Below are 110,348 nucleotides of genomic sequence, written 5' to 3'. Positions count from 1 at the left end.
GCAGCCTTCCCTAACTTGGTGCCCTCCAGAGATTTTGGTTTATAACTCCCATCAGGTGAGAGTTGTAGTCCAAAACATCCTGGAGGCATGAGGTTAGAGAAGGGAAGTTTTAAGGGAACCGCTGCAGCTACTCAGTAAGAAAAGTTGCTCAGAGTGAGCAGCTGATTTGACGGTGAAGACCTGGTTTGTCTTGCTTGGGTCCTGTGGGGTCAACTGACTGCATTCTGCCAGGAACTGTAGCTTTGAGTGTGCACTTGATGCACAGTCTTTCTAACTTTCCTGGTTTGCTTAGGAACCAGATGGTGCAGGAGGTAATGTGCTCCCAACCAGATTTCAGAGGCCCTGGTTTGAGATGCCCCTTGGCATCATACAAGTGGCGCCTCCAGCCACAAGCCTCTCAGATGGGCCCGCACAACTTGTAAACTGCCATGGCAAGCACAGATCACCTGTTGTGCACAGGGTGGGGAGGGGGTGAGAGGTTTCGCTGCACAAATGAGGACAGCTGGGCTGCATTTGTGATGGTGAGCCGTAAGTTGTTGCAGACCTTTCTATGCAATTCAGTTTGTGTTGCCTAGACATCCTTGTAAGCAGCGATGCTGATCACAGATGGTTCTATGTTACATTGGGCAGTGGAAGGAGCAGGAAACTACAGCAGGGATAGGGAACTCAGCTGCAGATGTGGTTGGACTCCAGCTCCCATCAGCCCCCGCCAGCATGGCCAATGGTCAGGGATGACAGCAGTTGTAGTCCCAACGCCTGGAGGGCTGCAGAGTCCCTCTCCTTGGATGACAGATATGCAACAATAAGCAGCATGCAAGTGGCATTGCTAGGAACTTGAAAGGATCAGGGCCACGACGCAAATATGCATAAAATGTGCTATTTTATAGGCATAGGTGCAAATGTAGATCTCAGAGCAAATTAAGATGCTGGGTTTCAATAGACTTTTGCACCATGCCCAGTAGCCCTGTAAGCAAAGGTCCATGCCTCAGGCCCCCTGGGCCACCCCCTAACAATGCCCCCCCCATAAATACTTATTTCCCTTCAAGTGGCAACCTGGATCCATCTGCAACAAAGACTGCAATCTCCCTTTGCCCTGGTTTTATTCTGACTCTCGTCTCCACATGGCAAAGACTCGCAAACTTCCCCTCATGGTAGAAAGGTTTATTTTTCTTTATTTACAGATTTATTTGTTTATTAGAAAACGTAGTGTAAAACGGGGTAGCTCCAAAGGACTTGGAAAGGAGGGGAGCAGGGGCTTGGCACTTGACTTTTGTGTTCACGTTTCCAGCTCAGGAAGGGTCTGTCTGCCTTTTTTTTTTTTTTTTAAAGTTTTTATTATAATCCAACATCTAAAAAACACATATACATTCGGGAAGTATAATGAAGGGTCTGTCTGCCTTGAAAGTAAGGATGGGGCTGGGGGTTTGATTCGGTTCACATTTAAAGGTGAATTTACCCAATTCACTCTTTCTGAAACAATACGAAAACCAAAACGCAGCCATCCTTTGAAATTCGCTCTTCTCTGAATTTTGCAATGAAGCTCTCCTACCAAATATACAAAAAAATGCATGTACTGGATTAAAATGTGCATTAAAAGGCACGTGTCCATGAAAGTGAACATACTGAAATGCATTAGTTTAGAAGGAAGTTACCATAAAGAAGGCTGATCGCCGAAGAATTGATGCTTTTGAATTATGGTGCTGGAGAAGACTCTTGAGAGTCCCATGGACTGCAAGAAGATCAAACACATCCATTCTTAAGGAAATCAGCCCTGAGTGCTCACTGGAAGGACAGATCGTGAAGCTGAGGCTCCAGTACTTTGGCCACCTCATGAGAAGAGAAGACTCCCTGGAGAAGACACTGATGCTGGGAAAGATGGAGGGCACAAGGAGAAGGGGGCGACAGAGGACGAGATGGTTGGATAGTGTTTTCGAGGTTACCAGCATGAGTCTGACCAAACTGCGGGAAGTAGTGGAGGACAGAGGTGCCTGGCGTGCTCTGGTCCATGGGGTCACGAAGAGTCGGACACGACTAAACGACTAAACAACAACAACAGAAGGAAGTTGCTTTAGGAATATGTGTGTATTGGACAAAATGACATACAAACATGTGTATTGGGGAAAATTCTCAATAACCTGCTGACAAATTTTCACGAGGATTTCTTTCCCCCAAAAAAATTGCAAACTGATGTTGAAATGGGGAGAACTGAACTTGGGAAGAATGATTGGGTGAGAGAACCCCAAATCTGGCAAGGTTTGTGCATCCCTAGCGTTGCTGCAGCTGACCCAGGGTTCAAAATTATGCTAAGTTGTCTATCATGCCTATGACCCAGTGGTGTCATCGTCCAGGGTTGCAGTGGGTTGAAAACCTGCTACTATTTCTGCCTCCAGGTCCTTGCCTCCAGTGTCCTAGAGCTGCCCATTCAGCATGGAAAGGGAGCTTTTGAGCCACTGAATGCTCCAGACCTAAGCATTTTCAGAACTCTGAGCTCATGTCCCAAGTTCACACAAGGCTTTGTTTCTGCAAGGGAGGGAGGGAGGCCTCAAGTCAGCCTCTGGGGAGAAACAGGGCCCTTATGCTAGGAGTATAACTGGGAAACTCACCTGAGCATGGCTCAGCAAGGAACTTGCTATGTGCTGCAGGCAGGGGTGATGCTAGGTAAGGAAAAGGTTCGGGGCAGGGGCCCAGAGACACACTTTTGCAGAACCTTTGCATACGCTAACTGATATGTATTGATACAAGTTGAGAATGTAAATGTTCCAGAAGGCAAGCCAAACAATTTCCCACACAAGCCACTCCAGAAAAAGCTGTCAATTAACTGGCATCCTTCGCCAGATCACCTACAAACCTTTTCATCTTTGGTCCATTCACCGGTTAATTCCCCAGCAGGCCCTGCTCTGAAACAGTTCAGTTCCCCAATTCATTACCGCCAAATCGTCTCGATTATAAACATAAAATTTTTATCTCCACAAATTAATATCCTAGTCAGTAATCCAGATCATTCCCCTTTCCTCCAATGCCAGTTTCCCTCTGGTGCATTCTCGTGGCACTTAGAAGAAGATTCAGGGTCTCCCCCCCCCATGAACCCACTTCTAGCAACCCACTTCTTGCCAAAAGATTGACCTCCAGGGGGGAAGTCTGTGGCAAAGACAGGAAACAGAGGGCAGTATCCAACTCAGTGCTTGTGCTAGTGCTGAGATTTTTGGCTGCTCAATGGAACTTCCCCTCCTTCTGCTCCCCCAAATCTGTGCTGGAAGTTGCTCTGATCTTATGGAGCAGATTTGGGGGAGGGAGATAGGAGAGAAGTTCCTTTGCACAAGTGGAAATCCTTGAGCTAGCTGGAGAACTAGATACTGCTCAGACTGAATAGCAATGCAATCCTAACCACGTCCACTCCAAAGCAGGCCCTGCTGAATTAAATGGGGCTTACTCCCAGGTAAGCGCAGTTAGGATGGCAGCCTAAGGCACCGCAGCGGGTCAACTGACACTTTTCTCCTCATCGCCTGCAAAATCCCGAGTCCTTTGTAGTTTATAAAGGAGTTTCTGGGTTACAAGACTGTTGAGACAAGGGTTGACGGTGGCGGTGAGACTTCATGTGACACTTTGACAAGTTTTCATCTTTTGAGGCAGCTTCCAGGATGGTCCTGCCCACTGCTTCCCTCTTGATCCAATGCTGCTACCTCAATACTTTTTCCTTGCTTGTTCGTCTGCTCAGGTGGGAGACTGGCATTGGTGGTCAAGGTAGCTACTGCTGACCTGCCCTTTCCCTCTGGGCTGTGGTGATTTTTCCTGCTCCTGATACAATGGTTTAGCTACTTCCATTCACATACACAAGTAACCACCCAGGTACTTTTCATGCCCACAAAGTTCAAAATCCTGACAGCTACATCATTAGGAAGATGTCTGACTCCGGAGTCCTGCTTCCACAGTAGGGAATTTTTGACTCCTGGTTTACCGGAGTCCCTGAGAGAACGGCTGCCAATCTTGTATATTCATTTGCCGTACACCCAAAGCCCTACTACAGCCAACAACTGTTTTACGCTTGTCCAATGTGTGTGTGACTGTGCGCACACACATCGGCCTGAATCAAGAAATGACCTGAAAACATCACAGGAATGTCACAGAAAGGGGCGGAACAGGGTGGCCTTACAGGGGCCCACTGATGTGCATGGGGATCCAAAATGTAACCCCCATGCACATCGGTTGCTGCCTGTACACCACACTGACTACTCCTGCTTCCCCAATGAATCCTGGGAGTTGTAGTTTGTTAAGGGTGCTGAGAGTTGTTAGGAGACCTCCATTTTCCTCACAGAGCTACAATTCAAAGAGTGGCTTAACAACCATTCCCTCTTCCCAGGGAACTCTGCAAATTGCAGCTCTGTGAGAGGAATGGGGTCTCTTAACAACTCTCAACACCCTTACCAAACTACAGTTCCCTGATTTTTTTTGGTGAAGCCTTGACTGTTTAAAGTGGCATGATAAGTGATTTAAACATAAGGGGCACATGATATAGATGTTGTCATGGTTAACTCTCATGAGATGGCTACCTAAGCTCCCTGTCTGATAAGGAACATTACACTGGTACCTTGGTTCTCGAGCTTAATCTGTTCTGGGAGTCCGTTCAACTCCCAAAACTTCAAAAACCAAGGTGCGGCTTCCGATTGGCTGCAGGAGCTTCCTGCACTCTAGCGGAAGTTGTGGAAGCCATGCCAGACGTTCAGCTTCCAAAAAACATTCGTAAACCGGAACACTTACTTCCAGGTTTGCGGTGTTGAGAGCCGATTTTTTCAACAACTAAGCCGTTTGGGAACCAAGGTACCACTGTACCTTGCTATTGGAAGGCACTGATACAAAATAGATGAGTCGCAGTTGCAGAGATTTCCCTCTGAAGCAACCCTTCTTCTTGCTTCCTTCAGTGAAAGCCATAGCGCAGACCTCCTCCTTGCACCTCCAATGTGAGCCGCTTTTTGTAACACTGCCCACTACCATTGCACCCCCAGTGGATTATGGCTTTAATAATATCATCGCTGGTTAAGGAAATGGGGGAGGATAGGAAAAGCTATAGAAGGGGGGGGGAGGGAGGTGTGAAACACAACCAACAACCCCTTTCAAAGCCCTTGCGCATCTTGTGAGTTGGGGCTGGATGGCAACAGAATTGTAGAGGACAATGAAGGCAGACCCACAATCCCTTCGCAAGCCACCTGGGCAGAGTTCGGCAATCTCAACCAACCTTGTGAGGTGGCCCACCTACGCTGTGGAAAGTGGAAGGGCCATAGCTCAGTGGTGGAGAAGGCGTTTGGCATGCAGAAGGCTCCAGGTTCAATCCCCAGTAGCACCAGGTCTGGGAAAGACTCCTACCTGAAGCCCTGGAGAACTTCAGTCACTCCATACAGGCCAAGGCTGGATAAGTTGGGGTCCTCCAGATGTTGCAGAACTATAACACTTATCATCCCCGACCTCTTGCCATGCTGGTTGGGGCAGATGGGAGTTAGGGGACCAACAACCTCTGTAAGGTCATATGTTACACTCCAGGGATGGATGGGAACCTGTCAACCCTCCAGATGTTGCTGGACTCCCATCACACCCATCCCGATCAGCCAATGGCTAGGGATGATGGAAGCTGCAGTTCAACAGCACCTGGAAGTTTAGAGGTTCCCCATGCCTGCTTCATTCCTTCGGAGAGTTGGGAGCACCAGGGCTGGCGGGAAGGGAAGAGAGGGTTGTTTATTGTCCAAAGAGCACTATCATGTTCCAAAACAATATAGGAGGGAAAGGGAGGGGAGGGTTGGGGAAAGGAAACTTTATTAAGCAAGGATGTACTGTACAAAACCCACTCTCTCCCTTTGCTAACCCGAGCCCCTGGCTCACAATCCTCTTCTTAACTCCAAAAAATCAGCACGGCAGTCGCCCAAGAAGAAGCAGAACTTTAAAACACAAAATCACAATTAAAAAATCTCGGTGTGGAATTGTAAAAAAAAGGAGAGAGAGAGAGAGAGAGAGAGAGAGAGAGAGAGAGAGAGAGAGAGAGAAGGAAATAGGAGTCCAACCCCACTTGTACAAAAAGGGATCCTTGGCCCCTGCTCCAGGGAGGGAGAGGACTGTTTCTGCGGACAGCCAAGTCCCAAAGTGCCCCAGGGGATGGGCTGTCCATGGTCCCTGCTGGCATCTGCAGCAACAGTTATTGGTTGTCTCCCGGCTGGTACTGAGGCTCTGTGGCGGTGAAGTAGTCTTCAAGGAAGGACTGGAGGTATTCAAAGGTGGGGCGCTCCTCAGGCTCCTTCTTCCAGCACTGCACCATCAGCTCGTGCAGCGACGGAGGGCAGTTCCCGGGGCACTGCATGCGGTAGCCCCTCTCCACTTGCTCCAGCACCTCCCGATTGTTCATGCCTGCAGAAAAAGAGCGAGGGGGTTGGGCAGGGCTCAGCAGGGAGCTCCAGAGGAGAAATTCACCGTAGATTTCTGTCGAGAAGTGAATTTAAGATTGGGAAAGTGAGAAATGGAGAGCAACCAAAAAGGGTCAGGTCCATCTCTCCAGACAGGGGAAGGCTTTACCTGGGTAGGGGACTCGCCCCTTGGTCACGAGCTCCGTCAGGAGGATGCCGAAGGACCACACGTCCGACTTGATGGTGAACTTGCCGTAAAGGGCAGCTTCTGGGGCCGTCCACTTGATGGGGAATTTGGCACCTGGCAGGGGAGGGAGATGGGAGAAGATGCTGAGATGGCCCAGAAGGGGAATGTCCCCTCCCCTCCCAGCACCAAACCACCACAAAACACATCTCCAGGCAGGCCCAGTTCATCCATAGGGCACTCTTGCCTCTTCACTGTAGCAAGTCCAAGGGGATTTTGTCTGTGGGGCCCCGGCAGATGCCCAGCCATGGCAACACTGGCGCTGGCCCTGCCTGCTTTGCATGCATGAAACCCCAGGTTCAGACCCTTGCACATCTAGGTAAGAGATGATGAGAGAGAACTCTACCCAAGACCCCAGAGAGCCACTGCCAGTCAGAGTTGGCAATATTGGGCTAGATGGGCAAATACTCTTGACTTGGTATAAGACAGTATCTTGGGTTTCTTAACATGGTATGTTTCCAGGAGCTTACCTTGCCGTGCTGTGTATTCATTGTCCTCGATGAGGCGGGCCAGGCCAAAGTCAGCAATCTTGCACACTAGGTTGTCGCCCACAAGGATGTTGGCAGCACGCAGGTCCCGGTGGATGTAGTTCATCCGCTCAATGTACGCCATTCCAGCTGCAATCTTGGGTGGTGGAGAAGTGAGAATGCAACAGGGAGGTGGGTGACTCAAATGACGTCGCTCATTGCCCAAGGATCATCTTCATAGTTTAGCCTTCCTCCGACTTAAGGTCTCTTCAGACGCTGTTGGACTACAACTCCCATCACCCCTGAATGTTGGCTGTGCTGTGCTGTGCTGGCTGGTACTGATGGGAGTTGTAGTCCAAAACATCTGGAGGGCACCCTGTTGGGGAAGGATGTCATACAGACTATTACCCCTTTCTAAAGAAAAGAATGAGACTGAATGACAGGCATGCATGCTTATTTCACATTTCTTTAAGCTGTCTAGGGAATTTTATTGTTAAATTAAATGTAGCTTCCCCAACTCCCCCCCACCCCCAGTTACCTGGGCTGCCATGTCTACAAGTTGAGGTAACTTCAGGAACCGGCCATCGCCATCCTTCAAAAAATCCAGCAAACTCCCTGTGAAGGGAAGAGTCAGGAGATCAGACAAGCATCTTGTTAGGATCTTTTCCCAATAACCCACCAGCGGCAGCTGCTCATCAACCACTTTGCCCAGTTTCTCTGTCCGGTCTACTTTCCATGCCCAGTTTCCTGCCACTGGCCTTCCCTTGCAGGCAAGCAGCTGGCGAATGAGTCTTATCAGCCTTCATAAATCTAGCACCCTTCCAATGGTGTTGGACTCCAGCTTCCATGAGCCCTAGCCAGTGTGGCCAATAATCAGGGGCAATGGGAGTTGCAGTCCAACAACATCTTGGAAAGTGGGTGCCAGGTTGGGAAAGGCTGAATGCATATGATGAACTTCTCCATGATAGACTAGACAACTGGGTAGTGCAGAGGTAGCCAATGTAGTATCCTTCAGATGCTGCAGGACTCCATCTCCCATTATCCCTGACCATGAGTCATGCTGTCTGGGCCTGATGAGAGTTGGAATCCAGCAAGATCTGCAGGGCATCACATGGACTACCGCTGGGCTAGGCCATCAGTGGTTTTATAACTGAACTAAAAAGGCTGCAATTGCACAGGGACCCAACACCATTGACCTCCTGGTACCTTCCAGAATTCCATTTCAAACATAAGAGAAAAACCACAATTCCCTGGTACATGGACAAGCCTGCACAAATCTCAGGCTTGCATGCTCTCCCTCCGCCAAGTCCCTCCCTCTTTCTCAACTGCAAGGAGAACTGGAAACTTCCATTCTCTGATATCCATTCTCAGGGAACTGTGGTTTGTCAGCTTAGTCCCAAAGTTGCCGCTGAAGAACTCAGCAGGGAAGGGGGCAGGGACAAAGCTAGAATTGATGTATTACAGTATTTTAATATTTTTTTGGAAGCCGCCCAGAGTGGCTCGGGAAGCCCAGCCAGATGGGCGGGGTATAAATAATAAATTATTATTAGAATAAATGGTCTGTGCCCCATCAGTGGCTGTGGCGCCACCTACTGTGGGCTTTGCTGCCTCCTGCCCTACCATTCCCAGTTGCGACCCACCCCCCATGGATTTGTCTAATATCCTTTTCAAGCCAGCCAAATTGCCGGCCATCGCTATATCTTGCAGGAGCCAGTTTCATAGTTTAAACCATGCACTGTACAAAGTTGAACTTCTTTTTGCCCGCTTTGAAATCTCCTGCCCTTGAGCTTCCTGGGATGCCCCTGGGTTGCAGCTAGTTGCTTGCCTGCCACCCGGAAGCCTTGGCGCCCTCCCACCAGCCTTGGCCTTGGCCATGCCAGCATATGGCTGCACCTTGGCTCATGAACTCGGTGACAATGTAGATGGGCTCCTCTGACACCACTGCATACAGCTGCACCAGCTTGTCATGCCGAAGGCGCTTCATGATCTGGGCCTCTTCCAGGAAGGCTTCCGGAGACATGGTCCCTGGCTTCAGTGTCTTCACCGCGACTTTCGTGGTGCCGTTCCAGGTCCCTGGAGCCAGCGGGAAGCACGGGAAAGAGTCACTGAGGGGGATGGCAAGGGGGCGCCCGCCGGATTGAGGGCACTCCCTTGCGCTCTCCCCCCTTGACCCATGTGGAGATGGAGATGGATGGGAGGGGGAAGCTATGCCAGATCAGGATGGTGCTCCCTCAGCAGAGAGGTGAAACATGTGTGGGATGGAAGGAATGCCCTCGTTCTGAAAAACCCAACCCAGAAGGGCCAATTCCACTGCTTCCACCCATCTCTAACTTCCTAGCTGAAGAGCAATCCTTTTCCAGTACATGTCTGTCCTTCTCATTTGTTCTGTTTTGCTAGTGGTAGGGGGCCAGGAACTATGCAGCACACGGGAAGGCTCAGTCCCCGAGCAATGGAAATCCAGCTCAATCATGACCCCACTCCATAGGAGCTAGTTGTTGAGGTCCCTTCGCCCCCCTCCCAATAAAATGTTTGAGGGGGCTGAGCCTTGAAGTTGATGGTCCTTGCCACTCTTGTGATAGATTATGCTGGGTTGAGCTTCTCTTCCCCCAAAAAAATTTTTATTCAAGTTGGCACCCCTGCCTTGCCCTCCCTACTTTGCAAGCAGCTGGCGTCTGAGAGTTCACCGCTTCTGACTCTGGCCTGAAGGCAGCAAGGGCCAAATAGCAGCCCTTATATTTAAAGAAAGAAACGAAGAGTTTTGCTTCTCAGGAAGTTGCAGATCCAATACTAAACCCTGTGCTTTCAAGGACTGATCACTGAACATCACAGCTCTGCAGGGCGCGATGCACTTACTGGCTGCTCTTAAAAGCTACGAGGTGCTGTCTGCACCAAGAGAGACCCCCTGAGCCTGTTCTGAATAGGAAGAATAGCAGTAGCAGAAGGCCTTTCCAGGCAGAAGATTTTGCCCTGCTTTTCCACTCTGAGATCCTTGTGACTGGAGATGCCAGTGACTAGATGAAGGATGGGTCACCTGCGGCTCTCTAGAGGTTGCTGGACTACAACTTCCACCATCCCTGACTGTTGGCCACACTGGCAGGGGCTGATGGGAACTGGAGTCCAACAACTTCCAGAGAGCAACAGGTTCACATCTCCTGAGTGATGTCTAGGACAATGCACGTGTTGTCCTGTTGTTGAGCTATAGCCTTTCCAAATGAGGTGGGATACTGATTGTCAGGGAACTGCCATCAGTACTGGAGGGAGAGCGCAAAAGCCAGAGGGATTCCAGAGAGCATCCAGGGATCGGGAGAAGCAGCCCATCTTCTGGGGAAGAGAATCAGCATAGCACCAGTGGAGAAGGGGGGCAGATGGGGGAAGCGGCGAGGCGGTCCCATGACTCCTTGCCTGGGACCAGCGGGGAGAGTAGGGGTCCTCCGTTGCCCACGCCCTCCCTGTGCAGAAGGCTTTCGCGCAGAGAGGGTAGGCGGAGACTAGGCGTCAAAGAGCTTCTTTGCTGGAAGAAGTTTAAGAAACGCCCACTCACGGATTCTGCCAGTGACTGAGTCAGCCACGGGTGAGTGGCGGTCCGGACAGATAAGGTTCACTTTGGCAGCCCAGCCAGGTGTTTGCACCCAGCCAGGGAGATAGGTGCATGCTTACGCACGAGCAACCCCTTAGAAACCATTATAGAATCATAGAATCATAGAGTTGGAAGAGACCACAAGGGCCATCGAGTCCAACCCCCTGCCAAGCAGGAAACACCATCAGAGCACTCCTGACATATGGTTGTCAAGCCTCTGCTTAAAGACCTCCAAAGAAGGAGACTCCACCACACTCCTTGGCAGTAAATTCCACTGTCGAACAGCTCTTACTGTCAGGAAGTTCTTCCTAATGTTTAGGTGGAATCTTCTTTCTTGTAGTTTGGATCCATTGCTCCGTGTCCGCTTCTCTGGAGCAGCAGAAAACAACCTTTCTCCCTCCTCTATGTGACATCCTTTTATATATTTGAACATGGCTATCATATCACCCCTTAACCTCCTCTTCTCCAGGCTAAACATGCCCAGCTCCCTTAGCCGTTCCTCATAAGGCATCATTTCCAGGCCTTTGACCATTTTGGTTGCCCTCCTCTGGACACGTTCCAGTTTGTCAGTGTCCTTCTTGAACTGTGGTGCCCAGAACTGGACACAGTACTCCAGGTGAGGTCTGACCAGAGCAGAATACAGTGGCACTATTACTTCCCTTGATCTAGATGCTATACTCCTATTGATGAGGCCCAGAATTGCATTGGCTTTTTTAGCTGCCGCGTCACACTGTTGGCTCATGTCAAGTTTGTGGTCAACCAAGACTCCTAGATCCTTTTCACATGTACTGCTCTCAAGCCAGGTGTCACCCATCTTGTATTTGTGCCTCTCATTTTTTTTGCCCAAGTGCAATACTTTACATTTCTCCCTGTTAAAATTCATCTTGTTTGTTTTGGCCCAGTTCTCTAATCTGTCAAGGTCGTTTTGAAGTGTGATCCTGTCCTCTGGGGTGTTAGCCACCCCTCCCAGTTTGGTGTCATCTGCAAATTTGATCAGGATGCCCTTGAGTCCATCATCCAAGTCGTTGATAAAGATGTTGAATAAGACCGGGCCCAGGACAGAACCCTGTGGCACCCCACTAGTCACTCTTCTCCAGGATGATCTTTCCTAGGTATAAAATCAGCAGCACCTCCCAAAAGTTGTCTTATCCTAAAATGCACTCTCATTCCATGGGCTTCCCCACCCACCTTCAACTCATGTGCCCTCCAAGCTACAGAGTGACCCTGGAAGGCCCCCCACCTTACCCATCCACACATCTCCAAAACATCCCATGCCAAGCTTCTTGTCAAAGCGTATGGACTCGCGCAGGATTTCCCAAGCGTCCTTAGACAGGCCCATAGTCTGGGGTTTCGGAAAAGGGCACACCCTGGTTAGTAGTTGGCAGAGACCATCATTGTACTCTGTAATGGATGGAATGGGGTGGGATGGAGAAGGTGGGAGAGAGAAAGAGAGAGAGAATGCGAGATGGAAAATGGAGTGATGGATTCCACATGCACCCAGGAGGGACGGACAGGGCCCAGGAGGGGGAGGAAGAAGAGTGTGGCACCAGGCCCCATATTATATCAGGCAGAAGTATCTGCTTTGACCACTAGTTGTCGCCCTTGGCTTACTTTTCAAGCAGCCGCTCTCTGCACAAGAATAGATTTCCCTTTTTGACTTGCATAGAAAGAGAGCATTAGGGCAGGTTCAAGCTTGCCTGCAGAAATCACCTCCATAAAGTTAATGCCTGGCCACTCTTACCCAAGTTATTGATGAAGTGGCACTATACTACTGTATTGACACTGTTTTGGTATTTACGCGGACTGCTTTGAGCACAGATGGAGCATAAGAACATAGAAAGAGCCTGCTGGATCAGGCCAATGGCTCCTCTAGTCCGGCATCCTGTTCTCGCAGTGGCCAAGGAGATGCTTCTGGGATCTGAGCACAAGAGCCCTCTCTCCTCCTCTGGTTTCCAGCAACAGGCATTCAGAAGAATCGCTGCCTCTGAACAAATCAACAGAGGCTGATTGTAATCTCACCCTATGGTGACTTTTGCATGTTGGAATGAAGACATTAAATCAGGGGTCACCAACCTACGACCCAGGGGCTGGATAAGGCCCAAGGGACTCGTTATTCCGTCCCGTGGCAACCCCCGCTGATGCCCACTCTTACTGGTGCAGCACGGGGACACACTTCAGAGGAGCACTGGAAATAGCTTGTGCGCATGCACACGGGCCTCCTCCAACCCGGAAGTGCACTGGAAATAGCATGTGCGTGTGCTTATGGGTGTGTGCTCTCCAGCCCGCCACGCGATCGTCGCTTGAGACACCGGCCTGAGGCAAGGAAAGCTTAGAGACCCTTGCGTGCAATCATGTGCTGGTGCCCTCTTTCTCCTGCTTCTTCCCGAAAGGCACAATAATGTGAGGACGTTAGCAGCCCTTGATAGCAAGTCTATAGCAATGGACACAGACTTGAATGGGTTTAAAAGAGAACTAGACAAATTCATGGAGAATAACGCTATCAGTGTCTACTAGGCACGATGGTTGTGCTCTGCCTTCAGCCTGCCTCTGAATCCCAGTTTCTGGGACTCCCAAGTAAGGAAAGAGTTGTTGCACCCAAGTCCTCCTTGCAGGCTTCCCAGAGTCACCTGGTTGGCCACGGCAAAAACAGGATGCTCCATTAGAAGGGCCTTTGGCCTGGTCCAGAGGGCCCACTTCATGTTCTTGGGATGCCCACCCCAACTCCCCACCCCGTGACTGGCACTCGGCCTGGTGTCTTTGCCTTCTTCCTTCTCCCCTCTAGGGCTCCGTCTCCTCTGTTCTCGTGGTCAGTCCTACCCATCCACACTTCCCCAAACTGCCCGTTGCCCAGTTTCTTGATAAGCTGCAGCGATTCGCGCGGGATCTCCCAAACGTCTTTGGTTTTGACGGACAGGTCTGCCAGCTTGGGCATCCCTTTGTGACATGGCACAGCCAGCCGGCAGCACAGCCCTGCAGCTCTCTCTTGAAGAAGGAGCCCCGGAAAGCAAGGGGGGGGAGATATAAAAAAGGGGGAATACACATTTTTTTAAAAAAAGAGAGAGAGGGAAAAAAGAAGAGATAAAGAACAGTAAGATAGCCAGTGCAGAACAAGTTGGTCACCAAGGGGGAAATGCCCTTTGACTACACAGAAACTGAAGCAGTAGCAAAACTGTTGCACTCACTGGATTTGCCAGTAGCAATTCCCAATCCCCATAACCTACACCCGACAGGCAGCAGTTTCCCAGAGTTTCTCAGCACTACCAGGAGATGCTGAGGATTTGACCGGAGCAAAGAGGAAGGACAATCTTCCAAGTCCTAGGCTTAGGGATGAAGGATTCTAGCGGTGGAGGCTCCATTAGGGCATATGGGTCTTTGCCCCACCAACCTCAGCTGACCCCCATCCTGTCACCCTTCCAGTCCAGGGCATAGCACTGCCTATCAGCTTCCTCCTCCTTAGACTCAATGGTGCCCCCTGTAGAACTCAGTAGGGAGGAGGGTAGGGACAAAACTAGACTGGCTCTGGTGCCCTCTACTGTTGGGCTCCCTGCCTTCCGTCCCGCCAGTGCCAATGGATGTCATCCACCACTGGATTTCAGGAAACCACTTCCAGGCAGAGTTGAGCTCCGGCACTAATTTTGCTCACCTCCATGCAATACATTTAAAGCCCTCTCTTATATATAGTTTTATAGCAGTGGCTTCTTTCCCCAGAGAACCCTGGGAATTGAAGTGTGCTCAGGGTGCTGATCTCACAGACCTACTTCTCCCAGCACTCTTGGCAAACTACAGTTCCCAGGATCCTCCATTGCTCTTAAAGAGGTATAAAGGAGTGCTTTCAATGTACGGTGTGGAGGCGACCTTTGTGAAATGAAACATTCCAGCCACCCAAATCCTTGAAGGGCTGGAGGAGGAGGGTCCAGAGTCCCTGTCCCTGTCCCTGTCTCTGCTTTGCCGCTCTCTTGCTGATCCCTCCCCACAACATCCTACCTATATAATGCTGGACCAGCTGCTGCACCGTCTCAAACTGGGCCCGGGTGGTGATGTAATAGCCGCCGTTGTCCAGCTTCCGGATCTTATAATGCTTGACGTGGTCGCCCTTCACTTCATCCCAGTCCCGGATGGATAGTGAGTAGGCACCTGGGAGGAGGAGACCAGGAGGCAGAGGTGAGTCCCGAGGGACAAAATGGAAAACATTCCTTAGACACTGATTGGTGCACAGTTGTGGAATAACCTATCAAAAGCCAGGAATGGAGAAGCCAGGTCCCTAACCAAGGTCCCGCCCCTTCTCTGAGGCCCCGCCCCTCAGCTTTGAACTATGTATGCCATATTGAGTTCCTTGGAGGAAAAGGTGGGAAATAATTATAATAAAAAAATAAAAAAATGATCAAGGAATGATCAAGACATAATTGCACAGCAAGGCAGCAGGTGGTGCTGTTACTCCATGAGGCCAAGTCAAAAGGGATTGCATGTCCCACCTCTTTGGGAGATGAACCTTCTTCTTCCATAAGTTACTTTGATTTCTGTGTCCTCCCTGGGGTCTTTTAGGACCCTTCTGTTTGCACACCTAGCGTGCTCAAAGCACAGATGACCTGTTTAAGGAGCTGTCATCCTGATCTGTTTACAGGGAGAATAGCTGACGTTTTTAAGCAGAGGTTGGACGGCCACCTGTCATGGATGTTCTAGTTGAGATTCCTGCATCGCAGGGGTTTGGACTAGATTACCCTTGGGAGAAAGGTGCTACCTTTGGTGGTCTCGCTCTCGCGGATGAGGAAAGTTCCCCGGGGGTTGCCATGGCACAGAAGCTGCCTCTCGGCATCCTTGCGGCCAATTTTCCCAAAGTACCATCTGGAAAAAGAAGATTTAGAAGTGAATGCTTGGAGACAGAGGGGAAGAGGACCTGGGCCAAGTCGCCAGCTTCTGTAGAGCAGAGCGAGGTCCAATCCTTCTGGGTGCTGCTTCACCAGCGTGCTTCCTGTGGGGGAACAGGCCCCTCTTCCCCACTCCTGTCGCTCAAGTTTGACCCCCTGGGGATGCGGGGAGATAAGTGATCTGGCCCACCTGGCCAAAAAGGTTCCTTACCTGACTAAAAGCAAAGAATCACCTCCTTTGAGTACCTCTCCCCTTTCCTATCCCCGGCACACACACACACACACACACACACACACACACACACACACACCAGGTGCTGCCAATACTTACTCTTCTGCCTGGATGGAGTCCACGGGTGCCACGTAATTGCTAGGGATGTAGCCCGTCGCTCCTGTGTTGAGAGACCTCGCCTCCCACCAGTCACCCTCCCTGGAGAAACAGGAGAGAGAAAAGAAACCAGTGAACCATGAGGAAGGGTTGGAACTAATGACTCTTGTGCTCCCATCCAACCTGTACAGCTCTATAAAGCTCACCCAGGAGGAGGAATAGCTTAGTGGTAGAACCCAGGCTTTTGCATTCAGAAGGTCTCAGGTTCAATTCCCAATGTCTGATCTTTTTTTCTTTTCTTTTAATCTGTTTTAAACACTATTCTTTTCACCTGGTTTGTTCTATTGTATATTTTAATTAAGGATGAAATTGGTTTTGTGTGTGTTTTTATTAGGTAAAGGTAAAGGGACCCCTGACAGTTAGGTCCAGTAGCAGACGACTCTGGGGTTGCGGCGCTCATCTCGCTTTCCTGGCTGAGGGAGCCGGTGTACAGCTTCCGGGTCATGTGGCCAGCATGACTAAGCCGCTTCTGGCGAACCAGAGCAGCACACAGAAACGCTGTTTACTTTCCCGCTGGAGCGATACCTATTTATCTACTTGCACTTTGACGTGCTTTTGAGCTGCTAGATTGGCAGGAGCTGGGACCGAACAATGGGAGCTCACCCAGTCGCGGGGATTTGAACTGCCAACCTTCTGATCGGCAAGTCCTAGGCTCTGTGGTTTCACCCACAGCGCCTTTTAATTAGGTGTGGATTTTATAGCTGATTGTATAGCTGTAAACCACTTAGAAGCCACTTATTTTATCATTATTATTTATTAAATATGTAGACCGCCCTTCATCCAAAGAGCACAGGGTGGTTCACAACATGGAAGTGGCATATAAATTAATAAGAATACATGGACTGGCTCTCATCGGCCCCAGTGAGCATGGCCAAGGGCCAGGACTGGTGAGGGTTGTAGCTGAGCCAACTCTAGAGCACCAAACATTCTGTACTCCTCCTTTAAGCCACACCATAAGCCAATACTCACATGTTGTTAATTATGTGGAATTTCTCTCCTTTCTTGAACGTGAGGTCATCCTCTGTTCTGGCTTCATAATCGTACAAGGCAACAAACAGGGTCACTCCTCCACCTGCAGGGGGCAGCAGCAGAAAGGCAGTGAGAGGACCTAGCAAAAGCTGCAGAGGCAGCTCCAGTCCAGGAGAAATCCCCAGGTATGTTACGTATGAGCATGGTATTTCCTGAATTACAATCGGTCCACAGCAAATGCCAACGCCACCTGGGCTGCATCCAACAGGTTGTCCAGAAATAACTTTGTAAGCATTTGAAAACAGCTCAGACGCGAGGATCAAATGTGTGTTGTTGTGTGTGTGTCCTCCCCCCATCTCTCCCTGGCCCTCAGGACTCTCTCTCCAGCCATTACTGCTCTCTCCCTATGCCACACTCCTCGGTGGCCCTGCTTTCTACTCCTCTTGAGTGATTTTGTCTGACTGGCGTGTGTCCCTGAGCTCCAAATCCTGTGTCCAGTTCTGGGCGCCACAATTTAAGAAGGATGTTGACAAGCTGGAACATGCGCAAAGGAGGGCGACCAAGATGATCAAGGGCCTGGAAACCAAGCCTTATGAGGAACAGTTAAGGGAGCTGGGAATGTTTACCCTGGAAAAGAGGAGATATAGCCACCTTCGAATATCTGTAGGGCTGTCACATGGAGGATGGAGCAAGCTTGTTTTCTCCTGCTCTGGAGGGCAGGAAATGAACCAGTGGCTTCAAGTTGCAAGAAGGGAGTTTCAGGAAGAACTTTCTGACAGCAAGAGTTGTTTGAGAGTAGGACGGTTACCCTCAGGAGGCGGTGGACTCTCCTTCAATGGAGGCTTCAAAGCAGAGGTTGGATGGCCATCTGTCATGGATGCTTTAGCTGAGATTCCTGCATTGCAGGGGGTTGGACTAGATGACCCACAGGGTCCCTTCCAACTCTATGATTCTGTGATCATGCTGCTTGATTGCCTGATTGGAGGATAGAGGGGACTGTGTGTTTTTGTGTACCTAGCAACCATCCTCCTATACAAAGGTAAAATTGGCATCCATTGCCCCACCCGTGTTAACCTCTGGCTCCGCCCACCACTTGCATGTGGCCCCCAAAGGTTTGGTGAGAAGGAAATGTGGCCCTAGGACTGAACTGGGTTCTCCACCCATGACTTAGCCCTGCCCCCAAGGGTTGGCCCAACCAAAGCAAGCATTCGAGGCCTGCCCACCACACCTGAGTCCTCTACTGCAGCCTTCCCTGAGAGACTGACCTGCAATCCCGGCTCCAGACATGGGGAGGGAGCTGGGATACAGGCTGGACCCCCCCATGAAGGCCGGAGTGGAAGGCCCCGAGGTCCCTGCCTGGAAGTTGTTGTAGTCGGGGATGCGCGTGAACGTGTTGGTGGGGTTCTGTGGGGTGGGGTCAGGATCGTAGCAGGAGTTGGGCTGCAGGTTTGCCATCCCGTCGCCGCCATTGCTGGGGTTTTTATTGGGCCTCTTCCTTTTGCATTGCACACAACCCATCGCTGGCAGCACCTGAAATGGAATCAGAGAGACACAGAGAGAGGAGGGAGAGAAGAGAAATTAGGACCGGATGAAACACTGAGGGCTGCAGGGACATTTCAGGGTATAGGAGTAGGGATGGGTTGGTTTTGTTTGCATTTAAATGAGAAACTACCTCATTTACACTTTTCGAACCAGAATGCGAACCAAAACACAGCTAGCCTTCAAAACTCACACTTCTCCGAGTTTTGCGGTTTCATTCTCCAACCAAACAGTGCATACTGAAGAATAATAACAGCATGTGATCTGAAATGTGAGAAAAGGAGCAACTGCCCCCCTCCACGTTATTTATTTATTTATTTAGGCACCAGGCAAAAGCATTCCTCTTCTCCAAGGCCTTTGGCTGATTAAACAATCTGTGGCCTTTTAAATTGTGTGTGGTGGGGGATTAATGTTTTGTTTGTTACTATGTTATGTGTCTTTATGTTTTTATATTGTCAACTGCCCTGTAATCCTCAGGTGGAGGGTGATTTAATAAATAATAATAATAATAATAATAATAATAATAATAATAATAATAATTTATTACCTAACTTTCACCATCAGGTTATAGAACCAAAAAATGGTAGAGTGGGACAGGAACATGAATGTCATCTAGTCCAATCTTTCGCCCAACGTAGGGCTCGAACCCACAACCCTGAAATTAAGTCGCATGGTCTCCAGACTGAGCTATACTCCCTGTGGGTGTGTTTTAGCAACTTGAAATACACTTTTAAAATCTATTTAAAACAAAATATGGTCAAGAGAATATGGAAAGGTAATGTGTGTGTGTGTGTGTGTGTGTGTGAGAGAGAGAGAGAGAGAGAGAGAGAGAGAGAGAGAGAGAGAATGTGAAAGTTCTGTACATAATGGAGGTGCCTGATGCACCTCTGTTGGAATGGAGTTCCACAACATAGGAGCTGTCCTCTCCTGGGCTGCCACCCTCCTGAGCCTCTGAGGATGGAGGAACTACCAAGAAAAGCCTCCTGTGCTGATCTTAACACCCAGGAAGGTCTGTAAGGACCCCTGACTATGAGCCATGAGGAGATGACATGCTCATAAAGGGTTGAAGCTTTACTCCATCGCCCTTCAGGAAAGGAAGGCTCTCGAGATGCGTCTGTACAAGACATACAATGCCGTACAGGTGGGTGGGTGGGTGTGGAGATGGTGCAACATAACTTGAAGCTGGAGGCAGCGGAGGAAGAAAGATAGCTTGCTGGCTTTATTTTTCTCAAGGACCGTCAAGCAGTGATTCTCTCCCCCTCCTTCCCCAACCACAATTCTTCCTTTCTGCCACATGCCGGTTGCATGGCAACGTGTCTGGGACATCAGCCGAAGGGAAGAGACATGGTAGGCTCTATAGGGCCAGGAGTTCATGGAGAACACTTGGAACAGTTCAGAATGGCCCCATTGGAACTGGAGTTATTGGGTTGTATCCAGCTAAGTTTTACTCAGCATAGACCCCCCTGAAATTAAGAGACCTCTCAGTCATTTTCAGCGGTCTACTCTCAGTAGGACTAATGCTAGAGAGGGTCCATTAAGAACCTAAGAAGAGCCTGCTGGATCAGGCCAGTGACCAACCAGATGCTTGTGGAAGACCTATAAGCAGGATTCAAGCACAGGAGCTCTCCTGCCTCCTGTGGTTCCAAGCAAATGGTATTCACATTAGGACTGCCAGACGTGTTTGTGGGGTTATTTTTGGGCCTGGGTGTTAAAAAAAGATCTTTGGTGCCTCAAGGCACCTCCACGCCAGACAATGAGCAATCTCTTTGAATGGTCACCTCTGAAATTCAGTTTATGGAAATCCCAGGAGGGGAGAAGGCATTTGTGCTCAGGCCCTGCTTGTGGACTTGCCACAGGCAAGAACAGGATGCTGGGCTAAGTGCTCAAGGCCCCGAGAAAGTGTGAGGAGAATAGTGACAAGTCAGTGCAGACATAAAGGGGGTACAGGTATTGTCTAGGAATCTGGACGTCTCTTACTTTATCTGTCTAAACCCTTTGAAAACCCCTCTCAGCAAGCTGTGTTGCATCCGATTTTCCAGAATTGATTTCCAGTGAGAGCCAGTGTGGTGTAGTGGTTAAGAGCGGTAGTCTCGTAATCTGGGGAACTGGGTTCGCGTCTCCGCTCCTCCACATGCAGCTGCTGGGTGACCTTGGGCCAGTCACACTTCTCTGAAGTCTCTCAGCCCCACTCACCTCACAGAGTGTTTGTTGTGGGGGAGGAAGGGAAAGGAGAATGTTAGCCGCTTTGAGACTCCTTAAAGGGAGTGAAAGGCGGGATATCAAATCCAAACTCTTCTTCTTCTTCTTCAGTGACAAACTAAGCAATTGCTTTGGATGCCGGAATTTCAGGGAGGCTTCATTGACTTTGTTAACATATTGGAGAGGAGAACTACGGCCTGCATTTTTGGAGGAGGTGCACAGCACAGAGGAAGCAGAACATCTTGCCAGCTGGGTGACATTCCCTGCAATCCGGGAGACATAAAACTGAGCGCCTTCTGATCTCTCTCAGCCATCTGGAGTACAGATACAGTGAGAGAGAGAGAGAGAGAGAGAGAGAGAGAGAGAGAGAGAGAGAGAGAGAGAGGGAGGGCGGGCGCTCACACAGAAGATGGAAGAAGATATTCAGAACAAAAGCAAGGAAACCATATCCTGGTTCAATGTTCCACGAAATAAGGTGCCAAAGTTATGCTGCTCTAAGCCCACTGACCAGTTTATTGAGTTTATTCATTCTGATCTGTGTGCAGGTTGGTAAGAATGGCTGGTTAATTAGCATTAATTCTGAACAGATTGTGGGGAGGTTAGATGGTATTGCATCACAGGCATAGCCAAGCTTGCCCCCCAATCAATAAAAATACATTGCTAACTGAGGTTCTGTCCCGCCCCCAACAAAAGGCCTGCCCCTGCCTAACAAAAATCCTGGCTACGGCCGGCATTGCATGAAAAGCAAGTGTTATCTCACACTTTCTAGTACATTTCTCCATCATTTTCCCTACTGCAAAAATTCCAATCTTTTGGGGAAACAAGTTTCTTGCGTAAGACCTCCAAATCAACTGTAACTGTCCCTGTACCCTGACTTTGAAACTGACAGCATTTTAATGTAGTTTTCTGTTTCTAGGATGAATTTTAATTGTTCTTATTCCATGTGTTGTTTTTTTTATTTAAAAACCCAGAACATTTTACAGTGGTGCCTTGGTTTGCAAACAGTCTGGTTTGCATATGTTTTGGATTACAAACACGTCAAACCCGGAAGTACGTGTCCTGGTTTGCAACCTTTTTTTGGATTACAACCCATTTTGGGGGGATTACAAACAAAAAAAAATTTGAGGCCCCATTGGTGAAAGCGCGCCTTGGGTTACAACCTGTTTTGGTTTATAAACAGACCTCCAGAACAGATAATGGTTGTAAACCAAGGTACCACTGTATCTCACACCGCTTAGAAATTGTGAATATTAAGCAGTATATAAATCAGTGGAGGTCGCACCTTCTTATAGCAGCCTGAATAGCTCTGTGTCAAGCATAGAAGAAATCTGACCATGCAGAAATAGAAAATTGAGACTAAGATTCTAAATGTAGGCCAAACTTGCAAATATAATAAGGATTACAGAAGCCTGGCAGTGAGATTTGTAGAAAAGTGGAGCTTGTTCATATATTGGAAAGAAAGGGCACAGGAGGCAATAAATCCATATTGGTTATTAGGGGAGATACAGTTTTAAACATATCGGAACTCCGGTTAGATAACAAAATATAGTTAGCTTAAGGAAATTCTGTTTAGAGCCCTGGTTGTTTTACAAATTAAAGGAAACGATCAGGTTAACTTATATTGGATAATGCTGAATGAGTTTGCACAATATGCATATTTAACATGAGAGCTTGTCACTCTAAAGAACCTTTGCTGCAGCTGGGATTTCAGTAGCCCGGCAATGGAAAAGTTTGAAAAAAATATACGTTTGTCCTTGTAGTTTAAGAACTTACGGTTTTTGCGGAAGGAATAACACATACATTTGTGTGTCTCCAGAGGAATGGAGGCCCAGAACAATTCCACCTCAGCTGGGGGAATTTTATTTCCTCTGTTTTGGACTTAGATGCTCCACATTCACCATTTAAGCCAACTTGGGAAATATGGGTGCCTTGATTTTGACTGCTGTGTGAGTATTCCTTTTTTGTTTTTGTTTTTGTATGTGATACAATGTAATGCCCTGCCACTGTACTTTTGGGTTGTCAGGAATAAATTTTAAAATGCTTTTTAAAAAAAGATTTTGCACATTATTATTATTATTGATTACCCAAGGTCTTGGGTGAGGTTACAACATGAAAACACAATATTAAAAACAACTTGAAATGTACTTACTTACTATGTGTATTTAACGTTCATATAACATTTCTATATTTATGGACAGATGAATTTAGTCTTAGTTATTTGCATTTAATGATTGAAAACACACACACACACACACACACACACGATCAATACATAGAGATTTATATACACACACCCCTGAAATATATAAAATAAACAAATCAGTCCCTGTATGGGCTGGAGGAGGGATTTTAATTTGCCCAGGGAAGGCAAAACAAAATCCGAATGTGACGCCCACCCCATGCCACCTTCAGAAAACAAGCTCTTCCCATCTTTGTGGAAGGAAAGCGAGTGCAAAGCTGCTTCTAGACGGGCCCTTAGGCAGAGTCTGGATCTGCAAGTAGTGAAGGAATGCAGGCAAGGCACCCAGGAGGGGGTTGGGGTGGGAGGGAGCATCTCTTAATCCGGAGTGACAGGGACATTAGAGACACCTGCCACCGACAGCCCTGGGTTAGTAGGACAGTGGGAAGCAAGTGAGGAATGGTTGGCGCTGGGTCGGGGGGAGGTAAGATATATATAAACATGCAGAGACAATAACATTGCTATGGGTTTCTTTTCTCAGACACACACTGAGGAACCACGGCTGTTGTCTGGGGGATATTTCTCGTACAACCAATAACTGGGGCACATTGCAGCATTAAAACAATATATTTGTAGCCTTCTGCCGTGTTGCTTATTTGTGGGTTTTGAAACTGCATTTATTGTGGAGTGCCATTGATTGACACCCCCCCCCCCCCGGAAAAGGGATATTGGGGGATTCTGATGAAAACGGAAGCAGAAATTGCTGGTATTTGCTTATTCATCCCATGTCCAGAACAGAAATCAATCCAGCAAAACAGGATTGGCATTTGCTCTCGTTGCTTTCAGTCTGCAAACAATATGTAATTGATTGCGTTTTCTTCTCCTGTTTGCGTTGTCGGACCTTTGTGCTGAAATGAACGGGGAGGAATAATATAATGGCAATGTAATTTATGTAATTAATTATGTAAGTCAGTACTTTCACCGGTGGACAGCGAGACGAGTAACTTAGTTTTTTGTTGGAAAATGAGCTGCAGTGGAATGGAAACAGAGTTCCATGCAACAAATACAGGGCAGAACAGAAATTGATGTCTTCTTGCATCTCTACCCTGGAATATTTTGATCAGGGCTGGACCCCCTCAGTGGAACCCCTAGCCTGGGAGAGGCAGGACAGGCAAACTGTGATTTCATCTATGCTGCAACTGAGATTCTTGGGTATTCTGTGCAAGGTGGAAATGGTACAAACATTAGGGTAGTGGCCCCTTTACTGGGCTTGTAGCCCAAGCAAATAACCAAGCTAGCCACCCTCTGGTGATGACCCTGTTTTTCAATAAAGGGCAGGTAAAAAATATTATAAATATATTTTTTAAAGTAATTTTGTCCCATGGGATCTCCATAACGTCATTGCAGCACAAAACAGGCATTTTTGTAGTCATAAATGGTAGAGTTGGAAGGGACCATGAGGGTCATCTAGTCCAACCCCTACAATGCCCAACATGTCAGGATAAAGAAATGCATTTTAAGTGGACACTTTACCCTGGTATATCCATTTTCGGTACATGCTGCTTGGCCAGAGAACTGCATTACGAAATTCAGAAAAGTGCAAATTTCAAATTTCATTGATTCGGAAACTGCAAATTAGGCTAAGTTTGCTCTTTAGGATGTGAACTGACTCCAATTTCTCCCCTACCATCTGCCCACTTACCAGGCTGTCCCGTCAGGTCAGTGCTGCTGTGTCATGTCTCCTGCTGGACGGGAACACGGGCCTAAGAAAGAACAGCAGGAAGACAAACAGAAAGAGGCTTGGTTACTACCCAGAGATACTAAATCTCATGCCCTACACTGTCATATCCCCTCCAAGGGACAAGCACTTAGCACACCGGAATCCATCCATCGCAGTGTCCTTGCAGACAGGTAGGAAGCCTTATGTCAAGACTCACAACACAGGTTACCCAGATGATGGTCCCATTCCTCTGATGGACATTGCAAAGGACATTGCAAGTCTGTGTTGCATTTACTGAGCATTTGATTGTCTTGCACAAAGTTTACGCAGAGGGTAGATTATACCTGGCCTTTATGGAGCATTTGTTCTGATTTGTTTGTGAGGTCATAGAACCTTGCAATCTGGTCATTATAAGGACAAATGTTTAAGAATTGGTGCCTGAGTTTGATCTTCATTTTCCTCTTCCCTCCCTATCCCTTTCCCCTTCTGTGTCATGTTTTTGTTTTTTTTAACTTGAGAGCCTGTGGGCAGAGACCAGCTTGGTTTAATTGACTGTATGTAAGCCACTCTGTGAGCCTTTTTAGAGTGGGGTACAAATGCTCTAAAAAGTAAATGATAATAAATATTAATAATAAGCATTTGTTCTGCATTCATCCTGAATTGCTTGCATAAGTCTTCCTGTTGTTAATTAATTCCACACTTTCCGATTCATTTCCCTGTCACTTTCCTAACTACAAAAAGTCATTTTTTAAAAAAATAGGTACGTTTGTTGTGCTAGGGCAACAGAGTCTTTTAATCCACTCTGAAGGCACAACCCTAAAGTTCTGGTATTCACTTGAATCCCTCCTGCAAAATACTGAAGGTTGTATCCAAACCTGTGCAGATAACATGTTCCACGAACAGAAGGATTTCTGCTTGTGCAACAGGACTCTCCCATTTCTCTCCCCCTCCCCCAGTGCACCCACTAAATCTGTTCAATTTTTTTAGGTGTTTTGATTTTTATTTGTAAGCCGTCTTGAGTCCCTGTCAGGGGAAAAGGCAGGGTATAAATGTACACACAACAACAAGTGTGCCCCGGCCTTCAGGACCAGATCTGGGTTGGGCGCAAGGCACACTTGGAAGGAGAAGACAGCATGTGTTCCTTTGATACTGCCCTGACCGTCTGGGTCCTGGGAGGCAACTAGGTTCAGTCTCTGGCTGTGGAATATGGCAGGATTAAGACTCAGCTTTGTGCTCAAATCCCAGGAGGGTTAAGGGGGCCAAGCCACTTATTTGTTATACTTCCTTACTGTTCTTAGGATACAGGAAGGCTCACAGCCTGGATAGCTCAGTTGGTTAGAGTGTGGTGCTGATAGCACCAAGGTTGTAGGGTCGATCCCCATATGGGACAGCTGATACTCCTGCACTGCAGGGGGTTGGACTAGATTATCCTCAGGGTCCCTTCCAACTTCTATGATTGCTCTATTCAAGGGTTCCCTGTGTTACCCGGGACGCGGGTAGTGCTGTGGGTTAAACCACAGAGCCTAGAGATTGCCGATCAGAAGGTTGATGGTTTGAATCCCTGCGACGGGGTGAGCTCCCGTTGCTCGGTCCCAGCTCCTGCCAACCTAGCAGTTCAAAAGCACAAAGTGCAAGTAGATAAATAGGTACCACTCCAGCGGGAAGGTAAATGGCGTTTCCATGCTCTGGTTCGCCAGAAGCGGCTTAGTCATGCTGGCCACATGACCCGGAAGCTGTACGCCGGCTCCCTCGGCCAGTAAAGCGAGATGAGCGCCGCAACCCCAGAGTCAGCCACGACTGGACCTAATGTCCAGGGGTGCTTTACTTTTACATTTACCTGTGTTACCCACTGTTCAATCTCGCGATCAACGCATGCAGAGAGAGGCTGTTATGTGCAAGTAAGGAAGAGATATTTATTCAGGGAAACAACAGTACAGGCTTAGTAGCAGTTGCTGCCACCTTCTGAGTTACCTGCCTCCCTGCACTGCCTACTGCACTCCCCAGCCTCCACTGAGACCCTCCACTTTGCCAGGAAGTGGGGGCGGGAGGAGCTGGCATCCCTGTTCTCCCTTCTGAAGTGGCTGAAAGCAAGGTACACGTGGCAGAGCGCTGTCTTCAAATCCCACTTCCCATCAGTCAGGCCCCTCCTCTCTGTTCCTTCTTTTTCTTCCTGCTGCTGCTGTTGCCACCTTGGGGCTTGCCAGCCCAGCCCTGATCCTGACAGCATTGTGGGGCCCATGACACCCCCTCACTCCCTGGATCCTTCCATTTCCATCCTGCTTCCCTGTGGCTCTGCACTTAGCTAGGGGAGTCATAGAACTTGCAGGGCAAGGCAGGAGGTGGATTGGGATCTATTAGTACATTTCTGGGAGATTTGCCGTAAATTGGCAAGGCTTTGCAACTCCCAGTTGTTCAACTGCAACAACAAAATGACTCCCCCACCCAATGCTTTCTAAATTAAGCTGCTGAAATGACAAAAAATAAAATAAAATAAAATAGTTGGAAAGCCAGGAGTGGATTTTTGTCTGTGGCAGGATTGCAAGCTCAGCCCTGGTTCTCAAGGGCACCCTCTTTCTTAAATCTAAGTGTATGTTTTCCCTATCCTTCCTCTTTTTGCACCTGACTCCAGCCAATGGACCTCAGGATTCCAGCAAAGAAACTGAAGAGTCGACCACATAAGCTTCAACGGAGCTTGTTCTACAGCATAAGCATTCTCAGCCATTTCCAGGTGGCCTGTTTATTGAGCACCCATCCTGATTGGGTTGCAAAGTTTGCAGAGAGGTGAGATGAAAGGCACTTCCAGATGATTGCTGTTTCAAAATGGGATTCAATCACATACTGCCTGCTTGAGGGCTCCCCATCTGGTTGATTCCTGTGAAAACACAATGCTGGACTAGATGGGTCATTGGCCTGATCCAGCAGGCTCGTTCTTATGTTATTTTTCTTATTTAAGATCTCCTACCCTCCAAGATTTCTCCAATGAAAATAGGGATGGCCTGTTCCATACCCTTCAACATTTCTCCAATGAAAATAGGGACATTCTGGGATCAAATCTGAAACCGGGGCAGCTTCTGTAAATCTGGGACTATCCCTGGAAAACAGGGGCACTTGGAGGGTCTGAGACAGCTGTTAGGTTGCTTTTCTCACAGAGAGGCTTGTTATGCCCAGTTATTTTGCGTTTAAAGGTAAAGGGCCCCCTGACCATTAGGTACAGTTGTGGCCGACTCTGGGGTTGCGGCGCTCATCTCGCTTTATTGGCCGAGGGAGCCGGCGTACAGCTTCCGGGTCATGTGGCCAGCATGACTAAGCCACTTCTGGAGAATCAGAGCAGCGCACGGAAACGCCGTTTACCTTCCCACCGGAGCGGTACCTATTTATCTACTTGCACTTTGACATGCTTTCGAACTGCTAGGTTGGCAGGAGCAGGGACCGAGCAACGGGAGCTCACCCCATCGTGGGGATTCAAACTGCCGACCTTCTGATCGGCAAGTCCTAGGCTCTGTGGTTTAACCCACAGCGCCACCCGCGTCCCTATTTTGCATTTAGGCACCTTAAATTGTTTGCTCACCGGTTTTCTCATGTCTATGCCCAAACATTTGACCGTGCAATCTTGAGGGCTGCTGATTCCACACACTGCTAGCTCCCAAGAGCTGGAGCGAAGTCAATGCGCCTTCCCTTCATCCCTACCCCCACTGAACAAGCAACAGCAGCAGCGCCAGACTCCCTGCTCTGGGCCCTCTGCCGAGTTTGCTCTGCTCTCTGTTTCGCCACCAGGCCCATTTGCCGGCCAGGCAATTGTCACCCCCGATCTTTCTCTCCTGATGGCTGGTCTGTGAAATTGTTTTCCATGGTGGGTGCCTTAACACAATGGGAGCAAAGAACGATGGACCGAATTGGACGTGTCGTGGCTCAAGGGCGTTGGGCGCCCTTCAAAGCGACCCAAAGGGCAAGGGGTGGGGGTGAGAAGGAAGATAGAGACCTCTGGGGAAGCCAGGGCCAGCCAAGCCCACCACAGCTCTTTAACCCTTCACTGAGCAGTAACAAAGAGAGGGTCTGACGGAGACTGACATGTCTGTCTGTCATTTGACATGCCGTCCTGTGCCTCTGCAGGCAAACTGGTTATTCTGAGTCAGGGGTGGCAAACCTTTTCAGACCAAGGCCCCCATTCCCTTCTGGGCAACAGTCCAGGGGCCACGTGCCAGGAGTGGGAAGGACCAGAGGAAAAAGTGGAAAGAGCAAAAAAGAGAGAGCAAGGAATTTATTACTGTACACTAAGCCAGTTTCTACACACACACACACACACTCCTGTCTGTCCTCCATCCAGACAAGCAAAAATGCACCATCAGGGTTCAAGGAGATATTCCAGTGGAGCAGATCCAGGAAGGTCTGTGGCCTGAGGAGAGGAGCAGGATTGTGGCCGGGGAGAGTCCAGAGGGCCTGTTACAGTAGGCTAGTTTTTGCACAGACTCACATTCCCCTTCTCTGTTCCAATTCCAGGTCAGCAAAAGGCAGTAAGTTGAAGAATGCATTCCACCCAGGTAAAATCTCTCAAGGAGGATGTGAAGCCAAGCCAGTGAGGCTGCGTAGCTGAGAAGGGTCAGGCTGGGCCTGGGTTACTTCACCCCTTTTGTAGATGCATTGTTGCAGAAAGGGGTAGCTATTTTCAAGCCTTTTTCAGCCAGAAGTCACCAAGAACTCAGTTTTGGCACCTCTCAGGTGGGCGCCATTGTCATTAGAAGAGAACAAGGGTTCATGGTGAGTTCCAGCACCTCTTTTTTAAGAAAAATAGCACTGTTATTTAAAAATAATATATAAGTATAAATTTGTTTTCTGGAGATATGGAGAGTTACTCGAGATTGCTCTTACTTACCACCTCCCCCTCTTTCTCCCCCCTTGCTTGTCTTTTTCCTTATTCTTCCTACTTATCCGATCAAAAACAAATATCTGGGTTTCCAGTTATTCCACAGGCCCCAAGGCTGCTAATATCTGAGCCATAATTTAATTATTAAATATCTCTTTCCCTCCTAGTGTTTTCTGCCTCCCAAAAGGACACCAGGGTTTCCCCCCCCCTTCCTTTATAGTTTTTGCTCTCATGTCAGCTACTGTTCTCCTCCTCCATTTCCTCTGCAGTTTGTTATTCTTGTAGATCATGACAAATCTCTATAAACTATTGACAGGGGCTTGTGCTAAACTAAGGTTTACTCAGAAAAGATGTGTTGAAATTAATGAGCCAGGACCATGGACTTCAATAGGTCTACTCTGAGTAAATGTTCATTGGCTACAACCATGGGAAGGGGGAGATGCTGGGAGCTGAATGGAGTGACTCTCCTAGGAGGAAAGGCTGCAGCATCTGGGACTTTTCAGCTTAGAGAAGAAGCGAGTACGAGGCAACATTGCAGAAGTTTATAAAATAATGCATGGCATGGAGAAAGCAAATGCAGTGGTACCTCGGGTTGAGAACTTAATTCGTTCTGGAGGTCTGTTCTTAACCTGAAACTGTTCTTAACTTGAAACACCACTTTAGCTAATGGGGCCTCCTGCTGCCACTGCACCGCCACTGCACGATTTCTGTTCTCATCCTGAAGCAAAGTTCTTAACCCGAGGTACTATTTCTGGGTTAGCGGAGTCTGTAGCCTGAAGCGTCTGTAACCTGAAGTATCTGTAACCCGGGGTACCACTTTAGTGGAAACAAGCTTTTCCCCCTCTGTCAAAACACTAGAACTTGTGGACATCCAAAACAGTAGAACTTGGAAGATTTGGGAGAGATAAAAGAAAGCCCTTCACACTGCACATGGTCAAATTATACAGGTCACTTCCACAAGAGGCACTGATGGCCACCAACCTGTATGGGTTTAAAAGAGGATTGGACAGATTTGTGGAGGATAAACCTGTCAGTGACTCCTTGGCTGGAGGCAGCAACGCTTCTGAATGCTGTAGAAGAGAAGAGTTGTGATCAGATCCCGCTTTTGGTTTTCCCGCAGGCATCCAGTTGGCCACTGTGAGAACAGGATGCTGGACTAAGATGGGCCAATGTGGGACCTTCTTTAGTGCCGAGCTATAGCACCACTTAGAAGAACACTTCTCCTCCTGGACCAGCCCGCATCAGGGGTAGCCAGTGCGGTGCCCTCAAAATGTTAATAAAATCATAGAATTGTGGAGTTGAAGAGGACCCCCAAGGGTCATCTAGTCCAGCCCCCTGCAATGCAGGAATCTGAGCTGCACTGAGCATCCATGAGCATCTGAGCTGCATTGAGCATGGATGGCCGTCCAACCTCTACTTAAAAAGGAGAACCCACGACCTCGCGAGGGGGTCCATTCCACTGTCAAACAGCTGCTACTGCCAGAAGGTTCTTCGTGATGTTTAGTCGGAATCTCCTTTCTTGCAACTTGAAGCCATTGTTGTTGTTGGACTCCAACTCCCATCAAGCATGATGGAAGCTGTAGCTCAGCAACATCTGAAGGGTATCGGTTGGCTGTGTGTAACCTGAGGCAAAGCGGGAAGAGGAAGATGAACTGGACTACCCTTCCCGATCAGAGTTCCTTGACTCACGATCGGCTGAGCAAACTTCTCCATTTTGTAACTGCCGCCCCAATCAGGAAGCAGTGAACCAGCCCCACCCTTGAGGAAAACCATGACTTTTCCAACACTGTGAATCCAATCTGGTGCAGCAGTTAAGTGTGTTGGGCTAGGACTGAGGCTGCCTCACACACCCACACACCCCCGCCAGCCATGAAATCTGATTGGATTACCTTGAGCCATTCACCATCTGGCAGCCTGACCTACCTCACAGGATTGTTTTGTCACAAGAGAAAAATGGAAGCTTGAGAGAACCACCCCACGGTACCTTCAGCTACACAGAAAAAAGGCAAGCTCAAATTGCAGTAAATAAACCCATACAAAAGTTCCATTTCCACCTCACAGACCACGTGGCGCTTTTCAGAGCAGAAACCACGCTGGCCAAAGTCTAATCTGATGACACAGAAATAACCAACTGTGGTCTCAACAACAAGTGAATTGCCTTCACTTTCATATCACAGCCTGTTTCCTGCTAGTGTGTGCTGGTCTAGAATGAAATAGGTGGGAACTGGTGTAGCTCTGTTGCCTGTTGGAGCTGCCTCATCATCTATCCCTGCAATTAATAATGTAAAAAAAAAAAAACCCATTGTACTAGCCAAAAGCCATGGCAAATCCATACAACCACAAGCCGCTTAAAATATAACCCAAACAACTGCAAATAAAAACAGGAACCATAAATTAGGAAGGTGACAATAACAGGGAAACCACCAGGCATACAATAACTCAGTTACTTCTTCCTAACCTTTTTTTGCCTCCAGAGCAAAAAAGGGCCACTTGATGTGCCACTACAGCACTGTTGTCACTCAGCAACCACTGGACCTTCTCTGTCAGGGAGAGCTGTTTCCTGTCCAAAGAGGGGTTTTAGAAAGAGCCTCCTTGGATCTGCGTATAATGGACAAGTTAACATACAAAGGGAGATATATTCTACCTGGGGTTGCCCACAAATAAAGGGTCTGTGTGCACTTGAAATCACAACTCTATAAAAGCAGTTCTTAATGAGGCAGGCAAGAGTTTGGTCAAATAGCTAGATCTGAAATGCTCTGTTTTCAAAAGGAGAAAAATTGGTGGTTCAAATCGATTGCAGGTCCCTTCTGGATTCTATCCACAAGAGCTGGTCCCTTAGCTGACACTTATCTGCGTTCAACTCCTGAAAACAATAATAGTCTAGAATACTTTGACCATTTGAATTCCACAGATGGCTAGTCCTCAGTTCCACAGAGCACATAGCCAGGAGATGCTCAGTGGGTAAAAAAGTGAGTCTTTTCAAGTAGTTTAACTGGGTGCAAGCCGCTCTGGCGTTATACGTTTCCCACCCGGCTTCAGTGTGTAAAAGAGATGCTGACACTCCTGTAGGTAAGGAGAATAATCTCCTAATAAACTGAGTCTGCACTATTTCTAACCCTTTAATCGAGTTCAAGTTGTGGCCCCATATTTCAGCTCCATACAACATTTGAGAGATCATTTTGCTACTGTAATTTTTCAGTGCAGGTTTGAATAGCTAACCACCCTCATTATAGAAAAATTTCATCAGTGCCCCTGTTGGCTTTCTATGTGTCGACTTTCCCTGCCTCGATATGCCAGTTCCAAGGCAGATATTCACTAAAGAGTATCCCAATGTATATAAAAGATCAGATCTGCTCTAAATCATGATGGTCCCCACGCTCCATTTAAATCTAGTACTGTGTTTACCGAAAATCATGATATTGGTTTTGGAGAGGCTTTAATGCTTACAATAGGAACCGAAAGCAGCCAAAAGCTTTTTAAGGCCCAGGTGAGAAAGAGGAAGAAGAACTGTGTCTTCTGTGTACAACAGATGTGAATTTTTTAATTCCTAATTACTGGAGAAGGGGAGTAAACTTGGGCTAAATAAGGTACCAAGTCATTAATATAGAACTTTAAAAGACAGGGGCCCCCAATCCAGCCTTGTTTCAATGCTCGAGTCGATTTGAAAGCTTCAGACCCTTAAGATCTACTCTAACCTTCATTTCCATGTCGCTGTAAAGTTCTCAAATCAGTAACAGAAGTCAGTGGCCGATGCTGCCTTTAAGTAGTCTCTCTCACACTCTAATGGAATCAAAAGCAGCAGAGAGATCAATGAAGGCGGCATATAGAGTGTTCTTAATGTTTTCGGTATATTTCCTAATGATGTGCATCAATGTGAAGGACTGATCGATAGTACTGTATCCTCTAAGCCCTGCTTGGTGTTCATGAAAAATATTATTAGTGTTCAGCCAGTCTGATAATATATGAAGGAGATGTAACACATAAAGCTTGGAGGAAATGTCTGGTAGCCTAACTGAGCGATAGTTCTGTGGATCATTTCTATCCCCTTTTTTGAAAATTGGGACAATGGTACTCATCTTCCATCCAGAAGGGATTTGGGCCGTGCTATTTATGAAAGTAAATAAACCCTTCAGTGAGGGATTTAATTTCCTTATTCTACACCAGTTGCCATTCAGTAAATTTAACAAATCTTTACTTGCAGCTGATTAGTGGGATTGCCCTGAATGGTCACTAAATACGTTAGAGAAATGCTTAACCCAGCCTGCAGCCAGAATTATGGCTTCATAAGATGATGTCTCTTCCAAGCCCTGGGATATCTCTGTAATGGCTTCCCTCCCTCCCTCCCCCAGGTTCCCACAAACCCTTCTGTGTTTTCACAAGGTGACATAAGTTCTGAGCAGTGTTGGCTGGCACTGTCCCACCAACCTCAGTCTGCCCTCAGCCAGCCCCCACATGACCATAAAGCATCAATCTAACTTGCCAGCTAGTCCAGGACAAGCGACTTAGACCTTACCCAATCTAGAGCTTCACTCCCCTGACTTAAAAGTTACCCTTCTCATCATCAGTGAATCCATCAAGAACCGCCCTGAGATCTTTGGATGAAGAGTGCTATATAAATCAAATGAATGAATGAATGAAACCTTTAATCCACATCAAATCCCCATGTGTATATTAAAAATCCCCCCAATAACCAATAAAGACAAAAGATTAACCCAATAGATTTCTGAGCCATGGTCACTCCTGGGTCATAACGCTGAATATCAACAGGGAATGTTTTTGCCAGGTTTTTGGAAGTGTACGTTTTTGGCACAGAAGAGGAGTTTGGGGGCACCATAAAATATTCCCCCAATAACCCTCCAAAATGTTCTATCTACACCATTTTGCTATCCGCCCGTCCCTCTCAAATAGTTGCTACTTTGGAACCATGTTTGCTTGTTTCAAAACAGCATTCTGATCCAAGCAGCTGCCCTGCCTCCCCTGCAACACACACAGATGGAGGATCTTCCTTGGAAGGAAGGAAGAGATCCTTATTCAGGCAAATAACCAGACAGAATCAGCAGCAGGCACAGTGCTGGGAAGTCATGATTCAGGAACCCAGGAGCGCAGCAAGAAGTTCAGAACAGAACAGAAGCAACAAAGATGTCCCAGCAAGTTCCCTCACTCCTCTCACCAAGCATTTAAAGGCAAGACGTCACACATTCACTTGTGAGACTCTTTCGCCTTGTGGGAATATCAGGATTGTGATCACACACTCTGCCAGTCACCCAGTCACTGCCACTTCTTGTTCTGCCTTAGTTGATCCGTTTTAGTTATTCTATGTATTGTTTGTTTTTAATAGTTTTGTAGCTTTTAGCTGTACTTCATCTACAATTTTATTCTATGCAAGGTTTAGAGACCTCTTTGATTAATGTCGTTTATAAAGCTCTCCCTCTCTCCTCCTCTGAATGCAAGAGTAGAATAATTGAAATATGAGATAATGCCTCAGCAATCCAGAAAGAGACAAGGCAATTTGTACAAGAGATCTAAACTTTCAGCAGCAAGATACCCTCAAGAGGTCCAATGTGCTAAGGTAAAATTCAACTTCTCCACAGGAGCTGGCTCAGTTTCTCATTTCAGCTTGTACCTTACCTCATAGGGATATGCAGGGATTTAATAATGTAAACTGGACCCAAGATTGGAAGTCAGTAGGCAACTGCCTGGAAAGATAATGTAAACACTTGATAGCAATTGAGGTGAAATTTGACTAGGCCTCAATCTGCACTATAAATTTAAAGCTGTATCTTTGGCTAACCGCCCCCGCCCCGCTGCCCAAATTGTGGTGTGTTAAGGGTGCTGAGAGTTGTAGGAGATCCCTATCTCCTTAATAGGGCTACAGTTGTCAGCATTCCCTGAAAAGAGAGATTGACTGTTAAGCCACTGTGGGAACAGCTGGAGAACGGGGGTGGGGGGGCGTGTCAGATAGGAAAATGATATTTATTTGTATTTGTTTTTGTGTGTAACTTTGTATTAATGTAACATTTTTAGCGTGTATCTTTGTAATATTTTGTTTAAAGTCGGCTGTTGTTGCTTCCGTTTTTTTGTGCACTGCTTATCAATATATTGAATTTATTAAACAGCATAGAAATTAAATAATCAGTCAATCAGCAGTAGCTCTGTGGGGGGAACGGGCAGTTCTCCTAACAACTCTCAGCATCCTTAAAAAAAACTACAGTTCCCAGTATTTATTGGGAGTAGCTACAACTGCTTAAAGTGGTACAATACTGATGGGTCCTTAGACCAGATAGTCTATCAAATAGAGGACTGTCCACTGTAAAATAGGATACTTTGCCACTGCAGCTGTGGGCTTCCTGGATGCACTTATTTGGCCCCTGTGAGAAACAGGATGTTGACCTACACCAGGGTTGAGGAACTTCCTTCATTCAAGGGCTGCATTTCCCCTTGTGGGGACCATGGCATGCCAGTGATGGGCCAGGCCAAAGACAAGAGGTGGATGGAGCAATAGATGCATTTCTTACCTTCTTAGAGTTGGCTATTTTTCAGCCCCCACCCCTTCTCCAACCTCCGTGCAGGCAAGCAAAAGGCATCATCACAGGTCAAGGCACAGAAAGAGAGCGTAGAGAAGGGTCAGTGAGGGTGTGGCCTGGAGAGGATCATGAGGGCCAGATGAGATGTCTGGGGGCCACATTCAACTCCCAGGCCTGGGGTTCCACACTGCTAGGACTGCTAGTCCTATGTTCCAGCAGGGCCTCTCTTATATTCTAAATACTCTGGGCAATCTCTAGTTCACACGGGGCCACGCTGATTTGATTTGATATTCTTATAAAAATTAAAAATGCATTCTCAACGTCTTCCCCAAATGCAAAAACAGGAACTAAGAGCAATTCCAAGCTGTTAAGTATTTTTGGGTTGGATTTAACCACATACTGGTCAATTTAAGTTTGTGCATTTACAGTTGATTGGGAGGTCTTACACAATGGACACACTTCCCCAAAACACTAGACTTTTTATACTACGGAAAATGATGGGGAAATGCACCAGGGAGCGAAGGATCACTGAATGTCATTGAACCTCCCCACAAACAAATGAGAAGGATTGTCGTTAAGTAACCAACGCCATCTGCCCTCCATGCACACAAATCAGGATGGTGTTGCTCCATCGACAGGTGGAATCACCCTAAAACAGAGACAGTGTCTTAGAGAATACAGCTGCTGCTATGCTAGGACAAATGTGAGGAACCTTTGGCCCTCCAGATGTTGTTGAACTACAACTCCCATCATCCCTGGCCATTGGCCATGCTTGCTGTGACTGATGGGAGGTGCAGTTCGGCAACAGCGGGTGCACCAAAGCTTCTCCACTCCCATACCAGGACTCTGTATACTGGGAGACCTGGGTCACATCAATGCCATACATTTGAAGCCCCTGGGAAAGCCGGGTGGAGTGAATGTGATGGCGCCAAGTCTCAGATCTCTTGCACTTTTGAACCAAAGGCAAGGCTTGCTGGCTGGTTACTTTTGTTGTGACTCACAGCCCAACTTTCACTTCCACACAGTCACTGGCTGCAATTGGCCCGGAGCTGCATTTCTCAGAACACAAGAGGAAGCTGGGATGTATATGGTGAGGCTGCGAGACATCGACTTCTCTACAGCCCCACAGGCTCTGAGTGGGATGCTTTAGCGGAAGGGGCACCTGTGTGACTGTCTCTCTACTCCCTATTCTGTCCCTCAAAACCTGGATAAAAGGGTTGGGGGGGAGCTTTAGGCTGTAATCCTGTTAGTCAAAGATCCGGGCTGCAATCCCACGCACAATGTAGGAGGTAGAATCTATTGAGCTGAATAGGACTTACTTGGAAGTAGGTAAATGCATTCAGGCTTGCAGCCTTTCCACTCATTGGAAGCACAACAGCAGTGATCACTCTGTGCCCAACTTATGGGTTGATTCTGTGCGTGTGAAAGTCAACTAACCAAGAGGGGGACTGCAGAAGGGCTGGAAGTGATGCTTAGCTGCCAGGCACATGGGCCTAGATGTTTGCTGAAGGAGCATATGCTGGCTGTGCTGTTCCGAGGGAGTTTTTCATTTGTATGTTTGGTTGAAAGTCTCCCTGCTGTGTACAAGGCTACGTACAACGCCTGCTATGTACAAGGCAATCAACACTTGCACTACTACGTTGGCGGCGGCAGGCAGGCTTATCTACCACCACCACCACCCAGCTTTGCTTCAGGGGCCATCTCAATACATCTGTCAAAAGAGCACAAAAGACAGGGCCTTTTCAGTGGGAGTGCCATAGCTCCAGAATGTTTTCCACATCAAAATGAGGCAGGCTGTGACTTTCCCATCAGAAACTGAAGACACTTATCTGCTGAGCTATATCTCTCAGCAGTAAGAGAGACAACAATGAGATATATATATATCCCCATCCCACAGAATATTGCACTGACCACCTGTCAGGGGCTCAGGAGCAGAGGCACAGGGGAGAGAGGAAATGGAGAGCGAGGGGGAGGAATCTGAGGGCAGCGGAGGGCAGAATGACAGTGACCCGAGAGATTCCATGAGCCTCTCCACTGAATCAGAAGATTCCCAGAAGGGGGTGCCGATGGCCAGGGCAAGGGGGGTCCCAGGGGGGACACACCAGAAGCAGGGGGCCAGCGGAGACTCCCAAAGCAGTAGCTGGAAATCAGGACCAGCTTCCCCACCAGAGCGTAGTGGGGGGGAAGAGCCCCATAGGTCAGAGTCAGTGTCTCCTCCGGCAAGCAGGGAGGAGGAGTCAGGCCCAGCTAGCATCCCTGAAGAGGGAAGCAGCGACAGGAGCAGTATAACAGTCAGAAGGAAGGTGGCAGGTTGGGCGCGCGCGCCAAGTTCAAATGTACAGGCGCGCGGGACAGCAGAAAACCCGGATTGGGAACCAGGTCCTAAAGCCCGCCGGGGGGAGGGGGAAGACTCAGGGGACTCAGCGTCAGAAGAGTCTAGGAAGGGCAAGACCTCGGCGGACAAGCGGACCCAGAGGAGGAAAGAACAAAGGAAGAGGTGGAGCAAGGCTAGAGTCTTAAACTGGTGTCTGGGGGGAGGAGACTCAGACGGAGCTTCGGCGGTCTAGGGTTTAAGACGTAGAGCTGCGCGCCGTGGCTGTAAATGAGAAACTGAACTTCAATAAAGACTATTTTATATAACAACGGACTGGCGTTGGTCCTCTGTGAGCTGGGACCTGAGGCAGCTCTGACACCACCCCATTGCTTATGCAGCCGAAACAGTCCCACCCACGAGGAGGAGGAATTGACAGGCTTGGGTGGCATTCTTTTTAACAGGCTTGGGAGAATCCCAACCTTTGCACAACTGCACTATAAAAGGTCAGGGTGGTGCCAGCTAGAAGAAAGCTCATGGGGACTGAGCATGCTCAGTCACCACAGAGCGCCAATTGATAATTGGTGCAGGGGGGTGGAAAGCAGTGACCAGAGCTCTGAACAGAAGCACTCCATGCTGCAACATTTTGTTGCAGGCCCTGCTTATGATTGCATTCATGTGAGTCGTTCATTAAGCACTGGGCAAGAGGATTCTTCTTTCCCGTACGTATTGAACCTACTGCTGCCAGTCAGTGGCTTTTGGCTGGAGGAAACCCAAGAGCTATTTTTAGGATTTCTTCTGCATTTTAGGGATGGAGCCGTGCCCAGTTTGCCTTCTTCGCACACACCCTGCCAGCTCTGCATGACCTGGTCCTGAGGGTCTAAAATTGCCGTTGAAGTGCATCATGCATGCCAGAACCAGGTGTGTATGTGTCTTGATGCATGACCCCCCCAGGCACCCCATGAATATGAGAGCAGGACCCCAGACAGGGGAGACACAGGCAAAAGCCACTGTGAAGCTGACAAACATTTTGTGAAGATGTGCTTTGTCCTCCCTATTCCAGGTTGGGCACACAGGAGGAGTTGGTACAGGTCCAACATCACCAGAGTCTGCGAGGGTAGCCAACCTGGTGCCCTCCACTAGTTGTTTGACTACAATTCCCATCCTCCTCTACCACCGGACTTGCTGGCAGGGGCAGATACAAGCTGGAATTTAACAATACTGTAACTGGCATGCTGCAGTTTGGCTTCCCCCGGACTACTGATAACATACAAAGTCCTGTCTGCACTCTACTTTTAAAGCAGTATTGTACTACTTTAGACAATAATGGCTCCGCCCCAAAGAATTCTGGGAGCTTCAGCATGTTAAGGTTGCTGAGAGTTGTGAGGAAACTCCTATTCTCCTCACAGAGCCACAATTCCCAAAGTGGTTTAACAACCAATCCCTCTTACCAAGGAACTCTGGGAAGGTTAGTTTCATGAGGGGAGCAACTCTCAGCACCTTTAATGAACTACACTTCCCAGGATTCGCTGGGGGAAGCCATGATTGTTTAAAGTGGTATTATACATTTGATTATTTTTCTAGAAAAGAGGTGCTGGAACTCCCCATGAACCCCTCTCTTGTTCTCTTAGAATGGCAATGGTGCCCACCTGAGGGGTGCCAGAACTGAGTTCCAGTGAGTTCCAGCTAAAAAAGAACCCTGCACTGAATGCAGTATAGTGCAGATCCTTTCAGACTGTAACTCTGTTTTTATGATGCTGTGCTAAGGTTTCTTTAAGTTGCATGTTCCATATACCACTTGGGAGGTTTTTAAATATTAAGCCATTGAGAAATGCTTTTAAACAAATGAAATAAAACTAGATGGAGAGACCCATCTTCTTTAAACCACATCAAAGCATTGTGAGCCTTCCCCACCATAAATGAAATTTGGTACATTTGCTTCAGATACCATGAGAAAAGAAGTTCACAGCAGCAGAACTGCAAACAAATGCTTTAGCGGGTGGGGGGTAGGAAGCAACTTTGTGAGGTCTGCGGCCTGTAACACACCACAGCCATCGTCTTTGAGAACATTACAAGGTCTCTTCCACTAGGCTGAGGGCGGGGCAATTAAACCATTTTTACAAATACGTTCTTATTGGGGCTGCAGCCCAATTAAATGCAATTTAAATTGATTAATCGACTCCCAACTTGTATGATTAAGCAATCGATTAAATTTACATGCCAGTTAAAAAAGATATTCTGAACCAAGAAGCATATGCTGTTTCCAGCAGATATATGCACACATCTTTGAAAATGTATTGTGTGTGTGCGTGTATCTTTCTGTGTGACAGAGAATTCCTCTTTTAAAATGTGGTTTGCCTCCTGCAATGTTATAAAGATGTTCTTTAAAAAAAAGAAATCGGTTGCCAATCTTTCTGGAATACATTATTAGCCCATCAGAAGGTTAACTGAATAATCTAACAGGTTAATTGTTTAAACCAGGGCTGACATTGCTGGAACGCATCTCCCCTCCTCACTGGCTATGCTGTCTGGGGCTGATAGGAGTTGAATTCAGCAACCCCTGGAGGGACACAGATTCCGCAGGCCTGGTTTAAACACCAAAGGCCCAATTCTTACATTTTTGCAGAATGTCACCTACAAACCTTGCTACCAAATGCTGCTGGGTTTGTTTTTAAAATGCTACATGTAGCCACCTGATATAAGAACCTTAGAAGAGCCCTGCTGGGTCAGAGTCACGCTGGCCTATCCACTCCTGCATGCCAGTCTCAGAGTGGCCAACCAGTTCCCTTGGGGAAGCCTGCAAGCTGAACATGGGTTCAACAGCACTCTCCCCGCCCTCAGATTCTCTGAAACTGCGGTTCACACTGGGATTCATATTCTGTATTCAAGCTCAGGTACCAGAGCACGAAAGCCGGTATGTATCAGTTTATGGACATGGCTTTCCGCATCAAAGTGCATTGAATTAGCACCCATTCACCCACCCAAGACTCTTCCCTTCTTTCTGTCGCCTAAAAGGTTGTCTGAAAACTATGGAGCTACTTCACAACTGACAGAGAACATACGTATTTTATTACTGGGTACCAGACCAATGTACAGGCATCCCCCCACTTATGGGAGTTCAACTTGTGCACATTCAGTTTCATGAGCTTGGCAAAACACACAAAGAAACAAAGAAACAAATAGTGGGCATCTGGGAAATTTGTTTTTTCCCCCAATCCCACCTGCCATTGAACCCAATGTTGTTCCCACTATACACAATTTCACATATACGTAAGTTCACGTACCCAGGAACATAACCCCCGTGTAAGTGGGGAGTCACCTGTACACAATATCACCTTGGAAGAAATAGTCTAGTGGTCAATGTGCTCTATTTGGAGAACATGCTGCAGCTCTCCGCCTGTGGTCAATGAGCTCCATCCAGGTGGCCTGCAGAAAGGAAGCTGAACGATTGAGAACATGTATACCTGGCCCTGCACTTGATTTATTTATTTTTTATGATGGGAAGCAAAGCTGTCTGGATCTGAGCCAGATTATCAGAATGGGCAAAGGCAGCCTTGGCCTGGTGCCCAAGATTTGCATTATACTGCCCTGGTTTTGATAATGATTCAGACATGGAAGAAGCAGCAAAAGGCTATTTTTCTTCATATTTAATCCAGAAGCACACCTCTCACATTGGGAAGGAAAAACTACAGTTATTAAAATGTGAGTTATGCATATGCATCTGTAGGGTGTTTTGTTTTGTTTTTTTACCAGGGCAGTGCACAAAGTAAATACTGCAAATAAATAATTAGGCTGGTTTCTCACAAAGCAATACAAGGAGAATTGTACCTGCATATATCTCAGGTTCTACCAGTGCTAGAAACTTTTTCTTTTTTAATAAAGCTGCGGGTCTGCGGGTTGTGTTCACCTAGGGTGTTGCCCCACACCCCAGCAGATGCCCATGTGTATGTGTTTCAATTTGTAGAATGAAAAAAGTGGTCACCTGAGACCTTCAGTAATTTTAAAGTAATCCATGGGGAGTGGGATGGAGTTTGAGAAACACTGCTGTAGCATTCAGGCCCCTGCTGCACTGCGTTTCAAGCAGCACCATGCCACTTTAAGCAGCAAAGGCTTCCCCCAAAGAATACTGGGAAGTGTCGTTTGTTAAGGTGCTGGAACTTTTAAGGCAGTCTCTTGTCCTTCACTCTAACCTGCTCACAGAGCTGCAATTCCCAGAGTGGTTTAACAATCAATCCTTCTTGCCAGGGAACTCCGAGCATTGTGTCTCTGGGAGGAGGATAGGGGGCTTCTGGGAGTTCTCAGCACCCTTAAGGAACTACAGTTCCCAGAATTATTGGGGGGAAGCTATTGCACTTTAAAGTGGTATGATACCACTTTAAATGTATAGTGCAGATGGGACCTCAGAGCTAATATTGGTAGAAGGAGAACAAAAACGGGAACTAGTGCACTCAAGAGTTGCTGAAGGTTATACCAGGGGCCTGTTAGTCCACTCAGCTCAACTCTGCAGCAGCCCTCCAGCGTCTTGCACCTGCACATGCTCTTATTTTTAAAAACTGGAAATGCCAGGGCTTGAACCTGTGACCTTCTGCATACTGAGGACACATCCTTCCACTGAGCTATGGCCCTTCCCTGGTTCCCTCCCATCCACCCACAGGGGGAAACAACCATAGAATGGCCAGGGAAGAAGTTGGCCAAAGTCTTGCTTGCAGATGCTACAAATCACAGCAAGGAAACTCTATTCTCTATTCTCCTCCAATGGAAGAGATTTCATAAGAATATAGGAAGCCACCTTATACTGAATTGGACCCTTGGTCCACCTAGCTTCATGCTGACTGGCAGTGGCTCTCCAGAAAATCAGAAATGAGACTCTGCCAGGTCTTACACTGGAGATGCTGGGGATCGAACCCAACACCTTCTGCATGCAGAGCAGACATCCTACCACTGAGCTCTAGCCCTTTCCCTGCCATCACCAGTCCCTCTGCTTGCTGCTAATCCTTTTCTCTGCAGCTGGGTTTCCCCCAAGAATAATGAAAGCATCCGTAATTGGAATCCTATTGAAAGCTTAAAATAGCTGAGCCCAGGGGGGGCTATTGTTAGAAGTAAGAGAGCCTGGCTTTGCATACCCCCTGGGGCACTCCCCCTTTGACATCCCAGCAGGCTTGTTGTCCCCAGAGGAATCTGGCAGCATAAATCAACAAGGGAACAGAGCCCAGAATATTTCACAGGCTCTGCCTTCGCACAATGGCAAGGGAAGAGGGTGTTGAGGCTGGGGGTGGGAAGAGCCACAAGGAGGCAGGCTAGGCCTCTGGTTTTGTCTTATCTCCCGTACAGGTGGAGCTTACAGAAAGCTGCAATCTTAGCTTACCTGAGCCCACCACTTTCCCTTTTCTACAGCCATCCAAGTTGATGGCCGTCACTGCCTCCTGTGGGAGCACATTCCATAGTTCAACTGTTATTATTATTATTAATTTACTTAAGACAGGCTCTAGCAGATTGGCTGGACGAGACCAATAGTGGGTCCAACAGTCAATATGGCGATTTCTGCACCTGCTGTAAAGGGAAGTGAGAGGCAGATGGGATTGTCAACCTAGGAAAGTAGCCAATCTAGAAGAAGGAAAACTGATCCTAAACCTCTGCTGTCTTGTGGAACATCTTCAGTAAGGCTAAGGAGTAACCTTGCACAAATCCGAAGTGGAGTCCCTAAGATGGTTGGATGGCATTTTGTATGCTTCCTTCCAGCATCTCCTGCTTTCCTTTGGAAGAAGAAGAAGAAGAAGAGTTTGGATTTGATATCCTGCTTTATCACTACCCCAAGGAGTCTCAAGGGGCCGCGGGTGGCGCTTGGGGCCGCGGGTGGCGCTGTGGGTAAATCCTCAGCGCCTAGGGCTTGCCGATCGCATGGTCGGCGGTTTGAATCCCCGTGGCGGGGTGAGCTCCCATCATTCGGTCCCAGCTCCTGCCCACCGAGCAGTTCGAAAGCACCCCTAAAAGTGCAAGTAGATAAATAGGTACCGCTTTCTAGCGGGAAGGTAAATGGCGTTTCCATGTGCTGCGCTGGTGCCGGCTTGCCAGAGCAGCTTTGTCACGCTGGCCACATGACCCGGAAGTGTCTCCGGACAGCGCTGGCCCCCGGCCTCTTAAGTGAGATGGGCGCACAACCCTAGAGTCAGACATGACTGGCCTTCGGGCAGGGGTACCTTTACCTTTTACCTTTAAGGAGTCTCAAAGTGGCTAACAATCTCCTTTCCCTTACTCCCCCACAAACAAACACTCTGTGAGGTGAGTGGGGCTGAGAGTCTTCAAAGAAGTGTAACTAGCCCAGCAGCTGCATGTGGAGGAGCGGAGATGCGAACCTGGTTCACCAGATTACGAGACTACCGCTCTTAACCACTGCACCACACTGGACCACAGTATTAAGGTCAAGAGGGAAGTCTTGTCATCTGGGCACCCCAGGAGCTCCAGACACACTGCCCAGGCTTGCGCCCTGGAGAGGTCACTTCAAATTCTCAAACCATCTTGTCCCAGTGAGTAACCTGGTCACCAAATTTTGCACCAGTTGGAGTTTCTGAACCATCTTCAGAGGCAGCCCCACATATAACACATTGCAGTAATCTAACCTAATGGTTACCAGTGCATAGACAACATAGGCCATCTCTATACGGGGGGGGGGGGGCAGCTGGGCCACCAGCCAAAGCTGATGGAAGGCACCTTGTGCCATTGAGGCCACCTGAGCCTCAAACAACAGCAAATGATTTAGAAGCACCCTCAAGCTAAATACCTGCTCTTCAGAAGGAGTGTAGCCCTATCAAGAGCAGGCAGCCTCCCATTTTACAGTTCGAATTAGGAAAAATAAATACAGTTAATGGACAAAAGTACAAAGAATCACGGGAGGCGGGTGGCGCTGTGAGCCTCTTGGGCTTGCCAATCAGAAGGTTGGCGGTTCGAATCCCCGCGATTGGGTGAGCTCCCGTTTTTCAGTCCCAGCTCCTGCCAACCTAGCAGTTCGAAAGCACGTCAAAGTGCAAGTAGATACATAGGTATCGCTCCGGTGGGAAGGTAAACGGTGTTTCCATGCACTGCTCTGGTTCGCCAGAAGCGGCTTAGTCATGCTGGCCACATGACCCGGAAGCTGTACGCTGGCTCCCGAAGCCAGTAAAGCGAGATGAGCGCCGCAACCCCAGAGTTGTCCGTGACTGGACCTAATGGTCAGGGGTCCCTTTACCTTTGCCTTTACCAAGAATCACAAAATGTTTAGGAGTATGCATCCCCCTGCGCCCCCCCAGAAAAAAAGCACTGACTGACAACATATATGGCAGACCCCACTCAGCGATTTCATGTAGATGTTAAACAGTGTAGGCGACAAAATCCAACTCTGAGGAACCCCACAGTGAAGGCTCCATGAGGCCAAAGAATAGTCCCCCAGCATTACCCTCTGGAAATGACCATCCAAGTAGGACCAGAACCACCACAAAGCAGTGCCCTCCAACCCTTTCTTTTATCTTTCTCAAATATTCCAACATCCAGCCTCAATGGATGTCCTCAAGTTCTAGTCAGTTATTTCTCCATGCCTTGCATTACTTTACACACTTCTCTCATGCCACCTCTTACTCGTCTTTGCTCTAAAGTTAAAAAGTCCCAAATGCTGCAACCTTCCTTCGCAGGGGACTCTCTCCAACCCCTCTTGTGGGCGTGAGACGTGGCCTTTGAACTTCTGCCCAACAACCCAAGCTGCTGGCGAGGAGATGGCAGCCTGCGCACGGAGGCAGATGGTCACGGACGGGAAGGGCTTAGCCAGGAGATGCTGGGATGTAGCAGGTCCTGTCAGGTGCAAACGAGAGAGCGGAGAGCCAAACAGTAGAAAAAAAGAGCCCTGCACGTATGCTAACCCACTGCCAGCCCTGAGAAGAAATGTGTTTGGGGGAGGGGGCTGTAGCTCAGTGGCGGAGCAGCTGCTTTCATACAAGAGGTCCCCGGTTCAATCCCAGGCATCTCCAGGTAGAGCTGGAGAAAACACCTATCTCAAACTCTGAAGAGCTGCTGCCAGGCAGTGTAGGCAGTGCCAAGCTAGATGGCCCAATGGTCTGACTCAGAATGCAGCAGCTTCCTATAGTCTTGGGAAAGGAACGTAGCTTAGTCACAGAGCATCTCTCTCTCATGCAGAAGGTCCCAGGCTCAGTCCCTGGCATCTCCAGGTAAGGCTGAAAAGACTCCAGGTGGAAAACTCCGGAGAGCTGCTGCCAGCCAGTGCAGACACTACTGGGCTAGATCAACTCCAACAATCTGTAGAAGGCAGCTTCCTATATTCATATATTAAATTTGTTCCGTTTTTAAGGCAGGCTGGGGAACCTCTTGCTCTGCAGACGTTGTTGGACTCCAGCTCCCATCAGCCCCAGCCTGCACAGCCAGTGGTCAAGCAAGCAGGAAGGAAGCTGCAGTCCAACAGCATCCCTGCCTAAAAGCCTAACAAATTTATTTTTTTTGGCCTCTGCTTGCAAGGACTGGATTCTGCTTTCCTTCCTCTGATGAAGTGGGCTGCAGACTTGCAAGATGATCATCTGTCAATTGTTCAAGACTCTCTGCTGGCTTTGGCGCAAGGAACAAGCACGGCTGCCCTTCCGAGACTCCCTGCTACACTTTGCACTGCATTGTGGGGAAGGGGATATATTTTCTAACCCAGGCAACCGGGACCTTTACAAGCGAAAGAGAGGGTCCGAAGCACAAGCCAGAGAGGAAGTGGTGAGGGCGTTTGCTGGAGGGAAACCGGATGGAGACAGGAAGCCACCAGGATTCCGGTCCAGTTCACAGCAGCTTCAAGGAGGAAGCTGAGGAGGACTGCGGAGGGGATGGGGGGTGGGGTTTGGGGGGCGAAAGGCTGCTGAGCTGCATGCAAAGGAATGTCCAATGAACAGCAATATAAGCGGGCTTGAGATAGGAGAAATGGGAATAGAGGGCAGGGTGCATTGTGGGAGGGGATCTCCTCTCAAGAGCCCCTGAAATGGGGAACCTCTTTCAGCTCCTCAAGGGCCACATTCCCTCCTAGGCAACCATCTGGGGACCCAGTGGGAAAGGCCAGAGGCAAAAATGAGCAGAATAACCAATGAGAACCCCTGCCTTGGTAGAGCAGACTAGTTTCTACAGAAACCTTCATGGTCCCTTCCCCATCCAGGCAAACAAGAGGCATTGTTCTCAGAGTCCAATGACACAGCCAGGCAGGAAGACTCCAGAGGGCGGCAAAGCAGGTCTGGTAAGGGGCGTGGCCTAAGGAGAGTTCCAAGGGCCAGATGGAAAGGCCTGGAGGGCCACATACCTCCTGTAACGATAGTCTGTGATCTGACGCAACCCAGGAGGTGCCTCTTAAGGAGGCGTGGGAACAGGGGCCTGGTTTGAGCAGAGTGGGAGGGTCAGGACAAAATGCTCCTCAGGCTTCTGAAGGCACATTGAAGTCTAGCTATGCTCTGTGCCATAGACTGTATTCTGCAAGACACATTAATTGCCTTAATTATGGGAAATAGAAAAATCTGGGACTTTCCAGGGTTTCACATATATATATGGCAAGAAGCAAAAAGAAAGGAAGCAACATCATGTAAGTCAGGGAAGGTTATGACAGGAAGAAATGGCTTGGGTCACCTAGTTGTGCAACCTCACCCCTGGAACCCACACTGATTTAGTCCCGGTGTTTTCGAACCATCATCGTCACTCCATTTCCAGTTTACTATTTCAGTCCTGCCACTGTTCACCTGAGGGTTAGAAACTTCCTTTAAATTATAAAATGACACTTTGCCAGAAGCTCATCTCTGGAGTGTGCACTGTGACCAGTTATCTATTACTTGCAGTGAGGCACTTGGGTGTACTGAACGCACCAGTGGAAACTCAGAAGCTGCAGATACACCATACATTTACAGCTGCACATCCCAAGAATCATAGAATCATAAATCCAAGAATTGTAGTTTGTTAAGGGTGCTGGGAAATGTAGCTCTGTAAGCGGTAAACTACAGTTCCCAGGATTCTCTACCCGCACTCTAAATGTACTTTAAATGTACAGCCTATATTTGATCTTGGAGGGTTTCCCGGCCCCCGTTCACCTAATTAGGTATAGGGTACAACTGATGACATGGGCTCTAAATCCATGGCGGTTCACATCACAATCTACAAGCTTATAAAAATGTGCCACAAAGCATTTCATTTTTTTCAGGTGGTATCTGTTTTGCAGCTGTGGTCAGGAAGTTATCATCTTCCATGTCAGATTAGCCACGTCTGTGACCTCGGTGACCTTGCATTCTGTTTTCTCTCTTAAGCCCCACCTGATGCCCTCCAGATGTTTTGACTGCAACTCAGTTGGCACGTCTGTTTGGCAAAGGCTGCTTCAGCCTGCCAGGCCAACATCTGTCACTTGACAGGTGGTGGTCCTGCCTACCTGTCAGAGTTGACTTGCAGGGGTAGGTGAAGCTGACACCAGCAGGATTGCACCAGTGAAGGCTGCTGGTGGAGTGATGGGCATGGTTTGGGGGAAATGGCCTGGCAGGCCAAGATTGGCCAGAGGTTGCCCACCAATGATCTGGTCCAACACCCAGCTCAGTGCAAGACATTTGCAGTTACTGATGAGCACCCAGCCTCCAGCGAAGGAGAGCCAACCACTACCCAAGATGATTTTGTTCCACAACAGACAGCTCTTACCACTAAGAGGTTCCTCCAAATATTTAGCCAAAGCCTACTGCTTTGCCATTTCTATCCTTAAACTGCAATCCCTACAGCCGCTTACCTAGGAGTAATCACCACTGAACCCAATGGGACTGTGTAGACATAATCTGTTTTCATTTAAAAAGATTTCTGTTCCACCTTCTGAACAAAGCTTCCAAAGTAGTAAACATTTCAGATACAACAAATTAACACTAGAGCTAAAATAATAAGATAGAAGCACACACACACACACACACACACACACACACACACACACACAATAGAAGTAGTAATAAATAGGGGATGGAGTAAAAATTTGTTTGGATCACATTTTGAAGTGAACCAACCAAGCTTCTACAGAGATTGGAGCGCAGCTGCCAAACAGAGTCTTTGAATTTTCCTAAATGATTTCAGTTCAAAAATGCACACCAAAGAAGCCTATTTTATGGGGGCAAACGCATCGGAAAGCATTCAAAAATGTGTGTTTTAGATTAAGAATATACATGGTTCAAACGCAATTTCTTTCCCCTCATGCTTTTAGGGGGGGAATCTGTCCAAAAGAGATGGAACAAACTCACAACTGGGTGCATGTGAAACTGACAAAGTGGAAATGGGCTGAGCTGACCATCCTTAGCAATAAAAATAATCATCATCCACTAAAAGCTAAGGGAAATAACGTGTGTCTTCATATGGTGCTAAAAAGCTAGCGAAGCAGATACCAGACAAGTGTTTCTGGGGAGAGTACAGTGTTCCACCAGCAGGGGATGAAGCTCCTGAACCTGCAGAGCACAGTCTGGGAACCCCTGCTCCAAACAGGAGATTCATAGGAAGGAAACTGGGTGACAGGCAATCAGTGGCTACACTATGCACAGATTATGCCATGACCCTTTATAAATGCACATTTTCATTTTTTAAAAAACCTTATACCCGCAGCACCATCTGTATCCAGATTAAGAAGGAATGTGGAATGCTGAGATAGATGATACCACATCCTCCTCCACTAAACATGAACTTGAAACACTTCTCTCTGGTACTTTCCCAGCAACATTTAGCCAGAGATTGCCACAGTTGTGATGTGACAGCCGTCATGAGGGTGTCCAAAGGAGAAGGCACTAAGCAAGCATTTTCTCTTTGCTGGGTTAGGGCGAGAAAGCAAGAGGTTCACGAAGAGGAAACATCATCCCCAAGGCTGCATGAGTCAGTGGCAGGGCTGTGAAGAGGATCACTCCACCTCTGAGAACATGTTGCCTCTCTCCGTAGCTTCCTGCGCGATGGAATATTTGGGAGTCACCCAGAGCAGAACGATGCATCCAGCAGAAACCGTGGCAAATAGCCAGGTCTGCCTTATCAAGAAGCCAAGTGAATCTGCTGTTTAGGAAAACACATTCCAGAGCACTATGGCGGGGAGGAAGCACCCGGAAAGCCATGCTAATCTATTTTAAAGCACCAAAAGGTCTAATAGATCCCTTTCTGCCTTCTACATGCTCTTTCTGTAGAAGAGGGGACTTCGGCAGGTATCATGCTATTAAACATGCAAGAGCCCTATCTTCTTCTTTTTTGCATCTGGCCACACATACCTTTGATGCCCAGGTGCTGCTGAGGCCAATCAACAAGGTGGGGCTGTCTCCATCAAGTCTGTCTCATGAGCTTCATAGCCATTGACTTGGCTGGCTGACACAGTGCCAGCTCCCGACCTAGAGAGGGCTCTTTGTACCTTTAAATATGGTATTGAATATTCCACCAGCATAGATGGCTTCTCCTGTCATAGGAACATAGAAAACTGACTTATACTGAATCAGACCGTTGCTCCACCCAGCTCAGTATTGTCTACACCAGGGGTCAGCAAACTTATTCAGCAGGGGGCTGATCCACTGTCCCTCAGACCTTGTGGGGGGGCAGACTATATTTGGGGGCGGGAATAATGAATGAATTCCTATGCCCCACAAATAACCTAGAGATGCATTTTAAATAAAAGGACACATTCTACTCATGTAAAAACACGCTGATTCCCAGACCATCCACAGGCTGGATTTAGAAGGCTATTGGGCCAGATCTGGCCCTTGGGCCTTAGTTTGCCTACCCATGGTCTACACTGACTGGCAGTAGCTCTCCAGGGTTTCAGAGAAGGGATATTCCCAGCTCTACTTGAAGGTGCCCCCGACTGAACCACAGATCATTTGCATGCAAAGCAGATACTCTGCCACTGCCCCTTCCTACTGCAGGAGATTAATATTTCCACTGGTGCCCCAGCACCAATGTGATGTTCTATCAGCTGGAACATAAGAAGAGCCTCCATGATCAGGTGAAAGACCTATCTAGTTCAGCATCCTGGACTAGATCAATGCCTACAAGAAGGCCTAAACACACCAGCCCTCTCCCACCTTGTGATTCCAAGCAACTGGCTTTCTAAGGCATTTTGCCTCTGACAGTGGAGGTAGAAAGGAAGCACAAGAATCAGTAGTGGAGCTCAAGATTTGCATGCAGAAGGTTCCCAGTTTAATCCCTGGCATCTCCAGGCTGAGCTGGACACTTCTCTGAACCCCTGCACAACCACACTGGCATTGTGTTAATACTGAGTTCCTTGAACCAGCGTTTTGTGTTGGTATTATAAGGCAACGTCCTAGGTTCCTAAGAATGATGGCAACGCAAAAGCAGGAGGGAGCTTGCCGTCTTCTGCACAAGGAGCCCACTCACAATAGCAGGTACAGTGGTACCTCAGGTTACATACGCTTCAGGTTACAGACTCCGCTAACCCAGAAATAGTGCTTCAGGTTAAGAACTTTGCTTCAGGATAAGAACAGAAATCGGGCTCCGGCAGCGCGGCAGCAGCGGGAAGCCCCATTAGCTAAAGTGGTGCTTCAGGTTAAGAACAGTTTCAGGTTAAGAACGGACCTCCAGAATGAATTAAGTACTTAACCTGAGGTACCACTGTACAGTGGAACCTCAGCTGTCGAACGTAATCCATTCCGGAAGACCGTTCGACTTCCAAAACGTTCGACAACCAAGGCGCAATGGGTGGTCAGCAATTTCAATGGAAAAAATGAAGAAACACGTCTTGGAAGCCGTTGGACTTCTGAAGTGCGTTCGGAAATGGAAGCATTCACTTCCCGGTTTTCAGCATTCAGGTTCCGAATTGTTCAGCTTCCGAGACGCTCGAAAACCAAGGTTCCACTGTATTTGCACTATTACTTGTTTCATTTACATCCTGCATTACAGGAGGGTAGGTGTCAGTTAACATTAAGGAAAAGTTCATGAACGTATGGGCATTTTGGGTATAGAACTAATTACCTAGAAGGGAGGCCTTCAAGCAAAAGCAAATAGCCCTCTCTTGCTGGGGATGCTCTATTGGGGATGCTCTGGGGATTTCTTGCATCAAATCAGAGCAGGACTAGATGACAAATGTGGCTCCTCCCAGTTCTGTGATTATATCAGTTAAAGCAGGCATAGCCAGCGTGGTGCCCTCCAAATATTGTTGGACTGGAGCTCCCATCAACCCCAACAACTGGCTATGCTGGCTGGGAGCTGATGGGAGTTGAAGTCCAACAACGTCTGGGTGGTGCCATACTGGATACTCCTGAATTAAAGAGTCAAGATGGTTTTGCTCAGTGCTGCAGAATGGAGGCACTGGGCAACCTGGATACACACACACACACACACACACACACACACACACACACACACACACAGCTTACTCCAGGGGGCAGATTAAAGCTTTTGAGAACTTGGTCTGAAAGAATGCAAAATGCCTCCGCTGTAGCCCAGCACTGACTGGATGAAGACAATAAGCACCACAGCACACTTTGCATGCTGAAAATGCTACAGAAAAATAAACTGCCATACATTGTGCAGCTCCAGATACAGAAGCCCAAGGTTACACAATAGAGAGTAGATGAACATTCTTTTCCTTATTCCATTCAAATTTCTACTTGCCCACACTTCCCAGATGCCATTGAAAACCTTGAATAGGCAGAGGGATGTCTTGGGGAGGGGAGGGAATTGCGGGGGCTGCTTCGTATGCTGCTACATCTTGTACTTGGTGATTTCCTGAGTACAAACTGCATGTGCATGGTGGCGTTTCTGAATGGCTCACATATGTTTAAACAGAGGCTTCAACCCTGCAGAATATATGCCAGTGGGAAGGTGGGGAGGGGTGCAGATCATGAGGGTTTTCTAGGCAAAACCTTCCACTGAAACACGTGTGTGCTGTTAATAAAATGGCATAGTGGTGTTTGCTTGGCCGTCCATGTTAAGAACATAAGATGAGCCTGCTGGATCAGGCCAAAGGCGCATCCTGTTCTCACGGTGGCCAACAAGATGCTTATGGGAAGCCCACAAATCAGAAATAAGTGCAGCAGGCTCACGGCCTCTGACCATAGAAGGACAGCACAGCCATCCTGGCTAGCAACCATCAATAGCCTTGTCCTCCATGAATTTGTCTAATCCCTTGTTCAAGCCATTCAAGTTGGTGGCCATCACTGCCGCCTGGGAAAGTGAGTTCCATAGTTTAAAGTACAAGCGGCATGAAGAAGTTCTTTCTTTTATCTGAATCTTCCAGCTTTCAGCTTCATGGGATGCCCATGACTTCTAGTCTCATGCGAAAGGAAGGAAAAGTTTCCTTTCTCCACTTTCTCCACACACGGTGCATAATCTAATAAACTTACACTGTGTCACCTCTTACTCGCTTTTTCTCTATCAGGTTGTGTGCAGAAACTGATTCCATAGTATAATTCTGAAGTAGCTCTGTTAGATCAGACTCATCATTTAACCCACTGCTAAGTTTTAGGCTCCCAGATGCACTCATTTCACAGGATGGGTTCCAGCACAGGTGTGCTTGCTTCTTAAATCTCAAAATGTGGCCTCTTCCACATTATTAATGTTTGCATGCTCTCTTTATGTATTAAAATATATTTTTTCCTTCTTTTTCCAGGCAGCAAACAAGAAATCTTGTGGTGGCTTGTCCATTAGGATGATGAGCAACTGCCCCACCAACCTCTGTCTGCCCCTTCTTTTGAAGAGCCACTTTCCCCTTCCTTGGTCTCTGTGCTGCCCTTGTAAAATTCAGCAAGGAAGAGGATGGAGGCGGAACTAGGATTAGTTGCCTCTGTCTGTTGTGGGTTCTGGCTCCTCCCAATCAGGCTCTGGCTCCGCCTCCCTTGGCCTCCCTGCATTCTGCCCTGCCAGTACTAATGGGCACCAACCACCATTGTCAGAGGGCCCATGTGGACATGTGGGTGTGGCCAGAACTAAAAGGGGTGTGGCTCCCCCACCTCCACCAGGCTGCTTGGAGGGGAACAGATTGCATGAAGGAGGCTTCTGAAATTAGCGCAAGGACCAGAGGTTGATTCTCCAACCCTCAACCCACTCTAACACACAAGATTATCCTCCAACTGCTTTCACACATTTTCTGCAGTCCAGTCCAAAACTCTGGTCATCCCAAATGCACAGGCAACCCAAGAGTTCTATCATTCTGGGTATGCACAGCCAATGACTGTTGCCATGACAGTTAGTCATATACTTCCACATCTGGGGCAACCGACCTCCCAGTTACTAGAGACAGACTTTTAAAGTAAATCAGGCATGTCCAAAGTCCATTTTGGGGGCCTAATCCGGCCTGCTGGTCGATTTAATCTGGCCCCCGTTGCAGTATTTGGTCGCCCCTCATGCATGTTCACTTCATCAAATCTGGCCCTCTTTGAAAACAAGTTTGGGCACCCCAGAAGTAGACTGTGATCCAATACAGACAAACAACTTTTCAGCTCCTGAAGACACACCCATTTCAGCAAGCATTCCCCTGAAGTGAACTTGGGATTTTATAGTTTTGACTGCTTTCAATTGTTAAGCTCTTTTAAACTGTTTTATTGTGTATTTTAGTTAAGGGTGCTTTAAAATTATTGTGTACTTTAACTGTGGATTGGTTTTGCAGTTGTAACCCACTTAGGAGCTATATTATCATAAAAGTGGTACATAAATTAAACAACAATAATTATCCCCTTGTAACAACATAACTTGAATATTATGCTCCCCTATATCCTATCTGACAGTGCAATGAATTTTGGGGCACACTTGTCTTTTCAATCACAGTGCAGTTGCTTTAGAGCTAAGCCAAATATGTAGAACATAGCAAGCTGACATCTACCAGACCAAGACCATTGGTCCCTCTAGTGCAGCAAAGTCTACACTAGGGATGGGGAACATGTGGCTCACCAGATGTTGCTGAACTCCCAGCTCCCAACATCCCCATCCATTACTCACACTCTCTGGGGCTGAAATGACCTGAAGTCCTACAACAGATGGAGGACCACTTGAGAATTTTTCCTAGGCCTGCCTGGAGATGCTGCAGACTGAATGTTAGCTTCATCCCCAGCATCTCCAGGTATGGCTAGAAGAACACCTGTCTGGAGAGCTGCTGCCAGTGAGTATAGATCAGGGGTGGGAAACTTCAGGTCGGGGAGCCAAATGCAGCCCTTCAACCCTCTCTGTCTGGCCCTCAGGACTCCTCAGTCTACACCCACTTTCACGCCACACCCCTCACTCACCTTACATAGCTCAGTCAGTAGAGCATAAGACTTAATCTCTGGGTCGAGAGTTCGAGCCCCACGTTGGGCAAAAGATTCTTGCATGCAGGGAGTAAGCTAGATGACCCTTCCATCTCTACGATTCTTTGATTCTGTTATTCACACCCTGTGTGAATGTTTTTGCCTGGCTGCAACTCTGATAGTGCTTCTTGCTTCATTGGATGGAGGTTGTGTGAATGTGTGTCAAGTTAGTCATGTGTACAAATTTTGCATTCATTACTCCACCCACTTTTGCCACCAGCCTCGCCCAACAGTGACACACTTCCCAGGAGGGAATGTGGCCCTTTGGCTGAAAAAAAGTACGAACCTAGGACCAATGGCCTGACTCAGTGTGAAGCAGCTTGCCTTCTTCCGGTGCTCTCGCTACATTGCTGAGACCTTCTGCAGGCAAAGCATGTGCTCTCCCACTCAGCTGCAGCCCCTCCCTCGCAGGGACTGTCCTTCTGAAACCTGATAAAAATACTCTCTCCGCAAAGTGACCCAGAGGAAGGCGCACATGCGAGCGAGCGCACACACAGAGGAAAGAGAAATGTTCATTTCTGTGCAGGAGTAGTCATAGTAACCCTTTCCCCATAAACCCTATCACCTCCCCCCAGCTCAACCTCTGGCTGAGAAAAGCAGGACTTCCGCCGGAAGGAGGTGCCAATTCCCGGATCTGTGAGTGCTGGAGGAGAGGCGGAAACTGTTGGTCACATTCTGGGAGAAACCCCCAGTTTTGGGAAGCAGACAGGCAATTTTTCCCTCATTTTTTCTTTTAAAAGAAGAACAATGCAGGAGAGAAACCAAGGACACAAGTGGGGTGGGCCATTCCAAGAGAGAAGGAAACAAGCTGTTTCCCTCAGCGGCTCTCTCGCCATAACTCTGAGCCTCCGGAATGTGTGCTGAGGCCTGGTCGCCATGCGCATGGTTAGAAGGGGGAAGCCTGGCAGTAGGGCAGTGCTGGGGAACCCGGGTCTGTGGGTCAAGTGCACCTTCCAGGTCTATCTAACCCTCAGGACTCTCCCCAGGCCACTTCACCCACCCATCCGCCCTGCCTCAGCCCTCAACAATCCTGCGCCACACCTTCCTTGAGTGCTTTTACCTGCCTCTTGCTTGCCCAGATGGGCAACAGAGAGGGGTGCATGAATGTGTGTAAAAAGTCAGCCTATGGTACTAGGGCTGTCTTAACCATATGCGGCACCAGGGTGCAAAGATCCACCCAGTAGCCCCCCAGGTTGCCCAGTGCCAGGCATGCAGGAGGGCGGAGCCAGCCAGCCACCTCAGTGTCTCGCTGGCTCGGTCGCCCCCAAACTCGCAGCACAGAACTGCCTGCAGCAAAAGAGCCAGTCGCAGCACTCAACTCTCAGGCCCCAGACTCTCAGCCTGGTGCCCCTGAGAGCCTGGCGCCCAGATGCCCTGCGCCCCTGACACCTATGGGTAAGACGGCCCTGTATGGTACATAGCTAACAACCACATTCAATCTTCACGCCCACATTTGCCTCTGGCCCCGTCCACCGCTGCTGACATCTTGCGGCCTCCAGGAGGTTGCCTAGCACGAAATGCGGTCCTCAGAATGAAAAAGTGGTTCCCCTGTCCCTGAGTCTGGAAGATTTTAGGCAGGGGTGAAACTAAGCTTTGTTTAACCCGAGTCAAAGACCCAGTTTGGCACACACCCCCATGTGCATTTGCGTGCACACACAGAGGCTGGGAGGCTCCATAGTGCCCCTCTGGAGGTTTCACGCAGGGCAAAAAACCTGGCTAGCCCACCCCACCCCCGTACCTACAGCTCTGCTTTAGGGCAGAAGTGCGGAGCCCCACTCCGCAGGAGGGCACCCAGAAAGACAGCTGGCTTGCTACATTTTGTAATGTAGCAAGAGGGAGGCATGCTTTGCAAAAGACCACCAAGTCCGTAACCCAAGAGGACCGAAGTTCACTGGTGGGGAATCAGGGATCCTGCGAGGATGCCGTGACTGCGACTCCTGCGTGGCACAACTTCTCTTAAGGCGACATTGCCCACGCTCTCTTCACAACATGAGCGAAGAGGGGGCGGGGCTTGGGAAGAATCTTATCAATGGCCAGAGAGCTGGCAGGGGGGTGGGGGAGAAAAGATGGCTTAATTCTACACCTCTCTCAACATCCGATCTGGCAGATAAGCGGACACGGGGGAGGGAAGAGCCGGAGAGGAAAGGGAATTAGGAAAGCATGATCTAAATAGCTCCGGCCGGGGCAAGAAACGCGAGACTGGAGCGGGCAAGGAGAAAGGCAAGCAGGTGGTCCACAGGTGTCTGGTCCAGCGTCAGAAGGGATCCTCGTAGGTCGCCGGCCTTACAACGGTGGGGGGAGGCGGCGGAGGCGGAGGACACTCCTACGCTACGCACGCACATATACACAAACCGCTTCTCCCCCTGCAGGGCTGAAGCAGCCGGCAACTCACCCCCTTGGCTGTTTGCTGCCGAGCCTTTTGTTGCTTGCTGTGAGGAGCGGCTGGCAAGGGAAGGATTTATGGCCCAGGCGTCCCCAGGGAGGAGAAGGCGGCCGGGGGCGAGGGGGCGTCAGTAGAAAGAGAAAACGCCCCCCCTCCCCCCAGTATCCGATTCTGGCCCCGATCTTGGGGCGGGTATCACAAAAGGAGCTTATTGATGCCTCACTCCAGCTGCTGAAATTGGAGGCGGGGGAGAGAGAGGAGAGGACAGTGGTTGCTTCTTTTTGCCTGCACATCCTTGCACGAAACGGGGATGGGTGGGAGGAGGAAACACAGCTGGGGGGGGGGGCGGAGAGACAAAGGTACATCAACCTGTGCCCATCAAACACACCTCCTTCTCTCCGGCCCTCTCTCTTCCTTCTCCTCCCCACCTTCGGCTTGCGCAGTGTGGTTTACCAGGGAGGCAGCGAGGGCTCCGGAGAGCGTTACAGCTCCCCATCCATCTTCTCCTCCTCCTCCTCCCACTGACACCACCACACTGCAGTTCCGGGAACGGTGCTGGACCCCGAGAACACCCCCTTCCTCCCCGCCCAATACTCCGGGGGAAGTCACTCCCCTGAGCACCCACACATGCCACCCTCCTCCCCAAACGCTTTCGTACATTTGCCGCCCCCACTAGCCACTCTTCGCCCCCCGATCATTTATTTAGGGACGCGTTTCCTCGCCCCCCAGTCTCCAGCTTCCGCGGCCTGGGCTGCTCTTCTTCTCTTCCTCCTCCTCCTCCTTCCCTCGATGCAGGAACAAGCCACGGAGATGGCGAAGCTGCTACAGGAAGGCGAGCAGACCCCCTGTTCTGTCTTTCATACACACACACACACACACACACACACACCACACACACACACACACATATATATACATATATATATATATATATACACATACATATATACGGGAGGGAGGGGGATCCTTTCTCGGCGCAGAGATCCTAAGCCCCTGACCCCCAACTCCGAGCGCGCATCCACAAAGCCGCGCACCCGCCTCGCCACTCAGCTTCGAACAGCACCGGAGATCGAGAGCTCGCCTTACCTGGAACTGCTTCGCCCTCTCGTCCAGCTTGCTCGCCCGCTACGGGTCCCTCTTTGCCCCACTGGCAGGACCAGCGCTGGGGTCGCTTCGCTTTTCCTCCCGGCGCTTCCTCTGCTGGGGTTGCTCCTTCCCTTCCCTAAAAGCGCAGGGAAAGTGGGCTTGGACCAGCCAGAGTACTTCCTGAGCGCGCAGGCATGTGTGTGCGTGCGTGTGTATCTGTATATTCCCCGGACTGACCCTTCAGCTGGTGTAATGCCACGAACAGAAAAGCACCTCCTCCGTTTCCCCACCTTCCTTCTCTCTGCCCTCCCCTTTCTCGCCGAACAGAAGCTCATTGTAGGAAAGTGGGGGGAGCAGTTCTCTAGCTCGAGCGCCTCTGCTCCAGCGCCACCGCCCCCAATCAGCTGTCAGGGCGGGACCCCCGACTCGCCAGGTCCCACCCATTCATTGATTGCCGGCTTGTTGCTTTCTGGAGGAGGGAAGGAACGGCCAATCAAGGGCTTCTCTCATGGGTGGTTTGTTTTTTTAAAAAAAGGCATGTCATGTTGGTTCAGAAGAGGAAACGTTCCTCCTTTAAAATTATTCTTAGTCTTATTCACTGCCTAACGGTGGGCGAGTGCAGATCCCCATCCTTAGAAGAGCACTTTCGGAATAACTACCTGTGTTCCTACTCTGGAAAAGCCCTAGAACATTTTTTTTCTGGAGAGGCCTGATCAATGTGAGTTAGGCAATAACTAAAGCACATTGACACCCTATATTTCCCCTAAAGGGGACACATGATTTCCCCTAAAGAATCCTAGGACCTGTAGTTTACCCTCAACAGAGCTACAATTCCCAGCACCCTGAACAAACTACTGTTCCCAGGATTCTTTTGATGGCGGGGAACCCATGTGCTTTAAATGTATGTTGGGGGTGTGGTCTGAGCCCTCTGCTTCTCATAGGCCCTCATCACAGAATCTATTGTAGTTTCTTTTGCTGTACAAGGGGACATTCACACCTTATCTTTAATTCTTTGGCTTTCCCCAAAGAATGCTGGGAGCTGTAGTTTGTTAAAGGTGCTGAGAGTCGTTTAGGATTTCTGTTTCCAGTTCCCAAAGTGGTTTAAACAATCCCTCCTCACAGGGAATTCTGGCAACTGGAGCTCTGTGAGAGGAATAAAGGTCTCCTAACAGCTCTCAGCAAATGACAACTCCCAGGGTTCTTGGGGATGATGGGAGTTGTAGTCCAAAAACAGCTGGAGACGCATCTTTGGGAAACCCTGTTATAAATCATATATGTCAATAAGGTATGTCAAATGTGTTTTAAGGTGAGAACAAAAAACCTGCAGTAGGGATAGGGTAGTTGGTAGAGCCCGAGAATCTCAGAGCTGTGGGTTCAAGCCCCACGCTGGGCAAAAGATTCCTGCATTGCAAGAGATTGGACTAGATGACCCTCATGGTCCCTTCCAATGACAATTCTATGAACCTGTGGCTCACCAGATGCTGCTGGACTTCAACTCCCATCAGCCCACCCAGCATGGCCGATGGTCAGGCATGATGGGAGCTATAGTCCAGCAACATCTGGAGGGCTGCAGGTTCCCCATCCCCACATTGGAGCTATTGACCAAAGACTTGCAGGGCTGTTCTTTCGTGGTATTAGCATATAGTTCCAAACCTCACCCATGGTCCGTGCTTTTTTTCTGGAGGTATGCCGGGGTATGCATACCCCTAAACATTTTTTTGGGGGGGGGAAGCACTGCCTATGGTGCATAGTAACTTCTCTCAGTAATCCTCAGAGCAAGCAATGCTGGGGGCTGTTCATTCTGCACATCCATACAAGTACAAAATCTAGTATTGAACAAGAAGTGTAGCATTCTTAAGCTCCCTATGTCCAGACCTCCCCCCTTTGAAATAGGAAGTTTCTAGTACTCTTAGGGCATGTTCATGACAGCTTCCCATATTTTCAGTTCAGTGCATTAGACCACCTTCAAAAGAGCAAAGAACCCACACAAGTGACGCTGACACAAAACCTCACACATACACTAAGTAGAAAAATAAAGCATTGCCACCTGACCCAGCCCTCCCTCCCCCTCTTTCCTTCCTAACCTAACACTGTATGTAACACTAATGTCTCGCAACAAATGAAACTGACCTCTAGAAAATGCAACTTGAGAAAAGAGACAATGCATGTATTTTTGTAAACTAGGAAATCAGAGAGAGAGAGAGAGCGCAAAGAACCCTGTACCCCGGTCCAAGTGTGCTCCACAACATCACGATTCCTCCAGGGTAATTGTGCAAGGAATTAATACAGAGTGAGCCTGGGTGACATAAGATTTGCAGGTCATAGAGTGCACAGACAACTTCAGTTAAATGATATTAAATAATATTGCCTGTAGTCTAAGAGAAAAGCTTGCAACTGTGTGCAAAATTTCTGGTGAAAGCTTAGCAGGCAGGAGAGAGGATGACAGTGGGCAGACTTCCAGTAGACTTGGGTGGAGCTTAAATGCCCTGCCTAGCTCACAAATGCAAAGTTCTCCATCATTACTTCCCTTTACTACTTCCTTTATAAATTCTATACCTTCTTTGTTGGCTTTACAAATCCAAACTCTTCAAAAGTGTGCATTTTAGAAGCACAATGCCCTTGTCAAAGCATGCCAAATATGTGGAAATTGACACATTTTCCATAAGTTATTCTTATGCAGAATTCATAGAATTGGAGAGTGGGAAGGGACCTTGGGTGGTCATATAGCCAGTGGGGCTAGGTGCCCATTGGGACTTGCTAAGGCGGAAGCCTGGGAGACCAACAGGAGGCGGAGCCAGAGCCAATGACAGGCAGAAAAGCAAGGAGACATCAGAGTGGTTTAACACTCCACCCGTCTTCTGGGCTTGGTAGCTCTGTGAGGGGAATAGGGGTCTCCTAACAACTCTCAGCACCCTTAACAAACTGCAGCTCCAGTGAGTGTTTAAAGTGGTATGATACTGCTTTAAAGGTAGAGTGCAAATGAGGTCCAAGTTGGTTGCCTTCACAGCCTCTTATGGGAGCGAACGCCATAGTTTATCATTGCACTATGTAAAGGAACAGAGGAAGCAGCCATGTACCAGATCAGACCACTGCTCCATCTTGCTCAGTATTGGGCTCATTCACACTTACCTTTAAAGTGCCATGTCAGAGCACTTTCCCTACAAAAACCTACTCTTTAGTGCTGAATTGGAACAAATGGCAATTTGGGTTTTCTGTGGATGGCCATTTGCTCTGATTCGGTGGTAAAGAGCAGGTTTTCACCGGAAAAGAGGTGAGGCAAAAAAGAAAAAAAGCACTCGGACACAGTGCTTTAAAGCACAGACCTTTGCACAAGAGGAAAGGTCCCAGCTAAAGGGGGGCATAAGCAAAAGAGAGTGGTCCTTGCCCCAAGGCATTTACAATCCAAAGGCTGACTGGAAGTTAAAGAACAAAATGAGGGGAGGAAAGGAAGTGAAGGATTGATGTCAAATCTCATTTTTTTAAAACTGTCATGCAAGGCAGTGTGTGCATGACATCATGCATGCAACACGCAGTGTGACCTGTGATGTCATGTGTGTGATGTGTGATGCATGTGCAACACTGGGAGGAGGTACATTGTCCGGAGGAGGCCTTGCCCAGCACCCTGCACCTTTAGTGGCCGTGGTTCCTCCCCCTGTGCTTGGCTTGGCAGTTCAGCCTCCTCCATCCCCCTCAATATTCGGGGAGAGGCTGAGCCCGCCTGCTGCCACATGAAGGGCAGTGGGGTGGAGCATCTGCCTTGTTGCAAGAAGGGCTTTTACACTTGCCAGAAGTTTGGCTCTGCCCTCGCCGGTCTTGGAACGAGCCTTTAAAAAAGTCCCATATGACCAGAGAATTTGCACCTGTCCATTGGGGGCTATAGGAAGCCCCGAACACACAGAGAAACCATTGACCCCCTGCTGGTGAGGCTTGCTGACCTCCCAGTAAAGCAAAAATTCGATCTTCTCCTGTTAGGCAAAGATCACAAGACGATGCCAGATTCTGTGCACAGATCTGTAGGCGCAGACCATCCCCCTTTTCAATCTAGTTTGTTAAGAAAACTCCCAAACTCGGATCCACGGGTGTCTCTGAGTCATTTCTCTTAAAGTCTTTATGTATTTATATGCCTACCACATTTTTTAACTTAAAACCCATTGTTGTATATTGTTTTAAATGTTTGTTTTGCTTTGGGGATTGTAGTTCCATTTGTGTTTCACAAGCTGGTCTCTGACCGTAATAAATTTCATTTCCATCTGCCTGCCAGGTTCAATCCCCAGCATCTCCAGGTGGGGCTGAGAATGTCCCCATCTGAAACCCTGGAGAGCTGCTGCCAGTCAGGGTAGGCAATACTGAGCTAGATTGCCCAGTGCTCTGACTCAGTTTAAGGCAGGCTTCCTCGGTTCCTATATGCGAAGCTCTTAACAGCTGGGAGTTTGTTCATTTCAACCCACGCAGAATGTGGGACATGTAGAGGGATTCTCATCCCTGGGGAAGGATGCCAAATGGGGGAGAACTCTGAGCCATGGGTGTAGCCAGGATTTTTTTTTGGGGGGGGCAGGCATTTTGTTAGGGGGGGAACAGAACCTCAGTTAATTACGTATTTTTATTTATTTTTATTGATTTAGGGGGGCAGCTGCCCCCCCCCCAGCTACGCCCATGCTCTGAGCTGGTGCACAGCTCCAATTTTATCCTAAATGGTGATCTGAGTCCTGTGGTTGCCCGCCCACCTCCCTCAAGACTGGCTGCGAACACAGAAATAAACTGTTACTGATTTAGGCAGGCAAAGCAGAATGGAGCAGCTTTGCAAAGGGAAATGAGTGGGAAGAGAGGATTCGAGAGGTGGAGGTGAGAAGCTGAAATGCCACTGCTCCCCTTGTCATCTGTCAGTGTGAGAGGCAAGGAAAAGCGTTCCCCCCCCCCCCCGCTATTTAAAAAACAAACAAACCCAATAGGTATAACTATTGACTATAATACTATGCGGTTGTTTTTTAAATGGAGAACTGCCACAAAGGTAAGAGAATACAAATGGGACCTGCAACAAAATGTTGCAGTGTAGCAAACCAACTGCGCCCTCTCCAGGGACACTCCATTCTACCCCATCCCTGCCCCCCAACACCTCCCCACTTTCCCATTTCCTCTTCCAACAGTCAGCTAGCATTCCACGACATGCTCACTCCTCATTGGACTGTTTCAGGGACCCTGTCACTGCCATGCCTCCCACCCCCGCGCAATAAAAAAAGCTATAGGAACAAAGGAAACTTCCTTGTCCTGAGTCAGATCATTAGCCTATCTAGGGGAGCGTTGTCTACTCTGACTGACAACAGCTCTGCGGGTTTTCAGATATGGGACAATCCCAGTCCTACGTGAAGATGCTGGGGGATTGAACCGGGTACCTCCTGCAGCCTCTCACCTACACATGGGTGCATAGGAAGGTGCCTTAAAGGTAAAGGTAAAGGGACCCCTGACCGTTAGGTCCAGTCGTGGCCAACTCTGGGGTTGCGGCGCTCATCTCACTTTATTGGCCGAGGGAGCCGGCGTACAGCTTCCGGGTCATGTGGCCAGCATGACTAAGCCGCTTCTGGCAAACCAGAGCAGTGCACAGAAATGCCGTTTACCTTCCCGCCGGAGCGGTATCTATTTATCTACTTGCACTTTGACGTGCTTTCGAACTGCTAGGTTGGCAGGAGCTGGGACCGAGCAATGGGAGCTCACCCTGTCACGGGGATTCGAACCGCCAACCTTCTGATCGGCAAGCCCTAGGCTCTGTGGTTTAACCCACAGTGCCACCTGCGTCCCTATAAGAAGGTGCTTTCTGCGGAGTCAATTCAATGGTCCATCGAGCTCATGATGGTCTCCACTTCATGACAGCCATTCTCCAGGTTTCCAGGCAGGGGCCGCTACCTGGGGATGTTGGGGATTGAAAGCCAGGGTCCTTGCCTGAGCCTACAAATACCTCCCTCTGGCACCTGAGTGGAGATACATAAGGAGCAGTTCTTGGAGAACTGAGTTCAGTATTAGCATTTGACATAGAATCATAGAATTCTAGAGTTACCAGCCTTTCTCAACCTGTGGGTCCCCAGATGTTGTTGAACTACAACTCCCACCACCCCTAGCTAGCAAGGCCAGAGCTCAGGGATGATGGGAGTTGTAGTCCAACAACATCTGGGGACCCATAGGTTGAGAACTGTGTAACATGCAGCTGTCCCAAATGGGGATTGAACTCTTTAGGGGCCCTCCATGTTGGAAGAACTTGCTGGAGTCGTCCCTGGAGTGGTCAGAGAAGGAGATGGAATCACCACCACTGCAGTCCTCAAGAACAGGAGTGGCAAAAGATTTGGGTTCAAGCTGAAGGGTGATGTCATAGTATGCATCTGAAAAGCTGGAACTGATGGCCGACTTGTGCGCCTGGGAGTAAACAATCCCTGAAACTCTTTTTTTTTTTATGAACAGCTGTGGTCAGGGTGTGGTCCAGGAGGCTGTGGGATGGGTTTTCATGAGTAGGAAAGGATATATTAATTGCAATTTATCTTTCCAGGCATCCACGTGTGTAGATTAAATACAGTTTCAAACTCCCATCCTTGGCAGTAAAATTAAAAGCAGTTTTGAGCAAGTCTAGATATGAAGTAAGCTGGCTCCCCTTTCTTATACCACTTAATAAAGAATCAGGCAACAACTTTCAAGTAAGTTTAAAAAATAGATTTACTTACTTTATAATCATGAATGGGATCATAGCAATACCAGCAGTTAACAGTATAACTAGCTTTAGGCATGTGCCTAAAAGTGGGGGGAACAGAAGCATGTCTGCATCCAACGCTGGACAAAGGAAGTAGGAGAGAGAGGAACAGGAAATGCTGTAAGTTCCTTCCTCTCCTGGAGAGGAGGGGAAGTGACATCACATCAAGCCCTCTCTACCAATTGTATTTCTATGGTCTGAGTATCTGCCCATCAGCAATACTGCTCTGTGGTATTAGCCCCTTTTCATACAGTACCAACTAGCAAGAACATGCATTTGTTAGGTTTGGTTGCTAGTCTCCTACAGAGGCCAGAGTAGATATTCCTCCTGAGTCTTCTACTCGCTGGAAACAGCACAGGGCTCTGACTCTTTGCTCCTATCTCTTGCTGAACCCTTTGAGATATTGAGCATGAACTGTTTCCTGACGTTGCTTTTGGATTATGTTTGGACCTAGACTGATTCGCTGTGCTTGACTTTGGATGGCTTGAACTCTGCTGCACCAGCAACCCTGCCTGCATTGGTGAGTATTTTTGTGAGTGGTTTAGACCTCCTGCAACCTGAAGGTACCCACTGCCACTGGCATGCGATACCAGCCAATCAGGTTATGGAATTAAAGTTGACCTGGCTCTCTTGCACTACAAACCCACGTCCTCCCAAAACTGCACTTCTTGTGATAAGGAATATAGCCTCCCCACAAAGAAATTGGAATGAATGCTCAATCTGCTGACATCATCTAACATCTTGCAAAGAAACCATGGCAGATACTCAATAAACAGGTCATCCGGAAGCAACATGAATGGAGAAACTGACAACTGGGAGTGGGAGAAGAAACTAAAAACTTGCTCTTGAATTGAGAGCCACTGGGGCTGCAATGCAAGAACTCTTAGCTCTGCATATAAGTGCCTTGGGTGGTGAGTCACCACCAAGAATACAGAATTTTCCTTTTCGTAGTGTTCCTGGTTTCTGGACTGCCCTCACCCACCCAGGTTAGCTATTAGCTCCTCTGAGGCAGGAAGAGCTATAAAAGACTTCCTATTTAGAACAGGACGTGGTCTTGGCAACAATGGACTTCCTGGCTCTGCTCTCCATCATTGACTTCCTCCTCCTTGTTGAAATCTGCAAAGGCAATGCTAAAAATGAGGAGGTGGCTGTCAGGGCTGCCCCCTAGACAGGCAGGTAGGGGCAGGCTGATCTTGGTGGGGCAGTGCCCCACTGGTCCAAATGGGCTGGCCTCCCCAGAATCTGGGAGCATCTTCATGCATGGCAAATGCTCTACTGCTGAACTGCTGCCCTTCCCCCAAAGAGAATGGGCACCTTCCAATTAGAAAAGAGCCACAGATTATTCTGTAACAAGCATGATTAGCTGTTGGAACAGGCTGCTAATGGAGGAGGTACCTTCCAAGGCACTAAACAGCTTAAAGAAACCATTGCAAAATCCCAGGGGGGGAATCAAAGGGAGCAAAACTGTTTCCCAGTCTATAAAAGGAGCCAGGCAGCGCATGCATGCTCAAATTATGCTTGGAGATGCGCTCCTGCAATGTCAGCGGAATGGCCTTTTCATCTGCTGCCGCTTCTGCCCAGGGAGTAGGATAGGCACTGCAGGAAAAGAGGATTTGCATCACCAACAAAAAGAGGACACTAAGCTGCCTTATATTCTGTCAGGCCACTGGTCCATCTGGCTCAGTCTTGTCTACTCTGACTGGCAGTGGCTCTCTGGGGTTTCAAGCAGTAGCTTTTCTTAGCCACACCAGGAGATGCTGGGGATCAAATGTGGGACCTTTTGGATTTAAAGCAAAACCAAGCAGCAAGAAAATGGCACGGTTTGGTTTTCATCTCGTAGCCCAACTTTTGTTGCATCCACAGATCTGTGCCCAGGCCACTACACCTCTTACAAAAACTGTGATCTGGTGCTTTAATATGAGATATGGTATATGTTCAGTTGCAGTTTTATATAAGGAACTTTGAATCTACACCAGAGGCTCTATGTTGGACTTAAAACTCATTTGGGAGGGAAATATAGGCGGTCATATGGGTGATTGTGTCTGGAATGTAATATAGTCTGGTTGCCTGATCTTTGCCCATGTTGGGGAAACCACATGTGAGCTTTTTCATAGGTGGAACAGGATTCCCAGTGCAAATGTCACAGGTAATATTTAACATGGTCTCCCACCTGCTGGCAAGACTGTATTGCAGCAATGCATACAAACCTGAGTATAAAAATGCTGCTGAATTTTCATGAACACTTTAAAAAATAAAAAATAAAAAACCCACACGTTAAAGTCGAAATGTGGACAACTGAAGTTAAAAATGGAAAAATGAGAAACTGAAAGTGATGGATTTGCCCATCCCTGCCTGTACCACAAACTTGGTCTGTAGCACCCTCTGCTGCTCATTGTAGAATAGTTCAATACACCCCTGTTTTGTTATACAATCTATAATACCCCAACACCCCGCAAACATCCTTTTCATTGTACATTCTTGATGGTTTGTGCTCATGATGGTTTGGGGGCAGTTACATGCCACCCAACTGTTTGCACCAGCAAAAGTTTCAGGGGGACATATAGATTCATTTCCCATCAATGCCTGTCCCATAACCTCCTACTGAATTCTGCAACTTTTTATACCACTAGTGTTCCAGGGTTTCTTTCAGTGATAAAAAGGTAAAGGGACCCCTGACCATTAGGTCCAGTAGTGGACAACTCTGGGGTTGCGGCGCTCATCTCGCTTTATTGGCCGCTTCTGGCGAACCAGAGCAGCGCACAGGAACGCCGTTTACCTTCCCGCCGGAGCAGTACCTATTTATCTACTTGCACTTTGACGTGCTTTCGAACTGCTAGGTTGGCAGGAGCAGGGACCGAGCAACGGGAGCTCACCCCGTCGCGGGGATTCGAACCGCTGATAGCTGGTGGCAACTGGGACAGGTAGGGCAGAAAGCAGTGAGACCAACAGCAGGTGGAGCCAGAGCCAATGACAGGTAGAGCCAACTACAGGTACCCATCCTCCTCCTTGCTGAGTTGTACAAGAGCAACACCAAGACTCGGGGAGGAAACTGACATGCTGTGCTACCCCTCCGGAGTTGCTGTCTACAAGAAGGCAAGCAGGTCGGAGGGATTGGCTGAGGGAGGCCTGATGTTGGTGGAGCAGTGCCCCATTTGGCCTAATAGACCAATTGCCTCTGGTTCCTTCTGTGTTGCTTGAGAGATAACTAGCCTCATAATAACCAACATCCTTAAGTCTAACTAATGCATGAAGGGGTTAAGTTCAAAGAGTGAGCTGTCCCATCAGGCTTAGCTCACCTTGGGAGGGACTAGGTAATTAAGCCTCTGTTCCCCCCAGTCTACCTGAGAAGCTCAGTATGCGAGGAAGTCTTTGCTGGTTGCTGCAGCTCAAACCACATGGCTCTCACAAGCCATCCTTGAGTTCTATAGGAAATAATTTAGGAACTTTACCACTGTAACTAAGCCAAATTTTACTGCCCGTAACACTTTTTCTCAGTGCTATATGGAAAATCACATGAACCTGACCTTTGGAGAGTTTGTAAGTAAACCATTTTTAACTTACCAGATGTATGGGTGTGCCCCCCCCCATGCCAGGGGAACAGGGAAGTTTTGGAACTCTCAGTTTTGAAGGTCTAACAGCCTATATTTCCACACTTTGTTTTGCTGCATATTTTGTGACTTTAAATCTCTGCTGGGGTTTTCACCAAAGAGTACTTTCTCCATCCCTGGGTATTGGCACCCAGGAATTCTCTTTTCATATATAATTATTTTTCCTTGCACCATCGCTGCTTTTGTTGTGCTGTGTTGCAGGAGTGCCCCTCCAGGTGGCAATAGCGCAGTAGCATTGGGGAAGCACTGCAGAAAGTGGAAGGATGTGTGGACAGTCCAGTATGAATACACCCACTAATGCAATATTATTGCATCAGTCACATGCTGCAGAATGTACACATACAAATCCCTTGTGTAACAAATTGCTGTAATCTAAACTGGAGGTGATGAGATTGTGGGGAGGACAGTGCCCAGGCTGTCTCTGTCCAATATATAAAGACCTGGGATACAGCATACCCTTTTTGATGGCCCAGCACAGGATGCACAAGGATGGGGATAGCCATGTATCTAGCAGCCTTTGCCAGATTCACATATTGTGTTTTGTTTAGCTGGATTCCCACATTGATCCTAATCTATATGTTGCTGAAGTCTTGCTTAAATGGCTTTTGTTAACAAACTGGTAGATCAGGGACAGGGGACTGTGGCCATCCAGATGTTGCTGACTCCGCCCCCATATCCTCATTGGCCATGCTGTGTGGGCTTAATAATAATAATAATAATAATAATAATAATAATAATAATAATAATTTATTATTATTCTTCATACCCTGCCCATATGGCGGCTTCCAACAGAATATTAAAATACAATACAGTGGTACCTCTGGTTGTGAGCGGGATCTGTTCCAGAGCCCTGTTTGCAACATGAGCAGAATGCAACCCGTGTCTCTGCGTGCGCGGGTTGCGATTCGCTGCTTCAGCGCATGACATCATGTTGAGCGTCTGCGCATGTGCGAGCGGCAAAACCCAGAAGTAACCCTTTCCGGTACTTCCGGGTCGCCACAGGACACAACCTGAAAAGATTTAACCTGAAGCAAATGTAACAAGAGGTATGACTGTAACCTATTAAACATTAAAAGCTTCCCTAAACAGGGATGCCTTCAGATGTCTTCTAGAAGTCTGGTAGTAATTTTTCTCTTTGACATCTGGTGGGAGGGTGTTTCACAGGGCAGGTGCCACTACCAAGAAGGCCGTCTGCCTGGTTCCCTGTAACTTGGCTTCTCACAGTGAGGGAACTGCCAGAAGGCCCTTGGCACTGGACCTCAGTGTCCGGGCTGAACGATGGGGGTGGAGACGCTCCTTCAGATTTACTGGACCGAGGCCAATGGGAGTTGGAATCCAGAGCACAGACCCTCCCCTGGCCACGCACTTCTTGAGTGCTTTTTTTGCCTGGCTGTTGTAATGTGTCTTCGAACTGTGCTAATCTCTCCTGTTTGCCTGGAAGGGCGATGAAGAGAGATGTGTTTTAAAACTTCTGGCTTCTACAAGGCTGGAGTGTAACCATGAGCATTTCCAGGCAACCTGTTTTGTTTGCAAGATGCCCCGTTCGCAAGATGACCATTGCATTGTACAAAAGCAAACATCACCTCACATTTTCCTGTGCATTTTCCCATCACATTGGGGGGGGGGGGAGCAAAAAAATAATAATACAGTGAAGCTTGTTTGTGGCACTAGAGTTCCAAAAACGGAAGAAATACCCATAGAAAAAGGAACACGACAGGGATGCCCAATATCCCCATTGCTTTTTATTTCGGTCCTGGAGGTTCTGTTAAATATGATTAGAGGGGACCAGCTGGTTAAAGGAGTCCAGGTCGGAGCCAGACAATACAAACTGAAGGCATTTGCAGATGACTTAGTATTGACTTTGCAACAGCCAGACACTAGTACAAAAAGAGTTTTAGAATTAATTGAAATATTTGGTCAGGTAGCAGGTTTTAAATTGAATAAGCAGAAAACTAAAGTTTTGGAGAAAAACTTAACAAATGGTGAAAAAGAGAGGTTTCAGAGTGAAACAGGTTTGGTGGTAGCAAAGAAAGTGAAATACCTGGGGATTAATTTAACATCTAAGAATGTGAACTTATTTAAAGACAACTATGATAAATGCTGGACAGAAGTAAAGAAAGATCTAGAAATATGGTCAAGGTTGAGACTTTCCTTGTTAGGCCGAATTGCTGTCATCAAGATGAATGTATTGCCGAGAATGTTATTTTTGTTTCAGACATTGCAGATTGTGGACAAGATGGACTGTTTCAAGAAGTGGCAGAAAGATATATCTAAATCTGTCTGGCAGGGCAAAAAGCCCAGAATAAAATTTAAGATACTAACCGATGCAAAAGATAGAGGGGGGTTTGCCCTGCCGGACTTAAGACTGTACTATGAATCGGCAGCCTTCTGCTGGTTGAAAGACTGGCTACTTCTTGAGAACACGGACATTTTAGATTTGGAAGGGTTTGACAATAGATTTGGTTGGCATGCATATATATGGTATGACAAGGTTAAAATTCATAAAGGTTTTAAAAACCATATTGTTAGTAAAGCACTATATAACGTTTGGATGCGGTACAAAGATTTATTGGAAAGTAAAACCCCCAGGTGGTTGTCACCAATGGAAGCCAAGGAAGTGAAAAAACTCAATATGGGGTCTAAATGGCCAAAATATTGGGAAATTTTAGAGCAAGATGGTGAAAAAATTAAACTACAGAGCTATGAGAAACTAAAGTCCAAAGTACGAGATTGGTTTCATTATCTTCAGATAAATGAGGTATTTAAACAGGACAGGAAAATTGGCTTCCAGATGGAGAAGTCAAAACTAGAAACAGAACTGTTAGAACCCAATACTAAGAATTTGTCAAGAATGTATAATCTGCTGTTGAAATGGAATACACAGGATGAAACGGTAAAATCAGCTATGATTAAATGGGCACAAGACATTGGTCATGACATTATGTTTGCTGACTGGGAACAGTTATGGACCACCGGTGTTAAGTTTACGGCATGTAATGCCTTAAGAGAAAACATTATGAAAATGATTTATAGGTGGTACATGACCCCAGTCAAGCTTGCAAAAATCTATCATTTGCCCAATAATAAATGTTGGAAATGTAATGAGACTGAAGGTACTTTTTATCACCTTTGGTGGACCTGCCCGAAGATTAAAGCCTTTTGGGAAATGATCTATAATGAAATTAAGAAGGTCCTTAAATGGACCTTTCCTAAAAAAACCTGAGGCTTTTCTCCTGGGCATGGTTGGCCAATTGGTGTTAAGGAAGGATAGGACGTTCTTTATGTATGCTACCACAGCAGCAACGATTCTTTTAGCAAAGTATTGGAAGACACAAGAACTACCCACGCTGGAAGAATGGCAGACAAAGGTGATCGACTATGTGGGACTGGCGGAGATGACTGGCAGAATCCGTGACCAAGGGAAAGAGATTGTGGAAGAAGATTGGAAGAAATTTAAAACATACCTTAAAAACTGTTGTAAAATTGATGAGTGCTAAAATGTCAAGGGATTGGGAAATAGAGAATTGCAGCTGTAATTGATAAGTTAGAGAAGAACCATAAAAGAAAATGATTTGAATAATCAGTTAAAGGGGGGAGTTGCCGAAGAAATGTAAAAACAAGGATGCAGAAAAGGGGAGGCATGGGGAAGTCTGGGAAGTAAGGTATAGGAAAAGAAGGTTATGAAATTATACATGTTAAATGTTTGTTTGTTTATGTATTGTATATTGTTTGTGTTTATTTTGTGTTTGGAAAATCAATAAAAATCATTATAAAAAAAAATAGAGTTCCAAAAACGGCTTTAACTATGCAACCTGAATTTACCGGTTTGTGACTGAGTCCCACCTGAAAATAGCAACAGCCTGGAAGCTCTACTATTGGACAAAGGTTTGTATCTGGCCCCACCCACCCCGGCATATGGCCCCCAGAAGGTTGTTTGCAAGGGAATGTGGCCCTCTGGCTTTAAAAAAAAGGCTCCCCATCCCTGATGCTGAAGGAGCACAGGTGGTCTGAACCGTCTGCCTCTGGGGAATGCAGTTCAACCCACCTGGCAATTTCCATGCATCCTTACTCAGTCATGATCTGGATACACCTGTAAGCGTAGGAGTTAAAACTATGAGGGACTCCTGAATGCATTTCAAGTATGCCAAGAGGGTGGGGGAGGGGTAATGATAACATTTTGGCAAAGGGAGAAGGAAAGAGGATGGACACAATTTACATATCAGCAGACAGGAACCTCTCTATTGGCTTTTCCAGTGCCTGTTGAAGACATTCCTTCTCCAACAAGCCTTTGAAGTGTGGAGATACTTATCCCTCCCTGTATCTCTACTGGATGTGAAACTGTTTTTACATAGGAAATTGTTCTCGTTGATGCAATTGTTTTTTACTGCATGGTGTCCTTTTTAAATTGCTTTTAATTGCCAGTGATTTTTCTGTGAAATTGTTTTCAACATATTTTAAGGGAAGTGATTCATCAGTGGATAACTCCTATTGGTGGGAGGCTGGATTCAGGTGAATCTTTGGTCTTGCCTAAAAGGGCAGTATTTATTACATGAATATACAACCTTTTCCTCCGGGAGCTTGAGGTGGTGTACATGGTTCTTCCCCTCCCCATTTTTTCCACACAACCCTGTGAGGTCAAGGCCACCCAGTGTGCTTCAATTTGAACCCTAGTCTCCCAGGTCCCAGTCCAGCCAGCCCTCTAATTACACCACACTGACCATTCAGTTGTTAATAAGGCCCTCCTTGTATTCGTATTATTACTATTAAAATAGTACTTATAATTAATAGTAATTCAATCTAATAACTGATGCTATTAATTGGTATCAGTATTAATAAGGCTCTTTGGAATGCTCCCCCATAATCATGTAGAAACATATGTTTATAAATTATATTTATAAAGATTGGTGTTTCCAGTCTGGTTTTGGTTCTTGCATTTTTGTTGTTGTATGTTGTCACGTTTTTTTTGTTACATTTTAATGCTTATATGTAGGTGTGGATTTATTTTACAGTATTCGTGCTTTTATACACCGCCCTGGAATCTCTTAATGAGGAGGGCAACCAAGAAATATTTTAAATGAATATTTTTGGGGCTGACAAAGACCTGCAGACGTCCAGGGTGGAGAGAATGTTGGGCTATCAGCAACTGAGGAAGAGGGATTATAATCAGGGTGATATGGGGTGAGGAATCTAGTCTTCTCAAGCCCCAAATATTTATTCTCAGTATCCTCAGAGGGAACAGATTAGCGGTGGGGAGATGCATGCCACGAAGCTAGGAATAAAATTAAAAACCCTCTCCGCATCGCGGAGGTTGCAGTAGGAAAGGAGAGTGTAGTGGTTAGAGCCAGCGTGGTGTACAAATTAGAGATTAGGATTTGGGAGGCCAGGTCACTGGGTGATCTTGGGTCAACCACTGCCTCGCAGCAGCCTAGCCTACCTCACAGGGCTGTTGTTGGGGTCAAATGGGGAGGGGGAGAGAACCACGCATGCCATCTTGAGCTCCTTGCAGAAGGGGTACGAATGCACTAAAGCGCTCAATCAAGAAAAGCGCTTGCAGCTCTACACCCACTTTCCTGCGTTTACTTTTGAGTAGACGCGTCTTTAGGAGCGCACCGTCGACGTCCTTCAATGCCATGCGCCGGCTGGAGTCAAGCCAAGTCCGCCTCTCCGCTGCGAAATACGGTAATCAGCTGTTCGGAAAGGCGAGGCGAGGTGAGGTTCCACCCCCGGGGGGCGCTTGGCCGCTCTCATTGGCTGGCCGCGCTCTTCTTAAAAGCAGAATGTGAAGTTCTGCTGTCTTGTGCCGGCTGGGAAAAGGAAGAGCCGCAGACATGGGGAAGCTTGCCTTGGTCCTGATTCTCTGCTCGTGGAGCTTTGCTTTAGGTGAGTAGGTTCCGGCTAAAGCAGCTGTGGCTTTTGCATTTCTGGGCGCTGCAGACGCGATCTGACAAGGAAGCCCAAGAGATTGGGTTTGCAGCTGCTGTGTGCTCTTCCTTAATGTGGGAAAAGGCCCCATCAAATCATAACAATAGATGAGGAAGGATTGCCAACTGACCGCGCTGGGCAGCATGGTCTGGCCTGCTCTTGTGCCTTTTCAACTATTCCTTTGGCTGTGGGCAGCTAAGTTCTACTCGGGAGTAGACCCATTGAAATGGATGCACCTAAGTTAGTCTTGGCCATTAGTATCAGTGGGCCTGCTTTGAGTATGGCTAACCTTGAATGTCACCCTTGGTTTGTAAGGATGGGTAAGGGAGGTGCTATCTTCTGCGTGGAGGGAAGTGGGGCCCTGTGTTAATATTTGTAGATCAAGATACTGTTAAAAGCATGGGGGTATGGGGCTGGTGAAATGTTGGCATGCCATCATTTAATCCTATTTTCCTCTCACCTTCTGGTATCTACTGATCCACTGTTATCTACAAGGCACTTTCAGCTGTGAAATTCTGTGTCAGTGGGGTGCTGTTTAGGACTGGATGGTCTCCTCCTCTGTCTTTGTGTGGAGTTCATGGTATATGCCAGTTCTACATGTATGTTACCCTCCATATGCACAAGCAGCTATTCACAATTTGCACACATGCAGCACTGCTTTATGTGTGAATGTATGTTTTTCAGTCATTTATATGCTGCTTTACATCATAGCAACTGAGGCTCCATACACACCATACAGTTAAAGCACATGTCTTCCCTCAAAGAGTTGTGGGCATTGTAGCTCTGGGAGGGAAAGTACTACAGTTCCCAAGTTCCCAAGATTCTTTGGAGGAAAAACCATGTGTTTTAAATGTATGGCGTGTACAAAGCCAAGGTCTCCTTGAAAGTATGAGAGGATGTTTGGAGGTGATGTAAGGCAATGCTGCCTTTGGTATGTAGGGGTGCCAGTCTTTTTTCTCCCTGACAGGATCGGTGCCTTGAGCTGCTGTGAAATAGGCAGGAATCCAACAGATGTAGCAGTGGAGGGTGTAGCTGTGCCTGGTTGAATATCTGCCTGTTGCACTTCTTTTCTAGGTACACAGCCTGTGACTAATACAGGTGTGAAGCTCTTCGGTGTCTTCTTCTAGAGGAGACTAGAAAAAAGAGTCAGGGAATGATGTGAGTGAGGGAAAGAAACATGAGGTCATCTGTTGGGTTGCTTAATTTACTTGATTCATAGGATTTGCTTTGTATCACCACCTTTTGCAACATAGGAATAATTAACAGGTCCCTCCAGCTGAGTATTGTCTACCCTGACTGGGTTTTAGATAGGGGACATTCCCAGCCCCTCTTTAACTCTGGATATGGCAGAGTTTGAACCCAGGATCTTCTGCATGCAAGGCAGGTGCTCTACCACTGAGCTATGATCCTTTTCGCTCTCCAAGTAATTTGAAATGCAGGCATTTTAAGCTGTTGCCTTTAGTTTTAACTCCCACACATACAGGTCGATCCAGAGGCATCTTTGAGTTAGGATGCATAGAAACTGCTAGGGCAGCATTCCCCAAAGGCTATGGGTTCAAACCTCCCTTGCTCGTAATCCAATCTGTTTCACCTGCATCTGGAGGCAAGTGGGCTTGGGCTGGCTGCAGCTATTAGATGTACTTCTGGCCACACCCTGGTGCCTCTGGATCTTTTGAACTCCAGCTTCCATCAGCCCCTGCCAGCATATGGAAACTGGAATCCAAAACATCTGGAGGGCGCCAGGTTGGCAAAAGTTGCCCTTCTGTATCCTACACTGCAGAAAGGGTTATGGCAGCTGTCATGAAGAGGAAGCCACATAGAGGTTGTATAAGCAAAAAAAAAAAAAACCCAACTTTAATGCTGACTCAGGTAGTTTCTGGTATGGCAAGCCAAGAGAGCCAATGCAGTATGCCAACTTTCCCCAACTTGGTGCCCTCCAGTTGTTTTGGGGCCAAGGCTCTCGTCATTCCAGAACATTGGCCATGCTTGCTGAGACTAGTGGTGGTTGTAGGCCAGAACATCTGGAGAAAGCACCAGGTTGGGAAATCCTGGGCTATGTTGTAACCCCAGGTCTGCATATCTTCAGGGAGACAGCCTTGTCACAGTTATCCACACCCTGATGACCTCTTGATTAGATAACTTCCAATGTCACCAGCAACATTCCAGAGTCGTTCACCCCATGAATTGGGAAGGGTATTTTGGCTCAGCCCTACTCTGTGTTGTGTGCTCAGCTGAGGAATTTCTTTTTGGTACCAGAACTATGTTCCACCCCAGGACCCTAAGTTTCATTCGCTTCTGCACCTCCGTTTAGAAGAGAGAATTTTTAGTTGCTGCTGGGAGTCAGAAACTAGTGCTGAGCTATTGCAGATGTACAGTCGGTTCTCATCTATCTCGTGCTCAAAACACTTAAAGGATGTGGGAAAAGCTTGACCCAGGACGTTTGTGCTTGCAGTGTGCAAACTAGTACGATGCCCTAAGCTGGAGGTCTCAGCTGGTCGGTCTAAATAAAGTTGACCCATTGTATTGACTGGCTGCAAATAGCAGAAGTCAGAGATGTTATTGAGGTTGTGAAGCATTTCCCCACATGCCGCAGGTGACAAAATCCTTTGTGAATGTGTGCTAACAGTTACATAAGGCAAATACCCTGATTTCTCCAGTGATAGCATCTTTAAACGATTGGAACACTTGCTGGGATTTGCATTGCTCTCCTCTCGGTGAAATTTGCTTAATTGTGCTGCAAGAAGGAAGTGCGCACCCACTGAAGAACAATGACACTGAGTAACATCACACATGAACATGATTTTTCCCTCACTGGGCATATTGCATCACTGGTACCTGTCATAGTGAGCGCACAATGGAGCTTTAGCAATTGAAATGGTTTGGAAAATACAGTGTTTTGACTTGTCACAGATACTCGCTGCCTGGAGTCAAGGCACTGGTCCATCTAGCTCTGTGTTGTCTACACCAGTGTTTCCCAAACTTAAGTCTCCAGCTGTTGTTGGACTACAACTCCCATCATCCCTAGCTAGCAGGACCAGTGGTCAAGGATGCTGGGAGTTGTAGTCCAACAACAGCTGGAGACGCATCTTTGGGAAACCCTGGTCTACACTAACTAGCAGCAGCTCTCCATGATTTCAGGCAAGGTTCTCTCCCAGCCCCACCTGAAGATGGAACCTGGGACCTTCTGCTTGCAAGGCAGATGCTCTGCCTCTTAAGTAATTTCACAGACTTGTTGGAAGAGAGAATCTGTACTGTGAAAATTCCTGCTACATTTCCCAATCAATTAAAAGAAATGCATGGCTGGCTTATTTTGTGAAATTTTTGAGTACATAAAATTGCTCACTTGCTCTTTTGATAACAGGTGTAGCAGCCTTTCTAGTAGAAGGACTTCTCATTCCCTTTTGAGCTTGACAAACTGGCAGAGCCAGAGTGACTTTCCATGTCTGTCCTGTATAGAAAACCACAGCTCAAACAGCAGCTGCAGTTTCACTCAGAACCACATGAGAGTATGTGGGAGGGCAAAAACATGAGTCAGTTGTACTTCAGTGGTCAGAGTCACAAATAATGGTTTTAATTTCGCCACCCAGATGCTCTGGGCAGATGTATCAAAAGGCTGAAACCTGCTTTCAAGTAGATCTGGAGAATGACGTTTCCCTGGGGCTTCCTGGGAACTGTAGTTTTGAGACTGGCAGGACTTCCCAGCTCATCCTGTCTTCTAACCCTAACTCTGCCCTCTTGCAAAACTACGATTCTGGGGAATTTCTTTGCTAGAATCAGGTAGCAAAAGAGATCAGGTGGTGAAACTCTCATCTTCAGAACTTTTAAATTCTGGGTGGGCCTCATCTTGAGCACTGGAAATTATAAATAGCCACTCCCTGTACAGACACCCACACCAAATGACATAAACAATGAATTGGTTAAGAGCATCATTCCACAGTCTTGCCTTCTGGTCTCAAGATTCAGCCACATATAGATGATCCCCCTACTATAAGGGCACCAAAAAGAAAATCAGTGTAAGGGTCCATTCCTTTCTGAGAAGCCTTCTGAGGGTCGTATGCAAGCAGTGGACGGGACAGAGGCAAAAGTGGGTGGAGCAATTAATGCAAATTTTATCCTTCATGCATTAGGCTAGTTTCTGCAGAAACCCCCACACCCCTTTCTGTCCTCGATCCAAGCAAGCAGGAAGCACTCTGAGTCAGGTAAAAACATTTTGGGAGGGAAGTGAGGCTTGTGAGAGGTGTGGCCAAGGGAGCCAGATAGAGGGCTGCCTTTGCCCCTTGGGTACAAGGTTCCCCCATCCCTGTTCACTCCACTTCCATAGGAATCATAGAACTGTAGAGTAGAGTTGGAAGGGACCCTGAGAATCACTTAGTCCAACCCCCTGCAATGCAGGAATATGCAGCTGTCCCATACGAGGATCGAACCTGCAACCTTGGCATTATTAGCACCACGCTCTAACCAACTGAGCTATCCAGGGATGTACTGGTATCAAGTGTTTTTGCATAGTTGATTTTCAGTGGCTCATGCTGGAGGCCTAGGATGGCTGTACCCTGAATGATCTGTGTGAAAAAGTATTTTTTGTATCCCGAATGTCCCACTATTCAAGTTCATTGGGTGCCCCAGGGATAGAGGTGCAGTGGTCCAGGTTTGGGGTGTATGTGTGTCAAAGTCCTGTCACTATTTCTGCAGCATTGTCCTAGAGCTGCTGAAACACCATGAAGCGAAAGCTTTTTAGCCACTGAGAAGAAGTCTTCTCATGGTTTGTGCTACTTGGGGTCAAGCAGAATGAAAGGAGGTGAGTCAGCTCCTGAGGATGGGCTCCTAGGGTCACTCTGCAGGAGGAACGTGGGAAGAACTGGGAGGAATCGGCTTCATTCTGTATGCTCCAAAGCTAAGCATTTGGCAACACTGAAAACACAAGGCACTTCCATTCCAAGGAAACAGTGTGCAAATTCTGTTACGTATAAAAGAACTTCAAGGGAAACGCAACTTAAGTCACTTAGAAAGAAGCTACTGAGTATCATTTGCCCATGTATGTGCACAGGAAATAGTAGATCTAGCTGAAAGGCAACACATGGAGCTGCAGTGATTGATGCAACGTGTCCCTAATTATTATTGTTGTACAATTGTGAGATGATACAACCTTCTAAAATTATTATATAATCTTAGAAGGGTGTGTGGCTCTGGCTGTCTGAATTTGCCACTACAGTGCTATCCAGGGAGGAATTCAGCATTGTGCTCTTCTGATCGTTCCCTTAAGCGCAAGCATTTCAGTTTGGCAGGTGGAATGATCTGCCCTCTTCTCCCCCACACCCTGTTCTGGTGTTTCATTAACTTACTTTCCTAATACTTAGGAAGCTGCCTTATTCCAAGGAGACCATTAGTCCATCTAGCTCAGCATTGTCCTGCAGTCGCTCTCCAAGGTTTCAGACAGGACCCTCTCCCAGTCCTACTTGGAGATGCCCAGGATTGAACCTGGGACCTTTTGCATGCAATGCAGATGCTCTACCAATGAGCTATAGCCCTTCCTTGCTATGGAAGGCAGTTGGATTTTGGCGTCTTCAGGAAAAATGCTGACATGGATGAACTTGGAGAGCAGCAAGGCATGTCTCCTCCTGAAGCTTCCCTGCTTCCAAATTAGAGGTTGCTTCCTGCAACCTGCTCGCCCAAATGCTCCAACCCTAGCCGGGAGCCAGTAGCAGCTGGGGCTGCTTGTTCCATGTCAGCTTTGCACAGATGTGACAAAACTGATTTATTTATTAAATTCAAGTTTAATAGTAAGGATTACATAGTAAAATACAAGGGGAATAGAATGTAGCGAGGCTTGCTGTCCTTCACAGCGGGAGGTTCATCTGCTGCCATGTCAGACAACCTTTCTGGCATCGGCAAATTAGGGTCTTGCCCACTTTGTGGGAAATGCTGGCATCAAGGAAGAGGCGGGCCCCATTCTCGGGGTGTGTCGGCTTTGGTTTGCGCGTTGTTTAATAGTCATTCCAAACTGAAAGTTGCTTAATGACAGGGACAAGCGTTATAAGGTTAGGAGTCATAGGTGTTCCTTGGCACTGCTATTAAAGCATCTCTTTAAGACGAGCTTATCAGATATATATTTTGGGTTTGGTCCCCTATTTTTGCCCTTGCGCAATTTTTAATCCTGCTTCTGGGGTGCTTTCCAATGTAGCACCTGAAACTCTCCCATTTCCTCTTCTGTCATCCGAACAACCATTTCTATTTCCTGCATTTTAATTAAATCGCAATCTTAAAAATTGTATTCTTGCAAATCCTTTCATTCAAAAGTCGACATTGATTGATTGATTCTACAGCATTTATACTCTTTAGTCAAAAATTATCTTGGAGAGGCTTACAAAGATCAACTCTAAGATGGTCTCTGGCCTCCAGTTCATAATCTAAAACTAAATGGCACACAAGGAAAAAGGAGGAGGAGGGAGGAGGAGAAGAAAGAAAGCTCTAGCTCCAAAAGTTACAACTGATGTCAGTAGTGGGGCTGGCTGCCTTGCCCTTGATAAAGATCAGTCCCTCCTCTGAAGCAGTTGCAGGAGCAGAGCTGGTGACAGTGTCTAGGGCTGGAGAGTAGAAACAAAGAATTTTCTAAGTACGAGCAGAGTGAAGAGGTGTGTGTCCTAAAAAGAATTACTTAAGAGCAGCCAAATTACCCTTCGGAGAACTCGCCCAGCAATTCATGCTGTAAAGCTGTCATTGGTTGGCTTGTGAATATCTGTCAGTCCATGAAATGCCCAGTGCCAACTAAAAATATTAAGACTTTTGTATAGCACATTCAAATGTTTAATGTGTTTCACATGCATTCTCTAGTTGTAATCCTCACAAAAGCCCCAAACAGTAAATTGGCATGGGTAATATTATCCCCATATTGCAGATGTGGGAAGTGAGGATAACTGAGAGGGTAAAAGCCACTTGGTAAGTTCCTGACAGAGACAAAATTCAAACAAGGGCCTTCTGGTTTTTGTAGCTCAGTTCAGGGACATTTTCTCTACAATGGGCATCCTTTGTTCAATCGCTTCCACATCACCATTGTGAGGCATTCAATGCTACCATTTTTTTTTTCTTATTTCAGGAAATGGGTGCGCTCATTCAAGGATAACCCCTGATTTTGGAGACCTGTACCACGTCAAAGGTAAGCGTCACTCGGTATGGCTTTTCAGAGGCAGGTGGCACAAACACATGTGTGCGCGTGGACTGGTTCTTCCTGCTTTTGACCAAAATGCCTGGTTTGGGCAACTTTGCTATATGTCTAGCCAATAATAATAAACAATAATAATAATTTTTTATTTATATCTCGCCCTCCCCAGCCGAAGCCGGGCTCAGGGCGGCTAACAACAATAAAACAATACAACATAATACAACATTCTAAAATCATTTCATTATAAAATTAATTCAAATCAAATTAATGGCAACCATTGGGCTAGAGTTCTGTGAAGATTGCCAAAGGAGAGAGTCAGGCTGTGCCCTAGCCAAGCTCCTAAGCTGCTTTCTGATGTCACTTTTCCCTTTAGTGGATGGCCGTTGTTCCTGTGCAGAAAACTAGTTTATGTAGGAACATAGGAAACCAAATCAGACCAATGACTGCACTGGCTGGCAGCAGCTCTCCAGAGATTCAGAGAGGGGCCTCCCCAAGCCCTACCTGGAGTTGTCGGGGATTGAACCCAGGACCTTCTGTATGCACAAGCTATGACCTTTCCCCCAAAATGTGCAGGTAGAGACACTGAATCCATCTTGAACCACACTTGTGTCTCTTATGGCTGTGATTGTGCAGCGGGTGCAGGTGTCCCTTCATGAGCAGTAGAATTTGCATCTGGAATTGTGCAAAGTATCCTAAGTTTAGCTGAGAATTAGAGGGTCCTTTATCATTGCCAGCCTTCATTTTGGGATATAGGGACCACACTGGAAAATAATATGTGGGGCTTCCTAAGAGTTCCAAGCTGTGGGAAATAGGTTGGCAGCAGCCTGTTCATTTCCAAATGGTTCTTTGAGAAACTGTATACTGTATTTCTCTTTTCTGGGACTGTAATCCTGTATACACACGCTTAATCTGGAAGGAAGTCACCCTAGTTTTGAACATGTTTCTGCGTTAAAATCGAAGGACGCACGAATTGCCCATCATTCTTTGCTTGCAAGAGCGGCAGTGCACAAAGCCGCCTGGTCCTGCTCAGGAAGCATGAAGTAACCAAGGTGGAGGAATCTGTTGTTGGGCTGCAGCTCCCGTCTGCCGCAGCCAGTGTGGCAAATGACCAGCTATGATGAAAGTTGTAGCCCAACAACATCTGGAGGGACCACAAGTTCCCCATTCCTGAAGTAAACAAACTAGTTCTTTATTGCTCATTATGCAGTCAGAGACAGTTGGGAGGAGTAACTAATGTTAGAAATTGCAGCATTAGGTAAACTTTAGCAGAGGGGTCACTACTACCAGGTAAACCATGATGCTCCAGTTTTTTGGAATGCCTTATGCCCAATGCTGCCATCTCATTAATGTTTCTTTCATATTGCTACACATTGTAACCTGCTTGCATTAAGAGCTTCTAGTTAGCATATCCCAGTGAGTGTCCCGGAAATGCATGTTTGCACCATTGCTGACTCGGTGGGAAGCTAAACCTAGAGGGTAATCTGCATCTTCTCCTGAGCCAAATGATAAGGGCGGGGATTTCTGTGGAATCCAATCTTTCCTCTTTCCTCCTGCCTCAATTTAGCCCCTTCCTGTATAACCTGAACAAGTATGTGCAAAGCTTCCTGAGATACTCTGAGGCAAGAAGGTCTCCCATTATTAAGCTCTCCTTCCAGGAATATAATTTAGCTGGTGATGAAACCTGACAGGCAGCTCTAATACAAAACTGTGATTAGATTCAGCAAAATTAAAAGGATTGTGCTTGAATGTGTTAGTCACTTCTCCTGGGAATCTGGTGAAATGGCTCTTCCTAACTGTTCCAGAGACACACATAAGAATGCTTATGCTTGGAGCTGACAGCCATGCTAGACACGAAGTTTTTCACATATTAGTTGGGCAGTATGTAGCTGATTTTTGCTTAAAGTAGCTCAGTGGTAGACCATCTGCTTTGCATGCAGAAGATCCACAGCATTTCCAGGAAGGGCTAGGAATGCCCCCTCTCTGAAACCCTGGAGAACTGCTGTCGGAAAGTGGAAACTGCATTCCCCCAACCTTGTGGCCTTCAGATATTTTTAGAGTCCTACTCCCATCAGCCCTAGCCAGCACGACTAGGGATGTCAGGGATGAAGGGAGTTGTAGTCCAAAACATCTGGAGGACACCCAGTTGGAGAAGGCTAGTTTAGAAAATAACAGACAGATAGATCACCGCTTGTTCTACAAAGCAAAGAGAACCAGCAAAGATAAGAAGTAATAATAATAATAATAATAATAATAATAATAATAATAATAATACATGAAAATGGTAAATGTGGATTAAATGGAAGGGAAATACTGTATTGGATGTCATGTTGATGAGGATGGCACTGTGTGCAAAACTTGCACGCATAAATGGCATCAAGTCCACAATGAAAACCAAGGAAGAGGTATTGTTCTGCCTTAGGCAGAGATGTATCCGACATCTGAATGTGTCACTAGTTCATTCAGCACACTTTTGTTGTTAAGTTTCCTGTTTCCAGTGGGTGTCATTTATTGCCTTGTTTTTAAATCTATATTTTAATTTGTTCTAGAAACACTTCATTGGCTGCTGTTTAACAACCATTAAAATATTTGAGCAGTGACACTGAAAAGGCCACAGTGCCTTTCTGATTGCCAAATTGGCGGCAGCTGTATGTAATTCTACCTGCCGGCCAATGCACAGATTTGCCCCCAAATGCTTCCCAATATCTTTTTCCTTTTACAAGCTGTGGAAGTCATTGTACAATTGTGCTTTACATGGGGGAAAAAAATACATGGCTTAGGTGAATTGTACCTTCCCCACCCATGCCACACCCAGTAATGTTTTGGGATGCAGCTCCCCACAGTCCATGATGGAAATTGTAGTCCGAAACACCCGCAGGGCACCAGGTTGGCAAAGGCTGGCACAGATGGGGCATAGCAGGATGTACACACACAAAAAGAACAACTCTGTGACCCTCCCGTGGAAGTGTGGAAACTCGGCTACAATTCTTCTTGGCAGCTTCAGGCAGAAGTACAATGACTGGGTTGTGCCAAGGTGTGTCCTTATTTTGCCCAATATGATTCTTTTGATAGGAACAGTAGGCAAGCTGCCATTCCCGCCCCCTCCTGCAGTCCTTTCGGAAATATCTAATGTCGCGTTCTTCAGTTTTGGGTCCCTACCCAGGTGTGGTTGGACTACGATTCCCATCATCCTTGACCATTGGCTAAGCCGGATGAAGGGAGTTGTAGTCAAACCACATCAGGGGACCCAAGGCTGAAGAGCACAGATCTAATGCCTTTTGGTCTTGTTCATGCTAGCCAAGGTTTCCCAAACTCCAGCTAGGAGGACCAGTGGTCAGGGATGATGGGAATTGTAGTCCCAAAACAGCTGGAGACCCAAGTTTGGGAAACCCTGTGCTAGCCAAAGTAAGATTATAGGATAAAGTTTTTCAGTGGGCTAAGTGGATATTTTAACCTGGTTCTAGTAATAGGGGAACTGAAGTAAAGTGTGGCAACTGCATCAGATTAATCCAGACTTTCCCAACCTGATGCCCTCTAGATGTTTGGGACTCCATCTCCCATCAGCCTCAGCATCTGGGGTTGTGGAAAGTCAAGATTAATTTATCCAGGGTGTGAGTATGATGGAGGGATGGGAAACCTGTGGCCCTCCAGATGTTGTTGGACTCTGACCCCCATCAGCCCCAGCCAGCACAGACAGTGGTCCAGGGATCATGGGAGTTGTAGTCAACCAACAGAGAACCACAGGCTTCTCACTGTGTCCTTTCCTAAGCCTGTCTCCAGGCAGATCAATCCCACCCATGTTGCTGGAGAAGGAGCTGTTTCATCATGACAAATGTTGTGCTGTGCAAAAAGAGGAACTGCAAAATAATATTTCCCAAGAACATCATCACACTGTAAAAAAAAAAAAAGGCTTTGTATATCTCAGCAACATTTCCTGCATGCCAGATGCTGGACACAAAGGTGTGGAAGGTTGTTGTCTTTAAGCCCCGCTTGTGAGTTTAGCAGCATCTATCTGATTGTCTGCTGCTGGAAACAATACTGGACCTTAGTCCGGGGCCAAAATATTCATTGTCTTTTATATGCATTTGCATCCCTGAAATGTCTCCCATCAACTTCTAGTTAAAGCTGGCATGCAGGGGGTTGGTGCTGCACTTGGGGCCTCCCCACCTTGGTTCCACGTTGTAGGTGAACAAGTGCAAGGAAATACTTAGCCCAACGAAACTGGCATCTCACCTGTCTGCTTGAATAAAAGGACACTGGGAAACGTGGGGAAGAGATGCTGTGAGTTGGCAGGTGTGATTTAAAGCGATGCACAGTCTGCCTTCAATCCAGCGAGACAAATCTTTACCTTCTTGTGAATTTCAACTTGGCAAACAAGTTGTTTGTTGCCGTGACTTGCAGAAACTGTGTTAAGCAAAACTTTGCATTGATTTCTCAACTTCCATTTGAATTTGCAGCTTGGAAGAACAATAGAGTTTAAACCTTTCGAAATGCCTTTTAAAATCTCATCCCTGACAAAGCCCCTGGGCAAATATTTGCTCAACCTGGTGCCCTCTGGATGTTTTGGACTACAGTTCCCATCAGCCCCAGCGAGCACTGCTGGGTTACACTCTCTCTCTCTCTCTCTCTCTCTCTCTCTCTCTCTCTCACACACACACACACACACACACACAGAGCCATCCTCTGCTCCTTTCCAGAGCACAATTCCTTCTTCACCTGTTCATTTTATTTCCATATTTAATTTAGCAAAATTTATATAGTGCTGAGTTGACAAAAACCTCTAATATAAAATAATAATATAAAATATCTGTAAATTATTTATTGAAAAATACCAAACATTTAAAAAATCAACATGCAGTTAAAATATAAATAAAATAAGCAGTGCTAAAACAAATAGACATAATAAAACTACACATGAACATTTCACATCTGGGTTAGGTTGCCCAACAAAGTTTTTTGCAGGGGCTGAAAACACAAGATCAAAGTCTCCTGCCTAAAATAAATGGGCAGGGAATTCCAAGCTGTAGGTCAGGCATAGGCAAACTCGGCCCTCCAGATGTTCTGGGACTACAACTCCCATTATCCCTAGCTTACAGAACCAGTGGTCAGGGATGATGGGAATTGTAGTCTCAAAACATCTGGAGGGCCAAGTTTGCCTATGCCTGCTGTAGGTGCTGCCACACTGAGGGATCGCTTCCTTTCAAGTGTGACATAAACATTACTGTATATTGCACTTGTAAAAGTTCCAGTTCTGCAGACTGAATCATATAAGTAGGTTAAGGCAGCCAAGTAAAATGGTCCTAAGTTCTTGAGGGCTTTCTATACTAATTACACAAACTCCTTGCATTTGACCTGGTAACAAATCAGCAGCCTCTGAGAAGGGGTGTGGCCAGGATTTTTGTTGGGGGGGGAGGCAGCATTCCCCACTGTGTCAGTGCCATGATCATTGCAGCCAGGAAGGAAAAAGGAAAAAGTGGGGGGCAGTGAGAGGTGAGGCCTGGGAAGAGTTCTGAGGGCCACACTGAGAGGGCTGGGGGTGGTGGTAAGGATTTTTGCCATCCCTAAGGTTGTCAGAGTGATTCAGCTAGACAGGCCTTCAGGAGGACGTGTCTATTTCAGTCCACAAGAATGACAAATTAAATGCATTCCACAAACATTAAGATTTCAGACACTCAGAGCAATCTTTCCAATGAAATGAGAGTTGCACTGCTTTCACAATGAGAGAAAATTGGAACCAGTGCATTCATGGTGAAGTTTGGCAATTTACAGTATTTCCCCCCCTTAACAACTTCAGTCTTCCATCCAGGTGTATCCTCCACTTAACACCATGGGCAAAACTAGATAAGAGTCAGGCAGTTTTCCCCAGTGGAATTTTTTCCCCAGTGCCCCATTTTCCTGTGGGAAATTAACCACTTCACACACATACATTACGAGTTGTATCCAGCTTTAAGTTTCACTGAGCAGTTCCCTGAAGTAGACCTAACGTAGTCAACAGGCCTAACTTATTCATGTTCATTAATTTCAATGGGTCTACTTTGCATATCTTTAGCATTGCGTACAACCCAATGAGCGAATAACAGTTGCAAATACAATATTATGAGGCAAGCTAGGAAGTTTTCAAAGGTTCCCTATGTGTTTTAGAGCCGTTGAAAATCAGGGGAGCTTCGGCAAATACAGGGAAAAAATCCCAAGCTACACAGAACATTGATCTGGTTGCCCACTAAAAATCCACCTCAGTCACAGCAACAACTATGGAGACATTGAAGCATACCCTGTGGATGTGAGCATAATCATGTGAGGTTACTTAATATGCAGGCAGCCAAAAAGTCCTTCCTCTGAATCCCTCACCTGGAAACTCTCATTGTGTCCTGTAGGAGTCATCAACCTCCCTTATGCCGAAATCGAAGAGCCCTTCGAAGCCTGGTACAACCTTACTGGGAACAAGAGTCGCATCGAGTACTATGACGGTAAGAAGCCGTAGAGAGGGCAGTGGGGAGGGAATGGGATGCCAAATGCTCTTGGGGCTGGTATGGGAGACCTCATGCTCCCAAATAATACGGTGGAAATGGAGAAGAGGAGCTGCAGATGTCACCTTGAGCAACTTGCAGGAAAGGTAGGGTGTAAATGCAATAATACAAGGCAGAAGTGGGTTTCTGCAGTGGAGGAGAAAGTTGCCGGCAGATATCCCAGACCAAACTAGATGAGACAATGGAGTAGGGACAGCATGGCTGGGTGTCAGCCAAGGGGCCCCCACCCAGCAAGGAGTGCACTGGACCTGCTCATCCTCCACCAATGCAACCTCCTCAGCTGCTGCTGCCTGCTGGCTCATTGGCCCTCTGCCTGGCTAGCAAGCAACTGGTAGCAGTCATAAGGAGGAAGGGCAGCAGCAGCCCGGAATTGTGGCAGGGAGGAAGAAGTAGACTCAAGGAAGGCGGGAGGCCATAAGTGTCCAAGGACCCTGCAAAACCTGGAGCTGATGCTTCGATGGAGCTCTTTAACAACAGTTGCAATAAGCATAGGAAACTCCCTTACACCAAGTCAGACCATTGGTCCATTTAGCTCAGTGATGTCTACACCAGGGATGGGAAATTCCAGCCTGTAGTCCAGTCTTGCCCCAAAGACGTTTTCCCCAAACCACAACCCACCTGCCCTTCACCATTGTCACTGGTGTTGTATGCTGACGAGTGAGAGAACAGGGTTCAATCCTGCACTGGCCGCACAGTCCTGCTCCCAACAACAAACAGGGCCACACAGCGTAGGCAGCAGGATTTGATCACAGGATTTTAGTGTCGGAAGTAATACCAAAGGCCACCTAGCCCAGCCCCCCGCGATGCAAGAATCACGGCTGAAGAATCGCTGGCAGCTAATGTGCAGATATTAAAGATCGGAGCAAGATCTGCATGAGATCCAGGATTTATAGTGGAGCGGGGAGATTCTCAGAAGGGTTTTTGCAAGTCTCCTCCCTGTTCAAAAGGAACAGTCCCTCCCCACTTCCCTTCTAAGTCCCCCATCTTAGAGCAGGGTGGCGAGGCTCACAAAGTCTCCGTCCCTGTTTTAAGGGATACCTTTTAAATTTAAGCAGCGGCCTCCAGTGTTGTTAAACTGGAAATGATTTTCCCACTCCCCTAGTGGCTGTGATTATGCTGAGGCTGCAAGCCTTAAATTAATTAAATAGCTGGAATGCTCACCTCAACATTTAGTTGTTAATGGGGGGGTAGATTTAAAAGGTGTGGCTGCAACCGAAGAACAGTCTTTGCTTGCTTGCTTGCTTGCTTGCTTGCTTGCTTGCTTGCTTGCTTGCTTGCTTGCTTGCTGTTGAATTAAATTTACTTACTATTATTAAAGAGAGTCGTTCATTTGAGTGGTCATGTTTATTTAAAGTGTAAGCTCTTCGGGACCTCAGACCTCTTATTTGCTTCTTGGCATTCTGCAAATGCATTCACATTTGCTTTAATTTACATTTCTGAATTTATTTACATTTGATTTGATTGAAAGCTAAGCTAAAAAAAAATATTAGCATGCAGTCAGTGGGCAGCTGTAGCCTGTACAACTCGTACTGAATTGTGAGCACAGGATATTCACGTGATCTTCCTCATTCAGATTAGCCCACGTCACATGCCTGCTCTTCCAAATATTTTGACTCATTCCTAAAACATTCCTGATCTCCTTATTGGCTCTTTCAAGAACCTTCAAGGAGATTTGCGACAATAAAAAGCAACGCAGGCTGTGTATACACCATACATTTAAAGCATCTCTCCCCTGCGCCCTCCCCCAAAAATATTGGGAGCTCTAGTTTGCTAAGGGTGCTGGGAATCATAGCTTTGTGAAGGGTAAACTGCAGTTCTCAGGATTCTTTCAGGGCAGTCTGCTTTAAAATGTGTGTGTGTGTGTGTGTGGAGCAACAATAAAAGAGATTTCAAACCACAGTAGAAAGACAGGGTTAAAATGCATGTGAGACCCTGGCACTGTTGGACACCCCCACCCCTTTAGTGCCTTCCATCCCCTCCCTGCCCCTCTCAACTTTTTGGCTTGTGTACTTTGGTGAGTGGGGTGGGGTTGCTTGCTAAATCTGTTTATTAGCACATGTCTACAGGGGCCATCTGCCTGCCTAAGGATGAGCTCTTACTGCCTACTTGTATTTCCTCTCCTTTATGGCTGTTGCCGGTTTCTCCCCTTGCTTCTGCTGCAGGCCAAGTGGTGACCTTGCAGCTTGGGAGCACAAAGCCCTACGGCACCATGTTTAAGCTCACCCCGCAAACCACAGAGGACGTCGTGAATGCTGAGAAGTGCTTCCAGCTGAACGGCACCAAAGATGGACCTGTGAAACCGCAAGGCGTCTTTCCCAGCTTTAAAGGCTTCAAGGTGAGCAAGTGGAACTCAGCAGTCAAATGTTTAGGGTTGAACTGAAGAGCAGGTGGCCTTATAATATATCCTCCCCTTGTGGTCTACCCTGCTTGGTATTGTCTGCACTAAAGCACTGAGCCTCTTGGGCTTGCCGATCGGAAGGTCAGCAGTTCGAATCCGTGCAATGGTATGAGCTCCTGTTGCTCAGTCCCAGCTCCTGCCAACTAGCAGTTCGAAAGCACACCAGTGCAAGTAGATAAATAGGTACCACTGCGGAGGGAAGGTAAACGGCATTTCTGTGTGCTCTGGCACTCGTCACAGTGTCCCATTGCACCAGAAGCAGTTTTGTCATGTTGGCCACATGACTTGGAAAGCTGTCTGTGGACAAACGCCGGCTCCCTTGACCTGAAACGAGATGAGCGCCACACCCCATAGTCGTCTTTGACTGGACTCAACCGTCCAGGGGTCCTTTACCTTTGTCTGCACTGATTGGCAGTGGCTCTCCAGGAGTCCAACCTCAGAGATGCTGAGGATTGAACCTGGGTCCTTTGGCAGGCAAAGGAGTCTGAGCTAAGACCCTTCCCCACTTGGATCTGGGACACCTGCTATGGACTCATTCTGTCACCTTTGCCGGCTGGCCACTTAGCCTTAGTTGCCTGTCAATAAAAGTGACTTACCTTTCAGGGTGCTCATTGGTAATAACATTAATAATAATAATTTTATTTATATCCCACCCATCTGGCTGGGTTTCCGCAGCCGCTCTGTGCGGCTTACAGCATATATAAAAACACAACAAGACATCAAACATAGCCTATACAGGCAACAAACAAACCAATAAATCAATAGAAACCAATAATAACAGTTTATAGTTACACCCAAATTAAAATAACCACCAGCCCCAACTAAACATTTAACCAGACAAAAGCAAAACAGAGGAAGCAAAATTAGAACTGTTTAAAACATTGTAAAACTAGGGCTGCCATATTCTTTTTGGTGAAAGTTGTTGAGCTTTTTAGGAGTCTTTTAGCTGTTTTCAGGGTGAGTGTGAGCCTGGTCCCCTAGGCCAGGTGGACATGGGCCTTGCAGCAGGAAGCGCTCTTCTTTCCAGCACACATTGGAAGGTGCAACATACGTGGAGATCATAGGGCTGGTTGCAAGCAGCTGAGACTTGCAGCTGGGGCAAGGGCATCGGCTCTGGGATTTGTAGTCCAAAGTGTTAAGGAGGGTGCTAGACTAGGAGAGGCTGTGATAGAGCTCTGCCATGGAGCTATGGTCCTTTCCTCAAGGTCTCTTCCAAGCCCAGTCTCCCGTGGCTTAGGAATTAGGTTCATAGGAAGCTGCCTTTTTAGACCCAAGGTTAATCCGGATCAGTATTGCCTACACCAACTGGCCACGGCTCCCCAGGGTTCTAGGAAGGGGACCTTCCCAGGCCTGCCTGGGATTCAAACCTAGTAGTTTCTGTTATGTACTCTGCCTTATATCAGCATCGGACTCCTTGTCCTTTGGCCCATGCAAAAATTTGCCACTTGATTCCTTATTAAGTGGAGATGCCAGGGATTGAACCCAGGACCTTCTGCATGCAAGGCAGGTGCTCTGCCACTGAGCTGTAGCTCCTCCCCACTACATCAGCCTCTTGTAGCCTACCTGTCTGCATCTGCTTCAGAGGCTGCTGTGCTTGCAGGGAGACCTGCCAGCTTCAGATGTCACTTGACATTTCAGCCCCTTCCCTTTCTGACAGGGCTCAAGAGAGCTGCTCCTGTCGAAAGAGGGTGGCAGGTCCTCAGGCAGCTTGGCTCAGTGATTCAGCCGCTTGCCATAAGCTGCTCTGGCATGTGCCAAGCTTCCAGAACGAATGCAAAATAGGCTTCGCCCAGATGCAGTTCCTTGATAATCGTGAAAAGTCGTTCCACGGTGGCTGTTAAAAGTGGCACTCGTTGCAGGGAAGATGTGTTTGATGACAAGCTGTAACTTGACTTTTGCCAAGCTGCTGCTCTGAATATTGTAGTCAGTGTGTGTGTGTGTGTGTGTGTGTGTGTGTCCGTGTGTGTGTGTCCGTGTGTGTGTGTGTGTGTGTGTGTGTGTGTGTGTGTGTTCATGTGTGACTTTGCTTTAGTTGGAAGACTTAACTAACAGGGAGGGAGATGGGGAGCTCCAGGCCAGGCATAGGCGAACTCAGCCCTCCAGATGTTTTGGGACTACAACTCCCATCATCCCTAGCCAACAGGACCAGTAGTCATGGATGATGGGAGTTGTAGTCCCAAAACATCTGGAGGGCCGAGTTTGCCTATGCCTGCTCTACACCAAGAGGAATCCATGTGATGCCCTCCTGCTGTTGCCTGGCTACTGCTCCCATCTGGCCCCAAGCCACTCTGGGGGCCTTTTTTGGCTGAAAAGTGGGGTAAAAATGCTTCAAGCAAGCAAGCAAGCAAGCAAGCATCATCCAATAGATGGAGCTTGCAAGTGAACTCCAGTATTACACAATGGACTCTGGCAACCTGTCCAGCATAATTGGTAGGCTATTTATTTGGAGGCTACGGGAGACTAGAGCAGGGGGAACCAAACTAGGTTTTGGGACTATACCTCCCATCATCCCAGGCCAGAGCTGGTGGGCCCAATGAGAATTGTAGTCCAACAATATATGGAGGGCACCATATTGGCCACCTTTGGAGGAGACATAAGAGTGCTAGATAGACCAGAATGATGACCTCGGGTTGCATCCAGCTATGTTCTGCTCTGAGTGGACATACTAAAAAGAATAATCCCCATTAAAGTCAACGGGTTGTTTGCCGTGCGAGTCCCACTCAGAGTAGACCCATTGGAATTGATGGATAGGGCTAACTTAAGTTTATGAATTGGTAGGATTACAGCCCTTTTCATGCCTGCCCTTTCCATTGCCCCCCACCCCAGCCCATAAGGGAAGAATACTACAAAGGCAAATACTGCACCGTGTGGCAGAACATCTCTTACGGGGGCAAGAAGAAGAATATCTACACCATGTGGGTCACCAACAGCAGCTGTGGTGTGTCGCCTGTGCACTACGAGATGAAGGGCTTCAACACTTTGCTGGGGTCCCACTACGACAAGTATGAAATAGATTACACCGACTTCTCCAACAGCTTCCCAGCTTCCGTCTTCGACCTGAAGCCGAATGGTGAGTACGAGATTATCCTTCCGCACCCTTCCTCCAAGTAGCTCAGGGTGATCTCGCTCACAGCGGCAAAACAACTTATCTGGGTTGATCTTGCTCAACAACTTTGTAAGGCGGGCCAGTCCATGTGTGGCCTCGAGCTGGTCCGCATCTTCACAATGGATCTTCTGCCTGAGTTTGACATGTTAGTCTCCACTGCAGAGGTGAGGAATCCTGGGGCTCTTGGCCTGTTGTTGGACTCCATCTCCCATCAGCCCCGGAGGGCTGCAGGTTCCCTGTTCATTTCTGCTTTGCAGCTTCTCTCTTGTGTTTTCTGTGGCTTGGTTGGCATTCCACAAAGTGCACCCCTCACAAAGCTGCTGTTCCAAGCACTCTTAGCAAACTATAGCTCCCGGGATTCTTTGGAGGAAGTCATGTGCTTTAAACATGTTCTAAATGTGTTCTTTAATTGTACGGTGCAGGTGTGATCTAACTGGTTGGAGCACTTTGTGGAATGCCAGCCAAGCCACAACAAACACAAGGGCAACAAAGTATGAAATGGCTCTGTAGCACAAGATCTGGCAGAAAGTTGTGGTGTGTGTGTGTGTGTGTGTGTGTGTGTGTATCTAGTCCTTAAGACAAGATTTTCTGTCCCAAATCCTCCCTAGCAGGCACCCACCCTATTCTTTCCTGAAAAGCATAAACTACTGTGATTTCTTCACCTTCGTGTTGAGCTTATTTCTTTCTTTCCTGAACCTTCCTGGTCCAGTTGGAATATTCTGAGCTGGTTTTGCAGAACACACTAAAAACATAGTTTTAAACCCCCGTCCTGCCACTGCTCCTGCTAATGAGACAAGCCAGAATCTGGCTCGTTGCATCATTCGAATTTGGGGTGGTTTGTTTCTCTGCAGACAAACACGAGTGGGAGCCCAGGTGTGTTTGTGGCTTACCACATGTGGTTTCTTTGGGGGGAAACAAACCATGCACCTGGGTTTGTATAACACAACAAGCCAGATTCTGGCTCAATCGGCTTGCTGTGCGGGAGGAGCGTCGTGGGAACTTTTACTGTGCAGCAGCTCACTGCTCATTCACAGGAAGCCATAGTTCATCTTAAACTATGGTTGGTGCTGCAGGAGCCAATGTGTGTTCTGGATGCTGTTGGACTACAACTTGCACTGACCGCTGGCCATGCTGGGGGGGGGAGGGGACACTGATGGGACAGGGAATCCAGCGACAATTAGAAGTCACCACATTGGCTACCCTTGGTTTTAATGCGAGAGTGGGCCAGTGAAGGGTTTGGCCTGGGGGCATGGCCTGGGCAGAGTCCCAAGGAACAATCAGAAAGGCCCAGGGAGCTGCAATCAGTCCCTAGGCTTGATGTTCCTCAGCTAGACCTCTGTCTCCATGTGTCAGCTAAATCAGCCTCCCCATAGTTAGAACTTCTACCACTGAGCTCTGCCCCTTCCCTAAAGTCTCTCTCTTCATCTTCATTTGCTGCACATTGAGAGGATATCGTCCTAGTTGTGGCTGGTGCCCATTGGAGACTGGTAGGGCAGAAGACAGGGAGCCCAACAGTAGGTGGCGCCATAGCCGGTGGCAGGCAGAGGCAACTGTATACAGTGGTGCCCCGCAAGACGAATGCCTCGCAAGACGGAAAACCCGCAAGACGAAAGGGTTTTCCGTTTGCGAGTTGCTTCGCAAGACGAATTTCCCTATGGGCTTGCTTCGCAAGAAGAAAGCGCATAGGGAAATCTCCGGGGACCTCTTTTAAATGCTGGCGGTGGGGAGCAAAGCCTTTTCCCCCCCTCCGGCCTTCAGAAGAGGTCCAGGAAGGCCGGCGGGGGCCGAAAGGCTTTGCTCCCCACCGCCAGCATTTTAAAAGCAGTCCGGGATAGCAGGGAAGCGCTTCCCGCTATCCCGGACGGCTTTTGAAGGCAGGCGGGGGGAGCAAAGACTTTCGCCCCCCGCCCGCCTTCAGAAGAGGTCCAGGACCTCTTCTGAAGGCTGGCGGGGGGCAAAAGTCTTTGTCCCCCCTGCCTGCCTTCCCAGGGGCTTTTAAATCGCCCGCCAGCATTTTAAGATCGCCCCGGACAGCGGAGAAGTCCTCCGCTGTCCCGGGGTTTTTTAAAATGCTGGGGGTGGGAAGAAAAGCCCTTGTCCCCCCCCCCCCCCAGCTTTCAGAAGAGGTCGGGGGACAGACTGTCCCCGGACCTGGTCTGAAGGCGGTTTCCATAGGAACGCATTAATTGATTTTCAATGCATTCCTATGGGAAACCGTGCTTCGCAAGACGAAAAACTCGCAAGAAGAAAAAACTTGCGGAACGAATTAATTTCGTCTTGCGAGGCACCACTGTAGTGAAGAAGCCAGGCACAGCTCTGTGGGGAGAGAATTCCACAGTTTAGGAGCCACCACAGAGAATACCCTCTTCTGGGCCATACACACTGAATTTTTGAGAGAGGTGGAACTACCAGAGCATTCTCTGCTGATCTTAACAGCCAGGAGGGTCTGTATGGAAGAAGACAGTGTTTCAGATATTACATGCGTAGTAATACTCTTACTATTCATGGTGTACAGTGCTGCACTTCAATCTAGGGAATGGACACTGTTACAGGTGCCACATAATACCTGTTCCCCATTTATAAGAAAAAATTTTAGCCTGGCAATCACCTGCACTTTGGAACTCCCTGCCTATTGACATCAGGCAGACGTCTTCACTGTACTCTTTTCGGCACCAGCTTAAAATTTTTTGTTTGGGCAAGCTTACCCAAACTTGTAGAATGATATATTTTTTGTTTATTGCTTATTTTATTTTTTTGAATGTTCTAAATAGTTGTTTTTAACTCTTTATAATTTTATCATTGTATTCTCTTTGTGTATTCTGCTTTGAGGGTTTTATTTATTTATTTACAATCAAGCAGTGTATACTTAATAGGAAATAAATAAATAAATCTGCCGGGTGCGTTTTCTCCCTAGAAACAAAACTATGCGATGAACTGCCCGGCGACTCCTCAGAGCACCACATCATGGCAAACCCCATGGCAGATTTTGTGGGGGGAGAAGAGGACCGAGCCCACCAAGTGTTCCACCAATACAGAAAACGGTTTGGAAAGACCTATGATGATGAACGGGAGATGGAACACAGGAAGCACACCTTCACCCACAACATGAGGTCATTGGTTGTATTTTTTTTTCAAACTGTCCTTCAGCCAAAAAAGGGGGCTCTGGGAGCCACAATAAGATAGTCCCTGACCTCAGGTTTACAATCTAAAAGGCACGTCGGAAAAGGGAAAAGGGAAAAGGGACTGGGAGGGGAGAGAGGAAAAGCAACCTTATTTTGATAATGACTACCTAGGATTGAAAGATTTGAAGAGGAGGAGCTAGATATTGGTGGCTTTTCAAGCAGAGCCAATGGAGAGGCGTTGTAGTCCCATCTCACCTTTACTGATGGAGTATATTATAAAAAGGAGTACAGTGGTACCTTGGGTTAAGAACTTGCAGTGGTGTCCCACAAGACAAATGCCTCGCAAGACGAAAAACTTGCTAGACGAAAGGGTTTTCCGTTTTTTGAGTCGTTCCACAAGACGAATTTCCCTATGGGCTTGCTTCACGAGACGAAACGTCTTGTGAGTTCTTGCGAGTTTGTTTCCTTTTTCTTAAAGCCGCTAAGCCGTCAATAGCTGCTAAGCCGCTAATAGCCGTGCTTCGCAAGACGAAAAAACCGCAAGACGAAGAGACTCGCGGAACGGATTAATTTCGTCTTGCGAGGCACCACTGTAATTCGTTCCGGAGGTCCGTTCTTAACCTGAAACTGTTCTTAACCTGAAGCACCACTTTAGCTAATGGGGCCTCCTGCTGCTGTGCAATTTCTGTTCTCATCCTGATGCAAAGTTCTTAACCCAAGGTAATATTTCTGGGTTAACAGAGTCTGTAACCTGAAGCGTCTGTAACCTGAAGCATATGTAACCCGAGGTACCACTGTAATTATGAAATAGGTGGTGGCTGTGCTGTCAGAGTCAAAGCATGGGATCTGAAATCTTGCGCCAATATATTTAGATCTGGCTCTGGTTCCTGGAGGTGAGGGGAAGGAGCATAAGGAGATGCTCTGTATCGAGTCACACCAGTGCTCCATCTAGCTCATTGCTGTCAGCACTGACTGGCAGCAGTGGTTGCTGAATTGCTAGTTGAAGATCAGTGGGTTAGAGAGCCAATAGGAACACTGGAAACTCCCTTGAGCTGAGTCAGACCATTGGTCCATCTAGCTGAGTATTGTCAGCACTGACTGGCAGCAGCTCACTGGGGTTTCAGGCAGAGGACATTTTCACCCTTACCTGAAGACACCGGCAATTGGACCCTGGACTTTCTGTACACAAAGCAGATTTTCTACCAATGAGCGACAGCCGTTCCTCAAGAGAAGTGTGTACTCTTGCATATGCATGGAGGCACACTTGGCTTTTTGATGATAATACTGAGGTGATTGTAGCTACACTTGTCTGGTGCTACCTTGTTGTTTTTAAATCTGTTCAATATAATAAAATTCATTTTAAATCCCAGTATCCCAGCCTGTGCTGAGCCCTGCCATTTAACACAGGTTTGGGGGCTTAAGCTTTGCTGAAATCAAGACCCAGATCATTTGGGGCCCTTCCTCGAAGCTGTGACCCCTCTGCTCAGTTGCTTCCCTGAATTTTGACCTAGGCTTTGGCACTGTGCTCTGAAGCAACTTTTGTTTAATACATTTATATACTTCCCTTCGGTGCCAGTTTATCAGGACGATTTACAACTGGGGACAAAGCACATCATTGTTACAGAAACGTACTGAAACTGTGTTGATGAAAACAGCAGAATAAAAAGCAGCATAAACCAAGTATCAAAACACCACACTAAAAAAAATCTCATCCGCTGTCAAAAGCCTGGAATATTGTAAAAGACTTGATATGTGCCCTGGACTTTGAAAACAGTGCTATGCCACTTTAAAGAGTCATGAGCTTCCCCCAAAGAATCCTCGGAAGGGTGATATGTTGCTGAGATTTATTAGGAGACCCCTGTTCCCCTTGTGGGGCTACAATTCCCAGAATTCCCTGGGAAGAAGGATTGACTGTTAAACCTGTACTTCCAAGAACCGTGTGTTAGTGTTCAAGGAACCTTTAACCCCAAGAGGGTTAGGGGAGGGTGACAACAAGCCTGAGCTGCCCCCTGCCCAGCCCAGCCCTTTCTCCTCCAGCTTTCCCATTGTTTCTGCCCCCCCCCCAGGTTTGTCCATTCCAAGAACCGGGCCAACCTCTCCTACAAGCTGGCGCTGAACCACTTGGCGGACCTTACCCAGGACGAGATAGCTGTGATGAGAGGCAAGCTCAAGACCACAGCGCCAAACAACGGGCTGCCTTTCCCTGAGGAGATGTACGTGGGCCTAATCCTGCCAGAGAGCTTGGACTGGCGGCTTTATGGTGAGTGGTGTTGGAAGGCAAGGAACAAATAAGAAGGGGATTATACTGAGTCGTGCCATTGGTCCATCAAGTTCAATACTGTCTACACTGACTGGCAGCAGCTTTTTAGGATTTCAGGCTGGCCTCTCTCCCAGCCCTACCTGGAGATGCTGGGGACTGAACCTGGGACCATCTGCATACAAGGTGGATGCTATATCTATGAGCTATAGGCGCCAATTGTTACAAGCAATTGTGGTCCTAAGCCTTGGGAAATGCAGAGGAGAGCAATAGAATCTCCTGATGTTTTTCATTTTTGCCTGAAAAGCAGCTGTGGAGACTCTGAAACTTGACTGGAGCAGTGGTACTTGGAGAAGAGGGCATTAGTCCCCTCCCAGCCAAATGCAGATATTACAATATACAATTCCTCTGTTTGCCCTAAGGGCTCATCCACACTTTTTGCTTTCTCCCAGGAAAACCTGCTCTGTAATGCTGAATTGGAGCAAACCTCAATAGGGTTTTCTTTGGATTGATGTTTGCTCCAATTTAGCAATAAAGAGTGGGTTTTCCTGGGAGACAGTGCAAAGGCAGAACCATTCCAACTCATGCCTAGAATGAATGGACAAGTGGGAAACCACTTTGATCTGTACTTTCTGGGCATGGGGCAAGCAGACGTTTCCCCAGCACTGCTGCTCCACTCAAATGTGGCCCCTCCCTGTCCCCCAGTTTGTTTCAATTAAAAATGAAAACAGAATTAACTTTCAAATGGCGCGTCCTTGAAGTTACACACCTCTGCTGCTGCACATCCAAAAGGAGTGATGTTGCAGTAGCTTGATGGTGACGGAAATGGTTGTGCAGGTGGGTCTCAACTCTTTTCTGCTTGTCCCTTCCAGGTGCAGTGACTCCAGTTAAGGACCAGGCTGTGTGTGGCTCCTGCTGGAGTTTCTCCAGCACTGGAGCCCTCGAAGGGGCTCTCTTCCTCAAGGTAAGAGCTCACCTATCTCTTACCAGGGAATTTCCTTTCAACTAATTTGGAAGGTGTTGTGGAACTCAGCGAATGGATGCTACACAGATGTTCACATTCCTGAGAAAAGTATTTATTCTATTATTTTCCCCAGACACTCTGGGTGGCTAAAAACTTCCTGATACAGGGCTGCCTTCAGATGTCTCCTAAAAGTTGTGTAGTTCTTGATCTCCTTGGCATCTGAAGGGAGGGCGTTCCACAGGGAGGGCTACCCAGCAGGTGTGTCATTTCTGCCTACCAGGAGACATGATGGGGAGGTTGGTGCGGTGCACAGGCATGCTGATGGAAATAATGCAGTGATTCTGCTGGTGCACTTACACTGCGCTGAGCTCCCCCCCACCTCTCTCTTCTCCCTCCTGGTAAGCAGTGGCAACGTCTATTTTAATATTTCATTTAGTACATTTAATTTCCCACTTCTATTCAGTAGGAGGAGCACAGAGCAGGGATACAAAAAGGCATCATTTTCCATTCCACATTGTAGTTACTGCATGCAGCTCTGCTTCCATTCCGCCACAGTTCATCTTTCACCACAACTTCACCTCACTGTCCACTGTGGCAAAATTGCAGAGTTGACTATATAAATTACACTGTCATTTCATTCTTCCACTCTGTTTATTTTAATGCTAAGGAAACACAATGCAAGGGGGTTTTTTTGGCGGGCGGAGGGGGGGGAGGAAGCTTAATTGATGCATAATCATTTGTGGACTGAAAGCACCAACAGTGAATGACAATCATTTTTGCTGGATTGACTTTCATTCTGAACATGGGTCAAATTCCGTTTGAATTTTTCAACACCCCAGGTTAGTGGTTTTCAATCCAGATACAGGCCAGTGACAAAGCTGCTCGGCTTCAGCAAAGAAATTTCCCTATTTTCCACATTATGAACATAACTTTGCTTCAGCAGTAAAATATGCTTCTTTTCTAAAGGGAACATTCCATGTGTGCTATCCTGACATTTACGGTTTAGTACTGTGTGGCTAAGCAGGTACAGCGGTACCTCAGTTTTTGAACGTGTCCATTGACGAACATTTCAGAACTCAAACGCCGTTAACCCGGAAGTAAACACTTCCGTTTTCAAACATGCCTCGGAAGTCGAACGGCTTCTGCTGATTGTATTCTCAATTTTCTCTATTAAATTTGCAGACTGCCCTTTGTGCCTCAGTTTTCAAACGTTTCAGAGCTCGAATGGTCTTCCAGAACAGATTACGTTCGAAAACCCAAGGTACCACTGTAACAGTTTCCTATCAGGCAAGACTGACGTTTTGCTTCTCTCCTGTTTCCCCAGACTGGGCAGCTCATCCCTCTGTCTCAGCAAATCCTCATTGACTGCTCCTGGGGCTTTGGGAACTATGCCTGTGACGGTGGCGAGGAGTTTCAGGCGTTCGAGTGGGTCATGAAGCACGGCGGCATTGCCAGCACAGAGTCCTACGGCCCATACAAAGGCCAGGTGAGAGAAGTCAAACCAGAATTAGTTTACTAATAAGCCATTTATTACACAACAGCTCCCAGGAATCTTTGGTGGAAGCTGTGACAGTTTCAAGTGGCATCATAGTGCTTTGAATGTAAATATCAAAGAATCTTGAGAAGGAAAGTCTGTCCAATCTCACAGGGTGAGATTATGCCCACTGACTCCATCCTTGGCTGCATGTTCATGTGAAAGAGGGGTGGGCATCTATACTGATGCTGTGCATTGGAGGGCATGTGTCCGGCAGGCACACTGGCGTCTGAAGACTTTGCCAGGAGGTGGAAACTCCAGCACTCCACACAAATGTGTTTCTTGAGCACGATAGCATTTGTATGTGCAGCATCACTATGTACATCATATGTATGCCAGTCTTGACTGTGCATAGGGTGGCAGGCAATGAGGTAAGGCGGAGATATGTATGGGCATAGAAGGTTGTGGTTTGCACAGTGTGCTGTAAACTGGTCGCCCATCAGCAGTGTGGACAAGGCCAGGTGACCCTGTCCTCAGCCCTCCAGCTAAACTGATCTAGCCCAGACTAGAGGGGCAGATCAGTGAAGACGCCAGACTGCACATGGAGGAAAAAATGTCTTCAGAGAGCTTTTACGAACTCCTGGACAACAATGGTGGTTAATGAAATGATGAGTGAAATCTTGGGGTTTTCTTTTTGGGTTTCATCCCCACCTGGGTGACTCTTCTCTCTTTCAGAATGGCTACTGCCACAGCAACGACACTCAGCTTGTGGGCAAACTCAAAGGCTATGTCAATGTCACCTCCGGGAACCATACTGCTCTGAAAGCTGCCATCTACAAGCATGGCCCCGTGTCTGTCAGCATCGACGCCTCCCACCGAAGCTTTTCCTTCTATTCCAACGGTGTCTACTACGAGCCCAAGTGTGGTGAGTCCCAGCCTATGAGATTGTGACAGAAAACTGTGAATTAGGGCAGGGAATCTCTTCTAGCCTGCGTGCCACATTTTCTCTTGCTTGTGGGTAATCTTCCAGGGGCCGTAGGCTAGGGTCAACAAAGCCAGAGGCAAAACAGGGTAGAGCAGTGGGTGTGAATCCTACCCTTATGCAGTAGGCTATATTCCCACCTGAACTACATCTCTCCATCCTGGCAAACGAGTCCTTGTCAAAGTTACACCCTCAAGGAGGAAGTGGAGCAGAGCTGGTGAGGAGTGTGGCTTGGTATGGGGTAGGCCATGGCCTAGGGGGAGCCCCCAAGCCAAATAGAGAGGCCCAGAGGGCTGCATTTGTGTCCTGGGCTCAAGGATCCCCACCACCTGCTGTAAATAAAGTTGCACTTCCTGCGATGCATCTCAAGAGCACTTGGCATAACCTGCACATCATCCCACATGGCTATTTGCGATACGGTAAACTCCTCCATGCTTTGTTATGGTGAAATTGGAAGCTAATGCCTCCCCAGGTTATGGTCTGAAGGCATGTGAGGCTACTGAAACAAATGTCCCAGGTCTAGGTCTGGTCAGTGCTTGGATATGGGTGATCACCTGGGTACCACACGTAAGACATCTTGGAAGAAATGCAAGGCAGTAAATAAATACATAGATGCTGATTTCCACTGCAACCGTCCTCTGTGCTATCTGCACAGACATCAGCCCTATGCAAATCGGAGCGAGGCCGTGGGTATCTGGATGGTCACTTTGAGAACAGGATTCTAGACTAAATAGGCCTTGGCAGGGATCTCCTGCCCTCTTGATTGCTGTGGCAAGCTGGAGCACCACCCACATAGATTTGAGAGTTTCGGGTGCCTACCTACTCACTAAGAGATCTACTTGTGGGAAAGTTCTGCACCCTGCTGCTTTCAAAGGGGAGTTGAGGTCCAGCAATGCACATCAGCTGCAGCCAACAGGGCCAGTGGTTAAGGGTGACTGACGTTGTAGTCTAGCAGTGTTGGCAAGTCAATAGCCTCTTTACCTCTGAGGTAGAGGATGGTGTCACATTGCAGCCTGGCTGATGATAATCACCGCTTACAGAAAGTGTGCGCAATGGTTGTTACTGCAAATCATCAGCTGGTTATAATTACGCCTTTTGGCAAGCACTGCCAAGGCCTTTGCATATCTTATTCATCATCCCGACCCAACCTAGGAGGCAGGTCATTATCACAACCCCATTTTGCATATGGTATTTGGGATGGATTGAGAGACAGGGAGAGAGGAAGAATGCAAATGGGTCACTCAAGGTAACCCAGTAAGTAGCTTTCTCTCTTCCTGGTCCCACTCTTAGGGTCTGGATCCTTGTGGGTAATCCTGAGTTCTAATATGGTGAGAGAGGAAAATGATCTCCCTCTTCTGCAGGAGGCCATTGCACATGAGGAACTGAACTCTCAGTCTTCAGCAGTTCATTTGGGTGGCAGCCATGCTCCTGTGCTCTTTTCCATTATCCCACTGTTACAAAGCTTGACTCTTTTGTTTTATTTTTAATCCACTTTTAGGAAACAAACGAGGCCAGCTGGATCATGCGGTCCTAGCTGTAGGTTACGGTGTCCTCCAAGGCGAACTCTACTGGCTTGTGAAGAACTCCTGGTCCACCTACTGGGGAAATGATGGCTACATCCTCATGTCTATGAAAGACAACAACTGTGGAGTTGCCACTGATGCCACGTTCCCGATCATGGCATAACCCACCTTGCCTTGGGAAGCTCCTTCAGGGAATCCCAGAACTGATACTGTCCAAATATATATTTTGCTCTCAATCAGGACCACCACCACCCCATACGCCCAAAACTCCTAAACATCCCTAACATATTTGTTTTTGTGTGCTGAAATCTTTAGCCACAGGGCTGAAAGAGTTTTGGGGTTGTTGTTATTGTTGTTGTTTTAAAAAAGCCTAATCTCAACTATACTGGAAGCTATTTCATGAAGGCTCTCCCCCACCCTGAGAAGCAGGGTCTAAATACTACCTGGATAAATAAAACCACAAAGTCCAGTCGTCTTATAGGGATCACCCTGTTGGAACAAAAATAACTTCTGCACCTTCTTCCAATATTTTGAGAGTCCTAATCCTCCTTGTGCTTGCTTCTTGAACAGGCCCTTCATCACCCAGTCTCTTCTTATCCTTCATCCCTCCAATTCCTTAAACTCACTACAGTTGTACCTTGGAAGTCGAATGGAATCCGTTCCGGAAGTCTATTCGACTTCCAAAACATTCGGAAACCAAAGCGCAGCTTCTGATTGGCTGCAGAAAGCTCCTGCAGCCAATCGGAAGCCCCGTTGGACATTTGGGTTCTGAAAATAGTCACTTCGGTGTTTGTGGTGTTCGGGAGCCAAAATGTTTGACTTGCAAGGCGTTCGGGATTCAAGGTACGACTGTAATAAGAATTATAGAAGCCGTTTTCTTGGGTGTTTGCTGTCCCCTCACCATGAACCCGTTTCCAAAGCTTTTACAAAAACCACTGTACAAACCGCAGCACAGTGTATTACGGTGCCAGGCCTGGAAATTTGCAAGTGGGTGGGGAATTCCTTAAGCCATGCACAAGCCAAGGAGCTATGTCCTTGTGGGCCCTTAGGTCAGGGAGGTGGAACCTGTGCCCTTCCAGATGTTGCTAGACTACAACTCCCATCATTCCTGAGCACCTGCCATGCTTGCTGGAGCTGATGGGAGTTGTAGTCCCAACACCACCTGGAGCCCAGCAGCTCTGCATCCCCACATCCTGGAGTGCAGGATTCTTTTTACATGAAAGGTGATGTACAGCAGTTGTAGAAGGATGGGTGATCAACTATGGCTTTGTCAAAGCTCCATTCTCAGGTGTTCCCGCCTCTTCTGCATCAGCTGCTATGGCTCTTCCCAAGTGAGCCAATTAAAAATATGTACATACCACGTGCCCTTGTCTGTCTTGTTACTTCTCACAATGCACTTGGCACAGGGTTGAAGCAACATCAGGAAGACCAAGCCAGTGAATAAAGGGGGGGGAGGTTGGAGTTTCGCTTCCTGAAACTGGAGCTTACATCTCCTCTAGCTTGAGGAGTTGTGGGAGATCCTTATTCCCTCAGGTTTATAGTCTGAAATACCTGACACCCAAAAAAAAGGGATAGGGAGGGAGCGAGAAAAACAGCAAGTGCAGGTGCCAGCTCTTAAGGTTACAGTTCTTCTAATGGCAGCTTATCTCTCAGGAGAAGCAATGGAAAAACTCCACCTCACTGCAGCCTGACAGCATGAAAAGCCAGGGACCAAAACACAGAAGGCCCTGTCTGCGCTGTACAATCAAAGCAGTTTCATACCAATTTAAATAGTGGTTTAAACGTTCCTCTTCCTAGGGAATTCTGGGAATTGTAGCTCTGTGAGGGGAATAGGGGCCTCCTAATAGCACCCTTCACAAGCTACAGTTCCCAGGATGTTTTGAGGAAAAGTTATGAAGGATAGTGCTTTAAACATGAGGAAAAGGGAACTCAGGTGTGTGTATATACTTGCCTGCTCAGACAAATAAAAAATAAAAAATGCCATGATGGCACATTGCCCCTAGGCCTCATGCACACAATTATGTCATAGAGCATGGTTATTAAAAGGGATTCTGTGCTGGTGGAGTTTATTAAGCATTAAGCTGGCCACTCGACACACCAGTTATTAGTGCTGGGAATAACTGCGTGGAAAGTGTTGCCATGATCAAAGGTGCGCATAATTTTGGTGGCAAATGCTTACTCCAGCCACAGGCCTTCATTAGCCGTCCCTGCCTGGAGCCATTTCAGTGGTTTCGGCAGGGCAGCTACAGCCTAATCTGGCTTTAAGAGCTACTCTCGCCCTGTAGCTAGCGCTGAGAAAGATTAGTTCTGTGAGGGTGTCAGGTTTTAGGGATCTCTCAACAACCTCCGAGGACTGTAATTCATGAGGTGGGGGCCATGAAATCCTATGTAACTTCTTGTTACACTTTTCATAGACCACTTTTCCTCAAAGGAGTTCAAGGTGGCATGTGTGGTTCTTCCCCACTCTCCATTTCGATCCTCCCAACAACCCTGTGAGGTTGGTTAGGTTGAGTGGCAGTGACTGGCCCAAGATCATACAGTGAGCTTTATGACTGAGTGGGGATTGAACCCCTATATGGCAGTATTCTGACCCCTCCCCTCAGCCACAAACACATTGTAAAGGAAAGGCCCTGTATTTGACATCGTTTTAAAGATAAAGGACCATTAAGAAGGGAGAACAAGAGCATTTTTTGGAAGTTTCCCATCAACTGTTTTTATTTATTTGGTTGATTGCACTTTCCGCAAAATACCTCGAAGCGATTTCACAGATCAAACATCAACAATTAAAAGCAATCCCATATTTAAAAACAACTTCAAATGCAGTGCAGATATCGGCTGACAGCAAACAGTGTTAGAAACTCAGATATTTAAGCTAGGTGCCAAATGGCTCCTTAAACCAGGGTTACAGCTGCCAAAGTGGAATGGCTAGTTGCCATTTTGGGGCCAAATGTATTTTTCAATACAACTTCTTGGTTCCTGAAATTCACTCTGATTGTGAAGATAAAATGGGAGAATTCTACATGGTGCGTTGCTAGTGTTTCAAAGCAGTCAAGATCCAGGGATCCCCAGGCATGCGCCTCCAGATGGTGGAGACATCAGATGCCATCCTGGCAGCCGAGCATCTTCACTTGGTCACAAGTGGCTGATAGCCAGGTGCAAAATGCAAATTTCGAATGCTGCTGAGGAGGCACACAGGGCACCTGGTCACTGCGTTACTCTGATAAAATGTTATTTCTATTACAAATTTAATAAGATTTCATATAAATTTCATATAAACCAGCATTTGGAAAAAATTATGTAAGTCTGTGCCCCCTTTTTTGTCGTCTTTTTGATGATGCACTTCTCTTTTCACCCCAACCAGGCAAACTGGTGAATTCCGGGCTCACCTAGTGTGGTGGTTGTGGGAACACAGCCAGTAGTTGCTAAGCAACTACAGTATAAGGAAAGCATCTGAAACACCCAACACTTCTCTGGGCAAAAATGAAAAGAGTGCTCCGACACAGAGCTTTAAACTGTAGGGTCTGCCTGGAAAGCGTGGAGGAAAGGTAGATATAGCTAAACCCCAGATCTTTACTGCTGAATCAGAGCAGACGTCAGTAGGGGTTTTCCACAGACTGACATCTGCTCTGATTCAGCCTTGCTCCAGAACAACAAAAAATGGATTAGCTGCATTTTAAAGTGTTCCTTGAAAGCCCTACCCCTCTTCCCATGTGAATGGAGAGAGGAATAGGCCATGGATAGTCGTTGATGCTCTCTGGACATGTTCAGAGGCACTATCGTTATTACTCCACATGGGCTGGTTGATGCATTCCCTGGCATTCCTGGGACTTGGCAATGCTCCATGGCAGGGGTAAGCAACCTCCTCCTCCCCACCCCTGGAAGGGTTGCATTCCATCTGTAATAATCTTGCACACACACCCCTATTGCCCATTTCTGTCTCTTTGGAGAGAGGGGGTGGCGTGTTATGGTGATGAGTGACCTTAACTTTTTTCCCCTCTCCCTGCCACCCACATGAAATTAGATCTAGGGCTCCTCAGAATCCTGGAGCACAGATTGGCCATCTGGTTCTATGCCACGGTGGGGCCAAAAGAGAGAGAGCTCAGCCAGAATCGATTCCCCATTTTGCCCTCTTGCGTGTTATCTAAGCAACAGAAATTCCCTGGGGCATCTCCGCCAGCCAGAACAGGCCTCATGTCATCCTTTAGCTACCTAATCCAAGGCCAGGCACCTGGAAATTCAGTACTCTCTCTGTCCCTGCATGGAAGGAACAATCTTGTCCTTCTGAGTCTTCATGGGAACTTGCCCCTGAGACAAGGGAGGAAGAGAGATTGCCTAAAGCCTTGGCAAAAGCTGGCTGTGAAATCGCTTCTGCGCTCAGCACTTTTTTAATGTTGCCAGGCAGGCAGGAACCCAGGGACACAGAGCAAGGGGTGGATTGGGGCTCCTAGCACACAGCAGACAATGGCAAGGCTGCCCAACATGTGAGACTCCCTCTGTGCAAGAGTGGAGCCTTTGCTCATTCCAGAGGATCAGGGCAGGGATGGGTCTGCTATGAAACTAATGAAGCTTAAGCTCCAGGGCCTCTAATCCTGGAGGGGCCTCAGAAGTTGACTTTCATAGGCGCCGACTCCATGGGGCCTGAGGGGGCCCGAGCCCCCTCAAAAATTCGTTTGGGGGGGCTCTGCCCCCCAATAATTTAAGAAAATTATTAGTTTTGCGCACTGCTTCCCCGCGAAAGCGGGCGGAGGCGGCGAAGCAGCGGCGAGATCTAGGCTGCCCGGGGAGCCACGCCGCAGCCGGGCGGGCGGGAGTCCCCTTGGGGGTCGGGGGCTGCCTGCCCTCGCCTCGCTCCTCCGCGGCCTCCGCCCGGGATGCTGCCGCCCGGCCCTCGCCGCGCCGCCGCCTCTCAAGCTCCGCCGCCATCGCGGCCCCCGGCGCCCCCCCTGGCACCCCCCGCTCCTATCTGCTCGCAGTGCCGGCGAAACCCCGAGGCGCTCCTCGCTCACGCTGGCGCAGCTGCCCATGGCCCGCCCGCCCGGCCCGCCCTCGCCCCTCCCGGCCTGGCAGCGCCGCCCCCTTTCTCGGGAAGGGAGAATCCGCCGCCGCTGGCCAGAAGGGGGAAAGCCGAGGCGAGACAACCTCCCGTTGATCATTCGCTTAGAAAACTTCCCGGGGCAGGACCCCGGTATGGGCCCCCCCAATATTTTTTATAAGTCGGCGCCCCTGTTGACTTTAGTCCACATTGTTTCAAATTTTTGGGTCACATGACTCAATTATAATTAAAAAAAATAACTGCAGCATTCCTAAAAGCATATGGTCTGCCTTGCAGAATGAATCTCTGGCAACATGCCTTCCCCTTGGCCACATTGGGCGGATCCCTGACCAAGAGCTCTTGAAGCTGTCCAGTTGTGTAGCTTAAGAAACAGCAGCCAAGAGAATGGTTATTCACAAAAGCTTAGAAAACAACTTTTTGGACATCAGAGCAGCCTTCAGACAGGCTTCAGAGGTGCATATATTAAACAGTCTACATTTGTCAGGAAAGGTCAAGGAGCACTGGATTTCACTGAAATTCAGAGGCAAACCACACACCCTCTGGGTGGGAAAACAATTATTT

The 110,348-nt window shown here is 47.6% G+C and overlaps 2 protein-coding genes across 4 annotated transcripts; one reads left to right on the top strand and one right to left on the bottom strand.

Annotated features, from left to right (window-relative positions):
* Positions 1–5,706: 5,706 nt before the first annotated feature.
* FGR (FGR proto-oncogene, Src family tyrosine kinase) lies at positions 5,707–59,323 on the bottom strand. 3 transcript variants are annotated; one of them, XM_028738694.2, is made up of 13 exons: positions 58,969–59,323; positions 24,513–24,573; positions 18,159–18,423; positions 16,894–16,996; positions 15,868–15,966; positions 15,410–15,513; positions 14,656–14,805; positions 11,917–12,072; positions 8,988–9,167; positions 7,633–7,709; positions 7,098–7,251; positions 6,553–6,684; positions 5,707–6,387 (listed from the first exon to the last, which is right to left on the bottom strand). In XM_028738694.2, exons 3-13 carry the CDS (start codon positions 18,409–18,411, stop codon positions 6,179–6,181), a joined length of 1,617 nt encoding a protein of 538 aa, XP_028594527.1. In that variant the 5' UTR covers positions 18,412–18,423; positions 24,513–24,573; positions 58,969–59,323; the 3' UTR covers positions 5,707–6,178. The 3 variants fall into 3 exon arrangements, with proteins under 3 accessions (XP_028594527.1, XP_028594526.1, XP_028594528.1); XM_028738693.2 differs by lacking the exon at positions 11,917–12,072 and adding an exon at positions 13,489–13,653 and having other exon boundaries at positions 58,969–59,320; XM_028738695.2 differs by lacking the exon at positions 11,917–12,072 and having other exon boundaries at positions 58,969–59,320.
* Positions 59,324–75,058: 15,735 nt separating this feature from the next.
* On the top strand, positions 75,059–106,094 carry LOC114601499 (digestive cysteine proteinase 1-like). Its single transcript, XM_028738696.2, has 11 exons — positions 75,059–75,186; positions 82,319–82,378; positions 88,756–88,848; positions 91,071–91,243; positions 94,133–94,376; positions 97,327–97,522; positions 99,601–99,794; positions 100,664–100,755; positions 102,080–102,241; positions 102,965–103,154; positions 104,710–106,094. Exons 1-11 carry the CDS (start codon positions 75,135–75,137, stop codon positions 104,895–104,897), a joined length of 1,644 nt encoding a protein of 547 aa, XP_028594529.2. The 5' UTR covers positions 75,059–75,134; the 3' UTR covers positions 104,898–106,094.
* Positions 106,095–110,348: the final 4,254 nt, after the last annotated feature.

This window comes from Podarcis muralis, chromosome 7 (assembly GCF_964188315.1).
Source record: "Podarcis muralis chromosome 7, rPodMur119.hap1.1, whole genome shotgun sequence".
NCBI lineage: Eukaryota > Metazoa > Chordata > Lepidosauria > Squamata > Lacertidae > Podarcis > Podarcis muralis.
The sequence above is the reverse complement of the archived record's forward strand: the minus strand, read 5'-3'. Positions and strand labels throughout refer to the sequence as shown.

Coding starts and splice junctions, on each gene's coding strand:
- LOC114601499 (XM_028738696.2), top strand. CDS start 75,135: ATGGGGAAGCTTGCCTTGGTCCTGATTCTCTGCTCGTGGAGCTTTGCT. Junction 91,244..94,132: donor CCAGCTTTAAAGGCTTCAAG/GTGAGCAAGTGG, acceptor CCCCCACCCCAG/CCCATAAGGGAAGAATACTA. Junction 94,377..97,326: donor CTTCGACCTGAAGCCGAATG/GTGAGTACGAGA, acceptor TTTTCTCCCTAG/AAACAAAACTATGCGATGAA.
- FGR (XM_028738693.2), bottom strand. CDS start 18,411: ATGGGTTGTGTGCAATGCAAAAGGAAGAGGCCCAATAAAAACCCCAGC. Junction 6,685..7,097: donor TGAATACACAGCACGGCAAG/GTAAGCTCCTGG, acceptor CTCCCCTGCCAG/GTGCCAAATTCCCCATCAAG. Junction 6,388..6,552: donor GGGGCGAGTCCCCTACCCAG/GTAAAGCCTTCC, acceptor CTTTTTCTGCAG/GCATGAACAATCGGGAGGTG.